The sequence below is a fragment of the Xenopus tropicalis genome, chromosome 10 (assembly GCF_000004195.4).
Source record: "Xenopus tropicalis strain Nigerian chromosome 10, UCB_Xtro_10.0, whole genome shotgun sequence".
In the NCBI taxonomy this organism is placed as follows: Eukaryota; Metazoa; Chordata; class Amphibia; order Anura; family Pipidae; genus Xenopus; species Xenopus tropicalis.
Genome location: NC_030686.2, coordinates 17,467,595 through 17,589,490, shown reverse-complemented (window position 1 = coordinate 17,589,490; position 121,896 = coordinate 17,467,595). Strand labels below are relative to the sequence as shown.

General features: G+C 40.9%; 5 protein-coding genes across 6 annotated transcripts; 2 read left to right on the top strand and 3 right to left on the bottom strand.

The window, feature by feature from the left end:
• Positions 1 to 2,873: 2,873 nt before the first annotated feature.
• On the bottom strand, positions 2,874 to 5,684 carry LOC116407998 (Ig-like V-type domain-containing protein FAM187A). Its single transcript, XM_031894609.1, has 3 exons — positions 5,677 to 5,684; positions 3,014 to 4,136; positions 2,874 to 2,909 (listed from the first exon to the last, which is right to left on the bottom strand). The coding sequence occupies exons 1-3, from the start codon at positions 5,682 to 5,684 to the stop codon at positions 2,874 to 2,876; spliced, it is 1,167 nt and encodes a 388-aa protein (XP_031750469.1).
• A 385-nt stretch (positions 5,685 to 6,069) lies between these two features.
• Positions 6,070 to 7,200, bottom strand: LOC108644473 (Ig-like V-type domain-containing protein FAM187A). Its single transcript, XM_018097793.2, has one exon. The coding sequence runs from the start codon at positions 7,198 to 7,200 to the stop codon at positions 6,070 to 6,072; it is 1,131 nt and encodes a 376-aa protein (XP_017953282.2).
• An 8,151-nt stretch (positions 7,201 to 15,351) lies between these two features.
• LOC100489518 (Ig-like V-type domain-containing protein FAM187A) lies at positions 15,352 to 96,311 on the bottom strand. Its single transcript, XM_002935551.5, has 2 exons — positions 96,238 to 96,311; positions 15,352 to 16,967 (listed from the first exon to the last, which is right to left on the bottom strand). The coding sequence occupies exon 2, from the start codon at positions 16,949 to 16,951 to the stop codon at positions 15,680 to 15,682; it is 1,272 nt and encodes a 423-aa protein (XP_002935597.3). The 5' UTR covers positions 16,952 to 16,967; positions 96,238 to 96,311; the 3' UTR covers positions 15,352 to 15,679.
• Positions 33,051 to 60,604, top strand: mylkl (myosin light chain kinase like). The gene is made up of 17 exons (XM_002935552.5): positions 33,051 to 33,268; positions 38,526 to 38,657; positions 39,970 to 40,119; positions 43,872 to 44,030; positions 48,670 to 48,705; positions 49,714 to 49,841; positions 51,449 to 51,602; positions 54,097 to 54,408; positions 55,117 to 55,219; positions 55,797 to 56,000; positions 56,711 to 56,928; positions 57,276 to 57,399; positions 57,731 to 57,883; positions 58,141 to 58,261; positions 58,665 to 58,752; positions 59,244 to 59,375; positions 60,058 to 60,604. The coding sequence occupies exons 1-17, from the start codon at positions 33,157 to 33,159 to the stop codon at positions 60,297 to 60,299; spliced, it is 2,568 nt and encodes an 855-aa protein (XP_002935598.3). The 5' UTR covers positions 33,051 to 33,156; the 3' UTR covers positions 60,300 to 60,604.
• fmnl1 (formin like 1) lies at positions 63,060 to 105,169 on the top strand. Of its 2 annotated transcripts, XM_012971694.3 has the most exons (27): positions 63,060 to 63,161; positions 66,311 to 66,517; positions 84,867 to 84,950; positions 85,390 to 85,473; positions 87,628 to 87,701; positions 89,545 to 89,628; positions 89,815 to 89,952; positions 91,223 to 91,328; positions 92,576 to 92,652; positions 92,873 to 92,966; positions 95,421 to 95,495; positions 95,787 to 95,897; positions 96,287 to 96,436; positions 96,927 to 97,028; positions 97,894 to 98,116; positions 98,249 to 98,770; positions 99,369 to 99,493; positions 99,590 to 99,792; positions 100,082 to 100,316; positions 100,715 to 100,783; positions 100,934 to 101,014; positions 101,439 to 101,568; positions 101,818 to 101,981; positions 102,282 to 102,383; positions 103,463 to 103,552; positions 103,626 to 103,746; positions 104,469 to 105,169. In XM_012971694.3, the coding sequence occupies exons 2-27, from the start codon at positions 66,359 to 66,361 to the stop codon at positions 104,567 to 104,569; spliced, it is 3,504 nt and encodes a 1,167-aa protein (XP_012827148.2). In that variant the 5' UTR covers positions 63,060 to 63,161; positions 66,311 to 66,358; the 3' UTR covers positions 104,570 to 105,169.
• Positions 105,170 to 121,896: the final 16,727 nt, after the last annotated feature.

The following is a 121,896-nucleotide window of genomic DNA, read 5'->3' as shown; positions in this document are numbered from 1 at the left end:
GTGACTGCCTGTCTCTCCCTCTGTGTGTGTCTGTGCAAGGAGGGGGGAGGAGCCCCACCCCTGGGATCTGACAGGAAGGAAGGCCGGCCTGCTAGGAGAGAGAAGCAGCAGTGTGAGAGATACCACATATGTGTAGAAAGTCAGTGGGGAACCCCAAGTGGCAGAAAAGCGCACTCTGTTTAGGGTGGGGAAGGAAAGGGAGTCCATGTCAGGGCTCTGAAGAACAAAGCGTGCTCTTTTCAGGGCACGGAAAGCCAAAGGGAGTCCTCAAAGGGAGGGCTCTGAAGAAACTGCTACATAAGTGGGGAGCCCCCAGCAGCTCAGAGACCAAACAAGTCTGCAATATTATGTGAAGTGGCTTCTGGATAGCACACAATATATATATGCGAGTTATTGAACCGTAGTGTCCAGCAGATAAACCTATCAAACATTGCTCTGTGTGTGACTGTGTATCAGAGAAGTTCCCAGGGAAGAGCATTACAGCCCCATCTGTCCAAAACCTGGGATACAGGTTCAGGGCGGACAGATAAATAGTAACTCCCCTCTGGCCATAATCCACAGATCCACAGAGGTCAGAGAACAGTAGATGCCGGAGATCTGGCAGTGAAAGGGGGATGAGGCTACATATTAATTGAATATGCACCATAATAAGGCCTTTTTAGGTAGATGTCTTCTAAATAACTAGCCAAATACCAGGAGAAGACATTCCTAGAGACCCTGCATATGTACGACTTCTGAGCAGTATGCTAGATACTCAGCGACATGTATCCTACAGATGTCTAATAAGCTATTGTATGAGACAAAATGGCCTTGTTGGCCTAATATATAAATTGGTCTATGAAATAGACTATTGGACCTATTGTGACAGTCTTGGACTCAAATTAATTGTCTATGTATTTTTCCTAGTTCCTATAAAATATTTTCCACAATTCAGAACAAATACCCAATCAACAGACATCACTAAAAAATATCTTGTTTAACCCTACCTCATTCCGCTTCATTTTAAAAAGGTTGCAAAAGAAACAAAGGTGGTTCTATTTAAAAAAATATATATATATTGAATAAGTTCAAATGTTAAAATTAGAAAATATTAGTTTATGCTTTAAAGGGCCATTTTGCCTTAGGTTATAATTTTTTTTAATGGGAATATCAAGAGGTTTGTATAATCATTACCATATTGCTGGTAATGGATTATGCAACATTACAGCACAAGGAAAGCCTATCACAGAAGTGTATTTTTCAGTCTTCTTCTATACTAAGAGAATTGCAAAAAAATGTTTGGGCATGTTGCTCCATTAAAAGAAGGAATGGGCAACTAGAGGCTGAACTAGCAAAACCAAAAATTTAAGTTTAAATAAGTTTTTGGCTGCTGGAGGGACCCTGAATTTTGTAGTACATTAGTCTCTGGAGGGCCTCCAGTTGCCCTATAATGTATTAAAAATATGCAACGTCATTGTTGCAGAGTTGTACCAGGAGGTCTTAATTTGGTGAAGTTTTCATAGACATAATTGATAAGTTTCCCCCCCAATCGATAAATATGATTTTGGTGGGCAATTGGCATTTTGGATGAAAACCAAAGTTTTTTTTAAATACACTGCCAAATAATTTACACCATTCACAATTTTTCTCAGCTTGCCTGTTCTATTCTCGTGACAGGGAACTTCACAGTGGCTCGAATCTTTCAGGGATAGCCCCATTAAACGTATTTATCTTTGATTTTGGTAGCGTGGATTTATTGGATATTAATTGATATTAGATACTGACATAGCACAGGCCAGATTTCCTTTCTAAATACTTTTCTTTCCTGGGCCTTGTGTCTTATGCTCCCCAGCAGTATCTAACTTTTTTGCCAGGTGGAGGCCAAATAGGAAGAGCCACTCTTACTATATTAAGCCTTAACAGGAAATGGTCACAACCTTCCTGGGCCAATAGGTCATGCATCTCACCCAGAGGCACAGGTTACTTTACTGGGACTTCCTTAGCTAACAGGGGATTTTCAAAGCTACTATGGGATTTAATCCCATGGGTCCCTACACATCTCTCACGCTTGGGTCTGCCAAAAATCACTTACTTTCTACCACTGGTTGGTTCAACATATTGGCTTGGGGTAGAAAATAACCAGTCACTAAGTGGTACCTTACAAAAGGGCACACCCCAGTGATTCTTTAGTATCCATCTCCTTTATGTAGTAATTCCTAATTATTAAAACAATAACTGATGCACTTACATCAAGATTTTCTAATTAATATCTTGGCCTATGATATAAACTATTTGGCCAACATTTAGGTCTTGGACCTAAATGGACTCTTCTATGAATTATTCCTTGTTATAAAAAATTTTCTGTAAACAAATTTTTGTTTGTTCTGGGAACAAATACCCAAACAACAGACAGCAGTACAGAAAAGGTTATTCTTCCATTATAGATCTATAATGTCTTGTCCAACCACACCTCTTACCTCTTCATTCTTTAAACAGTGGCAGAAATCACTATAGAAAGAAAACAAGGTACAATGATGGTTCTTTTGTAAAATAAAATATTTATTGCATTAGTTCCAGTGTTAAAACTAGAAATTATTAGCGGCGATTTACATTCTAGCCGGTGGGATGGCATTACGGGGAGATTAGCGCCCGTGACAACGGAGATTTGTCTTGGCGCGACTAATCTCCCCATGTGTCATGGCCCTTAGGTGCACAGAATCTGCAGTGGTATCAGGTGCGTGCTATGTGCATAGCACAGTCCCAACCCTCCTCCCTCTCCTCCAACTCCACCGCCATCGCACCTGATCCACTCCCAGAAAGTGGTAGAAATCACAAATCTGGTGATAAAATATCTTCGGTTCCACTAGCTTTAAACTTCCGCTTCTGGATCAAATTTAAGCGGACAGCATTTGCAGCAGTAGAAACAACATCTGATTGAACAGATGAGAAAAAATAATACTGTGCAGGCTAGAAAACAAAAACCAATGACTTTTATAGCAAAAATAGACTCCGTGTCTGTAAGTTTGCGGCGCACCGGAGGTTTCTTGCTAACATTCAGCTCGAAAGAAGCTTGCCGCTTTCCATTAAGCCAGCAGGTGTACAGTCCTTTGTCACTGAATTGTGCAAATTTAATGTGCAAATTGTTTCCGTGGTCGATAAACACGTTCATGTACTTGCGTATTCCAATCAGGAATTCGGTGCGGTACAGTCTCTCCTTATCTTTGTCCCAGGCTACTGCATCCTCTGGTTTTGATCCCGGACAAGTAATCGTCACTTTACCGCCCAAAGGAGAAACATGCTTCTGGGTGGGCAATTTGTGTATTGGAAGAAAACCAAATCGATTTTTCAAATACCCTGCCACATTGTTTGCAGCATTCACAACTTTTCCCAATATGCCTGTTCTGTTCTTGTCACAGGGAGCCTCACAGCTCCTGACAAATATCTCCGCTGTACGATTGGCAATCAGTGGCTTGAATCTTTCAGGGATAGCATCCGAGCCACTTGAAACATCTGTATCTTTGACTTGGTAGCGTGGATTAATATACTTGCTATTGACATAGCACAGGCCGATTTTTGTTTGCTCTCCTCTAACTCCACATCGATCACATGGGGACCATTTCCCCAAACTGGTGTAGGCTTGAAATTCATCTGTTATAAAATCTGGAATGGGATTTTCCTCCTTGTCACTGAATATCACTCGTGCATCCGAGTTTTTCTGGATATCAAGTTCATAACCATAAAAGAACTCGCCTGTCTTTGAACCACAGATATAAATTCCAGAGTCATCAGGATGGGAATGGACAATCAGAAGGTCGTGGTCGACGACATCAAATCTTGCATACAAATCAGCTTCCCTCTTAGAGCTTGAATCGTCCACCATCACTTTATCCTTGCTGTCCTTTATTAATGTGACATCCTTGCTGTTAAGATGCCTTTTGTAAAACCATATCACTGCTGTGATTTTATCAGGCTTGCAGCGGCAAGGCAGCTCGACACTCATATCTTGCAAAAATGCAGTTTGCTCAAACATCAAGATACCAGGGCAATTCTGCTTGAGTGAGTCGGGCTCTTCATCGCTTTCTGAAGCAGTTGTTTTGAAAGTAATCCATATAAAAATAAAGATAATATAAAATATTTTCATTTTGAAGGTGTAGTTTCTGAAACAAGAACAAAGCAAAGTACATTATTGTAATGAAACTGAAAATGACAATGACATACCAATTCCCCCAACTGCCCCTGAATCCCAAGTAATACGGTTAAACACAATTTGATTGCCCTGTAAAATCCATCTATAAGCTATAATCATCTTCCATAACTTACCTTCTTAGTACACATTATTATAATAACATTAAACATTTTATTGACCCATAATGTCGAGATCATATATATAATTAATGTTTGTAACTTACATTATAGACTGAGCTTTGGCTTATTAGTTTTATATATATATATATATATATATATATATATATCATCATAAAGGATAATTTAAGACAGAATGCAAGGTAACAACCTCAAAAGGTAACTATCATGAAAACAAAAATATATCATAAACTTAATCTCATGGAAATAAGACAAGTACTCTACGTTACCTCCTCTCAGTAATCTGTTCCTCTATATGCAGCCATTGTGTCTTTTTTTTTAAGATAGTTAGCACAGACCAACTAGAAAGGGAAGTCTGAGAACAAACTTAAGGGATAAAGGGATTGAGACCTGTGTGTTTTTAAAGGTGTTATAAGAGATTTTTTAAGTTTCCCCCCAATCGATAAATATGATTTTGGTGGGCAATTTGCATTTTGGATAAAAACCAAACGTTTTTAAATACACTGCCAAATCATTTACACCATTCACAATTTTTCCCAGCTTGCCTGTTCTATTCTCGTGACAGGGAACTTCACAGTGGCTCGAATCTTTCAGGGATAGCATCTGAGCCCCATTAAACGTATTTATCTTTGATTTTGGTAGCGTGGATTTATTGGATATTAATTGATATTAGATACTGACATAGCACAGGCCAGATTTCCTTTCTAAATACTTTTCTTTCCTGGGCCTTGTGTCTTATGCTCCCCAGCAGTATCTAACTTTTTTGCCAGGTGGAGGCCAAATAGGAAGAGCCACTCTTACTATATTAAACCTTAACAGGAAATGGTCACAACCTTCCTGGGCCAATAGGTCATGCATCTCACCCAGAGGCACAGGTTACTTTACTGGGACTTCCTTTGCTAACGGGATTTTCAAAGCTACTATGGGATTTAATCCTATGGGTCCCTACACATCTCTCACGCTTGGGTCTGCCAAAAATCACTTACAATCTACCACTGGTTGGTTCAAAAACATATTGGCTTGGGGTAGAAAATAACCAGTCACTAAGTGGTACCTTACAAAATGGCACACCCCAGTGATTCTTTAGTATCCATCTCCTTTATGTAGTAATTCCTAATTATTAAAACAATAACTGATGCATTTACATCAAGATTTTCTAATTAATATCTTGGCCTATGATATAAACTATTTGGCCAACATTTAGGTCTTGGACCTAAATGGACTCTTCTATGAATTATTCCTTGTTATAAAAAATTTTCTGTAAACAAATTTTTGTTTGTTCTGGGAACAAATACCCAAACAACAGACAGCAGTACAGAAAAGGTTATTCTTCCATTATAGATCTATAATGTCTTGTCCAACCACACCTCTTACCTCTTCATTCTTTAAACAGTGGCAGAAATCACTTTACAAAGAAAACAAGGTACAATGATGGTTCTTTTGTAAAATAAAATATTTATTGTATTAGTTCCAGTGTTAAAACTAGAAATTATTAGCGGCGATTTACATTCTAGCCGGTGGGATGGCATTACAGGGAGATTAGTCGCCCGTGACAACGGAGATTTGTCTTGGCGCAACTAATCTCCCCATGTGTCATGGCCCTTAGGTGGACAGAATCTGCAGTGGTATCAGGTGCGTGCTATGTGCATAGCACAGTCCCAACCCTCCTCCCTCTCCTCCAACTCCACAGCCATCGCACCTGATCCACTCCCAGAAAGTGGTAGAAGTCACAAATCTGGTGATAAAATATCTTCGGTTCCACTAGCTTTAAACTTCCGCTTCTGGATCAAATTTAAGCGGACAGCATTTGCAGCAGTAGCAACAACATCTGATTGAACAGATGAGAAAAAACAATACTGTGCAGGCTAGAAAACAAAAACCAATGACTTTTATAGCAAAAATAGACTCCGTGTCTGTAAGTTTGCGGCGCACCGGAGGTTTCTTGCTAACATTCAGCTCGAAAGAAGCTTGCCGCTTTCCATTAAGCCAGCAGGTGTACAGTCCTTTGTCACTGAATTGTGCAAATTTAATGTGCAAATTGTTTCCGTGGTCGATAAACACGTTCATGTACTTGCGTATTCCAATCAGGAATTCGGTGCGGTACAGTCTCTCCTTATCTTTGTCCCAGGCTACTGCATCCTCTGGTTTTGATCCCGGACAAGTAATCGTCACTTTACCGCCCAAAGGAGAAACATGCTTCTGGGTGGGCAATTTGTGTATTGGAAGAAAACCAAATCGATTTTTCAAATACCCTGCCACATTGTTTGCAGCATTCACAACTTTTCCCAATATGCCTGTTCTGTTCTTGTCACAGGGAGCCTCACAGCTCCTGACAAATATCTCCGCTGTACGATTGGCAATCAGTGGCTTGAATCTTTCAGGGATAGCATCCGAGCCACATGAAACATCTGTATCTTTGACTTGGTAGCGTGGATTAATATACTTGCTATTGACATAGCACAGGCCGATTTTTGTTTGCTCTCCTCTAACACCACATCGATCACATGGGGACCATTTCCCCAAACTGGTGTAGGCTTGAAATTCATCTGTTATAAAATCTGGAATGGGATTTTCCTCCTTGTCACTGAATATCACTCGTGCATCCGAGTTTTTCTGGATATCAAGTTCATAACCATAAAAGAACTCGCCTGTCTTTGAACCACAGATATAAATTCCAGAGTCATCAGGATGGGAACGGACAATCAGAAGGTCGTGGTCGACGACATCAAATCTTGCATACAAATCAGCTTCCCTCTTAGAGCTTGAATCGTCCACCATCACTTTATCCTTGCTGTCCTTTATTAATGTGACATCCTTGCTGTTAAGATGCCTTTTGTAAAACCATATCACTGCTGTGATTTTATCAGGCTTGCAGCGGCAAGGCAGCTCGACACTCATATCTTGCAAAAATGCAGTTTGCTCAAACATCAAGATACCAGGGCAGTTCTGCTTGAGTGAGTCGGCCTTTTCATCGCTTTCTGAAGCAGTTGTTTTTAAAGTAATCCATATAAAAATAAAGATAATATAAAATAGTTTCATTTTGAAGGTGTAGTTTCTGAAACAAGAACAAAGCACAGTACATTATTGTAATGAAACTGAAAATGACAATGACATACCAATTCCCCCAACTGCCCCTGAATCCCAAGTAATACGGTTAAACACAATTTGATTCCCCTGTAAAATCCATCTATAAGCTATAATCATCTTCCACAGTACAGCCTTCGTAGTACAAATTATTATAATAACAGTAAACATGTTATTGACCCATAATGTCGAATTCATATATATTATTAATGTCTATAATTTACATTGTTAGAAAGGACTAAACAAGAAGGTTGATAGAAATCAATTGAGCTTTGGCTTATTAGCTATATATATATATATAGTGCAGGGGCATCACAAAGGACAATGTAAGACAGAATGCAAGGTAACAACCTTAAAAGGTAACTATCATGAAAACAAAAATATATCATAAACCTAATCTCATGGAAATAAGACAAGTTACTCTATGTTACCCCCCTCTCAGTAATCTGTTCCTCTATATGCAGCCATTGTGTCTTTTTTTTTTAAGATAGTTAGCACAGACCAACTAGAAAGGGAAGTTTGAGAACAAACTTAAGGGATAAAGGGATTGAGACCCGTGTGTTTTTAAAGGTGTTCTAAGAGATTTTTTAGCCTATAAAGGGATTGTGAGCTTGATATATATAAAGTATCGTTCATGCTCGACAAGGGCCTTTTTAGCCCAGAAATGTGAATTTCATATTTAAGGCACTGTCCATGCTTGATAAGTTTGTGTATATATATTTTCATAATTTTTATGTCTTGTAATTTATTTTGGATATTTTATTGATTCAGAACATGAATGGATTTAAATAAAATTTCTCAGTGATTACTGTGAGAAAGGCAGCAGGTTGGATTTTTGGATTTTTTTATAAAATCTGATTGGCTGTTCAAAGCCCCGCCCACTTTTGGGCATCCAACAATCATCATATTTTCATTTAGGCTGACCCCATGACTATGTGATTCAAGTTTGGGGAGTGTAGCCTCAAAGCTGTAAGTTTGGCAGCAGTTTCAATTTCCCCAAAAAAGTTAATGGCTGTTGTTGGCCCCTCCCACTTTGGGGTCATCCAACATATGTTGCTGTTTCATTTGGGGTGACCCCATGATTATGTTATTCAAGTTTGGTCTGTGTAGTTTCAAAGCTGTAAGTGTGGCAGCAGTTCAAAAATCTTCCCTGTCAAAGTCAATGGGAAAATTGGGGGGTTCGGAGCGGCGCCACAAAAAGACGGGGGGCGGGATCACTTAGAAAAGCACAAGCAACCTTCTCCGCTATTGGGGAAAGAAGTGTGGGGAGTTTGGGTGTTGTACCCCTAAAACTGTAGGAAAAGTAGTGTTTAGAAAATGGGGGGCGCTAAGAATAAGAAGAAAAAGCAGAAGAATAAGCTGAAGTGGAAGAACAGTAGGTTGGGTTTTTCAACCAACACAATAATATATTAGAAGCACCTTTCTGTCCAAAAACCCCTGACATGTAGCTGACAGACTGCTCACAGGAGGATAACGTAGAGCAATTTAATTTTTTTAGTAACTGATCTTATTAATTCAGTTGGTAATTTCTATAAGATGACATGTAGCAGCCAGTTAAACAGACTGAATAATATGTTTGATATGTACATCCTCCAATTCTACAGCACAGCTCAATATATTGGCACTTTTATAATTTGTGTTATTAGTTATTATTATTATTATTATTATTATTATTATTATTATTATTATATGAATAGATATAATTATATCATTTCTATAACCTAAACTTACCTTGTTATTAGAAGGTGGTAAAAAAAAGGTCTAAACAAGAGTGCTGTCAGATGACAACTAAGCTTATCTGTTGATAACACCCTTACACACAGTGCAGGGACCATGATGACATCACAATGTCGGTACCATGATGACATCACAATGGAAGAAAAACAAACCGAATGGAAGCTAACTACATTCAGATTAGTGTTTGAACACTGAGTGAATACCCAAACTGTACACAACAAATACACAATGTCTTATATCCAGTTTAACATCAGACCTACCATAAACATTTATATTAATTATTGTTATGAATTATTATTATAACTTGAAATGATATAAGGAATTTCTTTAACTTGAACTTACTTTGTTATTAGTAGGTAGTTAATAGAAAGGTCTAAACAAAAGTGTTGTCAGCTTATCAGCTGAGCTTATCTGTTAGTGACAGCCTTACACACACAGTGCAGGCACCATGATGACATCACAATTGGTGCGGAACAAACAGAATGGAAGCAACTACATTCAGCTTAGTGTTTGAACATAGTTATAAGTCAAACTATACAAATACACATTAACATATACACATTATTATTATTGCTGTTATTGTGTTGGTTGAAAACCCCAACCTACTGTTCTTTGACTTATTCTTCCACTTCTTCTTCTTATTCTTAGCGCCCCCCATTTTCTAGACGCTACTCCTCCTACAGTTTTAGGGGTACAACACACAAACTCCCCACACTTCTTCGCCCTATAGTGGAGCAGGTTGCTTGTGTTTTTCTAAGCGCTCTGACCCCCCGTCTTTTTGTGGCACCGCTCCGAACCCCCCAATTTTTCCATTGACTTTCACAGGGAAGATTTTCAAACTGCTGCCACTCTTACAGCTTTGAAGCTACACCCCCCAAACTTGAATAACATAATAATGGGGTCACCCCGAATGAAACAGCGACATTTGTTGGATGACCCCGAAGTGGGAGGGGCCAACAACAGCCAATCAAATTCCACCCTTTGACTTTAATGGGGAAATTGAAACTGCTGCCACTCTTACAGCTTTGAGGCTACACTCCCCAAACTTGAATCACATAGTCATGGGGATCAGCCTGAATGAAAATATGATGATTGCTGGATGCCCAAAAGTGGGCGGAGCTGTGAACAGCCAATCAAATTTTCCCTATTGGCGGAAATCCAACCTGCTGCCATTCTCACAGTAATAACGTCGGGGTCCCCAAACTTTTTACACTTGGTCACTAGGGGACTGCAGTTTCAGTTTTAAAAAGTGGGCGGAGCCACCAACAGCCAATCAAATTTTACCTATTGATTTTTATTGGTTTGATGCCAGATTTTCCAAACTTTGCACAGTCAGCCACTGGGTGACTACGCATTCAAGTTTTTTTAAAAAAAGACGCAAAGTGGGCGGGACCAACAACAGCCAAACAAACTGCACCCATTGACTTTAATGGGGAAATTGAAACTGCTGCCAAACTTACAGCTTTGAGGCTACACTCCCCAAACTTGAATCACACCATCATGGGCTCAGCCTGAATGAAAATATGATGATTTTTGGATGCCCAAAAGTGGGCGGAGCTGTTTACAGCCAATCAGATTTTACCTATTGACTTGGCAGAAATCCAACCTGCTGCCATTTTCACAGTAATAACACCGGGGTCCCCAAACTTTGCACAGTTAGGCACCAGGTAACTGTGGTTCAAGGTAAGAAAAAGTGGGTGAGTCACCAACAGCCAATCAGAGTTTAGCTATTGACTTTCAATGGGGAAATCCAACCTGCTGCCAGTCTCACAGTATTAACACCAGGTCCCCAAACTTTTCACAGTTGGTCACTAGGGGACTGCAGTTTTAGTTTTGAAAAGTAGGCGGAGCCACCAACAACCAATCAGATTTCACCTATTGATTTTTATTGGTTTGTTGCCAGGCTTCCCAAACATTGCATAGTCAGACACTGGGTGACTATGCATTTAAGGTTTCTTGTATTTTTGTAAGTGGGTGGAGCCAATCAGATTTTACCTATTGACTCTAAATGGGGAAATTCAACCTGCTGCCATTCTGACAGTAATAACCCCAGGGTCCCCAAACTTTTGACAGTCGGTCACTAGAGGACTACAGTTTTAGTTTTGAAAAAGTGGGCGGGCCACCAACAGCCAATCAGATTTCACCTATTGAATTTTATTGGTTTGATGCCAGGGTCCCCAAACTTTGCACAGTTTGCCACTGGGTGACTATGTTCCAAGTTTAGACTGGGCGGGGCCAACAACAACCAATCAGATTTCACCTCTGATCAGATTTCACTTCATATGTTTACATTTAAACTGCGGCCATTCTTTAAATATTAATACTAAGGTCCCCAAACTTTGCAGAGCTAGTTACCAGGTAACTGCTATTCAGAGTTAGAAAAAGTGGGTGGAGTCAACAACAGCCCATCAGATTTTAACTATTGATTTTCAATGGGAAATTCAACCTGCTGACATTCTCACAGTATTAACATCAGGGTCACTAGGGGACTGCATTTTTAGGTTTTAAAAAGTGGGTGGAGCCACCAACAGCCAATCAGACTTCACCTATTGAAATTTTTGGGTTTAAATTTAAAATGCTGCTTTTCTCACACTATTTATGTCAGGGTTCCCAAACTTTGCACAATCAGTCACTGGATGACTACGTATTCAGGGTTAGAACAAGTGGGAGGAGCCACCAACAGCAAATCCATTTCCACCCATTAGATTTCATTGGTTTATATTTAAACTGATGCCATTATTTAAATATTAATTCCAGGGTTGTTAAAGTTTCCAGAGTTAGTCACTGGGTATTTGCCGTTCAAAGTTAGAAAAAAGTGGGCGGACCCACCAACAGCCAATAACATTTCACCTATTCACTTTCAATGGTGAAGTGTAAAATGCTGTCAGCCTCACAATTTTTATGCCTGAGTCCCCAAAATTTGCAGAGTTGGTCACTGGGGGACTGCAGTTCAAAAATAGTAAAAGTGGGTTGGGCCACTAACAGCCAATCAGATTTAATCCATTGAATTTTATTGGTTTAAATTTAAAATGCTGCCATTCTCACACTATTTATGCCAGGGTGCCCACTGTTTGTCACTGGGTGACTTCAACTCAAGGTTAGAAAAAGTGGGCGGGCTCACCAACCACAATTCACCTATTGACTTTTATTGGTTTAAATTTTAACTGCTGCCGTTCTTTAACTATTAATCCTACGGTCCCAAACTTTGCAGAGTTAGTCACTGGGTAACTGCAGTTCCAGGTTAGAAAAAGGGGGTGGAGCCACCAACCGCCAATCAGATGTCACTCATTGACTTTCAGTGGGGAAATTTAAGTTGCTGCCATTCAGACACTATTAAAACCAGGGTCCCTAAACTTTGCACAGTGGTTTTTACTATATAACTGTGGTCCTAGGTTAAAGAAAGTGGGCAGAGCCAACAACAGATCAGATTTCATTCAGTGACTTCATGTTTTTCAACCCAACATGAAGTTTGTTCTCAAACTTCTCTTTCTAGTTATTATTCTTATTATTATTAAATAGTGGAGTTGTTAGTGGAGTACCACAGGGGTCAGTCCTTGGTCCTTTGCTTTTTAACTTGTTTATTAATGACCTGGAGGTGGGCATAGAGAGTACTGTTTCTATTTTTGCTGATGACACTAAATTGTGCAAAACTATAAGTTCCATGCAGGATGCTGCCGCTTTGCAGAGCGATTTGACAAAATTGGAAAACTGGGCAACAAACTGGAAAATGAGGTTCAATGTTGACAAGTGCAAGTTATGCATTTTGGTAGAAATAATATAAACGCAAACTATCTACTGAATGGTAGTTTGTTGGGGGTATACTTGATGGATAAGGATCTAGGGGTTTTGTTAGTTGTCTAATTCCTAGCAATGTCATTCGGTGGCTACTAAAGCAAATAAAGTGCTGTCTTGTATAAAAAAGGGCATTGACTCAAGGGATGAGAACATATTTTTGCCTCTTTATAGGTCCCTGGTAAGGCCTCACCTTGAGTATGCAGTGCAGTTTTGGGCTCCAGTCCTTAAGAAGGATATTAATGAGCTGGAGAGAGTGCAGAGACGTGCAACTAAACTGGTAAAGGGGATGGAAGATTTAAACTATGAGGTTAGACTGTCGAGGTTGGGGTTGTTTTCTCTGGAAAAGAGGCGCTTGCAAGGGGACATGATTACTCTGTACAAATACATTAGAGGGGATTATAGGCATATGAGGGGTGTTCTTTTTCCATAAAAACAACAAAATCAACGCATCAGAGGCCCCCCCTTTAGATTAGAGGAACGGAGCTTCCATTTGAAGCAGCGTAGGGGGTTCCTCACGGTGAGGGCAGTGAGGTTGGGGAATGTCCTTACTAGTAATGTGGTAATGGCAGATTCTGTTAATGTCTTTAAGAGGGGCCTGGATGAGTTCTAACAAGCATAATATCCAAGGCTATTGTGATACTAATATCTACAGTTAGTATTAGTGGTTGTATATATAGTTATGTATGTGTTGGTATAGATATAGGTTGTGTGTGCTGGGTTTACTTGGAAGGGTTGAACTTGGTCTTTTTTTAACCCTATGTAACTATGTAGCTATTTATCTTCATGATTTCTGGAATAAGAACAAAGCACAACAAATTATTTTGATGAACTGGGAACAAAAAGAGCAACAAACCACCATCCATCTTTAAGATAGAATCAACTTTTATAACTTACCTTCTTATTACACAGTATTATAATATTTACATTTTTAAAGACATTTTGTTGACCGATAATGTTGAATTAATAGATATAATTAACTTCCATAACTTTCTTTGTTAGAGAGCTCTAAACAAGCATGTTGATAGAAAATAACTGAGCTTTGGCTTACTAGCCAGATATAAATACTAATTACATTTATTTCAGTTAAGGTACAGAAAATGTAAATGACCATATTAATTCAGTTTTAATTTTCATAAAATTAATCATAATAGCCACTAACAATATAGACTAAATAATATGTATGCTCGATATGTACATCCACCTATTGTGCAGCACCTAATACATTGGTGCTCTTACAGTATGTGTTATTATTATTAATTAGTATAAAACTTGCTTGTTCTATCACTGTCTAAATACTTTTCTTTCCTGGGCCTTGTGTCTTATGCTCCCCAGCAGTATCTAACTTTTTTGCCAGGTGGAGGCCAAATAGGAAGAGCCACTCTTACTATATTAAACCTTAACAGGAAATGGTCACAACCTTCCTGGGCCAATAGGTCATGCATCTCACCCAGAGGCACAGGTTACTTTACTGGGACTTCCTAAGCTAACAGGGGATTTTCAAAGCTACTATGGGATTTAATCCCATGGGTCCCTACACATCTCTCACGCTTGGGTCTGCCAAAAATCACTTACTTTCTACCACTGGTTGGTTCAAAAACATATTGGCTTGGGGTAGAAAATAACCAGTCACTAAGTGGTACCTTACAAAATGGCACATTTTGTGATTCTTTAGTATCCATCTCCTTTATGTAGTAATTCCTAATTATTAAAACAATAACTGATGCATTTACATAAAGATTTTCTAATAAATATCTTGGCCTATGATACAAACTATTTGGCCAACATTTAGGTCTTGGACCTAAATGGACTCTTCTATGAATTATTCCTTGCTGTAAAATATTTTCCATAAACTTTGCAATTGGGAACAAATACCCAAACAACAGACAGCAGTACAGAAAGGTTATTCTTCCATTATAGATCTATAATATCTTCTCCAACCACACCTCTTACCTCTTTATTCTTATGCAAATAAGTCAAAGGGATTCTGGGAACAAATTCCCATTTGTTAGAAAATTCCCATTTACATGGGTTTATCCTATAGGCTAAAGCTCACCCACTGGGTTTTTAAAGCAAAATCCAGGATAATAGCTGATCAGATTCCCAACTACAGACCGGTTTCACCCTTCTTGGGGCTCATCAGTGTAGTGCAGGGTTTTCTGATCAGCTTAGGTAGAGCCAGGAGTGGGGATTCACGAACAAGTTAAAAGGGTTGAGGAGACCGCCTCATATGTATGCAAATAAGTCAGAGGGATTCTGGGAACAAATTTCTTAAGGCTCTTAGAAAATTCCCATTTACATGGGTTTATCCTATAGGCTAAGGCTTACCCACTGGGTTTTTAAAGCAAAAGCCAGGATAATAGCTGATCAGATTTCCATTCTTTAAACAGTGGCAGAAATCACTATAGAAAGAAAACAAGGTACAATGATGGTTCATTTGTAAAATAAAATATTTATTGCATTAGTTCCAGTGTTAAAACTAGAAATTATTAGCGTCGATTTACATTCTAGCCGGTGGGATGGCATTACGGGGAGATTAGTCGCCCGTGACAACGGAGATTTGTCTTGGCGCGACTAATCTCCCCATGTGTCATGGCCCTTATGTGGACAGAATCTGCAGTGGTATCAGGCGCGTGCTATGTGCATAGCACAGTCCCAACCCTCCTCCCTCTCCTCCAACTCCACCGCCATCGCACCTGATCCACTCCCAGAAATTGGTAGAAGTCACAAATTTGGTGATAAAATACCTTCGGTTCCACTAGCTTTAAACTTCCGCTTCTGGATCAAATTTAAGCGGACAGCATTTGCAGCAGTAGCAACAACATCTGATTGAACAGATGAGAAAAAACAATACTGTGCAGGCTAGAAAACAAAAACCAATGACTTTTATAGCAAAAATAGACTCCGTGTCTGTAAGTTTGCGGCGCACCGGAGGTTTCTTGCTAACATTCAGCTCGAAAGAAGCTTGCCGCTTTCCATTAAGCCAGCAGGTGTACAGTCCTTTGTCACTGAATTGTGCAAATTTAATGTGCAAATTGTTTCCGTGGTCGATAAACACGTTCATGTACTTGCGTATTCCAATCAGGAATTCGGTGCGGTACAGTCTCTCCTTATCTTTGTCCCAGGCTACTGCATCCTCTGGTTTTGATCCCGGACAAGTAATCGTCACTTTACCGCCCAAAGGAGAAACATGCTTCTGGGTGGGCAATTTGTGTATTGGAAGAAAACCAAATCGATTTTTCAAATACCCTGCCACATTGTTTGCAGCATTCACAACTTTTCCCAATATGCCTGTTCTGTTCTTGTCACAGGGAGCCTCACAGCTCCTGACAAATATCTCCGCTGTACGATTGGCAATCAGTGGCTTGAATCTTTCAGGGATAGCATCCGAGCCACATGAAACATCTGTATCTTTAACTTGGTAGCGTGGATTAATATACTTGCTATTGACATAGCACAGGCCGATTTTTGTTTGCTCTCCTCTAACTCCACATCGATCACATGGGGACCATTTCCCCAAACTGGTGTAGGCTTGAAATTCATCTGTTATAAAATCTGGAATGGGATTTTCCTCCTTGTCACTGAATATCACTCGTGCATCCGAGTTTTTCTGGATATCAAGTTCATAACCATAAAAGAACTCGCCTGTCTTTGAACCACAGATATAAATTCCAGAGTCATCAGGATGGGAACGGACAATCAGAAGGTCGTGGTCGACGACATCAAATCTTGCATACAAATCAGCTTCCCTCTTAGAGCTTGAATCGTCCACCATCACTTTATCCTGGCTGTCCTTTATTAATGTGACATCCTTGCTGTTAAGATGCCTTTTGTAAAACCATATCACTGCTGTGATTTTATCAGGCTTGCAGCGGCAAGGCAGCTCGACACTCATATCTTGCAAAAATGCAGTTTGCTCAAACATCAAGATACCAGGGCAATTCTGCTTGAGTGAGTCGGCCTTTTCATCGCTTTCTGAAGCAGTTGTTTTGAAAGTAATCCATATAAAAATAAAGATAATATAAAATAGTTTCATTTTAAAGGTGTAGTTTCTGAAACAAGAACAAAGCACAGTACATTATTGTAATGAAACTGAAAATGACAATGACATACCAATTCCCCCAACTGCCCCTGAATCTCAAGTAATACAGTTAAACACAATTTGATTGCCCTGTAAAATCCATCTATAAGCTATAATCATCTTCCACAGTACAGCCTTCGTAGTACAAATTATTATAACTAGAAAGGGAAGTTTGAGAACAAACTTCATGTTGGGTTTAAAAACATGAAGTCACTGAATGGGCTCCGCCCACTTTCTCTAACCTTGGGGCCACAGTTATATAGTAAAAACCACTGTGCAAAGTTTGGGGACCCTGGTTTTAATAGTGTCTGAATGGCAGCAACTTAAATTTCCCCACTGAAAGTCAACGACATCTGATTGGCGGTTGGTGGCTCCACCCCCTTTTTCTAACCTGGAACTCCAGTTACCCAGTGACTAACTCTGCGAAGTTTAGGGACACTCAGGGCCGGATTTAACTTCTGGGCGCCCCGAGGCCGCCCCCGCCCCCCCATGAGTGCGCATGCGCAATCGCGCAGCGCCCTCTCCCCCCGAGTGCACATGCGCAATCATGCTTCACCAATGTGCATGCGCATTCGCGCATTTAAACTCCCATACGGAGCAGTGGGGAGAGGTCCCGACTGCTCCGTATGGGAGCCAAATTTAAAAATTCTGTTGTGGCGGGGCGGCATGCCGCCCCTAAACTTGTGCCGCCCTAGGCCCGGGCCTTTGTGGCCTTTCCACAAATCCGGGCCTGGGGACACTGGGATTAATAGTTAAAGAATGGCAGCAATTAAATTTTAAACCAATAAAAGTCAATAGGTGAATTGTGATTGGTGGGTGTGCCCACTTTTTCTAACCTTGACTCGAAGTCACCCAGTGACAAACAGTGGACACCCTGGCATAAATAGTTTGAGAATTACAGCATTTTAAATTTAAACCAATAAAATTAAATGGATGAAATCTGATTGGCTGTTAGTGGCCCAACCTACTTTTCCTATTTTTGAACTGCAGTCCCCCAGTGACCAACTTTGCAAATTTTGGGGACTCAGGCATAAAAATTGTGAGGCTGACAGCATTTTACACTTCACCATTGAAAGTAAATAGGTGAAATGTTATTGGCTGTTGGTTGCTCCGCCCAATTTTTTCTAACTGAATGGCAAATACCCAGTGACTAACTCTGGAAACTTTAACAACCCTGGAATTAATATTTAAATAATGGCATCAGTTTAAATATAAACCAATGAAATCTAATGGGTGGAAATGGATTGGCTGTTGGTGGCTCCTCCCACTTGTTTGGGAACCCTGACATAAATAGTGTGAGCAAAGCAACATTTTAAATATAAACCAAAAAAATTCAATAGGTGAAGTCTGATTGGCTGTTGGTGGCTCCACCCACTTTTTAAAACCTAAAAATGCAGTTCCCTAGTGACCCTGGTGTTAATACTGTGAGAATGGCAGCAGGTTGAATTTCCCATTGAAAATCAATAGGTAAAATCTGATTGGCTGTTGTTGGCTCCACCCACTTTTTCTAACTCTGAACCGCAGTCACCTGGTTTGGAGACCTTAGTATTAATATTTAAAGAATGGCGCAGTTTAAATTTAAACATATGAAGTCTATAGGTGAAATCTAATTGGTTGTTGTTGGCCCTGCCCACTTTTCTAAACTTGGAACATAGTCACCTAGTGACAAACTGTGCAAAGTTTGGGGACTCTGACATTAAACATGTGAGAATGGCAGCAGTTAAAATTTCCCCACTGAAAACAATGAAAGAAATGTGATTGGCTTTTGGCAGCCCCGCCCACTTTTTCTAACCTTGAGTACAAAGTCATGCAGTGACTGACTGTGCAAAGTTTGCGAACTCTGGCATCAAACCAATAAAATTCAATAGGTGAAATCTGATTGGCTGTTGGTGGCCCCGCCCACTTTTTTTTCAAAACTAAAACTGTAATCCTCTAGTGACCGACTGTGAAAAGTTTGGGGACCCTGGTGTTAATACTGTGAGAATGGCAGCAGGTTGGATTTCCCTATTTAGAGTCAATAGGTAAAATCTGATTGGCTGTTGGTGGCTCCACCCACTTACAAAAATACAAAAAAACTTAAATGCGTAGTCAACCAGTGTCTGACTATGCAAAGTTTGGGAAGCCTGGCAACAAACCAATAAAAATCAATAGGTGAAATCTGATTGGTTGTTGGTGGCTCCACCCACTTTTCAAAACTAAAATTGCCGTCCCCTAGTGGCCAACTGTGAAAAGTTTGGGGACCCTGGTGTTAATACTGTGAGACTGGCAGCAGGTTGGATTTCCCCATTGAAAGTCAATAGGTAAACTCTGATTGGCTGTTGGTGGCTCCGCCCACTTTTTCTTACCTTGAACCACAGTTACCTGGTGCCTAACTCTGCAAAGTTTGGGGACCCCGGTGTTATTACTGTGAGAATGGCAGCAGGTTGGATTTCTGCCAAGTCAATAGGTAAAATCTGATTGGCTGTTCACAGCTCCGCCTACTTTTCGGCATCCAACAATCATCATATTTTCATTCAGCCTGACCCCATGATGGTGTGATTCAAGTTTGGGGAGTGTAGCCTCAAAGCTGTAAGTTTGGCAGCAGTTTCAATTTCCCCATAAAAGTCAATGGGTACAATATGATTGGCTGCTGGTGGCCCCTCCCACTTTGTGTTTTTTTTTTTTTTTTTTTTTAAAACTGAATGAGTAGTCACCCAGTGACTGACTGTGCAAAGTTTGGAAAATCTGGCATCAAACCAATAAAAATCAATAGGTGAAATTTTATTGGCTGTTGGTGGCTCTGCCCACTTTTCAATACTTAAACTGCAGTCCCCTAGTGACCAAGTGTAAAAAGTTTGGGGACCCCGGGGTTAATACTGTGAGAATGGCAGCAGGTTGGATTTCCACCAAGTCAATAGATAAAATCTGATTGGCAGTTCACAGCTCCGCCCACTTTTGGGCATCCAACAATCATTCTATTTTCATTCAGGCTGACCCCATGACTGTGTGATTCAAGTTTGGGGAGTGTGGCCTCAAAGCTGTAAGATTGGCAGCTGTTTCAATTTCTCCATTAAAGTCAATGATTAAAATTTGATTGGCTGTTGTTGGCCCCTCCCACATTGGGGTCATCCAACAAATGTTGCTGCTTCATTCGGGGTGACCCCGTGATTATGTGATTCAAGTTTGGGGGCTGTAGCTTCAAAGCTGTAAGAGTGGCAGCAGTTTGAAAATCTTCCCTGTCAAAGTCAATGGGAATATTGGGGGGTTCGGAGCGGCGCCACAAAAAGATGGGGGGCGGGATCGCTTAGAAAAGCACAAGCAACCTGCTCCGCTATAGGGCGAAGAAGTGTGGGGAGTTTGGGTATTGTACCCCTAAAACTGTAGGAGGAGTGGCGTTTAGAAAATGGGGGGCGCTAAGAAGAAGAAGAAGAAGAAGAAGAAGCGGAAGAATAAGCTCGAAGAACAGTATGTTGGGGTTTTCAACCCAACATAATAACATTAAACATGTTATTGACCCATAATGTCGAATTCATATATATTATTAATGTCTATAATTTACATTGTTAGAAAGGACTAAACAAGAAGGTTGATAGAAATCAATTGAGCTTTGGCTTATTAGCTATATATATATATATAGTGCAGGGGCATCACAAAGGATAATTTAAGACAGAATGCAAGGTAACAACCTTAAAAGGTAACTATCATGAAAACAAAAATATATCATAAACCTAATCTCATGGAAATAAGACAAGTTACTCTATGTTACCCCCCTCTCAGTAATCAGTTCCTCTATATGCAGCCACTGTGTCTTTTTTTAAGATAGTTAGCACAGACCAATAATATATTAGAAGCACCTTTCTGTCCAAAAACCCCTGACATGTAGCTGACAGACTGCTCACAGGAGGATAACGTACAGCAATTTAATTTTTTTAGTAACTGATCTTATTAATTAAGTTGGTAATTTCTATAAGATGACATGTAGCAGCCAGTTACATTCATTATTCAATATGTATGTTTGATATGTACATCCTCCAGTTCTACAGCACAGCTCAATATATTGGCACTTTTATAATATGTGTTGTAAGTTATTATTATTATTATTATTATTATTATTATTATTATATGAATAGATATAATTCTATAATTTCTATAACCTAAACTTACCTTGTTATTAGAAGGTGGTCTAAACAAGAGTGCTGTCAGATGACAACTAAGCTTATCTGTTAGTGAAACCCTTACACACAGTGCAGGGACCATGATGACATCACAATGTCGGTACCATGATGACATCACAATGAAAAACAAACCGAATGGAAGCTAACTACATTCAGCTTAGTGTTTGAACACTGAGTGAATACCCAAACTGTACACAACAAATACACAATATCTTATATCCAGTTTAACATCAGACCTACCATAAACATTTATATTAATTATTGTTATGAATTATTATTATAACTTGAAATGATATAAGGAATTTCTTTAACTTGAACTTACTTTGTTATTAGTAGGTAGATAATAGAAAGGTCTAAACAAAAGTGTTGTCAGCTTATCAGCTGAGCTTATCTGTTAGTGACAGCCTTACACACACAGTGCAGGCACCATGATGACATGACAGCTTAGTGTTTGAACATAGTTAAAAGTCAAACTATAGAAATACACATTATTTTGCAAATTATATACACATTATTAAGATGTATTATTATTATTATTATTATTATTATTATTATTATTATTAAATATACAAATACACATTATTTTACAGATTATATACACATTATTAAGATTTATTATTATTATTATTATTATTATTAAATATACAAATACACATTATTGTCTGTCCTATAGACCACCCATAGACAATAATAATAATAAAGGCCATAAATAGGGAGTTTTACTTAAAATTAAAAACTAGGTATTATACAAAACACGGCAGGCTTATTAAGAGATACTGTGATAGCAGAAGTCCCCATGGGTTATTGTAACTAATTTTTGTGCAGCACTTAGAGTAAAGGGATAGAAATAAAAGACCAGATGGTTAATATTAACTATTTTAATCTCCTAATATTTTACAGCAGAGGGAAACAATCCCTTAAACAGACATGCAATCTGTCAAAAAGATGTGAATTCTCCTGCAGTATTTAGTCACTGCCAAGTTCTTAAGGCCTTTTTGACAGCAATATATACAAAGACATTTTGTTGCCCCAGTAACGTCAGTCTAATAGATATAATGAATTTCTATATATTATGCTGCCCTATCACCCTCTCTGGGGCAGCCTATCCAGTTGTTTTACAGACAGTACAAATACATCATCAAGGCAAATGTGTGCACTGACCAAAGATGAATTAGAGCTCACTGTCCAATTATGAAACTGCAGGCCCACTAGGGAAATATAATTCAATATTCTGTAATATTCTTTGTTTTAGAAGCTAGTTTCCATAACACAGGTATAGGACCCATTATCCAGAATGCTCGGGACCAAGGGTATTCCGGATAAGGGGTCTTTCCGTAATTTGGATCTCCATACCTTAAGTCTAATAAAAAATCAATAAAACATCAATTAAACCCAATAGGATTGTTTGCATCCAATAAGGATTATTTATATCTTAGTTGGGATCAAGTACAGGTACTGTTTTATTATTACAGAGAAAAGGGAATCATTTAACCATTAAATAAACCCAATAGGGCTGTTCTGCCCCCAATAAGGGGTAATTATATCTTAGTTGGGATCAAGTACAGGTACCGTTTTATTATTACAGAGAAAAGGGAATCATTTAACCATTAAATAAACCCAATAGGGCTGTTCTGCCCCCAATAAGGGGTAATTATATCTTAGTTGGGATCAAGTACAGGTACTGTTTTATTATTACAGAGAAAAGGGAATCATTTAACCATTAAATAAACCCAATAGGGCTGTTCTGCCCCAATAAGGGGTAATTATATCTTAGTTGGGATCAAGTACAGGTACTGTTTTATTATTACTGAGAAAAGGGAATCAGTTTTAAAATTCTGAATTATTTGATTAAAATGGAGTCTATGGGAGACAGGCTTTCCGTAATTCGGAGCTTTCTGGATAACGGGTTTCCGCACTTCAGCTTATTCTTCCGCTTTTTCTTATTCTTAGCGCCCCCCATTTAATAACACTACTCCTCCTACAGTTTTAGGGGTACAACACCCAGATTCTACAAACTTCTTCGCCCTATAGCAGAGCAGGCTGCTTGTGCTTTTCTAAGCGTTCCGGCCCCCTGTCTTTTTGTGGCGCCGCTCTGAACCCCCCAATTTTTCCATTGACTTTGACAGGGAAGATTTTCAAACTGCTGCCACACTTACAGCTTTGAAGCTACATCCCCCAAACTTAAATAACATAATAATGGGGTCACCTCGAATGAAACAGCGACATTTGTTGGATGACCCAAAGTGGGCGGGGCCAACAACAGCCAATCAATTGACTTTAATGGGGAAATTGAAACTGCTGCCAATCTTACAGCTTTAAGGCTATACTCCGCAAACTTGAATCACACAGTCATGGGGTCAGCCTAAATGAAAATATGATGATTGTTGGATGCCCAAAAGTGGGTGGAGATATAAACAGCCAATCAGATTTTACCTTTTGACTTTCAGTGGAGGAAATCCAACCTGCTGCCATTCTCACAGTATTAACACCAGGTCCCCAAACTCTTCACAGTTGGTCACTAGGGGACTGCAGTTTTAGGTTTGAAAAGCTCCACCAACAGCCAATCAGATTTCACCTATTTAATTTTATTGGTTTAAGCCAGGATTCCCAAAATTTGCAATGTTTGTGACTGGGTGATTACATCTCATGTTTAGAAAAGTGGGCGGAGCCAACAACATCCAATCAGATTTCATCTATAGACTTTCATTGGTTTAAATTTAAACTGCTGCCATACTTTAATAATACTAAGATCCCCAAACTGTAGAGCCAGTCACCAGGTAACTGCGTTTCAAGGTTAGAAAAAATGGGCAGAGCCATCAACAGCCAATCAGATTTTACCTATTGACTTTCAATGGGGAAATTCAACCTACTGCCATTCTCACAGTATTATTACCAGAGTACCCAAACTCTTCACAGTCGGTCACTAGGGGACTGCATTTTTAGGTTTGAAAAAGTGGGTGGGGCCCCCAGCAGCCAATCAGATTTCGTTTATTGAATTTTTATTTCAATTTAAATTTAAAATGCTGCCATTCTTATACTATTTATGCCAGGGTTCCCAAACTTTGCACAGTCAGTCACTGGTTGACTATGTATTCAAGGTTAGAAAAAGTGTGCACAGCGACCAATCACATTTCTGTCATTGATTTCAGTGGGGAAATTTTAACTGCTACCATATCAAAAAATATCTCAAACTCAACACAAAATTCCAGTTTAAAAACATCACTCACTTATTCAAATACATATTAAAAGCATACAGAGCCCACAAGATGCCGCCTAACGCGTTTCGTACACATCCGGTACTCAGTCATAGGCAGTCCCTGTAGGTTCCAAGACACATTTTTAGGCACATGATTACACCACCCCTCGTTAAAACCATAATTAATTAAAGGGTAATACTACTACTACTCCCCTTCATACAGAACATTATACAAATACATAAACAGGGTTCCACAGCATTTAGACATTTATAAGCAAATGTACTAACAGGGCTCTGTATATTTTATAACATATCAAAGTTAATCAACGTTTAATAAAAACCTCCTCCATTAACTGCCTATAAGCCCCACTTTGCCCAACGCCAATACAGTCAGTTATTTCTGTAATATATCATCATATGAAAAGTTTAATGTAAAGCAATCATTTTAAATGATTTAAAGAACATTCCTAGACATAATTACATTTTGCATAATAGTACAGGTATGGGACATGTTATCCAGAATGCTCGGGACCAAGGGTATTCTGGATAAGGGGTCTTTCCGTAATTTGGATCTCCATATCTTTTAGTCTACTAAAAAACAATAAAACATTAATTAAACCCAATAGGACTGTTTTGCCTCCAATAAGGATTAATAATATCTTAGTTGGGATCAAGTACAGGTACTGTTTTATTATTACAGAGAAAAGGGAATCATTTAACCATTAAATAAACCCAATAGGGCTGTTCTGCCCCCAATAAGGGGTAATTATATCTTAGTTGGGATCAAGTACAGGTACTGTTTTATTATTACAGAGAAAAGGGAATCATTTAACCATTAAATAAACCCAATAGGGCTGTTCTACCCCAATAAGGGGTAATTATATCTTAGTTGGGATCAAGTACAGGTACTGTTTTATTATTATAGAGAAAAAGGAATCATTTAACCATTAAATAAACCCAATAGGGCTGTTCTACCCCAATAAGGGGTAATTATATCTTAGTTGGGATCAAGTACAGGTACTGTTTTATTATTATAGAGAAAAAGGAATCATTTAACCATTAAATAAACCCAATAGGACTGTTCTGCCCCCAATAAGGGGTAATTATATCTTAGTTGGGATCAAGTACAGGTACTGTTTTATTATTACAGAGAAAAGGGAATCATTTAACCATTAAATAAACCCAATAGGACTGTTCTGCCCCCAATAAGGGGTAATTATATCTTAGTTGGGATCAAGTACAGGTACTGTTTTATTATTACAGAGAAAAGGGAATCATTTAACCATTAAATAAACCCAATAGAATTGTTCTGCCCCAATAAGGGGTAATTATATCTTAGTTGGGATCAAGTACAGGTACTGTTTTATTATTACAGAGAAAAGGGAATCATTTAACCATTAAATAAACCCAATTGGGCTGTTCTGCCCCCAATAAGGGGTAATTATATCTTAGTTGGGATCAAGTACAGGTACTGTTTTATTATTACAGAGAAAAGGGAATCATTTAACCATTAAATAAACCCAATAGGGCTGTTCTGCCCCCAATAAGGGGTAATTATATCTTAGTTGGGATCAAGTACAGGTACTGTTTTATTATTACAGAGAAAAGGGAATCATTTAACCATTAAATAAACCCAATAGGCCTGTTCTGCCCCAATAAGGGGTAATTATATCTTAGTTGGGATCAAATACAGGTACTGTTTTATTATTACAGAGAAAAAGGAGATGCATTTTAAAAATCTGAATTATTTAATTAAAATGGAGTCTATGGGAGAAAGACATTCAGTAATTCGGAGCTTTCTGGATAACACGTTTCTGGGATAACAGATCCCATACCTGTATCATAAAATACCGCTGTTTGTTGTTATGGCCTCGCTATTCACTGTTCATAATAATATCAATAAACACCACCCCTCACTGTTATGACCTCATTACAATAATTTAATTACACAAAATATTAAGAACTCTTCTATATACAGTAAAAACTCATTGTTGAATCTCAAATAAAGCATGTAACATCAAACCAAAGATAAGCGCGTAAAATAATATGCATTTGAATAAAAATGTGATTTTTTTTAAACTGGAATTTTGAGTTGAGTTTGGGATATTTTTTGATATGGTGGCTTGATTTGCCCTTTAATCTGGGGGCTATATACCATTAACTCTGGTCCTTTTTGATTGGCCGCTTAGGACCATTATCTTTAATAAATCGTTATTCTCACACGTTAATCCCAGTGTCCCCAAACTTTTCACAGTTTGTCACTGGGGGACTAAGGTTAAAGGTTACAAAAAGTGGGTGGAGCCACCAACAGCCAATTTGTTTCCACCCATTACATTTCATTGATTGATTTATTTAAACTGGTGCCATTATTTAAGTATTAATTCCACGGTTGTTAAACTTTGCAAAGTTAGTCACTGGGTATTTGCGGTTCAAAATTAGAAAAATTGGGTGGAGACACCAACAACCAATCGTATTTCGCCTATTTACTTTCAATGGTGAAATATAAAATGCTGTCAGTCCCACAATTTTTATGCCTGAGTCCCCAAACTTTGCAGAGTTGGTCACTGGGGGACTGCAGTTCAAAAATAGGAAAAGTGGGTTGGGCTACTAACAGCCAATCAGATTTCATCCATTCAACCCGCTGCCATTCTCACAGTAATAACACCAGGGTCCCCAAACTTTGCAGAGTTAGGCACCCGGTAACTGTGGTTAGAAAAATTGGGCGGAGCCATCAGATTTTACCTATTGGCTTTCAATGGGGAAATACAACCTGCTGCCATTCTCACAGTATTATTACCAGGGTACCTAAACTCTTCACAGTTGGTCACTAGGGGACTGCATTTTTAAATTTGAAAAAGTGGGTGGAGCCACCAGCAGCCAATCAGATTTCACTTATTGAATTTTATTGGTTTGATGCTAGGGTTCCCAAACTTTGCACAGTCAGTCACTGGGTGACTACATATTCAAGGTTAGAAAAAGTGGGTGGACCGCCAAAAGCCAATCACATTTCTTTCATTGCTTTCAGTGGGGACATTTTAATTGCTTCGGGTTTCATCCATTGAATTTCATTAACTTAAATATAAAATGCTGTCATTCTCACACTATTTATGCCAGGGTGCCCAAACTTTGCAAGTTGTCAACTCAAGGTTAGAAAAAGTGGGAGGAGCCACTAATCACCTATTGACTTTTATTGGTTTAAATTTAAACTGCTGCCGTTCTATAACTATTACTCCTAAGGTCCCAAACTTTGCAGAGTTAGTCACTGGGTAACTGCAGTTCCAGGTTAGAAAAAGTGGGCGGACCCACCAACTGCCAACCAGATGTAACTCATTGACTTTCAGTGGGGTATTTATATTGCCATTTAGACACTATTAAAACCAGAGTCCACAAACTTTGGACAGTGGTTTTTCCTATATAACTGTGGTCCAAGTTTAAAAAACTCACATTTTTCAAACCAACATGAAGTTTGTTGTCAAACTTTCCTTTCTGGTTATACTTGCCTTCTGGTTTGCCCCCATAAACCTTGCTACATGAGATGACCATAGCATATATAATCCTTTTGGTCCTGCAATTCGGAAAGCTCCTTTAGTCAATTTCCTACCAACCTGAGGATCACAGAATCCTATTTTACCATGGAAAATAGTGATGTGTGGGCCAGCCTGACACATCACAACATGGGACGCATCCTAACACAGGACCCGCAGGTTTACCCGCGTGTCGGGCGAGTTTAGGCTCGCACAGTTACACCATCACTCCACCTCCAAGTGACAACCCCTTTGCTGGTATTGTTGCCAAAAAAAGGTAGTAACCCTAAGTGACAGATAAACCTAGTTTTTTGCTTTATAACCATAATAATAACCCATAAGTATAGCTTCTCAATAGCAAAGGCCTAACAAAAATGTGGAGCTCCTGTGTTATATGCTGGTACAAGTTCAGTATATACATGCAGAATTTCTACCCATATTGATTTTTAGGCTTTTGTTCTTCATTAAAATGGACCCTGAAAATTTGCTAACATACAGTATAGGTCACACTCTTTCTAAAGGATTTTTAGAATAATGGAGTCTTTCAATCACAAGAGACCTCTAGTGGACTAATTGAAGAATTACAAGATTAATCACACACTGCAAGTTTTTACTGTTTTATGACATCCACTTTGTGCCCTTTTCTACTTACTGGGTAGTGTATTTAATTGTGACAAATGTGTTATCTTATGCTTGAGAAATGTCCCAATGCCAACTGAAATCAACAATAACAAAGAGAACAAAGAGAATCCTGTTTTTGCATTTTAACTAACAGAGCGCCATTTCCTTCTTTCATAATGAAATAAAAATAAATATATTCATTATGTCTCATAAAAAAACCAATTGAATATATATTGGAAAGGTGTTGATAATTATACATTTTCCTATTATGTCAGTAGACGTAATGGATGTTTATAGCAGAACTAAAGATTAATAAAGAAGTGAGGTAGAAACACTGCACATTATGTTTTGTGGTTCTGTACCAGCCCAAGACAACCACAGCCCTTTAGAGTGTAGGTCTGGCTGTAGATCCCCAGAATTGCGTTACAATTACATGGCAGCTCAGAACGCAGGGTGCAATTTGCATCCAAATTTAATAATCAGCTCTGTAGTATCAGATTCTATGACAGATGAATCTCCTTTTCTGCTTGATGATTTGTGACAACCCCTAAGCTCAGCTTCTCAATAGCTGCCCAGAGCCCACAAAGCATGTGCAGTGCCACTCCTAACAAAATCCAAAATGGTGACCCCCTGTGCAGGATCTCTACTATTATATTCTGAACCTTTAGACCGGTGCAGTAAGTTCAGAATATAAAAGGCAGCATTTGTAGTGGGTTTATCTATCTTGGTCCCACTGCTGCCCCTGCAAAACCCCAAGAGCAGGATGACACTCAAGTAACAAAGCTGAACCTCCTTATCAAAAACCAGCAGCCGAATGTAATGTCTCTTAATCACCCTCTTTGACAAAATCATCCCCAAACTCCCAAAGCTCTTCTTTTTTATCTTTTTGAATTCATCCACAGCTTCCAGTCCTACAGCTATACTCATTACAGGCTCTTGCCATAAAACTGGCTCAATGTCCCTTAACTTACCTTCTCTAAATAGGGGGAAATTACAAATTTACCAATTAGGCTGGTTGCAGCCCTACATGTGCCACTTGTATGGAGTTAATATGGGCCTAAATTTGCACCCAATTTTGCACTGCGCTCAGTGTGCTGACTGTTATTAAGGCCAACTGCCTCCCAGTATATTATATTTCCCTCTTCTTTCAGTCCCATAACACTTTAGAGATAGGATTGGTGCTTGAAAAAGGATCAGCCCTCCAACCCCCCTGCACTACTCGGTGTTCTCAGCCAAGATATAGGGCTAGGGACAGCTAAAGGGGGGAGAATTCAATTTCGCTTTAAAAAAAATGGTAAATAGGTGTTCATTCACTTTTAATTCATAACAGAGAGGGAAGATAATAAGGAGTTAAAAAAAATCTTTCTACACCGCAGAACTTCAACAGGAGAGAGTTGCTGTAAACAATGTAGTGGGGACCTGAGCGAGTAACAAAGATTATTTGTGTTTCTATTGTTTGGTCTGTAGCAGCTGTAACGCACTGTTTAGATTCTCCTGGGAGTGGGTGAAATAAGGAGGGAGTCTCAGCTGCTCCCAGTTTTGCTCTGCCATAAAAGCACCTCCAGTATTTTTATTTGTGTGTTTTATTTGGCAGGAATGGGAGGGAGTGAATACGAGAGGCGCAGTCTCCTGCATTGCACCCCTAAGGTGCCTCCTCCTCGCCCCTGGAGAAAGCACAAGACTTTTCGCTTGTTGTGTATTCAGATTCTCACTTATTCCCCATCTCACTTCAGCTAACAATCCAGTGGTGAAAATGATACTGATTAGTTTATAGTTTGTTTTAGGAATCCATGTAAAACTGTGTATATCAAGATGGAGTTGCACTTCAAATAGTGGTGTTATTTTCCTATTAGAGGTTCTGATTTGACATATTAATAAGCACATTTCCTTTCAGTCATGTCAGGACTGAATAAATGACACTGCCGTTGTTGCTTTTCCTGTTAGGAAGTAGAAACTGGGGGTCATTGACTAAGTACAAGACATTGGTCCCACCCAGGGGCACTGCTGCAATGAGGCAAGTTGAGAAACTCGCCTCAGGCCGGCAGCACACCTACAGTTACCAGGGGCAGCAAAAAGCCACTCCCGGTAACTTTAAAAGCCAAATTTACAGAAATGTGTTTCTTCTAGTGCAGAGAATGCAATTGTGCTCTCTGCACTAGTTATGTGGCCCCCCTAGACCCCTTTCTGTGCTGTAAGGGTGAAGACACACGGGGCAATTAGTTTCAGCGAAGGCCATTGTACTCTATGTGCGATTAGTCGCCACAACTGGTTTAATTAAAAGTTGCGCCAACTAATCGCCCCGTGTGTCTTTGCCCTAAAGGTAAGTGCGGGGGGCTGAGGACCATGGCATTAGAAAAGCAGGCTTTAGGAAAGTGGCAGAATCACCAACATGTTCTTTGCACTCTGAGCACTGCAGTGTATTCATGAGGAGCAAGTAGATGCCTGTCCTACCCATTTCGTAACTTGAAAGTCATCACATCAGCAGACTAGGTTTTTCCAAGTTTTCCGCTGGCCCAATCCAACCCTGGATGAAAGAGTAGATAAAAGGCAAAGGCAATTAAGCAGAAGGAAGCTGAGTTGGGGAGAGCTTGGGGGTGATGAAATCTGCAGATTATCAGCAGGAAAAGCTTGGTGCTCTCTTATCTGGGGGGGTGATAAAAAAAACTTCAGACACAGCAGAGGTGGGCAGGGGCTATTCAGGGGCTCCTGGCTATATGTGTGCAAAATAGATCATCCTCATGATGGATTTAGGGATGGATAGGTCCTACAGTTGTCACATTAGTCGCTAAGAACCCAACACACAATAATTCCTTATGCTGCATAGTTAATTAGAAGATAATTAAGATACATGCTGCTGGTGTCTGTGCAGCCATGCTTTATCCACCATGTCTTATTAGTCATTCATGATGTGAATTCCATGTAGTGTCAGCAATGGTGTTGCATGGCTTACTTGTCCTACCCACCCAACCAGAAAGAGATCAATGATTTTATCTCATCAGTCACACTCAGATGTAAAAAGTGTTGGTGAGCCACACAAGCATGAAAAAAGTTTTTTGGGGATGCCAAATAAGGACTGTGATTGGCTATTTGGTAGCCCCATGTGTACTGCTGGCCTACAGGAGGCTCTGCTTGGAGTAAAACTGTGTGTCTGTGTTTACAAAACTTCCTCCAAGCCAGAAATGTAAAAATGGCCACCTGGGAGCAACATCAAAGGGGGTGGGAAGCAACATATTGCTTGTGAGCCACTGTCTAAGCCCATTGGCCACAATTGCATGACATGGTGGCAATTTACACCCAATACTTTTTCTATTGCCACATCCAAAACCAAGTTGTCTGTGTATGTATGCATGTATATCTATAGAGTGTGTATGCATATCTCTGTATGTAAATCTCATATGTATGTATATCTCTATCTATATAGCTCTAACAGTAGGGAGCTTGCGTTTTTTTTCCCCGCAACCACTTGCGCCTAAAACCGCCGTCATTAAAGAAATTTATATCAAAATGCTTTCTTTGCACTTCAGTATAGTTGCTCTCTGTGCTACTCAATCCTTCCCGCCTTCTCTACTGAATTGGGCACCTATTGACGCATGAGATCCTTGGAGATACCATCCCCTCCTGACCAGGCAGTAGATTCAGGGTTCCCCTTAGCGTCCTGTGCCAATAAGCACCGCACACTTGTGGTGAAAGAATAGGCTGCACGTCACTCATACCCAGAACACCAGAAATGATGCCAGGCAGACATAGTAAATATTTGGTGCAACTGTGCCTAATATGCAACAAATCGCACGCACAGTTGTGTCCTTTGTAACAAATTGGACACAACTGTGGTAGGCGCAGCATAACTGCATCAACAGCTGGGGGGGGCATTTAACATTCGTATTTTTTTTTTTTTTCCACAGTTCGTATCTTTTTGCACTAAAACTTTTATTTGTTGTGTAAACAAACACAAATGTTTTGTGATTTATTAAACATACAAAGCACAAAAACATCTAAATGGGAGCTGTCCTAGGCATATCACAACAATCTTCATATAATCTGTGTTTTTAAAAGTTTTGACAGTTCACAAAGATTTGTAGAAAAATGTACAAACCATGAAAAAGTTGCTTTTTTAATTCAGATCAAGGAAAGTGATGTGCCTTTATAGCTAAAAAAAAACCTATATATATATACATACCATATAATATATACAGTAGTCCATACTGCATACCCATGTGTATTATCAGCTGCTTTTATAGGGTGCAAAACCTTACTTAATACCTATAGTTAGCACTATACCTACCTTTGGAAATATTTAGTCCCTAGTTAAGGCTCATGTCATACAGACATCATCCTTGTAGCCCTTATTTAATCATTATCACTATAAGCACATGATAAATATAAATCAGTGCGTGTTTATTGAGGACTGGGGCATTTTTGCCCAACATGACCTCAATCACATCGCAGTGCATCCACGGTGCCTCTTCTCAGGTTTCTGTTAATGGAAGATCCCTGATTGCTGAACAGAGAGACCCAGAGGGCTGAGCTGTGCCGCACAGAGATAACAAGCCCCACAGAGAGTTGTGGGCAGACATTGGGTGTGTAGTGACAATTCCGTCAGCTTTGGCAGAAGTCTCTTCCCTCCAGTTTCTCTGCCTCTCTGTTCAGATAAGAGAGAACACAGCTATGAGCTACACCAGCACCCTCAGAATCCAGCTGGATAAACCCCTCCTGAGGGACACAGACAGGGGAGATTCTTGCCAGACTGAGAATGGAACTGGGAGTCCTTACTACAAAGGTGGGTACTGAGCCAAAGCTCCAGCTGTCAGTGAATTATCTTTATTCACAACTAAAGATCCTTTTATGTAAAGTCATTAATAGTACAGAACTAGAGAACAAACAAAAGGGCTAACCTAACTCATTAATAACTATATAACAGTACAAACATCTTTGTTGGCAGGCATAGTGCTTTTATCCAAAGTGATTTCTAATATTCTTATATGGGACCCGTTATCCATAAAGTTCTATTTCCCATAGACTCTATTTTAATCAAATAATTAAAAAAAATTAAAATTATTTTCTTTTTCTCTGTAATAATCATTTCTCAATAATCATCAAGTACAATACATTGTACTTGATTCTAAGATATAATTAATCCTTATTGGAGGTAAAACAATCCTATTGGATTTTTTTGATGTTTAAATTATATGTTGGTAGACTTGAGGTATGGGAACCCAAATAATGAAAAGACCCCTTATCTGGAAAACCCCAGGTCCCAAGCATTCTGGATAATAGGTCCCACAGTTTTTGAAAGTGGTAGATGCTTTATTTTTAAAATGTACTCATGTGACACACATGGCATCACTAAATGATGATTATATCAACAAGCTCCTCTTGGATTATATATATTATTGTCAACCAAAAGTAATTGGGGCTCATTTCTGGGTGCAAGTGGAGTTTCAGTGGCGCTATGAATTGCATGAATTGCATGAATTGGTGGCATTCATTATAGGTATTAGCAATTTGCACCCTGCACTTATGAATGAGCCCTATTAATTCATATACTCGGCAGTGAGCAATGAATCCTTCACGTCAGATAATGGTAACATCTGGCATTGCAACTGCTGCAGGACAATGCTTCCAAGCATCCAGTCTTCATTACTACTAATGCAGCAATATCATTTCCAAATATCTGGAGAAGCTGAGGTTGTCTCTCCCCAGGGGCACAGACTAAGGATTGGACCAGAAGTTGTTATTGGAAAGCTGAAGGCTGAGGCTACAGTATTTAATGGCAGAATTGTAGTATTCCCAATAGGCACACATGCAGCACATGTTCCAGGGGATGTTCTCTATGATGTTTCCCCACTCATGCTGTGTCCCCACACTTGCTGTGTCCCTCATGGGGGGGGCTCCTCGTGGAATTAATATTTGAATGCACGCTTTTGTATCAGGGTTATATGTCACTATCCATTTTAACTTGTTTAACTAATCATAAATGTATAAGTAACATTTTCATCACAACTGAGATTTTTCCCCCCATTAATCTGGTACATTTGAATATTATTTGGAGGGAGCAGCTTCTTAAAAAAATGACACTCTCTCCCCAGGAATTCACCAACCCCCCCGCTCCCCAAAAATCTTTTTTTTTAAATTCCAAACTGTTGGAACGATCTGCAATCAGTTTTCTGTATAGTGAATGGGAATCACTGGGCTTTCTCAAGTCTATGGCTTAAAATTTGTGAATTTTTTCACCAGGCATTGATTTGTTGTGGCAAAAATGTGCCCAATGAGGAAAAAGTCGCGGTCGCGTGAAAAAAGTTGAATACCACACCGTCATGCCAGAAAGGTCAAATAGTCATACAGTAGCTGCATTTCGCAGTAATAAAGCTTCTTAATGAAAAAGTTGCATTCACAATTACGCCATTTTCAAGCAGGTGTTAAACATTTCCAATGCAATAAATGTTTAGTGAACATTATTACATTGTGAACAGCACTAAACTTTCGCAAAAACACCTTTTTACACACCACTAGCGATTTTTATTACATTCCCCCTTAGATGTTTATGCATGCTGATTCCTACCTTCCAGAATGGGAAGCAAGTGGGAACAATTCCTGGTGCTTAGTAACCATGTTTTGTCTCGGATGAAACCCCAGAGGGACAGAGCACCACTTGTGCTACATCTCTACAGGAGCCTTTTCTTTTCCCATTTGTTTAGCTTTCCTTAACCACTTATAGTAGTAGTGGCATTTGTACAAATGTGGGTATATTATTAGCACTAGGTAAACACAAATATAGGTAGATGCTTATGTACACTTGGCAATGTAATACAACAACACCAAATAAAGTTCAAATGTTAACCTGGAAGATGACTTAAATCAGAGGACAGGGATGTATCATTGTCTTATCTGTTGCCATACATAGGAAGATTCAATTTGCCAATTCGAGCCCTTCAGGCTGATTTGTAGCATATCTGCCCATGTTGAATTGAGTAAGGACCAGATCAGCTTGTAGTTGCAGTCCTCGCTCCAACAACTCATATTCCTGCCAACTGACCTGATTAGCCCGATGTCGCTCAACTAAAGAGGGCATATCAAGGGATCAACACAATTCTGCCAGGTGACTAGATTGCACTTATATACAGAACTGGAATAATCAGCATAACACCCTAAAAGACAGTTCATGGGTATAAATGCAGTACATTGTACAACATGCAATTTTTAGATGCAGCCCGCCATGTTTTTTCCGCTCAGTATGCATCATAATTGTAGTATATGCAGCAACTTGTGCTTGATGTATGAAAGGCCTACAAGTTGCCGTGTACTAGTTCAGTGGAGTGGGGTGGTCGCTTTTGATGCTCCATTGGTGACACAGCGTAGCGTTTACTTCGCACAAGTCAGCAGCCTCCAGGATTACATGAAGTTTATCAGAAAGAGCTGATGGGGAACTTTGGTGTGTGTGCAGCTTGCTAGGGGCGTGTGTAGGTGCAAGTGCCTTTGTGAATAACATAAATGTGTTCTCAGTTTTGCCCCTATTGACTTCTGTTATTAAATATACATGTGTCTCTTATAGCAAACCCCAGGGGAGTATCCAGCTTCCTGTCTAGGTGTGATTTTCTGCCTATAACAGCCACTTTGGCCTTTGGCCTGGCCCTCACTTACTCAGCAGTAACTCCCACAGGGAGCAGGCAAGGAAGCCAAATGTCTACTGCAGGGAAGGAACCAGTAAGGACAGAACTGGACATAGTCAGACAGACAGGGTCAGACCCAGGTAAAAACCATAGAAACCATAGAATGCAAACAAGCCAGGGTCAAAGCTAGGAAACAACACAGGGGACAGGACTTGGAAAGCAAAAAAACAACAAGATTTATAGTATCGAGGAACAAGCAAGGTTGTCCTATACTTAATTCTACTTATATAGAAGTAAAATGCATCCCTTCTAAATAAATGCATCCCTTCTAAAAGCACCAAGTCATTTTGTTTGGCAAGTAGTGCAATTAAATTTGCACCAGAAAGACAAAGACCACTCAAACTCTTGTAAAGATTCGCAAGGGAGTGCATTCTTCTCTAAGAGGTGCTCCAATCGATGTTGCCAGGTTGCCAAAAGACCCAAAGCACAAGACCACAGTCAGAGAAATGAATTAAAAACTGCATCATCTCGATCATTCTATAATAACCAGTAGCACTCAGGGATCATTGGGCTGCACACAGGTAAAGGTCCCCATACACCTTAAGATATCCCCCACCTACAGGCGGGCAATATGGGGAGAACCCAGGCTAATTGGCCCCAGGGCCAAAAGATCGAACTATAACGACGGGTATAGGCAAAGTCAGTCCGGGGACTGCATCAACGAGCCGATGTGGTCCTCGATCCGACTAGATTTTTAAACCTGCCTGATCGAGATCTGGACGATTTCAGGCCAGATATTGGTTGGGCAGGCCCATCGGTAGTGCCCATACACGGGCCGATTAGCTGCCGAATCAGTCTAAGGGACCGATATCGGCAGCTAGAATCGGCCCGTGTATGGGGACCTTAATTCAGTTTAAGGCAGAAAACTACAAAACAATACCTTCAATTCAGGTGGTTAATACAACAACATTTTTAAATCTATGACTTGGAGGCAAGTTTGGAAGCATAGAGACACAGTTTTACTCCAAGCAAAGCCTCCTGTAGGCCAGCATTCCACATGGGGCTACCAAATAGCCAATCACAGCCCTTATTTTGCATTAAGGAACCTTTTTTTCATGCTTGTGTGGCTCACCAACACTGTTTACATTTGAGTGTGGCTTAGTGTGGTTAGGGAATCCCTCCTTTAGATGCTTGATATATACACCTATTTATACCATAAGGCTACAGAGTACAAATGACAAAGTTACTTTGGCACTCAATGACATTACCCTTTATTACTAAACAAAAGATTTACATGGAACCATCACTAATTTAGCAGTACTTTCTCCTTTCTTAGTTAGGCCCATTTTCTTGAACCCCAGCCCAATAAGCCACACAGTTAAGTTTCCTCCATCTATAGCAGTATTCCAATCATTCTTGAAGATATAAATGGAGACAGTTATGCCATTGGTGATAGAAAGATCTCAAAAATTACCCAGAAGTTGTATCCCATAACAAGCAATCCAGCTATGTGTTACAAAAGTTTGATATTGTACTCTATCCAGACAAATATTTAAGGCTACAAATAAAAACTTCTTTCAGACCCCTTCAGGCAAACACAAAGACTTTTTTAACTAGACGGCTAGGGTCCTTCAATCCATGAATTACTGGAAATTGTGTGTAAATTCACGTAACCAACCATTTGTGCTACTATAGATTAGGACTAAATGTAACAGAATAACCAGGACATGGGGCTTTCATGATAAGGGATCTTTCTGTAATTCAGACCTCCATATCTTCAGTCTACTAAAAAAAAAACATTTAAAAATTAATTAAACCCAATAAGATTGTCTTGACTAGAATAAAGATTAATTATATCTTAACTGGGATCAAGTACCTTCCTGTAATTCAGAGCTTTCTGGATAACAAATCCTATACCTGTAATACATGCTTTGGTGAGAATAAGATACATTGAGGACACAGTCCATTCTACACCAGGCAATTCCATCAGCCCATATTCTCTAGAATAAACTCTACTCTCATCTAAGTACTATAACCTCTTGCGCTTGCTTAAGAAGAGAGAAAAAGAAGAGAATGCCGTGTATCTGTTTTATTTTCTTATCAGGTCAGATAGTTTGTTAATGTACATCTTGTGAACCACCCAAAGGTAATATAATATTAAGATGAAATCATAGTTTTGGTAAGGAACAGTACAATTCAATTGCTGCCACTCCACCAAATAGGCAGTGATTGCATAACGCAGACATGTCCTGGTCTTGCCAAGAACAGATGGATTGTGTTTTCCCCAATCCTAATGAATGCTTTCCATGTTTAATAAGATGTACACTGTTATTTTACACCCACTTGGTGATACTCTAGCAGGTGTGTAATCCTACAAACACTGAAATTGCGTGTTATGATATCACACGAACATTTGTTAATTTACAGAACGTTTATCAGCCAAAGAGGGAGAAGATGAGAAATCCATTGGGGAGTCCAAACAACCTGGGGCTTTACACGTGCAGACAGTGAGGAAGGAAGGCAGATGTGCAGCTGGCACACAAACAGAAAGGAGAAAAGGTAACTGAATGTTTCTGTATGTCAGAATATAATCACAGCCTGAAATTAGATACAGACATAAAAAAAAACAATTCCATTTACCGCAGCTTTTCCTGTTATTACCTTGTAATGAATATGTGTGATTCCTTCTAGATTATTTCTATAGGCCTGTGCCACTGTGTCTCATTCTTAATATATACTGGAAATGATATTGAAATCTTTCAATACCTGCCACACTGGTTGTCCAGAGCTTAATAGTAAGGCTGCAACATCTCCTTAATCACTTAGATTTCCTTCTTCTCCTGTAACCCACTCGACCACCCCCCCTCAGGAATTTGCTATGCTTTCTGGCTTGCCAGACATGCTCAGTTGTTCTAAGCTCAGATTACTAAACATGTCCTCCAGTCTGGCAGCCAGTAAAGAGATGGCATTGCTGGTTCCCATAGAAACTCAGCTTTAGCTGTCTGCTTTATTTTTTTTCTACCAACTTTCTCTCCTGAGCTCTGCTCAAATAAAGCAGAACTTTTATCAGACAGTTCTGCCTGTGTGAGCTGGAGTGCTTGATAAAATGTATAAGGGTCTGTGTGTGTGTATGCTGTTTGCAGATTTAAATGATTATGTATCAGAAGAAAAATGGCCACCAGGTGAAAGCCGCTATTTGCTTTTGGAAAATGTGATGGTGCTGGAAAGCAGAAGGGAAATATGCAGTACAAATAATGCCATTTGGGTGGGGGACACGTGCCCAACTGATATACATTGTAGGCAAATGTAGGCTTCATATGTCCTTTTAGGCTACATCTGTGTTACCGCCAACACCCACTCTCACATACAGTATGTACATGTATACCAAGATTCAGGAGACAGGACAAGGCAGTATCAGACTGGGCACCTTAGCACCACCAGAAAACACAACTAATGGACGCACGCTTACTTAAAGCACAGACAACATTCAAGGTAGGCCACATGTACTTAACTAATATACATGCATGTTACATACACCTATGGCAGAAATAAGGAGACAAGTTCTATGCTGGAGGCCACAAGTGCCAGTGGGGTCATCCTCTAATACCTTGGCAGGTCATCCCAACCCTGGTAAATGAAATAAAGAATTAATGCTTAAACTGACTGTGCTTATCTCACTATAGTGAAGTCTTGCTTATTCTTTATGGTGCATAACGTGCCTATATTTTATATATTTTATATATATTATTGAAGGGGTGTTTTCCCCATACAGCATCTTTCTTTTACACCTGAAATTACAAGGCTGATGCAAAGTTGCAAAATCAGTGCATTAAGTGTTAATTAACTGTCTGACTTTTCTGTATTTCTCCAGTGACATCGGTAGAGATGTTTTCCAGTCGTGCAGTAACAACATCTGACCGCTTCCTTACCCTTATACTTGAGCTTTCTCCTCAGAATGGCAGTGGTTTATATGTCCGAAGAGTATTGCGCCCAGATACCACCCTGACTGTGCTATCTACTGGTAAGCATTACCCAGGGTCTACCCAGGGCTGAAACTAGGGGTAGGCAAAAGAGGCACATACCTAGGGTGCAACAGTGGGGGGTCCTAGCCTACGCAGGTTCAAACTGGGATTCAAAATAGGCCCTGGTATATCATGTACAAAGAGGCCCAAACAGCCCCCCCCCCCTTCCCCCCACAGGCACAGAAACTGTCTATGGCATCTTGCAGCAGCCTGGCATTTGCTACATTCCAAAGATTGCCAGTGAGGACCTGGCCTCTACTGTCTTCCTACCCTTGTCTGGGTCTTGCCCTCCTACCGCACGTTACTACCAAATTGCTGCATTCCCCGGGAGCATACACCTGCATTCACCAAAGCTGAAGATGTTTAAACTCAATTCATTAGGACTTCACTCTTATCTTGTTACCATACGTTGCCTTTGCTTAAGACAAACTTTGAGTTAACTTTTAGTATGATGTAGAGAGTGCTATTCTGACATAATTTGCAACTGGTCTTAATTTTTTATTACTGGTAGTTTATTTTTGTTGGTTTTCTTCTGCAGAGCTCTAGTTTGGAATTTCAGCAGTTATCTGGTTGCTAGGATGCAATTTACCTTAGTAACCAGGGAGTAAATAGAGAGAGTGACTGATTATTCACCATTGACTTTGATTCAGAAAGTTTATTCACCAGATGGGTTGAATAGAAAAATAACTAATAAAAAGTAGCAAAAACAATACAACTGTAGCCTCACAGAGCAATAGTTTTTCGGTGACCCCCATTTAAAAACTGAAGAGACAGAAGGCAAATAATTCAAAAACCATAAAAGATAAAAATTGAAGACCAATTGAAAAGTTGCTTAGAAGTGACCATTCCATAACATATTAAAAGTTAACTTAAAGAAGGTTAACTCCCCATTTAAGTCCAAAAGGGTATCTGCTTTATTTTTCTATGAGGTCAATTCAAGGTAATGGCTTAGAGACCAATTTATTTTGGCTTTTGATCCCAGATTACCTGTGGTTCAATAGTATACATAAACTTAATTTGAGTTAAACACTTAGTAGAAGCTTTCACAAGCTTCTCACAAAATGTTGTTGGGATTTGTAAACATTCCTACAGACAAAACAGGTGTAAGTCAGTCCGTCATTCAGTTTTTAGGGCCCCTTTGCTCTGACATGCTTCTTCAGTGTAGTACAGAAATGTTTCACTTTAAGGCATTTTTTTACAAGTTTGAAGGTACACTTTGGATGAATGTCATGCTGGAGGACAAAGAGTTAATTTGAGCCCCTATCTTGAACAGGGCTGGAACTAGGGGTAGGCAGAAGAGGCAGCTGCCTAGGGTGCAAAGATTGGGGGTGCCAGGCAGGAGTCTCTCTTGCCTACCCCAAGTCTGTGCTCCATTTTCATTGCTCCCCCCGCTTGTCATTACGCGGTGGGGCAATGAACTATAGCTTGTGCGATGCGATAGCGCAGGGGCAAGGTGGCCGATCGGGTTGCTTAGGGCGCCCGGTCGGCTCGGCCCACCCCTGATCTTGAAGGCTGCAGTGTCTGTGTGGTCCCAAGATGTTTCTAATTGCATATGTTTATTTGTACAGTGGTTCATGGGGCCTTCAGCAATTTGAAAATTATTCTTAAGGAGGAACTACATTTTTGGAGGTCCACATTTTTGTTTGTAGGTCTTGGCTGCTTGAATTTTGCCATTGTATCAAGGCTCTATAGACCCATAAAGGAATACTGTCATGATTTTTATGGTGTACTTTTTATTTTTTAAATTACACTGTTTACATGCGCATAATTCACTCTACAATTAAAATTAAAAATTGTGTTCTTGAACCAACAAATGTATTTGTTTAGTTGTAATATTGGTGTGTAGGCGCCATCTCAGTGCATTGTGCCCGAGTCTGAGCTTTCAGAAGGAGCCAGCGCCACACATTAGAACTGCTTCCAGGTAACCTATTATTTCTCCTACTCCCATGTAACTGAAGGAGTCCCAAGCCGGACTTGGATTTCTTACTATTGAGTGCTATTCTGATATCTACTGGGAGCTGCTATCTTGCTCCCTTCCCATTGTTCTGCTGATCAGCTGCTGGGAGGGGGGTGATATCACTCCAACTTGCAGCTCAGCAGTAAACTACGACTATGAGCATAAGTCACATGACTGTGGCACCCTGGGCATGAAGAATATGGCTAGCCCCATGTAAAATTTCAAAATTAAATATAAAAAAAATGGATTACGTTTTTGAAAAACGTATTTCAGTGCAGAATTCTGCTGGTGAAGCTCTTTTAACTTATGCGTTTTGAAAAAATACATGTTTTACCATGACAGAATTCCTTTAAACACACCCACGGGTGCACTTACATCTAACAAATAATTAAGATAGTTGGGAAATCAAAAGCTTCTATGACTCATTACATCATTCTGGAATTAAGACTGTTTAAAGAGACAGTCTTGGTGTCACTATGTAAACTTTTGACCAACAGGAACTGGATACCTGGATATGGTAAATAAAAGCTAAAACAAATCAGTTTCTACAACCTCATAAAGTAGATACTTGACTTAACCCAGGCAATGTTTGGTAATATGATAAGAGTGAAGTAAAAAAGTGAGTTCAAACATCTTAGGTGTACGTAAACTTTAGGACTCAACTATATCTCAGTCAGAAGACTAATGAATTCCAACTAACTTCTAGCTGTATTTCTAGGCTACAAAACATGGGCTACAAAATATAAATTATACGTTATATGTTGCAAATATCAAATAATTTGCAGATTGTAAGCTCTTTTGGGCAGGGCTCTCTTCGCCTCTTCTATCCGTTATTGATTGCTTTATATGTTATTGTCCATTGTTTGAAACCCACTTATTGTACAGCGCTGCGGAATATGTTGGCGCTTTATAAATAAATGTTAATAATGATAATAATAATAATTAAATAACCTATATCTAGAGTAAACTTCAAAGAACCTAAACAGTCTGCTGTTGTGTGGAGTTCAGGCACTTATCTGAACTGCAAAGATTTACAGTACTGTCACATTCTAGCCTGTCTCATTTGCTCTGTCTCTTTCTTACTGTCTTGTCTGTGCAGACAAGACTCATATGCTCAGATTTGCAACTTGCCCTGCTGCTTCAGAAGTCTGTCTAAAGTGCACATGATTATGTGTAAGAAGTGATTAAGGTAGACAGTATGTCAATTTACAGATCTGACCCCATATGTAACATGCTGAATTTCTGGTACTTGAGAAACCACACTCTGCACTGTCAGTCTTTAGACTCTAAACTACTAATATTATTGAGTAAGAAACAAGAGTAAAGTGGGGTTATTGCAAAAAAAAAAAGCTTAATTGTGAGAAAACTATAGACCCAAAGTAAGAAAATATGTTTGTATGGGTACAGAAAGCAAATGCATGTCTTATGTCTAAAGCTTTTATATAACCTTTAACTCTTGTGGAGTTTATAAAAATATATAAAATTCTTTGCTCATCACATTTTCACTCAGAGTGGATACTCCAAAAAGCACTTCTAATATTATATGCCACCTCTAGCAATTTCCTAAGTCAATGGAACTCCTCTTGTTACAAATAGCTATTACTGCCACCTCATATTCAGTGCAATGTCATACTATTTAATACTACTAATCAGAACACATTTCAGCTGGGGACAGGCAATGGCTAAGGAACCATTGTCCTAAAGCAAAATTAGGCACCCATCAAAGGGAATTCAGTTTCTTTATGACCAAACCTTTCCTTCTATAGGAAATGACCATTTCCTATTTTCTAACAGCAAGGGAAAACAAGACTCCCATGAGAGAGGAAAGCACTCATGTGGGAAAAACCAACCCGATGCCACTGTCAGCAACAACAGTTCCAAAGGAAAGTTCCTCCACTCAGCCGAGTGCTCCACCTTCGAGGTTCGAGTCTCCTTCTACCAGCATAACACATGGTAAGCTAACTATATTCTTTGCAGTGGAATGGATAAAGAAAACTATAGATATTAGGGCATAACGTCTCAACCTATAGGTCTGGCTACAAAATTGACTTCCCATACTTTTATGGTGGTTTCCCATCATCCGCTTTAATATAGTAAAATGTAGACTACTATAGAAAATAGCACACAAGTGGTTCTAAATGAAGTTCTGAGTAGATAAACCAATTCCCAGAATTAATCTGGGTACTGTGTGAAACAGTCCAACTAGGGACCATCAAAGGTAAGCATGTGAAGAGGCAACTAGGGGGATTATTTGGAGAAATAGTAGATGTTAAATCTATGTCCTATAAATGATAGGAGGAGTCACACGTTTATTAGCTGTGTCAAAAACTTTCCCCAGGCTTTCCCTTACCCATGCAATCTGTGTGAGGCATATGTTTTGTTTTAATTAGAGTGTATTTATTATTTTTATGCTAGTTAATTATATCTCTCCTGGGCAAAGAACAATAAACACTATATATTAATATGTGCCCATTTCACAACACAATCATTTGAGGGACTAGCAAATATTTTATTAGTTGCACAAAAGTACAGAGGGATAGAGTCCTATGGAATACATACTGGTAGGTTGTGAATGAACTTTTGAATGCCCCTAATCTAAAGGACTGGATGTAAAGTCTGACACGGACTGGAGTATTGTGGTTTGTGATCTATAAAGAGAAATCTATAAATCGTGTGTACGTTATTGGAAGAGATTTGGCCAAGGAATATAGAGTATATATATATATATACTGTATATATATATAGACTTCCAACAATAATAATATCATTAATATAATATAGACTAATATAGATAAAATAGATAATCTGTTATCTGTAAAGAGAACTCTATAAAATGTGTTTAAGTTATTAGAAGGGATTTGACCAAGAAATATAGACAGTGTAACTTCTCCTAAAGAAGCCTTAGGATGTCCAACTGGTTTCATATGACCTACATAAATGCGCTTTTAATGCTGTATGCTTCAGTCATCTTATTGTACCACATGAATGAGATTAATTCTCTGTACAAGTATTAGCTGTATCGTACACACAAAGAAATGTAAATAATGGACAACACAAAGTAATGAGGAACTGTAAAGAGAACTCTATAAAATGTGTTTAAGTTATTAGAAGGGATTTGACCAAGAAATATAGACAGTGTAACTTCTCCTAAAGAAGCCTTAGGATGTCCAACTGGTTTCATATGACCTACATAAATGCGCTTTTAATGCTGTATGCTTCAGTCATCTTATTGTACCACATGAATGAGATTAATTCTCTGTACAAGTATTAGCTGTATCGTACACACAAAGAAATGTAAATAATGGACAACACAAAGTAATGAGGAACCTTCCAGAAAGAATTATAACACAACTCTGAATACACCTGGTTGGGTGAAACCATCTGGGTGCGACATAACAGGAGGGGTGAATTGGAAGAACAGTAGCCCAATAGGAGGTATACAATATTCAGTATCAGCTGAAGGGAACTGGTTCGAATGCGCAGTAGTGCATCATCTCCGTGTACAAAGACGCTTTCAACTCTTACCTTTGAAGACTGCTTTGTGAGTTTCATTGTTATGCCATTCCTTCTTGTCCCTATTACTACTTTTGGACCTCTGTATGGAAGTAATACAGTACAAAAAATATTTGCAGCCAGAAGGGAAAACTCATATGGATCTAGTTGGCAGAGTGGGTGATTGGTGGAGGAATATCTCAGGTACCGTCAGGTTCTGTTTAACGTATGTCTAGATAAGGTAATGTATGTATAATCCGCAAGATCTCACCATCAGTTGTATTTGTTTTATGTTGTATATATGATATCACATTTCTTTTCACACTTTTCTCCATTGGCATTTAACTGTGGCTCAGATATCCATTTCTCTCTTGTTCCATTCAGTATTTTATATAAAGAAAGGCATCTCTGTGGAGCTTTTCATCTCTGTATCCGCTGGGATTAGTATTGTATTTTGCGGTATAGATACATTAACTGATTGCACAGTACAGGAGTATTGAAACCAGGATTTAGTTCTGGATTCAGCATAAGACTCTGAATTAAATCCAAGTTTTTGTGGCCATGTGACACAACAGAGCATAGTGCCAGCATTCTTCAGGGCCTTTATAAAAATAAGAAGTCTTTAACTCAAAAAATTGGACATTTCATTCCAGACACCCAACTGGGACCTGAAAAGTCCCAACAAAAGAGCAACAAAATTTCTCCAACACTTATATGGTTAGGCAAAAGAACAGGCCAATAAATAGCCTCCAAGCCTAACTTTTAATTACAAAATATTAGTTTTAAGAAGCCAGGCAATGACAGCAACCTCTGCACTTGTGCTACCTGTACCCCAATAGATTCACTGGATATTGTCAGGGTCTGTCTGGATTCAATCCATGAGCTGTTCTTCAGACTGCTGGTGCATTACCCAACTGAGCCACTGGAGGCTGTTAGTACTGGTCCTGTTCAGTTTTCTCAGTACTTTTTGTATTCCTGCCATCTGCTCCCTTTTTTTAACAAAATCTAAATTGTTCCAATCAGTTATGAATACTGATGAGCAAAGTTTTTCAGCAGGCATGGATTTGTAGCGAATTTCCGCATTTCGCCATTGGCAAATTGTTTTGCGAAACTTCAGTGAAAATTTGCCACGGGCAAATTTGTGGCGCGTAAAAAATGTTGGCGTGTGTAAAATTGGGCGCAGTTGTGTCAAAAAAGCACGGGCGGCAAGAAAAAGGGCTACCAAAAAAGATGTGGGCAACCAAAAAAAAATTGCGGGACCAAAAAAGACGCGGGCGACAAAAAAGTTGCACAATAAATGCGTTTCACAAATTTTTCGCCATTTTGCGAATCTTCTTGCTGTTTCATGAATTTTATGGTAAAGCAAAACGGGACAGATTCTCTCATGACTAGTTATGAACTGTGACAACATTAAAATACAAAAGTATTTTTCTTGTTGTTTCTTGAAACAAAGAGACCACTAAGGGGCAGATTTATCAAAACCCGAGTTCGAATCCCGAATGGGAAAAATTCGGATTGGAAATGAAAATTTCTGAAGATCGCAAATATCCCGAAAATGCTTACGAAAAAATCGTATTAGTCACGAAAAAATCGTATTAGTCACGAAAAAATCGTATTAGTCACGAAAAAATCGTATTAGTCACGAAAAAATCGTATTGGCGATCCGAAAGTCACGTAATTTTCGTACCAAACCATTGCAAACAGCGGCAGTCTTTCCGAATTTTTCACACGGGCGCACGACTTTTCGCACGACTTTTTCGAAAACGCCTCAGGCGCTCGAAAAAATCGGGCGCGAATCCGCTCGTCGCGTTCGGACCCGTTCGGGTCTTAATAAATCTCCCCCTTTTTTAATGACTTAAGGCATTGAATTCAGAATTAAGAGTTCAGTTGTTCCAAACAATCTGTCCCAAAATGTTTACCTGAATAAGCAGAGAAAAAATAGTGTAAAATCTACTTATACAAACAAAATATTTTCCTTTAGAGAACATATTTTCTTCAGCGGTGAAAAATTTGTGAAACAGTGAAAAATTCACAAAATGCGGATACTGCATGACTTTTTTGAGGCACATGACTTTTCTTAACTTTTTGACTAAATTGCAACTTTTTTTACACGACTGCGACTTTTTCCTCCCTCTGCAAATTTTTGATGCAGCGAATTTTTGATGCAATTACCCAAAAAAAAAACTGCCAATGGTGAAATGCGGAATTTTGCAGCGAAAAATTAATCATCACTACCCCTAAATTTGCTTAATGGACAAGGAAAGGGGAAAACTAAGTAAGCTTTATAAGATAGGTCTATGTAAATACACAGGGCCGGATTTGTAATCCCGCCGCCCCAAGGCCGCCCCAGTCCGTCTTGCTCCGCGCATGCGCAAACGCACCATCGGCACCCCCACGCATGCGCAAACGCACCATCGGCATTCCCCGCACGCATGCGCGATCGATACAGCGTGTAAGCATTCGCATACAGAGCAGTTGGGGAGAGGTCCCCACTGCTCCGTATGGGCAAAAAAGCTTTAGATTGCGGTGCGGCGGGGCGGCATGCCGCCCCCAAATTTGTGCCGCCCTAGGCCCGGGCCTTTGCGGCCTCTCCGCAAATCCGGGCCTGTAAATACAGCCATAAATCCATAAAAGCTTGAGCATGCGCAGCTTGCTTCTCTCCCCCTACCTTCTCTCTCCTCCCCTGTCCCATCCCTGCTGTACCGGACATCAGCCAGAAGTCATGGAAGTGATGTCAGGCCAAGCTAAATTGGCAGCTGAGAACTTCTAGGGCTGTTAACTCAGGTATGGTAAAGCATTGTGCAGAATAAATGTTCTAGCTTGCACTAGTGTGGCTAATCTATTGGCAATAAACTGCCACAGTAGCTTTCCTTCTCCTTTAAAATGACATTTTCTTTGATTATAAAAAAAAAATGTTTTGTGAGGTGAAGATGCTTTTAACACAAAATCTAACAGGAAGCTGCAGATACTGCCTATCACTGGTGCAAAGCAGCTGAGACGTGTCACTGCTCTCTGTATAGCCATATGTATAACATTTACAATATCACTTGTGCCTGATAGAATTTATTTTAAAAAATTGCGAATGTTACTTCTCTTACAGGACCAGTTTCCCCAAAACGAAAACCTAACAAAACCGGTAAGCTTTCTACATTTTGTTCTTGAGAGTTTGATATTTTAAAGACAGCTTAGATCCAGAAGCAATAACTCCGCAGATACAATATTGCTGTACACACCCTCTTATACAGCAGCATGATGAGGCTTAAACTGGCCAACCAATTACCAGACTGTTGCTGGTACCACCCATGCTCCATTGCAGGGGGGACCGTACAGAGTAGTTATGCCACTCTCCCCTTCTGCACAGTAGCAGAATTTTTTTCAGCCAATAAAAAATAACTGTGGATAAAGGAAATCATTTATTAATCTGCCCAGATGTTGTAGAGTCCCTATTCAGCAGCTTGCTATTTTAATTGCTGGTATATATCAACATATATAATAGGGATGTATTTAATCCATAATGTTTGGGTTGAGCAAATACCAATTCCTCCATAAATATTCAGCCAAATACCAAACTGTATGTGAACCCTAATTTGGATATTTAACTTTGTGAAAAAAATAAAAATTGCATCTATGGACATATGGTTGCCAAACTTTCTGTTCAGGTATTCCTTGGCCGACATACCTTTGGTGTGGGCCCTCCTAAGCTCATAGCAAGGTTATAGATATAGGAAAATATCAGTGTAGCTATTATTCAGCCATAGTTCCTAGTATAACTAGGACAGCAAATTATTGGCCCAGATCCCACCCCAGATCCCAACTGGCATTCAAGTTGGAGAGCAAATAGACAATGTCCCACAAATCATCCCCTAACTTGGGCTTCCGCATTTAACTGCTGTAGGGCCCCCAGGAAGAGCAGTCCCACTGTTTCAGGGTTCAAACAGCAATTGGCCAAATCCAAATTCTTCAAGAAAATTGAGAATCCTGGATTCTGTGCATCCATAAAATGTAAAGATAGTTGTCTCAAGCTAGTACAGAATTTACACTATTTTCTCTAACACATTGCCACCAGCAGTCCACTTGAAGGTTAACAAGTAATTCAAGCAACAATATATGTATTTGACTTGTTTGTTTGTTAAATGTCTTCCAGGGGACAGTCTTAAGATTGTGGATGGTGTAGACCAGATAAAAGCACGGGTGGGGGACAAGGTAGAGCTGCACTGTGGAATTCAAGGCACAACACCAATAGCTGCCACCTGGCTAAGAAACAAGAAACAGGTGATTAGAGCTGTTTATGTCTAACCAATCATAACTAGGCTATGGTTGCTGCAATGCTTAAAGGCCCCAAGCTTGATGTCCCTTCATATAAATACTGTACCGTAATGAGTCCTTTGGATTGCCAAGTTATATAGACAAAGTTCATATCAAAACTAACTGGGTAAACATAGGCCTGGTTTACTGATGGAATAGACAGATCTATGGCCAACCTGGAAACACAATGAGTTAAATAGACCAGTTCAGGCCAAGATCTGACAGATCTGTATCATAAAATCCCTTTTTAAATTAAACATAAAACTCTTTTTTTTTAATTAAAACATCCATACCAGTTATAAACTAATTAATAAATATGAGCTGATAATCAATCAATCATATTGCCTGCCTTAAAGGTGGGACAGGCAGTTACTTTTCTTCTCCTTTAACCTATTTAATTTCAAGCAGATTTTAGTCAGACAGATGTCAGTCATTTTGGATGAAACTGGCCAGCTACAAATAATAGAAAATGAAGACCAATTGCAAATTGTCTCAGAATATTAGTCTCTACATCATACTAAAAGTTTACTCAAAGGTTTACAACCCCTTTAAAACTTTTCTTGGAATGAGAAACCAAATTAATCCTTTCTCTGTTGGGGTTACCACAAGGCTCAATCCTTGGACACCTTCTGTTTTACACAACTACCCTTGGTCATCTGATCCATGGCAGTGGCAGACGGGGAGATAAGTCGCCCCACAACAAATCTTTGTTGTCGCCAGCGACTAATCTCCCCACAATCCCATCCCACCGGCTAGAATGTAAAGCGCTGGTGGGATGGAATACGCGTCACTGCGATGTCCCGAAGTCGCCCGAAGTTTCCTCTCAAGACAACTTTGGGGACATTGCAGCACCTCATATGCCTTCCCACCGGCGATTTACATTCTAGCCGGTGGGATGGGATTGCTGGGAGATCCCACCCCGACATTGAAGATTAATCTCCCCGTCTGCCACTGCCCTTAACCTTCTACAACTGTTCTCCTTTCAAATCAACATCAACTTTGTCAATTCCCACATCTATAGGTTCACAAAATGCAGCCACCTTCAATATTGCCAATATTCGAATCTCACTCATGATTTTATATATGTTTAACAAGCTGCCCCCGTTTCAACTGATTCCTTACTAATCCATCATGAACAATGCTGCTGGACTTCTATACCTTATTTTACTAACTTACAAAGAACTGGACAAAACACTACCTTCACCTCTTTAATTACTAAGTACACCCCCTGATTTAACCTTATCTCTGCGGGTGACCTCCTCTCCTTCTCAGCGATCAGACAGAGTAGCCTCATCGGAGAGATGTGGTAGTGCTGTTCTGAGTATTGAAGGAAGGATGATTAAGTTCTAATGAGAAAGGGAAGTTAGGCCGGACGGTGGGTTGATGTGTTAATCTGCTCGTGTCTCTGATCTACACAGAGAAGATGCACAGACTGGTGCAGGGCTGAAAACATAACTTACACAACACAGGCAAACTCACATATACTACATTACAAACATCACAACCCAAAACACCCATTTATTTAGGATATGCACACCACTGTACTGTGGTAAACATCCCATTGCTCATTAAAGGTCACAGAAGGCCCAAGAATATCAGTTCACACATCTGACATGGAGAGCCGACTGGTTATCGACCAGGTTTGTGAGGATGATTCTGGCTGTTATACACTTTATGTACAAGACCGGACCGGAAACGTTCAGCACCACACTAGCCTCACTGTTGTAGGTAAGTGATCCACATTAAAAACAGCATGAGGGATGTGGTCTTCAGCAGATACAATTATATATCTAACCTAAATTATAGGGGTAGATTTTTATCTATTTTATTTGCTTAGTCTTTAAAGAGACATACTGTATAGAATAAACCTCTAATCTTGTAGGCAAATATTAATAATAATTTGTGCTGACTTCACAAAAATGAATAATATCTGTAAAAATGGCCCCTTTGGTGGAGTTCCCCATAGAGCATGTCCTAACGGCTCCTGCCAGAAGCACAGTAGGAGGGGGATAGCCAATCACAGCCCTGAAGTCACACAAGCAAAGACAGGCTTGCAGTTCCCTATCAGGTCAGCCTAGCTGCTGATTGGTTCCTATCCTACAGTCCAGTGTGCTGAGTGCTGCTAGCCCCCCTGCACTGCCTGGGAAAGCAAGAAGTGGAACAGATGGGTGTGACTAGTGAGATTTTTGGAGAAATTTTCAATAAATCAGCTTGAAACACTACTATTTAAAACACATTCCTTTTATATTTAGAGGAGTACAATTCATTAGCACAATATTGTTTTTCACATAATATGTCCCCTTTAAAGGAGACATATAGGCAGTAATGAACAATATACAGTGCTGGTTTTACTCTGGGCTAAACATTCATTATTTCTAAAAATGGTTCCTTTATTGGCGTATGTCGTAACGGTCCCTGCCAAAAGCACAGTAGGATGGGGAGAGCCAATCACAAGACAGGCTGCAGTTCCCTATCAGGTCAGCATAGCTGCTGATTGGTTTCTACTCTACAGTGCAGTGTGCTGAGAGCCACCAGCCCCCCGGCACAGCCAGGGAAAGGAACAGATTTGCGTGAATAGTAGGGTTTTGGGGAGAAAGTTTTTACTGTAGGGGTTTCTGCTTTGTTGTTGATGCAAATCTGCTAAAATTTACAAGTTTAATGCCTTTTAAAAGAATACTGTTATTGGAAAAAAAATTTTTTTTTTCAAAATGCATCAGTTAATAGAGCTTCTCCAGCAGAACCCTGCATTGAAAATCCAATTTCTCAAAAATGCAAACAGATTTTTTTTATATTTAATTTTGAAATGTCACATGGGGCTAGCCATATTCTTCATTTCCCAGGGTGCCACAGTCATATGACCTGTGCTCTAGTCACACTTTACTGCTACGCTGCAAGTTGGAGTGATATCACCCCCCTTCCAGAAGCAGAACAATAGGAAGGTGTCATGTCAATGATGTAACAGAAGCATGGCGTAATACTGAAGAGAAAACCATGTGGCAGTTTATCCTTTTATTTTTTTAGAAACCAACAACAAATCATTCTATGGATAACAAGATGCAGTTCTGAAGTCCCACAAATGTCTATACACAGTCCAAATAAAACTTCAAGTGAATAATGACGAACGGTAGAGAAGTTGTAGATCCAATGTGCAGTTCTTCCCTCTCACTGAAGACTCATTTGGGGCTCTTTTTATGTCCCTGTTGGCCCATCCTTCCAGCAATTCCCTACTGTCTTTATGCAGGGGTAGGGAGACGTATAGGTGCCAGGGTAACTGGATTATGTGCCCCAGCTGGCTCTGCCTATTGTTTCCAATTAGGCTGGGGCAGACTTGTTGGAGCCGTTGGATATCAGTCCCTAATCTCATCAGAGAGAAACCAAATCAATTCTGCCATTGTTTATCACAATCCTGTCACAGAAGGGAGAAAGATAGCAGCTCCTGGTAGGTATCAGAATAGCACTCAATAGTAAAAATCCAAGTCCGTCTTGGGACTCCTCCAGTTACATGGGAGTAGGAAAAACAACAGATTACCTGAATGCAGTTCTAATGTGTAGCGCTGGCTGAAAGCTCAGACTCAGGCACAATGCACTGAGATGGCGCCTACACACCAATATTACAACTAAAAAAAATACATTTGTTGGTATAAGAATTACATTTTAAATGGTAGCGTGAATTATTTGCTATTTAAACAGTGTAATTTAAAAATAATAAGTACACCCACGTTCTATTCATTCCTATGGAATTTTAAGTAGCGTATTTATCAGTTGGTGAACTTTCACCTATTGAAATCCCATAGGAATGAAAAGAACGTGGGCGAGGTTAGTTTTTATGTATTAAGCTCTGAACTCACATTTTGATAAATCTGACTTTACGAGGAGGTATTCATATGTATATTTGCAAGGAATGGTGTATGCAGACAGTACACTTCACTGGGACAGTGCAATTGATTTTTATTACTGCAATCTGTCATACAATTGGAATGCACAGCTGGAACCAACCTGCAACAAATTGCTCACTCCATGCAGGTAATTCACCAGACAATTCACCACAACTGAGGTGTATAAACTTTCAAACATTTCTGTCATTCTTATGACACACTTGAACAATGTGTGTTCTCTGTGCTTGTTATCTGCTTATTAGAGGAATTTACCTACCCATGACTTTTCTAAAATATAATTATCTACCTGTATATCTATATAAGGCTGTTATTGTGTCCCCCCATAGAGCACCCCTCTCCACCCTCAGGAAAGCCACTTGTGTCAGCCACGCAACCTTCCTCTTTGACTCTCTCATGGTCGGGGCCATGTTATGATGGTGGCAGTGCTGTGGTCAGCTACTGGATTGAAATGAAATGCACTAAGAAGGAGGAAGATGGTTGGAAACTGCTCACAGACTCCTGTGTTAACACTTCCTATCGAGTAGAAGAAGGCTTGCAACCCGGAGGCCAATACCAGTTCCGTGTGCGAGCAGCTAATGCCCATGGAGTGAGTGAGCCAGGGGAGGAGTCAGACATCGTTGCCATGTTGTGTGCTGGCGGTGAGCTCATAAAACCTCATATTAACCTTGTACATGAAAATTAATGCTGACTAATAAGACCTAAGGACTAATATGTTTTCTTAAGCTAATAGCGGAGTTGTTGTTCCAGGCCAACCAAAGAAAACTGGCCTTGTGGAATGGCTAGTTTTTCTTATTCATTAATTTAAATTAATTCATTAATACTTTTATATTTAAATGCTTTACATATTGAACTTATTTCATTAAAATATTAATAAATCATCTACATTTGCAAACACACTGTAGGCCTCTCTTACCTGCATTCTATTTCCATTGACTCATTCAGGTCAAGCTGCAACCTTGAGAGGTCTATGGAGGCAATAGTCCAATACAATGCTCTAAAACCTTTTATATGTAGTAGGCTTACCCATTCTGCATGTTCCATAGCCACATCAGCATAACCTCATAGTTTTCTTTGTAGAGGATATGGAGATTTTTTATAGTTTGTTTCTGTTGCAATGTCTGTATAATGCCATTACTATCCTTTTTTTGGTAGATTACACTCTCATTATTAAAAGGCCATAGCATTGTTGGCCTTTAATGGAAAAATTTGGGAACTGAGCATAAGTCACTAACAGCACCACAGACATTGGTGAAAACAATATTAAAATTACCTTTTAATATTCCAAGACAAGAGAATGTAAACTGAGGGTATAGGGGCCCTTTAATGATGTTATTCTTATTCTACAGATGAGGAAACCGAGGGTGAAGGATCAAATGGATACACTAATGTCTCCGTCAACACAACAGAGCACTTTAATGACTTCTACATACAGCTGGAGAAGTTGGGAATGTGAGTGACTACAGAAAAGCTGGGGCAATAGAGGGTGGTATCATTACTAATCCAGATGTGGCTGTTAGATTTAGCTTGTGGCTTCTCATGAAGCTTACAAAGTTTGATGGAGGTCCAGCTCAAAAATACCTTGCATAGAGATCCAACACTAGTGATACTGAGATGATGTGTGGGATGGAAATTCCTTATTGTTCTCAATATGTCTTTCACTACAAAGCATACTTGTCTTTCCTTTGTTGGGAACATCTGTTAAATGAATTACCTGAAGTCTTAATTGGCTTCATATAAGGTTCACTGAATGACAGTTTGATCCCCTCTATCGAGCACAGGTGTCCAAGTGCCATTTGTGAGGACACAATTCTTCAACACAACGCCTCCAACTTTGTATATTGGTCACAATTACAAAGGGGTCTTGTTACTGCACCAGCCCCTTAATAACCAACCACACACTGGTAATGGTATCTAACAAGAATAATGATCCTAATACAGAAGCATTGTGGTCTATACCAAGTGTTCAATAGGGAGAAGGTCCTTACAAGCCATTTCACACACCCATGCACATGTTGATGTCTTTCAGGGGTAAGTTTGGGCAGGTGTACAAGCTGAAGGAGAGATCTACCGGTAAGATCTGTGCAGGGAAGTTCTTTAAGGCACGGACTCAGAAGGAGATACAGGGTGCACGTGTAGAGGTGGAACTGATGAACAAACTTCACCACCCTCAACTGGTGCGCTGCTTGTCTGCTTTCCAGGAACCTGGGCGTGTGGTCATGGTGCTGGAATAGTAAGTGCTGGACATTCAGTTCAGGGTTTATTCTGCATACTCACTTTTACTGTGTTTTTGAACTTTAGCACTTCCCATCCCTCATTGCCTTTACTACCTTCACTCAGAGTCCCTCAGTATGCCATATAAACACATTTCATGTCCGCTATATGGATATCCCCAATCTGCCCATCAACATAAATGCTCATATTTATAATCATTTGGCTGATAGCTGGTAAAAAGTGGGTTCAGGCACTCTCGCTTCTGGATTTGCCAATGCTTCACACTTGCTCTGAAGAAGAGTCACCAGTAATCCGGATTATCTGCCTGGATTTATGGAATTGCAAGTCAATATCGTCAAACTGCCTCCACATGGACTCATAGATGCACCATAAAGCAATTAGGCAAAGAGTTCCCAGCCATATAGGTCATGTATTCTTTCTTCTCATTACTGCTTCTTTTTATTCTGCCCAAACTCCCCATTATCCTGCATACATGTAATTTTCTCTTTCCATGAAAGAGAGCATTTAGCTTATTTGTACAGTAGGTAGGGGTAACATTCTCTATACTTATTTAATAATTTAATATTTGACTCTGGTTACTCTGAACATGGTCTTTGATTAATGTGTACATTGTAAGTATATGAGAGATGCTATACTGCTTGTTCTGACAATGTAGGCTGGAAACCACCAGTATCCTTTATCCTTACCTTTATCTCCCTCTCTTCTCAGTATTGCAGGAGGAGAGTTGTTTGAACGTATTGTGGCAGATGACTTTGAGCACACGGAGGTCATGTGTGTTGAATACATATGCCAAATTCTGAATGGGGTGGCATATATGCACCACCAGAGCATCGTTCATTTGGACCTCAAACCTGAGAATATTATCTGCCTTAACACAGTCAGCAACCAGGTCAAAATCATTGACTTTGGTTTGGCAAGAGAGCTGGGTGAGAAGCAAATCACTAGTGCCCTGAACCAGGGCAGAAAGCTTTGTGTAACTTATGGGGAGAGAAGGGTTTATAACGGGAAAACAGTAGTAGTAGTAGTATTTCTAGTTGGCCAGGAATGTATGGAGTAGAAAGAGAATGGAGAATGGTGGAATTTGTTCTAGTGGTCTGGGGTGAGCTTCATTTTCACTATACTACATAGTAAGAAAATGTAGTTTTTTGTAGAACTGGGTTCAGTTTGTTTACCACCTTCTTGTCACCTTGGGCAAGGATTCACATTCTTGCGTGTCAAGATTAAAACATCAATAACTAAGTGCCTCCTTTCCTTTCTGTTCTACACTTCTCAGATCCCCATGTCCCAATGAAAGTGCTACAGGGCACGGCTGAGTTTGTGGCTCCAGAGGTCATTGCCTTTGAACCAGTTGGGTTTACTACAGACATGTGGAGCCTTGGTGTCATCTGTTATATCCTGTACGTTACATGGCAACTATAAGCCTTTTTTCAACCCTATCCAACAGGACAGGTGGGATCCCGTGCATTTGTGTGCTGAATCCCACCCCATTGCATACTTTCTTTACCCTGCCTTTCTGCACTATTGTATGCCCTAATATCACCATAACTTTTGTTTCTTTTATCTTCAGACTCTTAAACCTTCCTGCTTTGATTTTTCTGCTATTTTTTCACTGATATTGACTGGTTCCTTATGTCTTTTCATTTTTCTATATCTGTCAGGTGTTGCTTTTTCTCCATTACCAGCCTACTTTCCCTTGCCCCTATAACTCTTACACATTTTTTTCCTCAGGCTAAGTGGGGACTCCCCATTCCAGGGTAACAACGACATGGAGACTATGCAAAATATCACATCTGCTTGTTGGGATTTTGATGATGAAACGAATGCTCTTTTGTCTGAAACAGCCAAGGACTTTGTAAAGCGACTGTTGCAGAAGAACATGAGGTGGGGGTCAAGTCATAGGAGGACCACAAACAGGGGGAAATGTTCAGCCACAGACCTAATCCTGACATTTTTGCACTTGCATAATTAAACCCATTGCTCATTCCCATGCCTTTATAATGCACTGCATCTTCTCAATCTTGCCATATGCTGCACAGCCTTAGAACCCCTACTAAACATTCAATACAAGGCCTAAGGCCTAAAACCCTGATATGGGATTAGGATCCTCAGTAATTTTTAGTTCTGGGCATTTTTTTTAGGTCCCGACTCACTGCAGTTCAGGCCCTGGACCACCCTTGGGTTCAGCACAAATGTGTTTCCAAGACCAAGACCCTATCAAAAGAACGCATCAAGAAGTTTCTGGCAAGGCAGAAGTGGCAGGTTTGTCTGATCTCCAAAAAAAGCATCAGCTTGGGAAAGCCTTACAATAAGCTTTACTATAGCATCCTTTTCTCAATGAATACTGTCAGGCTACGTACCCAGATAAGTTTTCATCACCTCTTGGCCTGGTGCATTCCAAAAGGCTTATAGCACCATGAATACACCTTTAAGCATATGTCAGCTCTGTGCAAAGCACACATTCCTGGGGTTCAAGCTGGACAACCTAGCTGCCTCTTAATATTGGTAATATTTTTAAAGAACCATTACTGAGGACCAAGACAATATTAGGGACAGTGAGGGATGCATGAGTGGTAAAAGAACTGAGCAGATCTTGGTGCTGTTGTACCCTCCAGTGGTGAGAAACAGGCAGTGTACATTCTGATCTAAACTCTCTTCTGAACAGAAAACGGGCAAAGCTGTGCTGGCTCTGAACCGGATGGCGCTGCTTAGTGCCAAGTCTGACAACAATACAACCTCAACACACACAGACGGTAAAACTTCCCCTCTCCTTGCACAGTCCTCATTATAGGAATCCAATAAATCATCTGTAAGAATAACGTATTTAAATTGTTTTTTTTGCTTAATAAATCATTTCCTAATATATGGTTGCACCAACAGCAGAAAGTAATAATTAGGTATATTTTATTTCTGGCAATTGTTTGATAGCATTTCCACAGATAATTTGATGCATGGTTTTGCTTATATAAATGTGTAATTCTTCATCCTACTTACTTTTGTTGTGGGAGCTGCCATACCATTCTCTATCAGAGAAAACTGTTTAACCTCATCCATAGACTGCAGAGAAACCGTGCCTTCTGCTGGACAACTTGCCATGGAATGTTGTAGCATGCTTGCTTTGATTTGTCAAATGATTAGTACTGAATACAATACCCCTCAGCCAAAGAAGCAACCCTGTTATAATTAATAGGTGAGTGCTAATATTTTATATAATTTTAATGAAACTGTCTATGCTCACTAACAGGTAGCCATGACTGCCAGCAAGTCTCTATGCATCTCCAAGAGCAACTCCAGGCTGCCCCAGTCTTTTCTACTCTATTAAAGGACCAGGTGGAGGTAGTTGGCAGCACAGCGCGTTTCCAGTGCCACATCGAGGGTAAGAAATTTTTGCAGACTTTGCATGTTCCGGGCACCAAGAGTACTATACTGGTGCCTCACTAAGTGGCGCTAGAATTTCACTGTTCTATGCACTTTAAACAACTGTCTCCTGTAGTCTGTCTAAAAGAGAGAAAATAGATATTCCAATTAAAGTTTTGCCAAATGACATCTCACTGCATGCACTGCAGGGAATATAATGGCCGTGTATCATTTGTGGGGGGTCTGATAGATGGAGATGGTTCTTTGGTTGCACCCCCCACGCCACAGCTAGTGCCAGGGAAGTTGCATTCTGAGAAGTGTAAGCAGTTAAAAATTCAGTTATTCACTAATAGGAAGTTCTTTTTTTTTTCTTTTTTAAGCTTCTGATTTTTTTTAACTCCTTCTTGTGTTGCTAAAGTAGTGCAAGGGACCTGAGAAGCATAGTAATGTTTAATACAATTGCACCCGCCCTGCACTTTGTAAATTACCCCTATGACCATTCTCCTATTTCCAGACAGCTTTACTTACAACTCCCAGCAGCCTCTATGAGGTCTGTTGTGGGTGCTATAAGCTGGAGGTCAACAACAGCTAGGTTGGATAGTTCTAATGATATAAATAATGGGACATAACATTCTGTTTGCCCTGTGCCCAGTCTTAACAGACCATAATCCATTAACCCTGTTCCATCCTCTATAAAACAGGATTCCCAGACCCAGAAGTGCTGTGGTTTCATGCTGGGAGCCCAGTTCAAGAATGCAGACGTCTGCAGATTGAGTATGAAGATACCGGTAGCTGTGCTCTCATTATATCAGACGTTCTCCTGACAGATTCTGGTGTTTACACCTGCCGAGCCTCAAACACCCAGGGGGAGATTGAAAGCTCTGCCAAATTAACTGTTCACTCCCTGCTGGCAGAACGGCGGGCAAAAGAAAGCACTCAATAGGCTATCTGGTGTGGGCAAAATTACGGTAACAAAGCCATGCTTGGGACCTGGATTCTGGGGGGGTACCAATGGGATCAAGTATATCCACTGCTAAATCCTATAAACATTCGGCAGTGGATCCAATATACTACACAATGCAATAGCAATGTCTTGTTATGGAATGGCCCCAACTTTTTCTTTAGCCCCTTAAACTAATAGAATCAGCTCTGTTTTACTGATTGGTGAGATTTTTTTGTCAGTGTAGGGTGCATAGAAAAAATGTATTTGTATACAGTGGGTGCTATAATAAACACTTTTGCACTAAATCCATTCTAAATGTCTCTGCTGTAGGTCAATATGTTGGTCATACTTAGCTGTTGCAATCCAGATTTCAGTATCAGGCATAAACAAGTACAATTTAATTAAAGCAACCCTGATGTAAAGTTCCTTTTTCCTGGTCCATTAAAAGTCCTGTATGAGCCATGAAAGGCATCGCTGTTCACTGCTGTCATAGCTCATCTCAGAGAGTTGTGATTCTGTAAACTGTAATGCCACATTAGCATACCCAACATAATGCCACCTAACCCCTTCAAATACGGCCACACAAGCTTGATCAGAAGTGCCTACTTAGCACTTAAAGGAGAACTATACCACCAGGCTATAAAAGCCCCCTTAACTATCACTGCCTTGACCCCCCTCACCTCTCCCTTATCGCATAGTTTCACAACTGTCCCTATCTCTAACCCCAAGCTAAAACAGCAGAGTAGTGCAGCTGCGTACCTGGCCAACATCTTCTTTGCAACTGAACAGTCTTTGGGTCTCACTGCCGACACGGACTCTGCTTGCACATGAGCAGCTTAAAGAGATACCGACAACAGAAATGAAACCTTTTTTACATCCGTCATAACATTGTCTTTGCATGCTATTTATAATTTTGCCATAAAAGTATTTGTCCAAGCTTTTACATTCCCTATCTGATCCCCCATGTTCTTCTATAAGGGGGCTGCCATATTTGTGCAGCAGGAGTCCGTTAGCATTAGAAGCTGTAACTGACAGGCTGAGAAGGGACAGTCAGGCTGGCAAAACAGTCAGGTTTTGGGATTTCAAGTAACAATTACTTACAAAAGCAGCCCTATCAGCAAAAAATGATCAACACAACCTATAGGCAACTTTTTATGTAGATTTATATTTTAAAAAGTTGTTTTTTCGTGTCAGTATCACTTTAAGCAGATATCCTGCTACCACCAACTGCACATGCGCAAGCAGGGTTGGTATTGGTGGGGAGACCCGAAGTGTGTTCAGTTGCAAAGAAGATGTCGGCCAGGTACGCTGCTGTTTTAGCTTGGGGTTAGCAATAGGGACAGTTGTTAAACTTAGAAACAATGCGATAAGGGAGAGGTGATGGGGGTTTTTCCCCAGGGTCCCTAATAAGGTCTGGGGGTCAGCACTGAAATTGGTTTAGCATTATGAAATGTTTTAAATTGCGATTATCTACAATACAGAATTGTGCCTGTCTCCTGTCCTGTTGGGTTTGGGGAGCAGGGCAAAGTCCAAGGCCAATGTTTACATTTGTCTGTTTTGACATTAACCCACCCTCTACTTACATAGTTACATAGGGTTGAAAAAAGACCAGAGTCCATCAAGTTCAACCCATCCAAGTAAACCCAGCACACACAACCCACACCTACCAATCTATACACTCACATACATAAACTATATATACAAACATTAATACTAACTGTAGATATTAGTATCACAATAGCCTTGGATACTATGCTTGTCTACTACTCAACTACTAAGTCATGGTAGACAGGAGCCATTTTAGTGAGTGACAAAGGTCCAAAACTGAGGTCTGTTGAGAGGCAGGGGTACAACTCCAAGAGGTTACTGCCAATAGTTTACAATAAATGTGGAAAGTGTCACTATGCCTTTAAAATGTGTGTGACACATTCCTGATAAATGTGAAATGCGTCATGACCACTTTAAAAAGGTTAATGAAGCCTATGCCTGGACTGAGAGTCAGGCCTTCACCAATTTATAGAGGCTCACAGCAGCCCCTTGCCAGCATTTGCCAGAGCTTTTAGATTGCCTGAAGGGTATAAATGGGTTCCAGTGCATAGCCTACAAATATAAAGGAACAAAAAAGCTCAATGCGTTATCCTATCCTTTTTGTCCAAATAAATTACTTTTTGAATTTTACTTTTTAGCACTATTCTTTTCATTCTTGATGGCCTCTGCAATTAAGCTTTTTGGTTCATTTTTACATATTGCAAACCATGTATTACATACTACTTTTGTAGCAGAGCCTATACACCCCTTATATATTTTTTGTTTATACCCTACAGATATCTAATTGAGATGCATAAGGCCATAAACTTACAGTATATGCATGATGAAGATTTAATATATATGGTTTTAAAGGCCTGAGGTGGCAACATTAACATTTTAACAAGTGTTGAAGTCAGGAACTGCCACTTACGCCTTCCTTCATTTTAATGCAAAACGTGACAAAATTTGTACTGCTTAGCAGTGGCAGTTTTAGTGGCTTTTGCACTGGCTGAAATATGCTGGCAGAGTATATGCACACGAGCCAACAGCCTGGGAAGAATGGAACATCAGTGTTGACACAAACCCATCCTGGGCATACACAGTATTATGTATTGTATATCTGGCAACCATACAAACAAGAGAAACTTTCAGTGTTTCCAGGTAGTGTTGATAAGGTAGCGGCTGTCTAACTGCGCACTTCCTGAAACACTTCTTGTGGTTGCCTGGCAACCTACAACACTACCTGAAAATGGATGACATGACTCTCAGCTTTGAAAGCCACATTAAAACCTGTGTAAATGCGGTGAACGTCAAAACATCTATGCAGAGACAAAGGTGAGCTTGGAAATATCTAAATGACACTTTTTTTAATATTTATCAAGTAGTATACATTATATCATAGGTTAAAAAGAGACACAGGTCACTATGGGGTGTATTTATTCAAATGTCACCGGTGATGTTGCCCATAGCAACCAATCAACAATTAGATTTGAACAGTCACCTACAAGTTAGAAAACAAAAATAAAGATTGATTGGTTGCTATGGGCAACATCACCAGTGATATTTGTCTCCAAAGTTAATAAATACATTCCTACAGTTATATAAAACAATCCCAGTTCTATACTAATTAGTGGATGTCCATGGGGCCTTGTAAAGAAAGTACATGGCAATAGGGTACCATAGAGTTTACTGTATGATCCCATTATATCTTTATAAATAGGCATCATATCACCCTTAACTTCTCCAGTGTAAAATCAGCTCTTAGGGCAGTGTTCCCCAACCAGTGGCTCGGGGGCAACATGTTGCTCCCCAACCCCTTGGCTGTTGCTCTCAGTGCCCCCAAACCAGGGAGTTATTTTTGAATTCCTGACTTGGAGGCAAGTTTTGGTTGAATAAAAACAAGATTTACTACCAAATAAAGCCCCTGTAAGCTGATAATGTGCATAGAGGCCCCTAATAGCCAATCTTAGCCCTTTTTTGGCACCTCCATGAACTTGCTTGTGTTGCTCTCCAAGTCTTTTTACATTTAACTGTGGCACATGAGTAAGAAAGGGTGGGGACCCCTGTCTTAGGGCAATGACTGGATCACTCATCAAGACCCAATGAGGTAAATGGTCAACAAAATGATCCACCCAGTTCAAAGCACCCAGACCCAATGAGGTCAATGGTCAACAAGATTCACCAATTTCATCAGCATCCATGTGTCCAAACCCCACATAATAGGAGACAGCCCTTGGTAGTTCCCCAGTGAGCATGTAGTACAGAGGTGCAGGTTATATTCCATTGTGTCCAGCCAAAAGACTGTAGTTACACATGGGGTGGTGAGAACCTTATCTCAGTGGGCCCCAGAAAAATGATGATAAGAGAAAGATGATAAATATTGGCAAGAAGGTTAGCAACAAGTATGTAAACAAGATAGTAAGGGAAGCTGAGCTGGAAACTCAAGGAAACCTATCACAGAAACCATTCTTGCTGAATATATTGCTACTAAGAAGCTCACTTTCTGATGACAATGTAGGCCAAGGACATGAACTGATCTCTACATAAAAAAGGCTTGAAATCCTGATGTAGAATGGCTATTGGTGGGCTTCTCTAGTGCATCCAATTGCCTGGAGAAAACTTTTGATATCTTACTGATGTCATTAGTAGAGTATTGAAAAGGTGCCAGGCATGGCATGAAGCCTCGTGCAGCACAAAAGACCCCCATTAAATACAGCCACCTACCACAAAAATCTGCCTAGGAACCCTACAAGACCTATTTCAGGTGGAGAAGTGGAGCTGATATAAGGGGGTTAAATTATGCCACAGCTTATTGTGCCCTAACCAGGCAGCACTGCAGCATCTGAAATACTCAATGCTATTAGCAGAAGGGAGGTGCTGGCCAAAGTCAACCACAGATTCTGTGTTGCTGTTGTTATATGTATATATATAACTCACTGACTCATATTACTATTGATAACACAGGAGAAATAGAAACAAGGGCAAAAAAATAAGATCAAATATGAAAGGCCAGGACATAAGAACAATCTTAAAATCCAGCAAAAAAAAAAGAAATTACTCAGCTAACCATTCCCGGCAATTAAATTACTTTTTTAATTCTGAGAAGTATATTAAAAAATAATTTTTAAAGAATGGTGATTCATGTAAAAACTAGTAGTTTTTCTTGAGAGAGCCATTTACAGGACAATGACTAACTCATCTGATGATTTGCTGATTGTCTGCTGCTAGCAACAGGGCTTGCTATAATATTAGAAAATATTCTAGTCAGTGCAGGTCCTAATGGGCCACACACAAGAACAATACTCCTCAGTCTTTGTATCTTGTATTCTGATTGGCCAGCCAGAGAATCCCTCCCATTGAATAACAAACACGCGTTCAAATTTTGGCCATGCGGCATCATTTCTATGAATATGGTTAAATGCTTGTCTTGGCCCAAAATCTGCCTAACACCAGTCAGATACAGGTTGATTAAATGACTGCACAGGCACAGCAGCCATCAACATGCCCATTGTGCCACAAGAGTAAGGCTGTCATTGGTTTTGACTATACCCCAAGGGTCAGGTGAAATTGCCAGTTAAAATATAGTATCTAAACATGCTATAAAATAATTTTAGTTTACAAAAACACATTTTTTTCTTACTTATATACAGCTTTACTATTCAATTCTAAAAAATTCACCTATCAAATACATTTGTGTCTACATATCATGTATATCATGTATCCTCGTGCTTTGCTCTGTAGCATTTCCTTCTGTTTTTACATTATCCCCTTGCTGTGAGATCTGATAAGGCTCGAGCATTTAGTACACTCAGACACAATCTGAGAATCAGCTGAGCTACGTCAGCAGTGCATTTCAAGGGTTAACAGATTCTGCAAGTTAAAGAACAAGAGATCCTGTAACAAGGCAGCAGGATCCTGTTTCAGCTGATGCACCAAACCTATCTGTCTATATTGCGCTTCTGTTCTCTCCGGCTCTCTCTCTCCACCCCTGGGTGCCCACATGAAATTAGAGTGGCATTTAACCAACATTCTCTTCTAACAACACCACAACACCAAGTGGGGAAACTGTCTGCATCAAACTCAGAAGTAAGCTTCCGGACCCCTTGCTCCCTCCCCCATCTGATTTTGAAACCCAGCTTCCTTCTGCCTTGTGGTCTTCATTTCAAATGCTGTGAGAAGACACCTCAGTTTAACTACAGCTACAAACCGATGGTGTTGCCTCTGGACTTGGATGTAAATGGAGTAACTGCAGAGTCTGCAAGTGATGCCATTATTGGCAGTTTCACTTCTATACTGCTTCCCAATGCACTTTATTTTATGAGAATTTAGCATCTATTCTGCTGTGACTTTCTGTTCTCTGGGTGGTTCCTCAAGTTGTGGTGGCAAGTAAATCGGAAGCTGGGTGTGTGCCACCTGAAAGTCACCGTTGATACTGCTTTGATTTGATCTGTAGTTTTTGCCCCATCTTCTGCCCCCACGTACAGGTGCTCAGGCTGGATTTTGGACTGCTAAAGCGCGGAGCGGACTGGATCATGGGGAATGCAGCCGGAAGCCTGGATATGTTCCAGGCCCGGGATACAAGGGGACAGTCCACTTCTGGGACTCCACCACAAAAACAGAAAGAAGGGACACCTTCCAAACTACCAAGGCCAAATTCAGTAGAGCTGGAACAGAGATTCAATGTGGTTTTGGTGAGTACATATATATATATATACAAGAGTTAAGCCTAAGAATGTCTTCATAACTCAAAATGTTCCTGATATACACAACTGGGCTAGAAGCAGTATAAAAATAACAGCAAGCCCAGTGGTTACTGTTGGAGCCATGGGTGTACATGGCCCAGTGGCGGTCTACAAACTTTTGTGCCTGTAAACACATTCTAATGAAGAAAGTGTTGAGGAGCCACAAAAGTACGCAAAACGTTGACAGAGGTTACAATGTGAAGCTATGAATGGTTCTTTATTAGCCCTAGGTGGACTGCCAGACTCCAGCTTCTGCTTGATAGTGCACTTGTGCACTCGAGAATTTAAGACATCACTGGGAGTAACATCACATGGAGTAGAAAGCATCATGTGTCTGAGCTACTAGCAGGGGGGTCGCTGGTCTAAAGGGACTTTAGATACATGGGGACAGATTCAATTCAATGAGAAAAAGGTTTATTAAGTGAATTTGAGATGCAATTCAATTCAAAATACGTATCTCACAATTTATCATATGAAAATTGGAACTGAATTTAGAAGAAATGTTTTTTTTTTCTCCTCAAACAGAATTTTGTCCATAAGTTTTTATGTGATAAACCATGAGATAACTTTTGCTCACTGAATTAAATCTGGCAAATGGAGTTGTAGGCATCTAGATAAGTCTTTGCATGCAAACAACCCTCATGCTGCCTGTCCCATGATGTGCAAATTAAACCCAATAATTCATTTTACTTCCAGCATTATTTTAGATTGGATACTACTAGGATATATTAAAGGTTGCTTGACTGATAAATATACTGCAAAACAAAAATACAAAATTAAAACGGGAAGATCACTACCCAAGCTGCACAACTGTGCTTTTAGGAAGGTCTTTTCTTATTGCCAGTGGTGCATAAGACAAAATAACCTGTACAATTCAAAATTATACAATATATTGAGCAAGTCAAACTGCAGCTTTAACCTATTGCTAAACTACATGCATCATGCAGTTCCTTCCCTTACTATACTTTAGAATACAGCTACTGCTCTGCAGGACCAACGGCTGCCCCCTACCCACACCCACTAAAGATATCTATGTTGGCATAGGAATTAAGTTAACTTTTAGTGTGATGTAGAGAGTAAAATTCTGCCAATTTGCAACTGGTCTTCATATTTTATTATTCATAGTTTTTTTCATTATTTTACTTTTTGTCCAGCATGTGTATAAAGCTGCAACATTTGTAGAGCCCTAAATTATCATCTGTTGCTTCTGAATTCAGTAACCCAAGCAGAATGCACCAAAATTCTGTATTATCGGCATCTATTTTTATACTAGTGTCTTCATAACCACACTAATTTGGTGTTTACAGGGCCATTCATTTCACAACTAGACATGGGGGATGATTAATAAGTGTATTATGCCTGTAATCCACTGTAAATGTATTATTTACAAGATTTGTGGGGGAAGTAAAGGGATCTTAATTGTAATCACAGAATTGTAGAATGTACATCTCCAGCTACACTGCTGGGCAATAATGGGTGGTCAGTACACTTTGCACTGGCCTGCATTGTATTTTAAGGTGAAAGGCCTCTGTTCTGCAAAAAGGGTACCCAGGAATTTCATCATGTCATAGAGCCAGCAGTAGCTACTTGACCCTGTATGTTAGGGCCGTTAGGGAACATTTTAGAGAACACCTACCTCTTCACAGGATGCACCACAGTGCCATAGTGCATGTTGCTTTCCCACAATAATGGGGTTATGTAATAAAAGGCACTAAGTTTGCTCAGGAGCAGTAACCCATAGCAACCAATCGGCAGGCAGCATTTACTAGTCGACTGTTTAAATGCAAACATCTTATAGGTTAGTGCCCCTGGGCAAACTTGTGTAGTGTAGTAACCCACTGTAAGTAATTCATTAGGGATCAAATGCCTGATAGGCTGTTACCGATTAATGCACTGGGACAGATTTCCATCATAAATATGAAACGATTTATTTTCTAAAGCTTCTTTTCTAAAGCTAGGATGTTCCTAGAATACACCATTAGGGGGAATATTTATCAAGTGAGAAACAGACAACCTAGAACTACAAAGCACTGTATGGGAGCCATAGCCATACAATATCTTGGGACCCAATCATGGTGACGTGAGTCTAATATAGTACTTGTATGGGAATGGATAAACAATCATGGTTCCCTGTGATGGTTAAATACAGGCCATATTTTGAGTAGGTTACAGTGTGACACAACATGGTTAAATTCTGCACTGGTCCAAGAGTAGCAACCAGTTAGTAGATGACTGTACCAGTCTGGTGCATTTAAAATAATGACAGTAGATGTGTAATTGGTTGCTGCTTTAAATCCTAATAACACATAACCCAGTTAGTATGTTCCTTTTTTAAACACAAATGGGCCAACAAGTGAGATAGCACATACTCCTTTGTGCTCAAGTAGGAAAACCCCCAGAACTTTGCCTATTTATATCGCCCAAGGGGGAACTGTGCTCTTTAGGACATTAAATAGCTGTCCTGGGGAATAATGCCATGGATGTAATGCGTATCTATGTTTCGTGTCGCACGAAACATAGTCAGATCCGCCACACACCATTCAGGGCTGAATCGGCAGGTAAGGAGGTAGAAACAATAGGATTTCTACCTCCTTCTGCCGATTCAGCGCTGAAGGGAGATTTTGGTCAGGCGCCTTCTACGGCGCCCGATCAAATTTTTCAAACTGGTCTGATCGGCGAGTCGGCCGTTATCAGCAGCTTCCTGCGATATCGGTCGACTCGCCGACATACCATACACGCACCGAATATCGTACGAAACGAGGTTTCGTACGATATTATCAGAGCGTGTATGGCCACCTTTAGAGGTGCAGTGTGATTGCATTCTGTGTATTACAAAGAACTGGTGAGAACTGATCAGATTGGAGTATCTGAAGGAGCTTTGCAATCCAGTGTATTTACTGTCAACTGCAAATCGTGGTGTAGTCCTTGTGAGCCACACATTATAGTGAATTCATTGCGAGCTGCAAAGGGTGTATTCTTGGTAAAAGTGCATTCAGCATGGGCACATAGAAATTCAGAGGGGCTCATTTATTAACACTGACCATATTTGTCCATCTAACCCATGGCAACCAATCAAATTATTGCATTTAATATTTTTCCTGCAGCTGTCTGAAAAAAGCTAGTCACTGACTGGCTGCTATTTGTTACTGCTCGGGGCTGCACATCATGGTACATTCCTGGTGGAATTCCATTGTGAAGTATTTAGACTTGTGTATTCTTTGTGTGCTTCATATTCTGGTATATTCTCTGTGCAAGTTGCATTTAGTGTGAGCACATGGTGTATTTGGGGTTGGCACAATATATTGGTGCATTTATTGTCAGCTTGCATAACATGGTACATTTACTGCGAGCTGCCTATTCTGGTGCACATCTGATGCATTCAGTACATGCGGTCAGTGTATTCACTTTGGGTTGCATATTTTGGTGCACATGGCGTGAGCTCCATATTCTGTCGCATTCAGTGTAAAGCACAAATAATGGTGCATTCAGTGTTACCTTTATATCCACTTGTATTCAGTTTGTGTGCCATTTGTTTGAGCATTTGCTTTGCGCTACACAGAATATATTTATACTTTTATTGGCTGACAAAAATGATAACTGTGGCAAGCTTCAGAACATTTCAGTTCCTTTTGCAAAGTTGATCACCATTACCAGTACCTGTTCCAGTGTATACAGCCAAAAGACAGAATACTGCACTGTATGGGAAGATGCACCCTGCCACATTAGTTGTTGTACATTAACAGGGTCATTTACGAAGTGGAAGGCAAGATGTACAATGCAAAAAACAGTTGCGATGCACTATATTTTTGCACTTTGCACCCTGCCTTCCATACTAGATAAATTTCTGTGCTCAGATTTGAATTACACACCTGTGTCCACCCACATGAATAGAGCATTGCCTGCGCCTGCTTACCCCCCCTCACGCCCACTACTTGCCCCCTAACTTGTGCATGATTATTAAAACATGCAACTTAGAGAAAGTCAGCAGGCATGGCCAATTCAGGGGCCTATACTCTGCAGAGTGCAGCCAAACCCAGCACAGAATTGCCTAAATAAGCACCAAGGTGCTCACTTTTGCTTCCTTATTGCTCTTGTGCTTCTATCCAGGGTCTTCATAAATTACCCGTTAAGTGTTTGGGCTCTGCAAAGTATATTCTTCCTTAGCAGCAAAACATGTAGTATGTAGCATTGTGGTTTGATGAAAACAGCATATTTATAGCTATAACAGGTTACCAAATGTACACTGCTACTTGTATAAATATGATACCTAAATATGATACCAAACACACATGTTCTATACTTGTAAACATTGCTTTATTCATTGTTTTTTCTCATGCTAAAGTACATACAGACAGGGCTGCCATCAGTGGGAACAGGCAGGACCGGCCCAGCGCTGCGGATGGAGAGATGGAGTTTTGGCAGGTGGTGGGCATGACCAGGCAGACATAAGGGGCCCACTTTACTTACGGCAAAATTGTCACTGTGTTGGATTTTATTTATTCCCACTTATAAATAGTTTTAATAATAATCATTTTGGCCACTGAAGTATAATGAATTAGTAAACTTTACTACTTAAAAGCTTTATATTAGGCCCTTTAGCTGACCTTGCAGTCTCTCTCCTAGTGTATTTCCACCAGCGGAGAAAGAAAGGCCCAAAAGCACCTGTGCTAGTTGTCACTGAGTTTAATAGACGCACCACTGTTACAATCTGATTGCACTTACCATTATAAGGACGAATATCCCTTTCCCACAGTTTTTGGGAAAATAAATAGTTTTCCCAAAACGACACTACTAAATATTACACATTTATTAAAATAGAATATTTAGTAGTGCAGCTTTGGGGCAAGCAACCAATCAAATTATTTTTGGACAATTTGTAAAATAAAAGCAAAGACCTCACTGGTTGATACTAGCAACTGTACTTATGCGAGTTAGTAACTATGTCTTTAAATCAGACCCACAAACCTTTTTTAACAACAGTGGCCCTTTAAAGTTGTGGTTTGCAGTAGTGTACCCAGCACTAGACAATCCACTTTGAAACTTAGCTTTTCAAGTGTCAAACTAGGACGTTCAGTCATGAATTTTGCACAATCTATACTCTATGTGTAACAGTTGTGTAACAGTGTAGAGTAGACTATTGTCTTGAGTAATCTGGATGTTTAGACATTTACCATATGCCTTATGAAACATATGTTCTTTGTGTAGGTTACGTCATGTTGGAAAGTCCAAAGCGGACATATACTTTTCCCTATAGCAAAAGGGGGCACAAAACCATGACCTTTAGTGCTCAACAAGCACTTGCCATAGGACAGGCAGTAAGGACAGGGTTCAATTGTGGTCTGCGTGTCCTGCCACTTCCTAACTTGCATGGCTGAATGGTAGGGGGCAAGAGGAAGGATGCTTTTGTGCCTCAACCCCCACTACCCCATGGCAGGCAGTAAGGAAAGGCCCCATTGCAGCCTATACCTCCTTCTGCTCGTTCCTGTCCCCAGTGCTTTGTATGTGAGAAGAAAGTAGGGTGCAGGAAGAGGGACACCTACATGCCACCCCCACCCACCAACCCCTAACCAAAGGCTAGACCTACAATGGGGTTAGAACTGAAGAAGTCTATCAAGCTTTGATTACAATATATTGTTAACATGGAGGTGCCTATCCTTGCCATTTTCATTTAGCCTATATTAGGGACTTTTTATTTTAACTCTTTTGCAACTACAGGCATGGGATCCATTATCCGGAAACCCATTATCAAGAAAGTTCCAAATTACAGAAAGGCCATCTTCCATAGGCTCAATTTTAATCAAGTAATTCAAATTTTTTAAATATGATTTCCTTTTTCTCTGTAACAATAAAACAGTACCTAATACTTGATCCTAACTAAAATATAATGAATAATGAATTTAATCTTTAATAATTTTTTACTAGACTTAAGGTATGGAGATCCAAATTATCGAAAGATTCATTATCTGGAAAACCCCAAGTCCTAAGGATTCTGGATAACAGGTCCCATACCTTTATAAGAAATAGCAGGTTTTTACAAGAGTTTGTGGCGCAGGTTGGGTTTGTTGCCTTACCTAGAATTTTGGAACTTGCCTACCAATGCGATAGGCCACCTAAGCACCCCCTTCACTACAATGACACAAAGCCACAAAAATGTCAGAGGTGCAGCAAGAGGCAGGGTGCAGACATACTGGGAAAAAATGGCATTCTGCACCAGCAAACCCTGCATTCTACACTGTACTCATGAATAATCTTTGCAAATGTGTAGTTGGAATACCATAAGCACTGTGAGATGACACTTGATCTAGATGTCAGAGGAAGGTCACATAGAACGGCCTCATGTTTAATTCAGACTCTCATTCACCTGTTGTTATCAGATGTTTGTGAGCGGAGGGGGCTTACGGGTGTGGTGTCAGGTGTGTGCTAAATGGGATTCTTACTGAATGTGCACTCACATTTGTATACAAAGTGTGCACAGGGGCATGCACCAAGGAATTAAATACAAGTATAAGATCCGGTACCTGGAAACCCATTACCCAGATAGTTCTGAATTATGGGAAGGCCATCTCCCATGGACTCCATTATAAGCAAATAATTCTTATTTTTAAAATTGATTTCCTTTTTCTCTGTAATAATAAAACAGCAACTTGTACTTGATCATAAGATATAATTAATCTTTATTGGAGGCAAAACAATATAAGATCCCTTATCCGGAAAACCCCAGGTCCTGAGCATTCTGGATAACAGGTCCCATGCCAGTACATTAAAACACCATAGATATTTCTATGAAGAAATGTCTTGCATACCTAAGACAGACAGATACCAACTAAAGAACGATTAGTTTGTAGCATCTGTACTATTAATAGGGGATAGTAAATAGGCCCCCTCCAGTTCGTTAGCCAAAATCCAGGGTGCAAACAACTAGTGCTGGAAGGAAAAAGCTCCCGCAGAAAGGGAAAAGGAGATACCTGACCACAGAACTGATCACAAGACCAAAACCCAAAAGCATAGGAAGTGAAAACTGAAGCATAGTGACACATCAGTCAGGAGACTAAGCACAGCCAGGCCAATGCGCAAGGGAACTGAGACAGGGTTCAGCCATTTCCTTCTTCCTTACTTTCCTACCTTTATTTTTAGTTTGTATTTGTACAATGGAAATATTAGAAGTAAATAAATGTACAAAGTGATCCCATAATACTTTGCCAGCACAGGTAATTCTCTGTATGATACACATTTCTGCAGGAACAGCCCCCTTCATTTTGCTCATAGCCTGTATAGCCCAGAATTCAGCTGAACCTATTGACTTCACTCCAGGCTCGGCCAAAATGTTGTTCTTTAAACTTGCATTTTGGCCCTAGTAGCACACCACCCCACCACCAACTCAGGGCAGCAAGGAGTCTGAAATACCCCTAAAAATAACTCACATACAAATCTTTCCGTTCATCAAATACAATAAGGATAATTTTTGAATGCAGTTCAGAGCAATGGTGAACCCAAATGTTCATTTTTTTTTACCCATAATGCAGCGTTTGCTCCGGAAATTCCAGCATCATTGTCACTGATGTGTCAAAACCCATTCCTTTTTTAAAAATCAGGTGCAAGATGTGGCTAACATTTTTAGAGAGGGGATTGGTCATTTCCAGCGTGCAACATTATATCCTTATCATGTGATTCTGCAACAACCTACTATGGGAGCCCTGGTATTATCACCACGCTCCCCAGTGTAAATCTGTACCTTTCAGCAGACCTAATGTGATGAATGCAATGGCCCATGGGGCAACATTAAGTGCATGGAGCATGTATGAACACAAGTAACTTTAATAAATGGTGTCAGTGTGCACAGCATTGCACCCATTTTAGCACAACCACCCACACTTGTCATTAAAGGGGTGGTTCACTTTTAAATGAACTTTTAGTATGATGTAGACATTGATAATTTGACATCAGCCCTAGCAACCAGGCAGTTGTTTGAATGAGAGACTGGAAGATGTGTAACCTCACAGAGAAATACTTTTTAGCTGCTGGGGTCAGTAACCCTCTTTTGAAAACTAGAAAGTAGCAGAAGAGGGAGGCATTTAATTCATGAACTATTAAAAAAATGAAGACAAATTGCAAAGTTGATAGATCATAGTATGACATACTATGGGGCATGTTTATTTAAGTGTGTAGACCAAAACCACCGGTGATATTTACCATAACCAATCAGACCTTTGCTTTCGTTTTCTAACGTGTAGGTAATCTAATTACTGATTGGTTGCTATGGGCAACATCACTAGTGATAATGGCTTACACACTATAATAAAGTAAGATAAGTCTTCGTCCAAATCATGGATAACCAAGGCTTCATAAGTAGGGGTACATTGTAATTAAAGACACATTTTAATATTCAGGGAAACTAATAGACAGAGACAGGCAACTGTCAGGAATCACAGGGCCCCATACCAAGACCCTACACCCCATGCAATATTTTATTTTGAGGTTTACATCCCCTTTAAAATAAATGCATAGCACATACAGTAAGAAACAGACATGACCTCTTGCCTGAATGTAGCCTTTGCTGTGTTGATGTCATTGTACTGCTGGTCGAGCAGCTGCATATGAAATCACCGGGCACCCAGATGGGGAGTCACAAGCACCCATGCATGTTATTGTGTATATAGCGTAGGATGTGTCATTCCATATGATCTGGGCAGGGATATTTGTGTTCCATAGAATTACAGATACATACAAGCTGGCAGCTGAAACAGAGCCAGTTGGTCTATTTTTGTGCCCATTAATTGTGCATTTTCTCACTTAAAAAGGCATCAAATCCCTTGAAACTATTATTATTATTCTCAAATTAAATAGTAGCAACATATTTTGCAACGCTTTGCAGAGATTATACATCATTACCATCAACCCCTGCCCCAGTGGAACTTACAATCTAAGGTCCCTATAATTCTCACACATATTAGGCTTTAATTTATTAGGAGCCAATTAACCTGCCTGAAGACAATTGGGTGACAGGTGGTTTACATTCATGTCAATGAAAAGAGGCATCAGTGAGTATCAGGTTTTTCTGCCAATGGAGTATATCAGCTTTATTGCTCTTCTCTGTAATTCTAAAATTCCCTAAGATCCCCAACCAGTGGCTCGTGTGTTGCCAACCCCTTGGATGTTGCTCTCAGTGCCCCAAAACCAGGTAGTTTGAATTCCTGAATTGCTGGCAAGTTTTGGTTGAATAAAAACAAAATTTACTACCAAATAAAGCCTCCTGTAAGCTGATAGTGTACATAGAGCCTGCCTAATAACCAATCACAGCCCTTATTCGGCACCTCCATTAACTTTTATGATGCTTGTGTTGCTCCCCAAGTCTTTTTACATTTGACTGTGGCTCACCAGTAGGAAAAGTTGGGGATCCCTGCACTAGAGACTTAAAGTTCACCTCATAGAATAGATGGGGCCTTACCAGTGTGTTGTAAAAGGGAAGAATGGCAATGTCCTCCCGCAAATCTAAGCCCCTTTTAATACAGGACAATACCTTCCAGGCCCTCCCTGCTGCTGCCATTACTTGCTGCAGCTAAATTAATTATCCACAAGTGCTTTTAGTATTACTTATTAATATTGCCAATTACTCTGTTCACAATCTTGCAGTCAGTTCTCTATCCATGTACAAAGAGCATTACCAAGATCAATAGTCTTCAGTCAGAAAGCAAACTCTAAGGAGACCAACTACAACACCATTATCTAATTTATACTTACTACATCATGAAAAGCAAGTCAATTTGTCTGGTATTATTTTGTGATCACTGCTTTGGGTGCAAATTGTGATGGGGGAATGCCAACATTTGTCCGGGTCTATACCGGCTAATGACGTAAGGGGTGGGATGGGACCAAGAGGGGGAGTGGTCATGGCATAAAGAAGATAAAGGGGCATGTTGAGGTGTGGGGCAGGTGGAGATTTGATGACTAGGGAAGGGATACAGAGATTTTAAAGGAAACAGTGGTGGATCAAGGCAAGGGTGGAATAACTATGGATTACAAATTAAATAAATTAGTAATACTGGCCCAGCTTTGGGTGGTATTTTAGCAGATAGGCAGTAAGTGCAGGCCAGGTGACAAAACTACTTGGGTAAACTGTTGAGGAATCAGTGTCACGGTCGGCACCCAATACCAGAACAAGTGCCAAGCACCCTGGTCTCGGCTCGTGCTTCACCAGTAGCGTGACCGCCTTTGGCTTCGGGAGGAGCCCTCAGCTACTCGGATGCCACCTGGACTTGTACGAGAGGTGCTGAGCAGGAGTTCTGGCTAGCAATGGGGCACGACTGTATATAAGTCTTAAGGCCGATGGTCACGGTACAAATAGGAGTAGGCAAATACGTGGTCAAACAGGCTGGGTCGAGGCGGGCGGATAACTAGGATCGTCAGGCAGGCAATAGGTCAAACCGGGTAACAATCAGTAGGATGAGGCGGAAACAGTAGTCAGGGACAGGCACGGATCAGGATACAGAAATCAGAATAGTCAAAGCCAGGCAGGGTCAAAACAGGAACAACAAGAAGTATAAAGCACAATACAGGCACCAGGAGTAAAACCTATCACGGGCAATGAGTCTAATGCAAAAGGCCCTTTAAATAGTTTGAATTTCGCGCCTTTGCGCGCTGACGTCATGACGTCAGCGCGCATGCGCCTATGAAATGCGGAAGTGCGCGCGCGCGCGCGCACTAAGAGGTAACCGGCGCATTGGATGGACGGCGCGGCGGGCGTCCCCGCCGAGCCGGTAAGGCCCTTACATTACCCCCCTCTCCAGGGGGGGCCACTGGACCCCCAGGTCTCTCAGGAAACTTAGAATGGAATTGTTTCCTGAGACGGTTAGCCTTGATGTCGTTAACTGAAACCCAGGAATTCTCTTCAGGGCCATAGCCCTTCCCGTCATGACGTCAGCGCGCATGCGCCTATGAAATGCGGAAGTGCGCGCGCGCGCGCACTAAGAGGTAACCGGCGCATTGGATGGACGGCGCGGCGGGCTTCCTCGCCGATGGCGGCGCGGCGGGCGTCCCCGCCGAGCCGGTAAGGCCCTTACAATCAGTGACTGAGAACTAGTATAATTGTCTTACGAGATGCACTGTAGGATCAGTTACCTTATCTAAATGGCACATTCATTTAGAGGTCTGCTACGAATTTAACTAGAGAAGCTTAGCTAAGTTAAGACACATCAAATGAACTAGCAGAACTTTTAATGTCTACAAGTATGTAAGCCAAACTCTGATGTAACAGAAAACAACAGATTACAGTGCTATTACAAAAAGCATTAACGATGTGGTAGCGTCCCTTCAGTATCAGTATTTTCTGTCTGTATTCAAGCACTTCTCACATTAGTAAGCAGTACAGGAAGAACAAAAACAGAAACAGGAAACCCACAGGGAGGAGGAACGACATTACACCTGCCATGCACTGCAAACCTGGCAAGAGCTTGACAGTGACATGTCTAATGGCTCAGTTCCACTAACAGCTCTGGTAATGCACAGGGGTGTAACTATGGGGGGGTGGCAGACCCTGCAACAGTAAGGGGCCCAGGGCAACAGAGTGGCCAGGGAAGGACATGTGGAAGGTGAACAGATCACCCACAATTTCTATTAAAAGTAAAACAAATGACTTGTAATAGCTTCTTGAAAGGTGAACAAATATATAGTCTGTTCTAAATTATAGCCTAGGGTGACACAACGCATTGCCTTTGTTATTTTCACTTGAAGCCAAAAAACACTTAACTATTTTATTCAGAATTATTCAGTGTGCTGATGTTTTTGTGCTGTTCTATATGGACCCTTGGGCAAGTTCGGGGACCTCTGCAGGCATCTGACACCATACAAGTGGCACTGCACACTTGGAAGACTGTCTCTTATTGAACAGTATTCATGGGGCTTGACCAACCTGCAGCCACTGAGAGTATTAAAAACAACCACATGACCACCCTATGCCATAGATATTTAGAGTTTTGGATATTTACAGGGCTTGACAAAACTGTACTCAATTAGACCTTCAAAACATTTACTGAGCTAGAGCAACCTTAAGGGTAAGAATGTCACGCACGGTATCCCAAACCCAGAACAAAAACCAAGATCCCGGTCAGAGCTCACTCTTCTGCCTATAACAGCAACCTTTCACTTCGGGAGGAGCCCTCCGCTACTCGAGTGCTGCCAGGACTTAATGTGAGAGAACCGGGGCAATTGTTCTGGGCAGGCAAGGGAATCTAGCGTTTAAGCAGAGTCAGGGAATGGAGACGAAGGTGAAACCGTGCAAGCAGCAAGGTACAGAACCGAGATCCAGAACACGTAGTCAGAAAACAGACTAAGAGTCAGTACATGCAGCAATCAGCAAAGTCAAAAATCAGGCAAAGATCCAAACACGAAGGACAGTCAGAAATAATCACACCCAGGAACCAGGGGCGAATTTGGAATGCAAAATTATACGTAGGCTACTTTAGATATTTGAATTTATTGCACGCAATGACGTCATGCATCGTTCAGAGGACACGCGCACTTGTCACGCTCCAAATCAAAAGAATGCGTGCCGAGACAAAGAGGCTGGTGTCCCTGTTGCCCCACTAGACCACCAGGTATTGTTACAAAGAACCGACGAAGTGAGTTACTCACCCGTGATAAAAGGCTTTCCACCGGCAACAACAGAAGTCGCTGGTGCAAAGCCCTTCGAATCACTTCAGTTTCTGAAGTTGCACAAAGTTTCCTCCTGCAGCCCCAAGCTGTCGGGATCGGTAAGTATCACTAGACTGGAGGCAGCTTTGGTGGACTTTTGGTCCCAAACGTTTTGTGTGTCACAACTCGTTACTAATACTGACACGTTCCTATGGATTTTCATACTTTAAGATATCTTGGTAGAACTGGTCAATTTACCAATGTTTTGGGGCCCTTGATTAAATTTGCTGAGGGGCCCAGTAACATCTATTAATGCCACTGTCCCCAACCACTGTTTTAGAACAATTTATGACACAAAAGAAATAAATAGATATTTCATACTAATAATCCGTACATTTAAATAAAAACAGAATGCCTTTATGTAATTATCGTAACTCTGATACATCCCATTCATAGTAAATAAGAACACCACTGGTGTATGATACATAGGAAGCTGCATGAGGTGAGTCATACTTAGAGCTTGTGGCGCGCAGATAGCATTTCAAGGGAGTGTCCCAACAACATAGAATTTACAGGTCAAGAACTGCCCTGTGTATATAGAAAGCCCCTATAGAAATAGCAAATTGGTTTCTCTTTTAATAAGCTTTATTAAAACTTTACTAGATCTACCAGTGGCGTAACTACTCTGGGCCGGGCCACTTTTTGATTTTTTTGCAGACCTAAGAGTCGGTGTGGGGCGGGGTCTTTAAACGCAAGCAGGCTGGGGGACACAAGAGAGTGGGTGGAAGGAAGGGGGCCATGCAACAATAATGGATGCAGGCCCCCATGGTCTGGGTCCCCCTGCAACCGCAGGGTCTGCTTCCTCTATTGTTACACCACTGCCTACCACTTTAAAAGTTTTCTGTAACTAAGGGCTCTATTTATATAACATATCAGAATATAATGTCAGAATTTCTCCAGACTTTTGTTTGAAATGGTGTAATATCCCTAAAATCCTGTTTGCAATGACAAAATTATTGATTGTCAGGAAAACATGCTTATTTTTCTGTTGTTTTTCCAAAAAGAGCTTCTTCAGCCTCCTGCAGAAAAACATGGAAGTTGTCTGAAGCTGGCTGTGCATATACCAAAATAAATCTGGTTTTGTACCACTTTCAGTACATGTATGCTGGCAGATGGAACAAATATGTCAGTACTACGGCTGTTTGCTTAGTTCGATGGTCGGGCAGTTTAAAAACTTTTAATCAGGTTTAAAGAAGCGATATAATACTAGTACGTGTTGAATTTGACTAGAACAATGAAACAATCCTTTTGTTCCTTCCTTCACATTAACGTTACCTACGTGCACTCTATAAAAATTGCAAAAACATATCAAGCAATGTGAATTTTTATCTTAACTGAACTTCCAACTTCATTAGTAATAAATTAAACCCAGAGTAACACTGGTGCTGTAGGGTAATGGGACACACAGGTATCAAAAAAAAGTAAAAAAAAAAGAAAAAAGTTAAAAAGAGGGCATGCTATCTAAGGGTCATACACGACAATGATTTTATTTCCCTAACTTCCTGGCCACGCACCTTTTATTTGGTAGACATGTATCCATATCAATGAATCTGAATTGCACCTCATGCGAGATAAAAAAATCTATTGCGAGGTGCATATCGCAGTGTCAGAAGTATGGAACATGCATTTGCCACTGCTTTCTAACTTGTGAGTCTGAATAACACCAGAGCTTTGGCTGTCATCCCCCCACTTGCTCCCCACCGGCTCGGCAACTTACCCCATTTGCTCCGCAACTTCCCTCCCTTATAGTCGCTAACTTCAACCTCTTTAACCATCACCAGCACAACCTGCCTGTCACCTTCGGCCTTCCTGAGGCGCAGGGCTGCAATTATAGGAGGCAACATTAAACAAAACATTTGTCCATCAAGAGTATCTGCCAAGGAGATGCCATGTTCTCCTGGTTCGCTCTTCACTACATGCCCCATGGTGGTCCATACCACATGTTTTACCCCCCACATCCACCTTAAAGGGGAAGGAAAGGTTAAGTCACTTGGGGGTGCTAAAATGTTAAGCACCCCCAAGTGACTTGAATCACTACCCCGGGCTGGTGCCCCTATTAGTAGAAAACCGCACCAGCCCGGGGTACCTGGGGCGATGCGCTTCCTCCTTTCTGCTCCGTTTAGCCTGGACTGTGAGTCAGGCGCATCCGCAGTAGAGTGAAAAAGCCGACTTCTCTGTTAAAGTACGGCTTTTCACCCTACTGTGCATGCGCGCGTGGCGAAGGAGGAAGCGCTGCAGGTACCCTGGGCTGGTGCTGTTCTTTCCGTCCAGGGGCACCAGCCCGGGGTACGGGGTAAGCGATTCAAGTCACTTGGGGGTGCCTAACATTTTGGCACCCCCAAGTGACTTAGCTTTTCCTTCTTCTCCTTTAAGCCTTTCCCAATCACACCTGCCCAAAACCAGGGGAGGGGCCCCAGGTGAATAGCTAGCCTCCCCTCTGCCCTGCAGTTGGCTGGCCCAAGTCCCCAATGACAACTGGCCTCTATTTAACGCACAGCATCCTTTTAAAGAGGCAACAGATGAAGGCAAAAGCTGGAAAAAAGTATCTGTTAAGTACAGGACGTTCCATAACATACCAAAGTTAATGTGAAAGTGAACTACCCTTAAGAACAGTCAATATTTAATTATGCTGAACAGTAATTACATTGAACGCGTCTACATAGATGGGGTGGGGGTGGTTTATGTATGAATCATTGCTCTCTAGATTTCCTGACTTCTCTAGTGCCAGTCATGCATCTACATTTAAGCTATTTTAACTTTAACATCAGATCAGGACCAATGCAACCACTACTGTCTGGCACCAAAACTAAAGCCTTGCAGGAAGAGCCTGCCTTAAAGTCTATTGCGTATGGGCTCATTCTCACCGCTGTGCCAAGAAAGCATTAACCAGATTGGCTGCAATTAGCGCTGTGCTAATGAGTGAGCTGGGACATGTACAGTAGCACATGTAAAGGTACAACAAAGCTGCCATAACTTTGCATCAGCATAGTTCTCCTCCTGGGTTGCACAGTACCAGGTAAATGGGCAAGCTTGTAATTACAATACAGGTACGGGATCCCTTATCCAGAAATGCAGAAAGCTTGAAATTATGGCGCCTCCTGTTAATTATCTCTCATGGAGTCCATTTTAAGCAAATAATTGCAGTTTTTTTTAAATTATGCCTTTTTCTCTCACCTTGTACTTGAGGGAAAATAAGCTGTATGAATCCAAATTAGTTGCAAAACTATCCTATTGGGCTTATTTAATGTTAACATGAATTTAAGTAGACTTAAGGCATGGTGATCCAAATTACAGAAAAACCCCTTGCTCCAAAAGTGAAACAAACAAATCCGGTTTAGAGGACTTAGAGACAATACACCAGTACTTTCTGCAGAGAGATAATGAGTCAGTTCCTCCTACATGTCTACTAAATATAAATATGTGTAAACAAAGGCACCAAATAAAACCAGAGATATATAAAGAGTGACTTGAGTGGGAGAGTAAAGCAGACTAAGGAAGTGTAATACTTCAGTTCTTACGTTGATATTATATTGAGGGTCTCTCATGGAAGCTAAATGATACAGGGCTTTGTATAAAATGTTATATTGTATTGATTTATGCTAATAATTAGAGGTAAGTACATAGTTACCTACCCTATAAATCACATTCACATGGGCCCTGAAACAACACTTAATAGACAAGTATGTCAAGGTCTTTTTGGGCCACCTGCAGCTATGGGGTCCAATTTCTATAAACACATCATATTAAAATGTAAACAGTTCATGAACCTTTAAACCATACGTGTCAAGCTGGCGGCCCGCGGGCCACATACGGCCTGGCATGTAATTGTATCCGGCCCGCTGTGACACATGTGCGTAGGGTTGGCGCACGTATTCGCCGTCACGGACAGAGAGAGAGACAGAGAGAGCTGGTGGGAGAAACTGGCGCAGCGTGGAGTTCTGGCACTTGCTTGATATTTTGGCTGACACAGGTACACGGGGCAATATGGCTGCTGGCACAGGTACATGGGGGCAATATGGCTGCTGGCACAGGTACATGGGGGCAATATGGCTGCTGGCACAGGTACATGGGGCAATATGATGGCTGCTGGCACAGGTACATGGGGGCAATATGATGGCTGCTGGCACAGGTAGACGTGGCAAATATGATGGCTGCTGGCACAGGTACATGGGGGCAATATGGCTGCTGGCACAGGTACATGGGGGCAATATGGCTGCTGGCACAGGTACACGGGGCAATATGGCTGCTGGCACAGGTACACAGGGCAATATGGCTGCTGGCACAGGTACACGGGGCAATAATATGGCTGCTGGCACAGGTACACGGGGCAATAATATGGCTGTTGGCACAGGTACATGGGGCAATATGGCTGCTGCCACAGGTACATGGGGCAATAATATGGCTGCTGGCACAGGTACACGGGGCAATAATATGGCTGCTGGCACAGGTACACTGGGCAATAATATGGCTGCTGGCACAGGTACACCGGGCAATAATATGGCTGCTGGCACAGGTACATGGGGCAATAATATGGCTGCTGGCACAGGTACATGGGGCAATAATATGGTTGCTGGCACAGGTACATGGGGCAATATGGTTGCTGGCACAGGTACATGGGGCAATAATATGGCTGCTGGCACAGGTACATGGGGCAATAATATGGCTGCTGGCACAGGTACATGGGGCAATAATATGGCTGCTGGCACAGGTACATGGGGCAATAATATGGCTGCTGGCACAGGTACATGGGGCAATAATATGACTGCTGGCACAGGCACATGTTCGGCCCGCGACCTAAAGTGTGTTTTGAATTTTGGCCCCCTGTGCAATTGAGTTTGACACCCCTGCTTTAAACCATTCCAAATCACTGACATGGCTTTAATTGTGCAAGAACCCTGTGTTTATGTCTGCATGTATATATCAGAATTAGATCTCAAGTTTAAGTTTGCACACACTGGAGCAAATGAAGATCTCTAAAGCACTTCTATGAATTAGCATGGGTTAATGTTCACACTTATGCCAGCTTCATGGTACTAACAGGAAATTATGCAGACCAAATGCATGAGAATATTAGTAAATGAAAAAAACAGAAATAGACACAAAAAGCATATTTGTGGTACTGTAGCTCTGTGATGGCAACAAATATGCATTGGTGGTAGGCAATGAGCAGACCATAGTCTTCAAAAAAGTATTCTGCAATCATTTCCTTTGGTCACTGGAATTGCAAATGGCCATCCAAAGCCATGCTGTCCTTATTAATGACTGCAGACTATGTTGATAAAGGACTGTCGGACTGACACACCAGGATACCAAATAAACTCCTGATAGGTCAGGTGTAAGTAGGCCCTACTGCTCTCCTAGCCATTGGCATTGTATTAAACTTAAGGTCCCCATACACCATAAGATCTGCTCGTTTGGTGATGACGCCAATCGAGCGGATCTTCTCCCGATATCCCCCACCAAACGATCGAATTATAACGGCGTGTATAGGAAAAGTCGGTCCGGGGACCACACCAACGAAGACAATGCATGTGTACAATGCAAGCTCCAGTGTCATGTTAATGAGGCAAATTGTATGTTCATTCATCACTTCCATGCTCTTATTTCCCAGAATGCCATGAATCTTCCACCAGACAAGATTCAGGTTCTGCGCCAATATGACCAAGACAAGAAGTGGGAACTAGTATGTGATCAGGTGAGTGCTAGTATGGGAGGTGCTGGGCACTGGCCATATAGAAAATATTACAGTAAGCATGATGGTTGTGTAGGTGTAAGTGCAGGGTTTGGATACCAGGCTGGGACTTTTTAGGGCTTAGTTTTAACGACTAAAGATCCAAAAAAAAGTAATCAGTCTATACCTAGTTATATACATATATCAAAACTAGGCACTATATAGTAAGGGCAGGACCCTGGATCTGCTCGGTGCACATGTCACAGTAAGGGTGTAAAGCTTTTAGTTTGGGTAATGTGTCAGACAGACATTGTAATTAAAGACAGACACACTGGTGATGCTTAATATTAGGCATTAGACATAAGGCCACTAGACATAAGGCTTGCATACTGCCCTAAGCACCAAGTGGGCACTAAATGACCAACACCTTACTCATTCACTTTCTCCCATAACCATCCCACAGGAGCGCTTTCAAGTGAAGAACCCACCAGCAGCATACATCCAGAAACTGAGGAGCTATCTGGACACAGGAGGGATCAGTAGAAAGGTAAGAGCACTGCATCCCTGCATTTGCAGTGGATTAAAAATCACTCCGCTACCGCCAATATAACATTTATTGGCTTAAGTATATAGTCGATTGGGCCTCTTGTATTTCATCGCTCTTTCTAGAGTGTGGAATAGAGTGGAAACAGCTGGAAGCATGAGCAGTTTGGGCATGGTACAGTAAGACAACAACAAGAGATCCTCTGTACTCACCCATTATCAGTGTAAACAGGACATTAAGCCATTCTGTGCATTAAGCTATCAAGATATACCCTCCCCTTTAAGTAACAGGGATTGTTTGTCCATATATTGCAATATACTTCAAGCTGGCACACTACGTCAAAGTCATCCCAGGTCTGGCCAGTCCTAAACTCACGTTTATCCGATTCATTAAGAATTCTACTGCTTCAAAATACATTTAACACAGGGACTGAGTTTTAACTACAACTTATTTGCTTTCAAGGTTAGGACCCCCAAATGGTTGCTCTTTTATTGGCCCATTGGGATCAATGTGGATTGTAGTACAGTGAGAGCTTACCACCAATAATATCACATATGCAATAACAATGAATTAATTCCATACTGTTACACTGCAGCTATTATCTAGAAACCTATATTTTTCAATAACTATTAACTACAAAAGCTTTTTAACATTCCATCTTTCATAAATCCCAAATTCCCTATTTTCATAAGCTCTGCTACATATGCATTTATCTCACTAATTCAGCTTGCATAAAGAATGAAATATCATGTAGGCCCAAGAGCAAACTGTCTTCAGATAATATAAATACTGTAATGCACAGACACAGGGGTGGTTCCCTACACAAGACATCACAGCTTCCTGACACATAACAGCTTATGAGATAATAACAAACTTACTACGTACAGCACACACAGATTTGCCATACAACCACAATGCAGTTATGTCAGTAAAAGGAAATGTAACACACCCTGACATAAAAACCAAGCAGCTGTCTGGGAGACAAGCTAAAATGATTAAACAACTCAGTGCAATGGCTGGTGCAACTTATATACAGTGTCGGACTAGCCCACAGGCATACCAGGAAAATTCCCAGTTGGCCCAGGTGTAAGTGGGCCCTCCTGCTAGCCATTTGGCCAAATTCATGGTCATTACTATTTTTTCTATGGGAACAAAGCAACTAAATATATAGAAGAATATATTATGGTATGTAAAGATAAAAAAACTAGGAAAATACAGAGACTGAGTAAGAAGTGGATGAAAAATAGTTTGGAGAGTGAGCCTATGCACACATACACACTAACAAACTGCTCAAGCACCAAATAGATAATCAAATGGAATATGCCAATATATGGGACACTTGGATAATAAATAAATAAAGGCAGTCTCTCCTTCTCTTAAATCGCAGTGGGTTGGGCCCCTCTTCAGTAGAGTAATGATACCCTGAAGGAAGCTGAACAAAAACAGTTCTTTGCGTGTTTAGTATGGTAGGACTTTCCTTCCCTGATTTTTGTACCCCCATTCCCCTTCATTTTGGATGCAGTGTGACAAAGCGTACCTAAAGATACTGACATTTTCTAACATTTTGTCCTTTTGTGCTCTGTAATAAAGCCAGAACATTGACTTTTCAGTTTTCATTAGCTGCATAGCTCACTGTCACCACAAAGTAAATATCTCACTTGGTGACAAATAAATGCCAAAGTGTGACTAACTACCCCGTAGAGCTCAGAGCATGAGAATGTCCCGGCCAAGATGGCTTACTCTTATGACTAGATGTGACAGAGTATAGTAGATACAATGTTTTGTCGTCCTTTTCCCTTTTTAAAAAATAACACTGTCCGTTACAACCACATGCTTTGGCGCTTCCTCCCTTGTGCACAGGAACAAGTGGCAGAGAATGCTGATTTAGAAGAATACGTGTGACATCTTACTTAGAGGCATTAAACACCATACAGGGCTATGTTGTAGCAGGGGCATTGTTTACCCAATACCAGTAACACACTCATTTATATATACACAAAATTTCCAGAAATATGTAGAAATCATTGCTTCATTTCTCATAATGAAGAGCTTCCATACAAATGCAATTCTGTCCAACTGTTTCTATGCAGTAGAAGTGGTCATATACTTGTTAAAGTTAAAGGTTTTATTTAACAATTATGTACATGTGCATTACAGTTCAAGAGACGGGTCCAGGAATCCACTCAGGTACTGAGAGAACTGGAGATCTCCTTGAGAACCAATCATATTGGGTAAGATCATTTCCTTATTTCCAATATACACAGACCTTAGACAAGTAGTTTTGGTGCCCAAGGCAAATATTTGTTGGCCCAGCACCCTTTCTGCTTCCCCCCAGCTCACTAACATTTGTCCTCTACCAGCTACTTAGTCCACACACCAAACTCACTACTTGGTTTGCACAGCCACCCTGCAGCTCATTCGCTGGTCAAACCCCTGCTGATCTCCTGAAAGGTATTTACAAAAGCATTGTCATATCAGTTACCTTGCCACCATTTCAGGAACATACAGGGCAGTAAATACATTTTCATTCTATCTCTCACCGAGAATTACCTTTAAGGTGGTCCTCTAAAATTTCTGGTAAGCAAATAAGCGCTCACCCAAATTATCACTTTAAATGGCTTTTCAGGCTGCGTACCCCATTCAATGGTTTGGGCCTCACAGTTTGGAGTCTATGTTCCACTGAGTGGAGGGAAATATGATTCCTGACAATAAGCCAATTGTTATACTTTCTCAGCAAAAGCCAAAGTAGCAGTTAAAATTAGCAGTTAATTTTTTTTTGAAAACATTATCCTTAAAGGGATTCTGTCATGATTTTTATGGTGTACTTTTTATTTCTAAATTACACTTTTTACATAGCAAATAATTCACTCTACCATTTAAAATTCTATTCTTGTGCCTGAGTCTGAGCTTTCAAAAGGAGCCGGCGCTACACATTAGAAGTGCTTTCAGGTAACCTATTGTTTCTCCTACTCCCATGTAACTGGAGGAGTCCCAAGCCGGACTTGCATTTCTTACTATTAAGTGCTATTCTGATATCGACTGGGAGCTGCTATCTTGCTCCCTTCCCATTGTTCTGTTGATTGGCTGCTGGAAGGGGGGGTGATATAACTTGCAGGGGCACAGGTCACATGGTTATGGCACCCTGAGAAATGAAGAACATAGCTAGCCCATGTAAAATTTCAAAAAATCTGTTTTTGCTTTTAAAAATGAATTTCAATACAGGATTCTGCTGGAGAAGATCTATTAACTGATGCTTTTTGAAAAAAACATGTTTTCCCATGTCAATATTCCTTTAAAATGTAGCACATACATGAAACATAAATTCCAACATAGAGTTCCTTTTCCTTAGCACGCAAAGAACCTATTTTGTGTCTCCTGTAATCCTACCTAAATTTGCAAAATTAAATTCAGTTGAATACACCATTGCGCTTGATTGAATAGCATTAGGCATTTTTTGTAGGCGCCTAAGGGCCGTGACACACAGCAAATCTCCTTTGTCGTGGGCGACTAATCTACCCGCAATGCCATCCCCCCAACAAGAATGTAAATCGCCGGTGGGATAGCATACGCGCCGAAGCAATTTGCCATAGTCACCGAAGTTTCCTATCAAAGCAACTTCGGCAAATCACACCGCCGTGTATGCCATCCCACCGCCGATTTACATTCTAGCTGGTGGGATGGTATTGCAGGGTGATTTGTTGCGGCGTGACTAATCTCCCCGTGTGTCACAGCCTAATGGGCTAATTTACTAATAGAGGGAAACATGAGCATTTCATTCATAAAGGAATTGCCCCTATGTTTTTATTGTGCCTAATGCCAATGTGCTCAGTGTGGCTGAGGCAAAGGTCTCATTTACACGTGCCACTGACCATCTGAAGGGTTTGTATTGTTTGAAGGGAGCAGAATTCACATACAGGCCAAAGTTGGTTAATTATATGTCATAATTATTAAACCTTCTTTGTTCAAGATCCATCCATTAGAAAAAATATACCCTTAGTTCCACAGCACAGAAGCTTCTGGTCTACAGGAATCGCCTGATTAATCTCAAATGTATTACATTTAAATATCTTTCAGATGGGTAGAGGAATTTCTGAGCCCAGAGGTTGGAGGACTGGATGCATTGGTGGAATATCTGTCCTATGCTCAGGGTTCTTGCCCGTGAGTATTTAAATTAATATGTTATATAATCATTCTCTTTTAAAATGTTATATTTGCTCACATTGCTGTAGTGAAGTCTCTCTAAATGTAATTTTATTGCATTCAAACCCGTCCCTTCACTCTTTTTTCTTTATTCTCTATGCTTTACTAATTCAAAACCACTTTTATCTTGCCACCTTAATTCAGGATTGATACAGAATGTTCTGACAATGGAACCCCAGAGAAATCAAAATCATTGCAGCGTTCCCTAGAGGACATTAACAAGAGTAGTTCATCACCATCACCCACAAACACCCCATCTCGGTCAAGAAACCTTACAGCCAGGTAACCCTTCAACTTCCCAGTCTTTATTCAGGTGACAGTCCAAGTGATCAAAGTCAAGAGCCAGAGCCAGTCTCTATCTCCTAGTGGTGGCACAGATTAGCACAGCACAGTTCTGTGTCTCATTTAGGCTTCCTTTGTGCTCATATCAGCTCTCTCAAGCTATCAAGATTGTTTATACCTTTTTTCTCATATCAAGTCTTAATAATAATATCTGTATACTATAAGTATTTTAAATATCAAATATATTCATGTCAATCTCTAGGGGTACTTTGCTTAAAGGGACAGTTCACCTTTAAGTTAACTTATAGTATTTTATAGAATGCCCAGTTCTTTTAAACTTTTTAATTGGTCTTCACTTTTTTATTTCTTATCATTTTAAAATTGTTTGCTTTCCTCTACTGACTCTTACCAGCTTTCAAAAGAGGGTCACTGACCCAGGCAGCCAAAAATCTATTGCTGTGTGAGGTTACAATTTCTTTCCATTCAGAACGTCTCCTATTCATATTCCAGTTTCTCATTCGAACCACTGCCTGGTTGATAAGATTATCTAGACCCTATCAATCATATAGCTAGATAGTTGCTGAATATAAAGCTAAATAATTCAAAAATTACAATCTAATATGATTACAAAGATCATATAGCCCTTGAAGAATACTTGTATTCTCTGTGCCAGAAGGAGCCAAACTGGCTGACTTTAAAATAGTAAAAAAATGTAATACCATAGACAGTCATTATTTATTGGGCCTGTGCAGTGCTGTTTGGGCTTCTGTGTACTACAAATGCCAGGTACTATTTTGAATCCCAATCCAGATCTGTAGGGCACTTTATTATGAAAAATGTACTGCATTGTTAGTATCGTTTATGTCCTGGTGGAACCAATGCACATCTTTCTGTACCTAAGAAATCAGGCCACAGCGAGGGGCAGATTTCAGATCATTTAAGCTACACCCAGGGCCGGAACTAGGGGTAGGCAGAATAGGCAGCTGCCTATGGTGCAATGACTGGGGGCGCCAGGCAGGGAGCCTCTCTTGCCAACCCCTAGTCTGTGCTCCTGCTCCGTTTTCATTGCCCCCGCCGCTTGTTGCATCGATTCGCATCGCAACCCTTATGGTCCAACTACGTGAATTGGTCTCCATACACCACAGGTGTGGATTTGAATCTTAAACATGTTTTGCATTGCCTGACACCAAATTGTGTTATTCTAATGGCAAGCTATGGCAAGCTATGTAAGACACAGGTTCTGAGAGGCTTTTTATTCTTGGCTTTACAGATACAACCTGCACAGTCGGTCTACAATGAGAAATACAAAACATGCAAATATGAAAGATGATGTACATGTGTGTATCATGTGCCTGCGGGCCATCATGAACTACCAGGTAAATGGCAAGTACATTGCCAATACACATCTACAGTTTGAAATTTAACACACAAAGGGGCTGATTTACTAACCCACGAATCCGACCCGAATTGGAAAAGTTCCGACTTGAAAACGAATATTTTGCGACTTTTTCGTATGTTTTGCGATTTTTTCGGATTCTGTACGAATTTTTCGGATCCAATACGAATTTTGCGTAAAAACGCGAGTTTTTCGTATCCATTACGAAAGTTGCGTAAAAAGTTGCGCATTTTGCGTAGCGTTAAAACTTACGCGAAAAGTTGCGCATTTTTCGTAGCGTTAAGTTTTAACGCTACGAAAAATGCGCAACTTTTTGCGTAAGTTTTAACGCTACGCAAAATGCGCAACTTTTTACGCAACTTTCGTAATGGATACGAAAAACTCGCGTTTTTACGCAAAAATCGTATTGGATCCGAAAAATTCGTACAGAATCCGAAAAAATCGCAAAACATACGAAAAAATCGCAAAGTACCGATCATTACGAAAAAAACGCAATCGGACTCCATTCGACCCGTTCGTGGGTAAGTAAATCAGCCCCTAGATGTACAAGTGTCAATTGCATATAAATATCAGATTTAAACTATTGACTGGTTGCTAAGTCAAATTAAAATAAACCTAAATAAATAAAACCTACACTGAAATGTTGTTCTCTGGGGTATTTGTATGTTTTTTTAATTGTTTTATTTAAACCAATAGTACATACATCATACAAAAAGACATGCCACCACTATTATAAATCGGGTTACAGAAGAAGCTTGCTTGAAAGCAGTTCTAACGTGTAGTGCTGGTTCCTTCTGAAAGCTCAATGCACTGGGATGGCGCCTATACACCAACATTACAGCTAAAAAATAATTTTCATTTGAGAATGAAATCTTAAATGGTAAAATGCATTATTTGTATTGTACACAGTGTAATTTAATAATAAAAACTACACCATAAAAATCACACCAGAATACCTTTAAAGCCTTTTAGGAAAAGTATGTATCAATTTAGCACATTGTTTGGGGATGACTGTCTCATTCTTCATTGCGTAATTGCTCCAGGTTGTTCAGGTCAGGCAGATGTAGTTGGTTTGTTATTTCTTTACAACCACTAAGTGTTAGCCACTCTGGAATTTGAATCCAAGTTAGAAGGGTGACCAGCAAGCCTGATGATGTATAATGATGTAGGTACACCAGTGTAAAGATGGGATGTTTTAATACCCAACTGCCCCCTTTCTCTCTGCAGTCAGGGTTCAGTATGGTGATGTCACACTCATCATGTGTCAATAAAATCACACTCAGTCTCAGCAACAAGAATCCTCGGTAAGTATGGATTCTCCCCCTGCTATTATTCTTCCGACTACATCTATCTATATTTTCTATTATATCAACAATGCCATCTACTTACGTTGCCTTTTTCTGCTATTTCCACACCTGTGCCATCCAACATTCCTTTTATGAAAAATGGAAATACTAAAAGGTATTTGATGTCCTCATCTCCTCACCTTTTGTCACCCAGTCTGCATTTTCTTTTCTCCCTCAGGACTAAGGCCCTTGTTCTGGAGCTCCTAGCAGCTGTCTGTTTGGTCCGAGGAGGACATGAGTTAATACTCTCAGCTTTCAACTATTTCATGGAGGTGAGAAGTACAGCCATCCAGTATCTAGGCCTAATTTTTTTAAGGTTTCTTATATGGTGAAAGTTTCTTGGGAGTATTGCCTACTGTTTATAAAGATATCCATAGCCACCAAACATAGATTTAAAATAATATATTTAGTCTACCTGATCTACTTTCAGCAGACCACAGGCAACCCACTGGGGTTTCAGAATTCGAGGGCATACAAACTGTCATTCCTATTCAAAGAAATGCCTGCAGTGGGAGGTGACATGGGGTCTTTGTAACTGAGATGCCATTTTGGCCTTAGCAGTCACTATATAGTGTTCTTTGATATGTGTATGATCCCTTACATTATTATAATTTAAATGCTACCAACTCATTTCCGCAGCACTTTTTGACACATTCACACAATACACATACCAGGGTCTCATCAGAAGCCGATTAATCTGCCTGTGTGTCTTTAAAGTGTAGGAGGAGCATAAAGCACCTGTAGGAAACCCAAATGATGACATGGGGAGAACATAGCTAGTGCCCATGTGGGAGTGAAACTGAATCAGTGAAGGCAAGGCACACTTATTATTTGAAATGACTAATACATTTTTCATTAGCAGCTGAAACCATCTGGCGTTTGCTTTGTCTCTTCCCCATTAATCTAGTGGATTTGTTAACGCTTTTTCCTTCTTCTTTATTTGACTGATGTAACTTAATGAAGTCATTCTTAAGCAATAACGTACCAGAAACAGTATCATCGACATGTGCGGTAATAGTTTCAAAACCAAATCTGGTCTGCTAAAAAGTATAGGCTAAATAGAAGACACTATATTCAAACTGGCCCATTTAACCTTGCAAGTTTATGTGGACCTGCCATGCTGAAACCAAGAAGCTTATTACAAGGAATGGTATAGCAAGTATAATATATGTGAATTAAAAAGGTTCTGGCTTTGCAGTATCTCATTGGGTTAAAGGCTGCTAAGTTTTTCTTTATGGGTCTGACTGCATGTTTAAACCTTGATGTTTGCCCGGCCAATGCACAGGGCTACAGCCAGGAACTCACTGTGGTGGCCTTCCAAAGAATTCTACTCTACAATACACCTCTAGGGGACACAGTTATCAAAAGATGTAACTAGAGCTTCCACACAGAGGGAAATTTCACAGCCCTCAGTTGACTTGCATAGGACAGAAAGGTGATGCAATGGTAAGCACTAAGCAGGACTAGGGTCCTAGGTTTGATTCCAACAAGACCACTATCTGCAAGAAGTTTGTATATTCACTTGAGCTTGTGTGGGTTTGCTCCCAAACCCCCCAAAATACAGGCAGCTTAATTATCTCCTAATAAGGTTGATCATAGTGTGTGTAAACATGATAGAGACCTTAAGGGCAATGACACACTAAGAGATCAGTCGCCCCACGATAGATCTTCTCTAGCACGGGTGAATAATTTCCTGTGTATGTTTTCCCATCGGTAATAATGGGAATCGTTGGTGTAACTACTTTCTTAAATAGCCCAAAAGAGAGGCAACTTCACATAGCCAAAGCAACATGTATGTTTCTTCACCAGCAATTCACATTATTGGCAGTAGGAAAACATAAGCAGGAGATTAGTCGCCCCCGGTAGAGGGTAAAGATCTATTGTCGGATGACTAATTGTGTCTCTGGTGGCGGAAGTGAATAATATATCATCTTTGTAAAGAATGCAACCTAAAATCTGCCACAGCTAATATTTTTGCCCTATCCCCCACCTCTATACATTGTGAGGCCTCAGTAAATAATTCTGCTCTGCATCTGGGATTAACAACTCAAACATATATAAAACTATGTGGAATTGCTAATTATCATTTATTTTAGATGTGTCAGATATTTTACTGCATTTTTTTTATCATCAGCACTATGAACAGAAGTTCTGGGGGTGTTGTGGACTTGTAAAATCTCTCTTAAGGACTCTGTCAGGGGCGACTAATCTCCCCGAACTACCATCCCACCGGCGAAAATGTAAGGCGCCGGTGGGATGGCAAATCGCCGAACATTTTCGCCGGTGGGATTGTAGTTCGGGGAGATTAGTCGCCCGTGACAAGGGAGATTTGTCGCGGGCGACTAATCTCCCCGTGGGCCAGATCCCTTAAACGAACAGTAACATCAAAATATGAAAATATATCAAAGTAATTAACATATTATATACTAATGCCCTGTACTGGTAAAGTGTTTACTTCAGAAAGACTACTATAGTTTATATAAACAAAGCTGCTGTGTAGCCATGGGGGCAGCCATTCAAATTGAAAAAAAAGGAGAAAAGGTACAGGTTACATCACAGATAACAGATACATTGCATAGATTCCCATTGTATTCTACAGATCTTATCTGTTATCTGCTTATGTACTGTGCTTGAATGGTTGCCCTTGTGGCTACACAGCAGCTTATTTATATTAACTATAGCAGTCTTTTTGGAGCAAACACACAACTCTTACTTTTTTTCTACAGATGTGTGGGGAAGGTGCTCGCTTTGAGAAACTCATGGAATATTTCCGTACAGAAGATTCTAACATTGATTTTATGGTGAGAGGAGTTCAACGTGTGTAGAAGTTATGTGTATGCTTAGATTTAGAATCTGACAATGTATTAACTAAATGTATACCATTAGTGGTGGCGAGGGCAAAACACCTTGCAGTACCAGCTGTTTGAATGGTATAGGTTAGACACTAATTTTGCTCTGATGTTGCCATTTTTCCCTATTGTCACTATGTTGTGCTGTCAGACATATCCCAATATCTCTAGATGTGAAGCCTAAGGCAGTCATTAGCACCTGCCTAATGGCAGCTCTGGTTATCTGTGTGTCTATACTTGCAGGTGGCATGTATGCAGTTCATCAATATTGTGGTACATTCAGTGAAGAATATGAATTTCCGGGTCTTCCTGCAGTATGAGTTTACCCTGCTAGGACTGGATGAGTATCTTGAGGTAAGTTTAATACTGACAACTGAAAGGATTAGCACTGAGGACTAGACTAGGTGTAATGCAAGGGTGGATTAGGACTAAAAGAGAGAATTCAGAAATGGTTACGAATTCAGCTATGACAGTTTGGATTGTGCTAAGACAGCAAATAAGTCATCACAAATGTAACCCTAGCTGGCCTTCCATGGGCTTAAAGCAATATGCAGTGTTTATCATGAAATTTCCCCTAAAAGCCCATTAAGCCAGGCCCATCTACTATTTTGGACCACTCTAGCCAGCCTATTTGCAATTTTTTAGGAACCTCTAAGCTTTGGCTTGGCTATTAAAACAAATAGAACCAACTTACCTGACACCGAAGGCTTTCTCTGCTTTTCCACACTGTGCATGTTCTGCAGATTCTTAAGAACACAGAGAGTGAGCGGCTCCAGGTTCAGATCCAGGCCTATCTCGATAACATTTTTGATGTAAACAGTCTCCTGGAAGATACAGACACTAAGAATGAAATGCTGGAACATGTAGAGGACCTTCAAGAACACTTGACTCGTGTAGGTAGTAGATAATGATGAACTCAAAACTGTGTTTCATAAAGACAGACACTGAATTTCTCCTTATTACACACTCTTACTGTACTTTCACTATGCTTAATGCATACTACTAGTCTGTAAACCTTGTAAACTTTTCAGCCCATTTTAATCTAATCTTCTGGTCCCCCCTCTTAGCTCACATTAAACCTGAAAACTCCTATCTGGAGTAAAAGTTGTTTCTCATCTTTTAAGTTACACTGGCTCTTTTAGTTGCAAAACATCACCACTATAACATTCATATCTCAGTGGTACAGGGAGCACACTCATACTCAGGAATCCTTGAGCCTCAGTTCATTATGTCAGGAACTAGAGAATAAGAAGTTACTGCTTTCTCCAGCCAGAGTGGTATTCTACCTCCTGGTCCATTACTGATATCATCCTTAAAGGGTTCCCCATGTGGGAACCACCAGTACTGTCAGTACCGTACTAAGTAACTATCATCACTTACTAGGTCACAGAGAAACTGCAGCTAACGGAAAATGAATATGTAAGGAGAGTGGCTGAATTGGAAAAACAGCTAGACCAATGCCGCCGTGAGATGAGCTCCGCCAAGGTGAGTGCAGTGGAATAATGTGTATTGGGGGAGGGGCATATGGTCACCCCTTGTACCATACTGGAACTGCCCCAAACTGAAAGGCACAACCCAATAATTAAGAGATGACCAGCTGGACAAATTCATCCATCTCTCCCCTCTACATTATTTCATACTTTTAGTCTTAAGCCTTGCTCAGTTGGATATAAAATAAATACCTGCAGCTTCAACAAGTAACCATTGTAGCTTTGTAGAATATATTTGTTTCATTGTTATGTTTCCAACCCTCAAGCCACCAATACACCAAAATCCATCCATAAAGAGGGGTATCCATGATAATACTTGCTTTGCACTGGCATATAATAATGCTCGGAATCCCATTGGGCCACATCTCACTGCTCAGCGTTCAAATGGACATCAGGAGATGGCTCATAGCAGAAGCTGGTGTGAAGCACCTCCTAATCAAGGTGGCTTTGCACCTCTTTTTTGTCATCCAGCCCTTTTTGTTGTTATGTTGTTACACCAGTGATCCCCAACCAGTGGCTCATGAGCAACATGTTGCCCACTAGTTCCTTAGATGTTGCTCCCAGTGGCATCAAGGCAGGTGCTTATTATTGAATTTCCGACACAAGTTTTGGTTCCATATAAACCAGGTGTACTTCCAAACAGAGCCTCGTGTAGGCTGCCAGTCCACATAGGGGCTACCAAATAACCAATCGCCGCCCTTATTTCACACCCCCAGTAACTTTTTTCATGCTTGTGCTGCTCCCAAGCTGTTTTTTCCATCTTTTAGTGGCTCAGGGGTAAAAAAAGGTTGGGGTCTCTTGTGTTACACGTTGCTGTACACACAGTACATCAGTACATTCTTTTGTGCCTGTGTTCCCAGGAGAAGCTCGTTGTACAAGCACCCCAGGTGACCCAAAATATTGTGCAAAGGACAGAACTTGTGAAGCGTAGTGTTCTCTGGGTGGAACCTGCAGGGGATACTTGTACAGAGGAAATTTCTGACAATACATTCACCTCTGATTTACCTTCTGCTGCCAGTACCCCTCCACTATCCCCATCTGCCATCAGAATCACACTGATATCGCCTTCAGTAACAAGTACAGGTGATTATATGAATATTTGAGTGTTGGGTGCATAAGGGGTGATGGTGTTCCATTTGGGATACCTCAGACCCAGGTTAAACTTTAGATAAGAAGAAATGCTTTAAGATAAAATTGTCTCTCTTCTTATTCCAGATGCTTTATCCAGCAGAGGCAATTCTCCTAGATCCACTACACCTCCTGCTCTTCTGCCCTCCCTACCAGAATCATCAGAGATCTTCTCAATCCCTGCCCCCTCTCCAGTGCCTAGTTCAGAAGATTCATCTGACACTGCCCTAAAAGCATCTAAGGTCAATCCAGTTCCATCCCCTCCAAGCATAATAGACCAAACTCAGACTTCTAATGCCCAGTCCCTTTCTAGAACACATGATGAAAGTCCTCCTCCTCCACCACCTCCACCTCTTCCATCAATAGCTGAAATACCCCCTCCCCCACCCCTACCTATGTCGGCTGATGTTCCACCTCCTCCACCTTTACCTGAATTATCAGGCATACCACCACCACCTCCTCTCCCAATGGGGGAACAAGGTGCTCCACCTCCTCCTCCCTCAATGGGGGCACCAGGTGTTCCACCTCCTCCTCCTCCTCCTCCCTCTGGCTTTGGACCTGCCCCACCACCTCCTCCAGGTGGTCAACCAGCAGCCACATTAAACACAGGTAAGAACATCATCACCAGCTCTGCAATGTAATAAAATTATACAAAATCTTTACACAGCTTAGAACTGATTACATTGCGTGTTCCTCCCTCAAAAACAAACATCAATTACTTGATATATTTAAATATATAATTTAAAGGAAAGATAGTACTACACATACTTATAAAACCCGTATTTTAGTGACAGTTTAATAGAAAATACTTTATATTTCTAGTAGTTGTGTAGTTTTAGTTCTGCTTTACTTTTGTAAAACATTTTGTTACTTTCTGTTCTTAAATATGTATAATTTGTATACTTCCTTTTCTGGCTAAAGCTTTTTGGCAGACAGGGACATCTTTGCTAGAAATGTAGGGGGTAAGGATTCCCCCAGGGACCCCATTTGTTAACCTATAATCATTGGCCCACCTCAATGCAATTAATTTTTTTATATATATTCTCACCCCCCCTTGTGTTACCAGAGACAGGTAGCATGTTGCTATTCCCTGAAAAGGAGTATATTTCAATGCTCTAACCATGTTGCTTGTGCTTTGGAGGTAAACAAAACAATGCAGAATTAAAAGCCTTTAAATGATCTTCAGCTCACTTTCTCAAATCCTTAGGTGTGAGTATTAAGAAGCCAATACAAACTAAGCTAAGGATGCAAGTCCTCAATTGGGTAGCACTGAAACCAACACAGATCAATGGCACGGTCTTCACACATCTGAATGATGAGAAGGTCTTGCAGGTACATAGAAAGAAGTTTGCTACAAAAGTACATATAAAGCAACATGGGTATCTATGTGTCATGTTAAAATGTAACTTTTGTCCCATTTGCCAAAAGGAACTTGATATGAGTGACTTTGAGGAAAACTTCAAAACAAAGGCCCAGGGTCCAAGTCAGACCACATTCTCCATGAAGGTCAAGGCTGCTCAAAACCAGCCAAACAAAGTATCCCTTATTGAAACAAATCGGGCAAAGAACCTGGCCATCACTCTCAGGAAAGGAGGTCTGAGTCCAGAAGCCATTACCTCTGCTATCCAAAAGTAAGTGCATTCCGACTGAAATGGAATGTGTAATAGGCATCTTCTAAGGAGAAATTGCCAAAAGATGTCAGTATGTTTAAACAGAAACCTGAAATGGCAAAACTATATAAAATTCTAAGACAATTTTAAAGTGTTTTTTTTCTAATAGACACTCTCTCTGGAGGTCTATTATAGTTATATAATATAGAATTATAATAGACTATTACATAGTCTATTGCCAGTTTTCTGTTTTCCCAAACTTGTAGATGAAGATTTGAAATGTTATGCTGTTTTTGATCATTTTCCCCAGGTACGACATGCAAGCTTTTAACATGGATTTCCTAGAGCTCCTAGCCAGGTTTCTGCCTACAGACTGGGAGAGGCAGCAGATCTCACGATACTGCCGTGATCAAAAGCCCCTTGATGACTTAACTGCAGAGGATCGTTTCATGGTCCATCTTTGCTCCATCCCCAGGCTGGCTGAGAGAGTGAACACCATGACATTCATGGCCAACTTTCCCGATATGGCATCTCGTCTTAAACCAGTAAGAGAATATAATACAGCTTTATGATGATAAATTCCATGAAGTAGTGACTCTGGTACCAAAGTCATTATACACTATTTTTGCATATTCAGATTGTACATATGAGTAAGACCTGCCATATTTCTTTATCCTGCGGCAGTATTCATAAACTAGGATCAGGGAAGTTTCTGCCATAAGGTAAGGTTATACCTCTACCGAAGGCAGATTTTTTCATTCACTTCCATGTAGCACTGGTAACTTTAAGAGCGAAGCTTCAGAATAAAAAATCAAAATAGCAGTTCCCACTATGTATAAATAAAAATGTACAGAGAAGCTGTTATGCATATTAATGAATAGAATACAATGCACTCTTGGGTTTACAAAGGCAGCAAAGCTAAAAGTCTTGTTTTTCTTTTTAGCAATTGGATGCTTTGATTGCTGCCTCCATGTCGATCAAATCCTCCGACAAGCTAAAAGGGATTTTAGAGGTAAGAGGCCAAAGTATTTGATGGACAAGGGATTATTCTTATCCATTTTTCTCTCTTGCCTGTAAACACAAAGTGGTACTTTCATGTCATTCTCTCCCACTCTGTCTTTTAGCTGGCATTTTAACATTTTTTCCCCTATTTACCCTACAGCTGGTCCTGGCTTTTGGGAATTACATGAACAGCAGTAAGAGAGGAGCAGCATATGGATTCCGACTGCAGTCCCTTGATGTGGTAAGTGTGAAACTGCGTTTTGGGGTCACCAAAAACTTAATGGCAAAGGGACATATAGTTGAAACAACACAAAGGCGCCACTGACAGCCCTGTATTCCGATAATTTCTTGCAAAAATGACTTAGGAACTGGCGATCATGGCAGCCGGAATACCCCAAGAATAACCCACTATCTCCTAGAAAGGAACTGTCACTTTCTTCTAGAAGTCTATTGCTACCGTCCATACAGATACAAATTACGGAATTAACTAAATTTCAGCTATAGTGATTTTCAAATTTAGTAAAAATGTCAGACTAGTGTTAACTAAACTTTTCAGACAACAGAAAATGTTTTGACATGCCCTTCTGTCTCATAGCACTAGCCTATGACTATATTATCTATAATATACCGACACTGTGATTACCCAGCATTCTTTATGTGCACAGCTGCTGGAAACAAAGTCGACGGATCGCAAACAGACCTTGCTGCATTATATGATACGCGTGATCTGTGAGAAATATTCCCATTTATCCAACTTCTATTGCGATCTAAACTTCATGGACAAGGCTGCCACAGGTACCACCAAGACTCCATCTCTTATGGACGTATTTTATTGCCACTACCACCAATTAGTGTAACACTGTGGACACTGACACAAAATCAAGGGTGCCCACACTTGATGAGGGTCTATCACTTAAGGGCTGTAACATATTCAAGTAACAATAATATTGTGACCATTAATGTAATGCCTGCCAGACTTAACACTCTAATTCCATTACAACTCTCTAATCACTCTCTAATCCTATTCTTTCCTATCTTCCTCAGTCTCTCTGGATTCAGTGTTGGCCGACGTAAAATCCCTGCAGGCTGGAATGGAACAAGTGCAAAAAGAGTTTACAAAGCAGGATGACTGTCTCATTCTAAAAGACTTCATCAAATCTAACATGGATTCACTGAAGCAACTGTCAGCGGACGCTAAGACTGCTCAGGTGAAAAGTCCTTCATCAGAAATTAGTGAGAGCTACACTACAGAATTGGCTGCTGATAACAAAGATCAAATAAATAAATAAATATAGCAAAGTATCAAAATGCAAGGTAGCCATCTGATGTGCCAAGTAAATCATGAACTATAACCAAGAACTTGTGTCTGCATGGTGGTACCATCATCTTTCTTTTCCCCTCTCCCTTTCCCCTTCCCTTTTCCCATACCTGTCTCTCATCAGTTGTATTATAATCCTTCGTCCTTGCTCATTCATACATTACTTCATTTCTTTGATATCCCCTTTTAGGAAGCCTATGATGCTGCTGTTGGATATTTTGGGGAGAATGCCAAGACCACTCCACCGTCAACCTTCTTCCCCATCTTTGTGCGATTCATTAAAGCTTACAAGGTAAAACAAGGGAAACATATTCACTGGGTCCATCTGTACACACACTTTATATTCTCTTTTGTGTCATGTAGACTACTGTCAGAGCAGAAATGTCAGTCTTGAACAATGTGAATGATAAACCCCAACACCAATTTAGGGGAATAAAACCACTGCCTTATAGGTAGAGCAAAAATATCATCATGCTGCTAGCTGTAGTTTCCAAAAGCATATGGGCCAAGTCAGCTTTGAGAGGAAAGGGCAAAGATAAAGCTCAGCAGATTGGCTGCATTCAGAAGTTTTTAAAGGGTTGTTCACCTTTAAAGTAATTTTTAGTATGTAGACATTCATATTCTAAGACAATTTGCAATTAGCTTATGCTATTTATTTTTATATATTTTTATATATTAATTTTTTTTTTGTGATCTTTCAGTTATTTAGCTTTTTGTTAAGCAGCTCTCCAGTTTGGAATTTCAGCAGCTATCTGGTTGCTAGTATCTTTTTACATTAGCAACCAGGCAGTGGTTTGACTGAGAGATTGGATTATGAATAGGAAAGACAAATGAACTACAAAAAGTAACAATAATAATAATTGTAAGTAATAGTTTTTTGGCTGGGTCACTGACCCCCCCCCCCCCTCCCAATTTGATAGCTGGAAGGCTGTAAAAGAGGTAGGCAAACCATTACAAAAAATTAAAAGGAAGATCAGTTCCACAGTTGGTAGAAACAGGACATTCTATAACATACTAAAAGTTAATTCAAAGGTGAACTACCCCTATAAAGTGGGATGGGCCTTGTATAAGGAGCACAAACAGGCTGTAGTTATTGCAGAAGACACCCTTCAGACCAATTGCATAGTTGGTAGAAACAGGACACTTTATAACATACTAAAAGTTAATTTAAAGGTAAACCACCCCTTTAAAGGAGCACAAACATTGGAAAGACAACACCTTTCTGGGTCTTCTATACAGTTGGTCACATACAGGCTGGTATTATCATATGACATGCCAAATACCAAATCACATGCACATGTGAGGTCACATACATGTGGCAGTAATCATATGTTACTGATACTTACTTACTACGCACTCCATGTTTCTCAGCAAGCTGAACAGGACCTGGAAACATGGAAGAAGCAGGAGTCCGCAGTCCAGGAGGCGAAGCCAGAAACTGCCGGGAAACAAGCGCCACAGGTGAGTTACGGGGCTGGTAAGGAGATTCCACATCACACAACAACCAAGTCTTATGCACTTTATCTTTTCTCAGTCCCCAGTAGTAAAAAGTTTGCGGCCACAGGTTAATCTAATGGCTGAATTGAACAAGAAACTGCAGACAAAGGAACCACGCGTTTATGAGCAGAACTGGGCCATAGAGGATATTATCACTGGTGAGAAGCCGCTAAAATCAGTCTTGAAGATCTTCTCTTATTTTATTGCCCTCTATATGTCTTCTAGTTACTAATTAGCTGCTACCAATATTATGTTATTTTGACCAATTAACCAATGATTTTTATTAATGCTTCAACAGGTAGGTCACATTTGATTCAGACATTTTGAGACAATTTGAAATAAGTCCTAATTTTTTCTTCAGTTATTTAGATTTATGTTCAGAAGCTCTCCAGTTTGGAATTTTAGCAGCTGTCTGATTGCTAGGGACTTGTTTAACTTAGCAACTTGGCAGTGGTTAAGGAGAGACTGCAACATGAATAGGAAATGGCCTTAATAGAAAAATATGTAATAACATGTAACAATAATAAAAAGTAGCCTCACTCAGCAACAGCTTTATGGCTGGTGGGGTCAGTGACTCTCTTCATAAATCTAGATAGATGCAGAACAGGAAAACAAATCACTGAAAAACTATAAAAAAGAAGACCATAACATACTAGAACATACCTAGAACATACTAAAAGTTTACGTAAAGGTAAACCACCCCTTTAAGAAGGTGCAGCATAATGGGGACAAGGCTGTATTACATTCACACCCACAGTATTTGTGGCCTTCCCATCATATGGTGAGCTGTACACATGAGGGACACAGGACTAAGCCTGGGGGTGGGGGCAAATGATTAAGGACAATTATCCCCTGTATCACACCTCTGTCTCTTCATCAGATCTCAGGAACCAACCCTACAGACGGACAGACGTGGGAAGGCGGAGTGGAAAGAAGCAGAACAGTGGGCAGCCATTGAACACCCCTGATATACAAGTCTAGGTGACAGCTCAAGCATCAAGGAAACCAATATCTGTTGAAATCAATGGCAATGTGCTGGAAATCAAGGGGCTGGAAAGAACAACATCACCAAATATATGAATAAATCAAGTAAACATCTGCCAAACACTGAAAGGAGTATTTTCTAGTGGAATAAAGGGTATAAAGCAATTATTCAAATATCCTTATTCAATTGCTTACTCTTCTATAGACTGTATGCATACTCCAAGCTAGCAAAGTGTATTGCCAGTAACCGCACCGCTACATGAGCCAGGCTAACTGAGGCAGAGAGTCAAGTGCCTGTAGCTCTGCTTCACTGTCAAGCAATGATCTACGGGGCATTAGGGAATTGACTGAGCTGGCTGTGCTTAGCACTGTAATGTACAAATGCAGACAAATAAACAAAGGACAAGGAAAAAAATGACTTTGCGTGGACCTGACTACTGACTGTAACGTTGTACACCCAAGGTGAGTCGGCAAAGCTTCCTGATGAACTTACTGTACAAGATCCAAAAGAGTACTCTCAATTTATAAACTTTTTTGAAACATTTTGTAATAATTTGTATTGAATAATAAAATATTCAAAGCAGATGTATATTTGAATCTGATTCAGCCAGTGTGCTTTGTATTGGGAGATCAGACTTAGCAAATCTAAGCTACAGAGATACTCACTAACTTGTAGGGTTCCACCTCTCCTGGTTATGACTTGTGTCTTGGGCCTCTTCCTAATCATTTGAACCCTATTCAGGCCTGTACAGGGATTCAAAATAGGCCCTGACATTCCAAGTACACAGAGACCCAAACAGCCCCCCACAGGCCCAATAAATAGTGACTGTATATGGCATCTTACAGCAGCCCCTCTGGCATTTGCCAGAATCCACACATTTGCAGTCTTGGCCTGTTAGTGCCTATACCCCAAATCAAATTCTTTTCTTCCAAAACCAGAAAGTAAAGTTTACAATAACAAAAATTGTTTTGGGTAGGTGAAGCAGAGTTGCTCCATCTTGCACACTATGAACACTTTGCACTGGTTCCAGCCATATTGTACACATGCCCAAACAGGTCAGCCTTACAGCCTAGATGAGCTTGTAGGGGAGTCAGATCCTGCAACCTCTGTGTATATCTTGGATATAATAACACTGTGAACAGAATTGCGGCCAAGCCAAGCAGTGTTTTATTGCAAAAAAAACCTGTTTCACTGTACCACAAAGAATTTAATGGGATTTATCGCCATCTAGTGTATGTTTGGTTTATAGCATTAAAACGAGTTTCACCAGATCAGAGCACCCTCCCCCCCTCCCATAACCATAAGCATTGCTTTCTTCGGTATAGTGGCAACGTTTTATCCCTATTCTGGGATTTAAAATAGGCCCTGGAATTTCAAGTAAACAGAGCCTCAAACAGCCCAATAAATAGTGACTGTCTATGGCATTTTACAGCAGCCAGAGGCATTTGCCAAGATCCACCGATTGCCAGTGTGGACCTGTCCCTATGAACTTGCTTTCTGATTGTCAGGGGGTGCCCATTAAAATATTATGCACAGGTCTATATTTATTTATAATGTCTTTACTGTGGCCCATGACCATAAAGTACCCCACAGGTATAAAATAAATTATTGCCCCACTGGGCATAGGTTTTGTGGCCATTCCACAAATCCACATTCGCTGTTTACACTTACACCATCTGGCTTATAGCTGTGAATTTCCTGCATCAAGAAATATCTCTGGTTTCCAAACTCTGAGGCTGGCTCTCCTAAGGGTGATGGCAGATGAGGAGGAGTCCCTCGGGCGACTAATCTCCTTCAAATGCTTTCCCACCGGCAATAATATAAATTGCAAGTGGGAAAACATATGCAGTGCTTCATTTTTCTGAAAGTGCAAAACCTCTCTGAACTTTGGGCAACTTCGGAATAATGAATTGCCACCGACAATTTACAAAAGCATTTGGACTGGATTAGTCGCCCGCCATAGCAAAGATTTATCCCTCCTCGTCTGCCAGGACACTAAGGGTGTTGGCACATGGGGAGATTGGCTGCCCATCCCTCCCAATAACTTTGTTGAAACCCTTAGAGCTATGACATGTGGGGAGATTTGTCAACCATGGTTACATCTTGGCTGCCATGGGCAACTAATCTCCCCAAAATGCCTTCCCACCAGCAATAAAGTGAATCAGCGGTTGTTTCCTCTACAGCAGTGCTGTCCAACTTCTGTTGTACCGAGGGCCGGAATTTTTCCGACCTACGTGGTGGAGGGCCGATAATGGAAGCCAGTTTTAACCACTCCCCTTTTTTAAACCGCACCCACTTGAAACCACACCCATATTATCACATGACCATACCCATATTAATGGTTGTAGTACAGCAAAAACCTGCCATACTCTGCCTTCCCTACCGTGCCTCTGTGTGCCATACTCTGCCTGCCCTACCCTGCCTGTGTGTGCCATACTCTGCCTTCCCTACCCTGCCTGTGTGTGCCATACTCTACCTTCCCTACCCTGTCTGTGTGTGCCATACTCTGCCTGCCCTACTCTGCCTGTGTGTGCCATACTCTGCCTGCCCTACCCTGCCTGTGTGTGCCATACTCTGCCTGCCCTACCCTGCCTGTGTGTGCCATACTCTACCTTCCCTACCCTGTCTGTGTGTGCCATACTCTGCCTTCCCTACCCTGCCTGTGTGTGCCATACTCTGCCTTCCCTACCCTGCCTGTGTGTACCATACTCTGCCTTCCCTACCCTGCCTGTGTGCCATACTTTCACTGTGTGTGCCATTCTTGGCTGGTTTGTGCCATACTTGGCCTGTGTGTGCCATACTCTGCCTTCCCTACCCTGCCTGCGTGTGCCATACTTTCACTGTGTTTGCCATTCTTGGCTGGTTTGTGCCATACTTGGCCTGTGTGTGCCATACTCTGCCTTCCCTACCCTGCCTGTGTGTGCCATACTACTTGCCCTATGATGCCTGTGTGTATGGCACACACAGGCAGCCTACAGTGACACAATGCTGGCACTGCTCCTACAGTCTGCAAAATAACTATATATTAAAAAACTTTTTAATTGCAGTACCACCTCAGTATATGTTCTTTTTGTAGTGTGCAGGGATTATTTGTGGGTTTCTACTGCTCCTGAGGTGTGAAGAAGGGAACAATGGGGGTGATTACAGCCTGAGCCTGAGGTGTGAACACTGCAGGGGGTGAACAATGCAGAGATTAAAAGGTGTGAACAACACAGGGGATTACATATTTAAACAATACAGGGGGATTACAGCTTGAATCTGAGGTGAGAACCATGCAGGGGGGGCAGTTAATCACAGTACTGATACCATTTAAAGCTTACACAAGAGTAAGCCATCAAAGCAGCCAGACAGGTGGGGGGCCACACAGAGGGGGGTCGCGGGCCGCCAGTTGGACAGCACTGCTCTACAGGACCTTTGGAATATGAAGTGACGTGTATGCTTTCCCACTGACAATTCACCTTATTGCCATGTGTGCCATGGCCCTAAGGGTTTCAACAAAGTTAATAGGACGGGTGATACGACAGCTGGGAGATCAGTTAGGGTTTAGGCTTAAATGTCTTGGATATCTGTAACTACAACAAAGTGATAGATACAACCTTGTTTTTATATATCTGCTTATGGGGGAGGGGGGCTGGACAAATGTTGAACAACAAATAGGGGCAGAAGACCTCTAGCAGAGCTGCATCATGTCAGAAACCAGAGGGTACCCATGGAATACCCAGAAAACAGTTGGGATTTGGGTGAAAAAGCCCTGATCTTTGGCCATGTGGGTTGCCAGTGGGTACCCTGCAAAAGGGAAAAAAAATTGTAATCAAGGGGTGGTTTGTTCCCTTAGTGATGTTAAATCCAGTCTAACGTGATGTCAGCTCTTTAAGATTGGATGGGGCTCTGGGGGTTAGGAGGAACATAGAGAAGTGTGGCAGGTCATTGGGCGTGGTTCTATTTACAGTATGGTTCAAGACTGCCCAAACAGCCTAGGGCAGAACTCCACCCTTGCCTTAACCTGTTACCATGGTTCACAAGGCATTCCTAAACTCTACAGTCAAGGATAAGGGTTACAGGACAACAGGGTTAATTAATGAACACAGATGCTAAATTGCACCAAAGCAGTTACACAGTGTAACCAAACAGATCTTTACTTGCAGTTTCTAATCTTTTCTCCAGTGTTCAAAGTTAAGTGCCGATTGGTTGCTATTGGAAACTGAAATTGTGCAATTTAGCACCTGCTTTAGTAATTCAGCCCTAGTATTGAGAAAGACAGGGTGTGTCTGGGAATGAGGGGTGGCCAGAAAGAATGGACGTGCGGCCAGACATGACACCATTTTTATATTTGCACTGTTGAACGGTGTGTGAATGTCAGTGTGCATGTTTCCACAATGACAGTAAATGAGGCACTGTGGAATGGAAATTAGGTGTTATGGATTGTTACTGCCTTTATATTGCTCTGCAATCCCTGTCATCAATACCAACAAGTGTGTGGGACTCAGCACACTATGGTCTAGAATTTGCAGTCACAGCCAATGGCCAGTGTCAGCCCACAACTTTCAGCCAGTAGCCAATCATTTGTATTGCTGCTATCTATTTGTGATGTCATAACCACACAGGGGCCAAAAAGCCATTCTCCCCTCTGTAAAATAATCTAGATAGATCTGATCCGTAAGCAGTTTCTTGCAAGGGCTTCCTGCTGATAATGTGCCCTACATATTGCAGATTTACAATAATCTGAAGGTATTACAAAAAAGTCTTGAATGAGTTGCTGAGTTTGACTAAAGAAATTAATTGCTGAAATCTCGAATGGCAGCGTTCCATGCCTACCAAAGTCTACAGAGTCAGGAAACTTCTAGAAGAAAATGTGATTATACAAAGCTCAAAATGAAAAATATCCACTTCCCATTGATTTCTATGTTATTCTGGTAAGTAAGAGCCAGGAAGATGACAGCTCTGTTGTTCTGAGTTCGTCATTACATCTCAGATATTGTGTAATTGGGATCAGGATAGCATCCATAAATATTAGGGAAACGTGATTTGCTCACATTTGCTGTTGTATACACGAGTCCCTGACCTTCAGATTTAATAAACATGACCCTACTTAAAACAGTAATGTCTAGTACAGCAGTAGGGACCATGCAAGGAGGAGGCCCATTGTGCATGGTGGACTTTGGACACAGGGCTGCCATAAGTATTCATGGGGCTCCATACACAGTTAGCAGGGTCTTTGTTTCAGGGGGCCCCATTATTTAATGGGCCACCTGACCCCGGGGCAGTGGGGTTTGCCAACAAGTAGAATAAGGCCTATACATGCCCTTTTCAGGTCCAATTAAGTCAAAACCCATTTATGATCAGCCCAAACCTTTCCTGCAAACCAAGCACCCTTTGCAACTCATGAATCACAGCTTCTCATCTTTTGGAGCCCCCCCCTACAAACTTGCCCATTAATTGAACCAACTGATACTATAGCACATGGATCGTCAGCCCACCATATAAGCATAGGAAATTGTCTTGGAACGTGCCTGGCACAGGCCCAATTCCCTTGGCCAGCACTGTAGAGGTCATTCATATAGGGAGACCCTTTCTACTACACCCTTGTCATACTAATGAGACCATCATCTACAAATATATATAATTGACTGTCCTTTCCTGTAATCTGCATGTGCAAATAATTACCTTATTTATCGCAGCTTTGTAGAAATAGCGTGCAGTGGGCGAGCTCGAGCAAGGACTGAATTATGCTAATAAATGCAAATTGCATTGACTTTGAATTTCATTTGGTTATGGGAATTGCATGTTATGTGTAAGTCGGTAAAAGCTGTAGTGCAGCGTAATAATGCATTGCATGCACTGGTGTCAAATCTGCTGCATCCAGGTGAATGCGGTGTCTCCCAAACTGAGGGAGCAGGATCCAATGTGGCCCTGAAACAGGTGGACAGGGGGGAGTGAGTCTGAGGGTAGGGTTTGCAGTGCATGCCGATTTGCTGCTCTGGCTGACAGGGAACACAGACTCTAACCTATTTACAGGTGCCTAGGTGGTGCTGACCCATATATACAGACAAAGGAGGCGCAGGGCCATCTGACTGTGTGCTTCATTTGAAGGTCCTCTCTGTGTCCGTGTACTGTAAGGGGGGTGCAGGGAGTTATAACTCCAGGGCCCCCTGTGTGCTTCATTTGAAGGTCCTCTCTGTATCCATGTACTGTAAGGAGGGGTGCAGGGAGTTATAACTCCAGGGCCACCTGTGTGCTTCATTTAAAGGTCCTCTCTGTATCCGTGTACTGTAAGGGGGGTGCAGGGAGTTATAACTCCAGGGCCCCCTGTGTGCTTCATTTGAAGGTCCTCTCTGTATCCATGTACTGTAAGGAGGGGTGCAGGGAGTTATAACTCCAGGGCCACCTGTGTGCTTCATTTAAAGGTCCTCTCTGTATCCATGTACTGTAAGAAGGGGTTCAGGGAGTTATAACTTTAGGGCCACCTGTGTGCTTCATTTAAAGGTCCTCTCTGTATCCATGCACTGTAAGGAGGGGTTCAGGGAGTTATAACTTCAGGGCCACCTGTGTGCTTCATTTAAAGGTCCTCTCTGTATCCATGCACTGTAAGGAGGGGTTCAGGGAGTTATAACTTCAGGGCCACCTGTGTGCTTCATTTAAAGGTCCTCTTGGTGTCTGTGTCCTGTAAGGGGGGTGCAGGGAGTTATAACTCCATAATAATCAGAATGATGAAGGTTGCCTGTCCCTGGTGTAACAAGCCATGAAGGGGCTGCTGGAAGGAGGATGCTGGTAATTGCAGACCAGCAAAGCATTTAAAGAGCCCAGAAATACACCCACACGTTCATGTCAGTCAGCGGCTCTCCAAAGGAGCGTTTCCTCCATGCTGACTCAAGCGCTTATTATACATAAGGACTTGTACTTTCCAGGGGGAAGCAAGAACAACGGATGGAGAAATGCATAAAGGAAAAACATGTACTAAATGGCTCTGCATGTGGCTAAGTAAAGCAATTATATGTAAAGGGCAGGAGGAGTAACAGTCAGCCCAAGATTACATGCCGGAGCAGCTCATAAAGGAGAGGTAACCATTACAAGATGGGTCTCAAAGCACTCAGACACAAAGATCATTGTGTGAAACAGCAGGAAAACCATGGCACCCCACTTGTCACTCTGCTCAACCACAACTCCCAGCATTCCCTAACAGCCCACTGTGTATCTATATCCCTTCTCTAACCATCAGGGACCGGCAATAGATATTGCCACTGCCTAAGGATCAGACAATTGTTATTTATTATTGTTCTTCGGGGGCCCACATCAAAGTTGAGAATTTGATTTACAACCCAAAAATGAATGTTTGCATGCAAGGGGATCATAGTTACCCACTCTAAAGAGCACTCATTTTTGGATCTTGACCCCCTTGTCTTAGGGTGCACATTATCAAGTACACAGAGGCCCAAACAGCTCCCCAGCAGCCCAATAAATAGTAACTGTCTTTGGCATCTTACAGCAGTCCATCTGGCATTTGCCAGAAAAAACATATTGCCAGTTTGGGCCTGGACAACATATACAGTGTCTGACATAGAGATGTACAGCCTGGTGGTAAATGAGGTGGAGACATGGATAATTTAAGTCAGAGGGCATGGCAGCCCACATGGTGGCGCCACAGTCACTCAGTGGCATAAATTTGATCTTTCTTAACATATAAACAGATCACAGAATATTCCAGATTGCCTGCATGCTAATTAGAGGGAAACTTAAATGCACTCCTCTCAAGGTGAAAGACCTATTTAACTTTTAGACTGTACCCCAGTAAGGAAAGACAGATCGTAAAATATACTCAAGGGAAGAGTTTGCCTTGTTTAGCTGCAGGATCTCTACGTGGATTGGCAGCGCTCATGGATACAAGTGAAGCTGTTCTGACATCTGTTACTGATGAGCCACCACTTTTCCTTCTATAAATAAGTTGTTATATACTGTACTTACCCTAACATTGGCCTGTCTTTATCTACAGTCTCCCTGTTCATTCTCTATACTGCCCCCACAGGGACAGACCATATCTGCTACGAAAGGAAATACTGAATAAAAGAAGGTACTAAGATCCTGCCATGCAGTACTGCCTGGCAACACCAGGTGGCAGCGCAGGACTGCAAGTAATGGAATGTGTCCAATTCTAGGACAATCCTCACACATGTTGTGTTGCCCCTGCTATTCTCCTGTGCTAACACCCCACGCCCAGCTCTGTCACCAGTGCCAAATTTCCCTCTGTGTACAGTGAAAACACATTCCGAGGAACGTTTCAGTGCCTTCCTGCCAGCATGTTTTGGAAATGTGTGGGTTTGGTCTCCAGCACAGAAATAAAAAGCTGAGGATTTGCCAGAGAGGCGAAGGGAGCACGTAGCCGTCCGTCCCCCTGCCATGCGCGGCCGTAACAGAGACACAAGGGCAATAGCACAAGCACAGGAAGTGCAATAGTTCTACAGGAAGCAGGGCAGGCAACATGCAAGGCCTAAACCCCTAATCAGGCCCTGGTTATCTAAAGCAGCAGCAGCAGAGGAGGCCTTTCTCATTCCCTATACTGCTTCAAAAATCAGCCAAGTCCAAAAGTATTAGGTGCACACCAGGATCTTTTAAGAATAAAACATTATTTATTTAATCATACTGATAAAACAGGCCAACGTTTCGGTCTCCGCCTAAGACCTTTATCAAGACCATATATACAGTTAAAATCAGCAAATAAATAGATAAAACCTGTAACACTCACCCAACCCCACGCTCCCACCCCGATCACATGACAGGAGAATAAACCCTGTATGTAGGATGGAAAATATCATAAGTCGTTGTTATACACAGGGAAGCGTGCAGTAGGTTAAAAACAAGTTCATACTTTTCTACTGGCAAGAGAACTGCATATCACAGGACAGATACATAAAGTGATGCAAAAACTGATACAAAAAAGATACAGAATATTTACTCATGAAGTAGTAACACTTGTAACAAATGTAACAACTTATCCGAAACACCACCTCACCTTTGATGCAGAAAGCATAAATAAGAACAGTGTTCCTTTAACCCTGCCGGCGCTAGAGTACTTAACTTTTTAATCCAGAACACCTCTCTTTGGAGAAGTATCCGGGCCCAATCACCACCACTTGTAAGGGGCGGCACGTGGTCAATGGCAATGTAATGGAATTTAGGCAACCTGTGCCCTTTGTCTAAACAATGCTTGGCCACGGGCTTATTGGTAGTACCATGTCTAAAGGCCGCACTTATAGCAGAGCGGTGCCCATCCATCCTCAACCACAGGGTTTGATCCGTCTTGCCCACATATGAAAGCCCACAGGGACATGTAATTAAATAAATTACATAGGTGGTTGTACAGGTAATGTAATGTCTAATTTTATAACGTTTCCCTGTATGTGGGTGCAAGAATGAATCACCTGGTGCCATATACCGGTACAAGGTGCAATTCGGAAAACAAAAGCATCCATCCTTCACCCCTGTAAGCCAAGTGCCACGTTGTCATAAATAGCATTTTACTGGGTCACTTTTAACTAGGAGATCCCTGAGGTTGGTACCGCTTCTATAACAGATCATTGGTGGTTCAGCGACAATTCTCCTTAGATCACGGTCAGCGCCAATTATATTCCACTGTTCTCTGACAAAATTTGCCTAGGGATCTAGTGCACTGATTATAATTGGTACTAAAAACCAACCGTGCCTCACCGGTCCTAGCGCTCTCGGCCCCTGTATGTCTTTCTTGTGCGATTTTGAATGCCTTTTGCAAAATACTGTCTGGGTACTTCTTTAAAGCAAACCCATATTTCCCCCAACTGTTTTTCTGCTAAGTCCTGAACCGAGTTGTTCCTTAGGACTCTGCGGAATTGGGAAATAGGTAATGACTTTTTCATAGGTTCAGGATGGCTACTTTGATAATGAAGTAAAACATTCTTGTCAGTAGGTTTCCGAAAAAGAGTAAAATCTAACCGCGTACCATTCCTAATAAGCTCGATGTCCAAAAAGTTTATTTTTGTTAAACTAACCTAAGGTGAACTTTACCGGGCTTTCCAGGTTATTCAAATCGTCCACCATCACACAAAATTCTATTTCACTGCCACGCCAATTAATAATCATATCGTCGATATAGCGTAAAAGAAACTAAAATTTATGTCCAAACCTTGGCATAATGTAATGTTGCTCGTATTGGTGCATATAGAGGTTGGCGTAGGCAGGTGCCATCGCCGCCCCCATAGCCCTACCAGCTATCTGTAAACAGTAGTTCTGCTCAAAGCGAAAATAATTCAACAATAAAGCCAGGTTCATTAGCTCCAAAATAAAAGGCCAACATATGGACCAACATATGCATTTTAGCCTACCAAAGACCGCCTAACATCATCAATACCTGGATGCGTGGGGTATGATTGTATAAAGACTGACCACATTCATACTCGCTAGTAAGCATGAACCATCTTCAGGTAATACCACCTGTTTAATACATTCAAGTAGGTATATATATATATAGAACAACAAGTAACAACCCGCTCACAGGTCTTTAGTGAAAAGCAAAAAATACTTATATTATAAGTATTATATATTTATTGAACTGACGTTTTGGGCTCAACAGAGACCTTTATCAAAGTTTGATAATTCAGCAGGAACAGCCCCCTAAGTTTGCTCATAGCCTGTACAGAGAGATACCATAAATCTATGGCGGCATAGGGATTCCCATGTACTTAGCACAATTCAGAAGGTACAGCCCCCTAAGTTTGCTCATAGACTGTACAGAGAGATACCATAAAACCCACTCACAGGTCTTTAGTGAAAAGCAAAAAATACTTGTATTATAAGTATTATATATTTATTGAACTGACATTTTGGTCTCAACAGAGACCTTTATCAAAGTTTGATAATTCAGCAGGAACAGCCCCCTAAGTTTGCTCACAGCCTGTACAGAGAGATAATTTATTGTACAGTGCTGCGGAATATGTTGGCGCTTTATAAATATAAATAATTAATAAATATAAATGTTAATAATAATAATACCTTAAAACTATGGCACCATAGGCATTCCCCCGTACTAAACACAATTCAGCAGGAACAGCCCCCTAAGTTTGCTCATAGCCTATACAGAGAGACATGCAGTAAAGCTGAGAAATTAAAGGAACAGTAACACTAAAAAAATGAAAGAGCTTTAAAGTAATAAAAATATAATGCACTGTTGCCCTGCACTGGTAAAACTGGTGTGTTTTCTACAGTAACACTACTATAATTTATATAATAAGCTGCTGTGTAGCCATGGGGGCAGCCATTCAAGCTGGAAAAAAGGAGAAAAGGCACAGGTTACATAGCAGATAACAGATAAGTTCTGTAGAATACAATGGTGTTTTATCTGTTATCTGCTATGTGCCTGTGCCTTTTCTCCTTTGAATGGCTGCCCCCATGGCTACATAGCAGCTTATTTATATAAATTATAGTAGACTTTCTGAAGTAAACACACAACTTTTACCAGTGCAGGGCAGCAGCACATTATATTTTACTTACTTTTATACACTTTCATTTTTTGGTGTTACTGTTCCTTTAATACCCTATACTAGTCACAATTTAGAGGAGAAGCGTCCCTTAATGGTACATAACATGTGTTGTATCCCTTCCCTACTGTACATTGTAATTTCACAGGCCCATTTGTACAGGAATTTTGCTGTTCCTTCTCCAAGAGCTAACATTCCTTTACAATAATGTATTAGGAGGAAAAAAGGAGTATGTTAGTTTAGTGAGTAATTAACATAAGAATGTACACGCTGCCTGTGGGTTTTACCAGATTACACAGCCCTACACAATGCGTTGAAGAGTAAATAAGGCCTGAGTGACAAGGCTGTTGCTCACATATGTTTTTATTTTGAGAGAGGTGACAAAAATCTCGACAGGCAGGCTTATGTGTGTCTCTTCCTTCTTCATGCAACATCAATTATATCTGTCACGTTTTTAACACACTCATAAATATTTATACCCTGGGACTCCTAGGGGCCTAAAGGCACTGGGATGATCAATTCTAATTGCTGATTGGTTGCTAGGGGTTACTGCAGTGGAGCAAAATTATTTGTGAAATGACCTCTAGTGGCTTTATCCATAGGTGCTGCCCCAGGCACTGGACTATGGGCATATCTGGATTGAGAGGCAAAACAGGCCCTGATGTTTCCAGTACAAAAAGGAGCAACGTAGGCACTGGTCTATAGCAGAGTTTGCCAGTCCGGGACTGCCCACAGGTGCCTATATAGTTAATATGGCTATGCCTAAGGTAAACCTACACTAGTGGTGCCTTGGGAGCCTAAGCTTAAACTGCCATCTTATAAATGAAGGTGACATGAAAGGTCTCAATCCAGAAAAGTCTGCAGTTACACCAATTGCTACTGCTGTTAATCAGATCCAAGTTTGTTGCATGAAAACCTGGACCCACTGACTTCTGTTTAAGTAAGTTAGGACATGCCCGGCACATTGCGCTACGACTCACAATAGACATACAATGATCTCGGTACAGTCAATGGGAAGCAACTACTTGCCCCTATGTTTACAGCCCTGCTTGAGGGTAAAAATTTATTTACTGTTTAGGATATTCCTAGATTTGTAGGAGAGTCAAAGTAACCATATATAACCCAGCCAGGCCCCACAAGACCTAAGGGAGGGACAGAAAGATTTGACAGCAAAAGAGTATATGGGTAAAGGAAAAAAAAGAAAACTTTTCTGCTCTAAAGGTACTAGGATATTATAATATTGCTAGTCTATGTTATGATATATGGTTATGTTTATTAACCCATATTCATAAAGTGTATGTATGTATGTATGTATGTATAACTTTATTTATAAAGCGCCACAAGGGTACGCAGCGCTGTACAGTCTTACAGAATACAAAATTACACACAGGGAGGACAAGTGATATAATAAATAAATACAATAAATACATATATGTATATATATATATAAGTGCCATGTGGTATGAGACACATTAGGAAGGAGGTCCCTGCCCCGTAGAGCTTACAATCTGAGTGGTTGGGTAACATACAGGCACAAACTGGAAGGTAAGAGTGCATCAGGTATGGGCATTTGCCCTTAAGCGCAGGACTGGGCAAAATAATGTTTTAGTGCTCCAGAAGGTAACAACTGAGTTTTTTCTTAAAGAGAGTGGGTGAGTTTTCCCTATGGAGGGATTCAGGGATAGAGTTCCAGAGGTAAGGAGCAGCGAGATAGAAAGGTTTAAGACGAGAGAGCGCAGTGGGTGTGGATGGTGTAAAGAGACGGAGGCTCTGAGAGGAGCGGAGGAGACGACCAGGAACATGTAGGGAGACCAGTGAAGAAATGTAGTGAGGAGCAGAGGAGTGGCAACTAATTCTGCAGTGCCGTAAAACAAAAGGATGTAAACAGCTCCAGATATCCAGCATTAAACTAGGCATATAATATATACACAAGTCCCAAGAGGTGCACTCCCATAGCATACTATAACAACTTGCCTGGGTGCAAATGAAAAACTAAATTTAAAAAAATGCAATTTGTAGGTCAACAGAAAAATTAGTGGTCCAATTTAATTTAGTTTGGACCAAAAAAGTGCAATCCTATTAGATAGATATAGAGGCCCTAGCCCAATATAACCTACAGTATATGTGATTACAACTGGAGACTGGCTTCATTGTACAGGAATAATGTGTAAATATAAACAATAAAAAGTATAGTATTCCACAAGTCTTGAATACAAAAATCAAACAAACTTATTGAAGTCCCAATAAGTTGTATAATTTTTGTTCCCCTGGTAAAGACCCTTTATAGCTTGAAACCCACAGGGCTTATTCTTATTATGTATTTTGCTTTTTTGATCCAATACATTTTTTTTCTTTCTATTCATTGGAGTGTGCTGCCCCTATTGAATTATTGTTGCTACATTGGAGCTGGGTGTGTGCTACCTAACCTAAAAGCAATTGATTAACCCCTGTTTTACCCAAAATTGGTTTTCAGTGCTGTTTTAGAAAGGTTTCTTCAATGTCCTTTACGGCTGGACAATAATTATTGAAAAACAAAACACAATCCCAGGTACTTTTCTTTGTCCTTGGCGTTCTTTAAATCTGGCCATACATGCACCGATAATATGGTACGAAACCTTGTTTCGTACGATATTTGGTGCATATATGGCAACTCGGCGAGGCGGCCGATATCGCAGAAGGCTACTTTTTTTTTTTTTTAACTTTCTCTTTTAAACATTTTATTGAAGTTTTGCAATAAACATGTAGGATGAATCATGACAAATTATTTAAATATAGGTTGTACAACAATAGTCACATTCAACAGTTTGTCCTTCAAAAAGATAAGAAATGTAGAAAATAGAATACTTACAGAGAAACAAAATAAGTAATTAAAATAGAGAAAAACAAAAACAAATTAACTAACTTTGCCCAGTGGATAAACTATCAAAAGAAAAAGAAAGAAAAATTTCCTAGAGAGCAAAATCAAGGATAATTTTGCTTATATGTTCATGAATTATTGAAAAAAAAAAATCTATATATGCAGCATTTTATAAATCTGATCCTTATTACTTATATCTATAGCATTAAAGAAAAATGACCATGTATTTTTAAAAGGAATCCTGGATTTAGGTTCACTTGTTTTTGCTTTGATGGCCTCTTGCCAGCTAGGCTGATTAAGATAAGAAATAATTTCTTATAGGAGGGGTTTCCTCTTTTAACCAATAATAAAATAATGCTTTTTTAGAGGCAGCCATAAACAAAAATAATAATTTATCAATTTTTTGTGCTAAAGAGACTGGTAAAATGCTTGATGCAGGTGGCTGCTGATATCGGTCAACTCCCAGATCGGGTGGGTTAAAAGATTTTGATTGGGCGCCATTGAAGGCATCTGAGCAAAATCTGCCTTCAGGGCTAAATCGACAGAAGGAGTTAGAAATCCTATTGTTTCTACCTCCATATCTGACAATTCAGCCCTGAATGTCAGTGGAGGTATGGAATGATCTTTCATGCAACCATCGAAAATCGCCACGTGTGTGGCCAGCTTAAAGCACCTTGGACTCACAGAGCATTACATTGTTGCTCAGAAGCCATTCTCTAGTGCACATTTGCCCGAGACCACACAAAATATGACACCCAGCCAGGTTAAAGTTCACCCCCCAGGGTCGGACTGGGCCGCTGGGACACCGGGAAAAATCCCGGTGGGCCCCGGCTCTAGTGGGCCCGGGCGGCCCAGACCCGACCCTTGCCGGCGCTCCCCCTCTCGAACGCTCCTCTCCTGACGCGTCAAATTAATGTGCCCGGAGAGGACGTCGGGTGGGGGCTCTGCGAGGGGGGTTAGGGGGGGCCCTACAGCGGGAGGGGGGGGATTTGAGGACGCGCCCGGATGAGTGCACTTGAAGGGCCCCCGGGACGGGAGTCCCGGTGAGCCCTTCACAGCCCAGTCCGACCCTGTTACCCCCCCCAGCCGATGCCTCGTTCTAACTGTAGTGATGAGATAAATAAATAAAACTATAGGAAGGCTGACATTTTTTTCATAAAAGGTGGCAACCCTACCCACCAGGGGGGGGGTATTTATAAGTGGTAAGTTGGGACACAAGTGTATGGGAGCAAAAATCCAGTGGGGCCCACGGACCAATAACAACAGCCCTGTCTTATACTTTAGTTTTCTTTAATGCTGAACAAAAGCAACTAAAATACGATTCACAACTCATTCCATACTGGGTAGCAAAGCAGAATCCCAGCTTTATTCTTGGTCACCTACAAAAAATAAACATTTAACCATGTAAATCCCAAACATAAACCATATATAAAGACACCTCAGCCATACACACCAGGAGCATGTGGCCGCCTTCCCAGGCAAAATAGAAAAGCAATTCCTGCGTTATGAAATCCCTCTGCCTATTGGATGTAGTAGCTGTCACTCACAGTATCCTGCCCTTCGGCATCGTCTGCTTGCAGAACTACAAAGCCCAGAAGCACTCGGCCAGCAGCGCTGACATGGGGCATTGTTGTTGTGGTATAGGTGGCGCGTCGGAAGTGAAGCTTACTGCTTAACAATAACGATTATTATTGTCAAATAAATCTTTCTTTATAAATGGTGGCTGGTGTTTTCTGAAATCCGCGTTGCCCTCCGCAATGAAGTGTTCTCAAACTAACAATAATAAGGCGGTATTTGTGTGCCTGTGTAAGGGTTTGGCGATGACTCGGCTGCTTTCGTAGTAACAAATAAAAAAATCAAAAAGTGGGCGGGTTCAGGATGTGACAGTCACGGTGACTGCTTCTACTCTAGTCCCGGGCTTGCGGCCTAGTCATGGAGGTGTGAGTGACGCTGTGTGTTGCGCTGGCACGGTTACGTAGATCCTGTATTCAGAATAATATGTTATCATTGTTATGCTGTTTCTTTTACAGTTAGCTCATACAGCGATATCCAAACGGCAAACTCCAATTAATAATGATTGCATTTTATCTGTGGATTCTGGGAGTTGTAGTTCAGCTGACCTACAAGCCCTTTTGTCTATTTTCTGATTTAGTAAGTAAGCAGTATAGGTGCCAAATGACCTCCATTTCCAGAGTCAGCCTATGGTATTGACTGTCAGCCCCTGAGAAGTTATCAGAAGTATTGCATGCCCTGGGCATTTACATGCGCTGTAAAGGTTCTCGCCAAATTCTGTACTGTACACATACCCAGCTTCAAGTGGCGCATGGGTTGCCTGGGACCGGGACCAGGCCCAGGCTGTCAATCTATGGGTTCTGGCAAATGCCAGAGGGTCTGCTGTAAAGGTCCCCCATACACAGGCCCGGATTTGTGGAGAGGCCACAAAGGCCCAGGCCTAGGGCAGCAGAAATCTGGGGGCGGCATGCCGCCCCGCCGCACGATAATCTTGAAATGTGTGCTCCCATACGGAGCAATGGGGACTTCTCCCCATTGCTCCGTATGTAAGTTGGCCCACGGCGCATGCCCGCTTGCACCCTCCCCCCCCCCTTTTGCGCATGCGCAGTACCGCTGGTCACGCACGCATGCGCACTGGGGTGGGGCGTGCGACCGGGGGCGGGCGGTTGGTTTTGAAATCCGGCCCTGCCCATACACCGGCCCGTGTATGGGCAGAACCGAGCGGCCTGGCCGACCGATATCTGGCCTGAAGTTGGCCAGATATCGATCGGCCAGGTTAGAAAATCTAGTCGGATCGGGGACCGCATCGGCTCGTTGATGTGGTCCCCGAACCGACTGCCCCATGGCCACAAATGTAATACGATCGTTTGGCCCCAGGGCCAAACGATTGGATTATTTTTTTTTAGCTACTTGCTACCCGATATCGCCCACCCGTAGGTGGGGGATATCAGGT

What these genes read in the sequence shown, in the direction of transcription:
- LOC108644473 (XM_018097793.2), bottom strand. Translation starts at nt 7,200, where the DNA reads ATGAGTGTCGAGCTGCCTTGCCGCTGCAAGCCTGATAAAATCACAGCA.
- mylkl (XM_002935552.5), top strand. Translation starts at nt 33,157, where the DNA reads ATGAGCTACACCAGCACCCTCAGAATCCAGCTGGATAAACCCCTCCTG. An exon ending in TGGGAGTCCTTACTACAAAG is followed by an intron (nt 33,269 to 38,525) that starts GTGGGTACTGAG and finishes GTTAATTTACAG; the next exon opens with AACGTTTATCAGCCAAAGAG. An exon ending in ACGAAAACCTAACAAAACCG is followed by an intron (nt 48,706 to 49,713) that starts GTAAGCTTTCTA and finishes AATGTCTTCCAG; the next exon opens with GGGACAGTCTTAAGATTGTG.
- fmnl1 (XM_012971694.3), top strand. Translation starts at nt 66,359, where the DNA reads ATGGGGAATGCAGCCGGAAGCCTGGATATGTTCCAGGCCCGGGATACA. An exon ending in GTGAGATGAGCTCCGCCAAG is followed by an intron (nt 97,029 to 97,893) that starts GTGAGTGCAGTG and finishes CTGTGTTCCCAG; the next exon opens with GAGAAGCTCGTTGTACAAGC. An exon ending in ATTACCTCTGCTATCCAAAA is followed by an intron (nt 99,793 to 100,081) that starts GTAAGTGCATTC and finishes CATTTTCCCCAG; the next exon opens with GTACGACATGCAAGCTTTTA.
- LOC100489518 (XM_002935551.5), bottom strand. Translation starts at nt 16,951, where the DNA reads ATGAAACTATTTTATATTATCTTTATTTTTATATGGATTACTTTCAAA.
- LOC116407998 (XM_031894609.1), bottom strand. An exon ending in ATGTTAGCAAGAAACCTCCG is followed by an intron (nt 2,910 to 3,013) that starts GTGCGCCGCAAA and finishes CTGTTCAATCAG; the next exon opens with ATGTTGTTTCTACTGCTGCA.